At 35.4% G+C, this 119,395-nt stretch overlaps 10 protein-coding genes across 10 annotated transcripts; 4 read left to right on the top strand and 6 right to left on the bottom strand.

Annotated features, from left to right (window-relative positions):
* Window positions 1–30,595: 30,595 nt before the first annotated feature.
* LOC132280757 (GTPase ERA-like, chloroplastic) lies at window positions 30,596–39,209 on the bottom strand (the record flags this gene model as incomplete). The annotated part of the gene is made up of 8 exons (XM_059782487.1): window positions 30,596–31,650; window positions 31,884–31,964; window positions 33,364–33,465; window positions 33,596–33,694; window positions 35,470–35,595; window positions 35,855–35,968; window positions 36,041–36,181; window positions 39,045–39,209. Coding segments are annotated over 8 exons (915 nt in total), but the record flags the coding sequence as incomplete, so codon positions are not given.
* A 5,100-nt stretch (window positions 39,210–44,309) lies between these two features.
* LOC132280756 (uncharacterized) lies at window positions 44,310–49,862 on the bottom strand. Its single transcript, XM_059782486.1, has 3 exons — window positions 48,523–49,862; window positions 46,047–46,114; window positions 44,310–44,618 (listed from the first exon to the last, which is right to left on the bottom strand). The coding sequence occupies exons 1-3, from the start codon at window positions 48,687–48,689 to the stop codon at window positions 44,509–44,511; spliced, it is 345 nt and encodes a 114-aa protein (XP_059638469.1). The 5' UTR covers window positions 48,690–49,862; the 3' UTR covers window positions 44,310–44,508.
* Window positions 47,239–47,490, top strand: LOC132285708 (protein RADIALIS-like 3). Its single transcript, XM_059787900.1, has one exon. It carries the CDS (start codon window positions 47,239–47,241, stop codon window positions 47,488–47,490), a length of 252 nt encoding a protein of 83 aa, XP_059643883.1.
* Window positions 49,863–53,298: 3,436 nt separating the features above from the next.
* LOC132282093 (GTPase ERA-like, chloroplastic) lies at window positions 53,299–64,476 on the bottom strand. The gene is made up of 10 exons (XM_059783721.1): window positions 64,454–64,476; window positions 64,253–64,346; window positions 61,749–61,913; window positions 58,745–58,885; window positions 58,559–58,672; window positions 58,174–58,299; window positions 56,300–56,398; window positions 56,068–56,169; window positions 54,588–54,668; window positions 53,299–54,357 (listed from the first exon to the last, which is right to left on the bottom strand). Exons 1-10 carry the CDS (start codon window positions 64,474–64,476, stop codon window positions 54,271–54,273), a joined length of 1,032 nt encoding a protein of 343 aa, XP_059639704.1. The 3' UTR covers window positions 53,299–54,270.
* A 5,462-nt stretch (window positions 64,477–69,938) lies between these two features.
* LOC132282092 (protein RADIALIS-like 3) lies at window positions 69,939–70,190 on the top strand. Its single transcript, XM_059783720.1, has one exon. The coding sequence runs from the start codon at window positions 69,939–69,941 to the stop codon at window positions 70,188–70,190; it is 252 nt and encodes an 83-aa protein (XP_059639703.1).
* A 5,822-nt stretch (window positions 70,191–76,012) lies between these two features.
* LOC132287200 (GTPase ERA-like, chloroplastic) lies at window positions 76,013–84,625 on the bottom strand (the record flags this gene model as incomplete). Its single annotated transcript, XM_059789734.1, has 8 exons — window positions 76,013–77,070; window positions 77,300–77,380; window positions 78,780–78,881; window positions 79,012–79,110; window positions 80,886–81,011; window positions 81,271–81,384; window positions 81,457–81,597; window positions 84,461–84,625. Coding segments are annotated over 8 exons (915 nt in total), but the record flags the coding sequence as incomplete, so codon positions are not given.
* A 5,100-nt stretch (window positions 84,626–89,725) lies between these two features.
* LOC132287199 (uncharacterized) lies at window positions 89,726–95,276 on the bottom strand. Its single transcript, XM_059789733.1, has 3 exons — window positions 93,937–95,276; window positions 91,461–91,528; window positions 89,726–90,034 (listed from the first exon to the last, which is right to left on the bottom strand). The coding sequence occupies exons 1-3, from the start codon at window positions 94,101–94,103 to the stop codon at window positions 89,925–89,927; spliced, it is 345 nt and encodes a 114-aa protein (XP_059645716.1). The 5' UTR covers window positions 94,104–95,276; the 3' UTR covers window positions 89,726–89,924.
* Window positions 92,653–92,904, top strand: LOC132285701 (protein RADIALIS-like 3). Its single transcript, XM_059787889.1, has one exon. The coding sequence runs from the start codon at window positions 92,653–92,655 to the stop codon at window positions 92,902–92,904; it is 252 nt and encodes an 83-aa protein (XP_059643872.1).
* A 3,433-nt stretch (window positions 95,277–98,709) lies between the features above and the next one.
* Window positions 98,710–110,414, bottom strand: LOC132282091 (GTPase ERA-like, chloroplastic). Its single transcript, XM_059783718.1, has 10 exons — window positions 110,304–110,414; window positions 109,864–109,900; window positions 107,159–107,304; window positions 104,157–104,297; window positions 103,971–104,084; window positions 103,586–103,711; window positions 101,712–101,810; window positions 101,480–101,581; window positions 99,999–100,079; window positions 98,710–99,768 (listed from the first exon to the last, which is right to left on the bottom strand). Exons 1-10 carry the CDS (start codon window positions 110,412–110,414, stop codon window positions 99,682–99,684), a joined length of 1,044 nt encoding a protein of 347 aa, XP_059639701.1. The 3' UTR covers window positions 98,710–99,681.
* A 4,934-nt stretch (window positions 110,415–115,348) lies between these two features.
* Window positions 115,349–115,600, top strand: LOC132282090 (protein RADIALIS-like 3). The gene has a single exon (XM_059783717.1). It carries the CDS (start codon window positions 115,349–115,351, stop codon window positions 115,598–115,600), a length of 252 nt encoding a protein of 83 aa, XP_059639700.1.
* The last annotated feature ends 3,795 nt before the right edge of the window (window positions 115,601–119,395 follow it).

The following is a 119,395-nucleotide window of genomic DNA, read 5'->3' as shown; positions in this document are numbered from 1 at the left end:
CTATTTAATTCACAAGAATCTAATTATAATGGACATTTAAGTCATTTAGTTTGAGAGAAATGCATTTATCATCTCATCAAATATTGTTTTGATTCCACCACCTATTATTCGGAAATTGTTTTGATTCCACCACCACAAGAAAATTACATACCATGTAGAGGAAGTATATGGTAAGAAACCAAAGAAAACATAACAGTTTTTACATGCAAATGATTTGTTCAATTACATGGATGAAATCATGACATAAAAAAGTAAAATAAAACCAATAATAAAAGTAAATAAATAAAAGGTAAATCATTTTATAGAATTACTCAAACACAATTAAATATTCCATTCTTGGATTGACCAAGTGTTGGTGTTACGAAAGAATAGGCTTTCAATTTCAAAAAATTTTAACAGATTTCAAACAATATTTCCAACATATAAATTAGCTATTACATGCATAACATAACATAAATGTAGCCGCTAGGCCCGCTACACGATGGTAGATAATGACAAAATAATTGTAGCGGCTACAAAATAATATAATGAGTTGTTCTGACTTTTGAGTTTTTTCTTTTTTTCTTTTTTTTCTTTCAATTTTTACTTAAAATTTTGAATAAAAGAAAGATAAAAAAAAAAAATTCATAATTTGAAATCTCTCTAAATTACTAACATTATATTCTACTATATTTGAGGGCTTAGTTACAGCATCATCCAATTGAATAAAACTTTTAAAAAAATAATGTCTACTAACTCTTCTCTAAACTTTTTCTTTCATTCTGGTCTTGGAAATATATATATGTATATAGTTTGTGGATAAAGTCTTGTGTCTACTAAGTCTTGTGTTTTATGATTTTGGGGATTTAAGTGTATAGAGTTATATTGATAAGGAAACCATTTATTTCAGGCGTGAGAGAACATGAATACATCCAGAGGGAGAAAATGAATGAGAGATTTGAGGCATCAGAATTAGAATGAGTTGGTAACACGGTTAGCAAACGTATGTGTTTCTTGTGCCCCTAGGCTCAAATGATTATTGACACCTTTAAATTTTGATTGAACACACCACACCACTTCTAAAAAAATTGGCATCAACTCATATTAGGATTGGATTAACTGCCCAAATTGCATTTTAATAATATAAATTATTTTTACTCTGGTTTGAAAATTCTCATTATAAGTTGGGGATCAATTGAGCAGCAAATTCTCAGCCGCAAAATAGAGATTTATGGAAGTAAATTTGAACTCCAAGGAACAATTAAAAGCCAATAGGTGCTTATTACCAATCAATAATTTTTTCATTATTTTCAAACGTTTTTTAACTTATTTTAGACTATGCTCTTCTCCGCCTTTATTCTTCCTAGCTATATAAACCCACAAGAGGACATGTATCAGCAACAAGACCAAACAGTACTCCATAAATGCCTGATTGATCGGAGAGGTGAAGAATCAGAAGCATCAGAAACTACTTAGTTCAGTAACTACTTGAAGAAACATCCAGCAGATTTGAATGTTTCCAAGTAATTTACCTATTCCCCAATCATCTGATTGCATAGAGGCTCTACGGCACAGAAACCATGCAACAAGAAGAAAAAGAATAGCTCGACATTGGTGGTATTCACAAGATGGCATGTCTGACCTCTTGTTGACTTGCTTATGCAGTATTACATTCAGCTAGCAATTCGATTGGAAGGTCATCACTCGGTTGCATGGTCGTGGTAAGAAGATGATCCATTTACAGTTGATTGGTAAGAAGACCATGCTAAGGTAGCCGTGCCAAGTGTAATAGCAGCAGAAACAGAACCCCACACCCACCTCTGCCTTTTCTTCCTTTGTTGCCTCAGATGCCGTGTCATCTCTATACAAAGTAAATAGCAGGAAAACATCAGAACTATTTATAGTAAACACAGAAAAGATGCACGCCACAGCCACACACACATCACTTCAACTCGACTCAAACTCAACCCAACTTTACATTAATTTGGTCAGCTTAGGTCCGATCTATTTATGTATAACTATATATATATATATATATATGATACTATAAATTTATGCAATTCACTCAACTCTAGGATCATCTATGGTAAGATAATCTCTCTCTCGGATTTCTCACAACAAAAAAAAAAGCAAAAATAAGAAAGATGATGACTTCTCCACAAACCCTACTATTCCTCAATGGCTCAACCTATCTCTCAACCTTATCCATCGTCTCACCTATAATTGTTCCAATCACAGAGACTCATTTTCTTCCAATTCCATTGCCACAATCCATTCTCCAGAATCCTCGAAGCAAAACCTAGTGCTGATTCTGCAGACACATGCACACAAATCAATTTTAAACTCTTATCGTCAATTTTCACCAATCCTTGAATTTCAATTATGTTCCATTGTGACCAAAGGTTATAGCGGAAATAGTTTTCGGACATACGAAAATATCTAAACTCCGATCCTTATGCATTGAGATTGCCCTTTAAGAGGAAAGAATGGAAGAGAAAAGAAACAAAACTAGCATTGGGGGTCCATGAAAACTGGCACCTCAAAAGTGGGGTAATTTAGATACAAGTACAACAATAAAAACCAAATATAAGTGGGGCTATGAATGAGGATCATATCTTCTGACCAAATCAATAAAGTTCTTAAGCTTTCTTGTCTCTTCTCTCTTCCGGAACAAGTTTAGTACATTGCATCCCCCAATAAACAAACTTGGACAAGATTGCGATCACCTCTTTTTCCCCTATTTTATTATCTTCTCTTCACTTAACAAACTTGGACTAGTTTGTTTTACTGTAATCTATCTTCCTGCAATTTTTTTTTTTTTTTTTTTTTTTTTTTTTTTTTTTTTTTTTTTTTTTATGTTCAGCAAAAGTCTAGGTGAATTCCATCAGGTAAGTTGTATAAAATAATTTATCAAAAATTAATGGCTAAGTTATTTTTGTTAGGTTTTAATATTTTTTTTTCTTTGTACATATTTTACGACAACCAAACATCAAAATATATATATACATATATATATATATTTTTAAAAATATTTTACTTCAAAACAGAAGAGCCTAAAGAACATGCTATTGAAGTCAACAAACCATCTTAATTTTTTCTTCAAGAAATCTACATGCTCCAAATAAATAAAAAATAGAAGTAACATAAATGATGCTCGTATTGCAAGCAGGGTTGGTTCCATAAACTTGACTACGTTTTAACAAAAGAATAAATTAGTCCATGAAGTACAAGCCGGGGAAGCAGTTGTAGGATAACAAAGACTGATGCGAGTCCATGGCTCCATCTCCATGCAAGCATAACTATCAGAGATTAGCCACCTAAGCCAGTAATTTTTTTTTCCCCGACAAATTAGGGGAGGGACTCGAACACGGGCACACCCAATCAGAGAACTAAGTGCCCTACCAACTAAGGGGGTAATGACCTCACTTTGGATAATCGAAGACCAAAAAATTTTGCCAAATAAAAAAGTGACGTGATCCACGTTGACGTAATGCCAAGGGAAAGGGAAAGAAGATACCTAAAACTAACACCAAAATAGTAAAGAAAATACAATACTGTGCGGTACCCAACACCGTGGCCTAAGAGCGATTCACAATGAATATTACAGTACCTGACTCCAGCTATTGAGAAGATCGATGACAAGCTTCTGCAATTTCCAACTTGATCACACTACCAAATAAGAAACATCATCACATAATCACTTAATGCACACTAAATCATGAGTTTCCAATTACACGATCATCTTCACTGCAATTTGTATCGAGTGCAATGGAAACACAGCATTATAATGCTCGAATTGGCCCTCCATATCCATAATGCTTCAGAAGTACTTCATCTTGCCGCCAATTTTCTTTTACCTTCACTTCAACCTGTTCGATAAATGAGTTGCCTTGAACATGTCATTTCCAACTCAAAACTATTAAAATCGACCACTTGGAACAATTTGCAGCAAGAAATCAGCAGGCTTAAATCACTGTCACTGACAGTATGGTCTGCACTATTTAGTTGGGAACTTGGGATACCAGTAATTCTTAATTAAATATATTCGTGACAACCGCTCAGTGATAAAAAAAAAAAAAAAACTTAAAATTTGTTGGTACCTCCAAAAAAACCTTCTTCTGCAAGAAATCTTCAATGTCAAGCCGAGCAGCTGTAGCCAGTAGTTTCAGAGCTTTCCCATCCTGTAGAAATTCAGAACACACGTGATCACAGACACACACATATAATTTCAAACATGCCATTCCAGTTTCAAATAATATAGGAGGATTCTCAACATTTCAATATTTTGAACACTGTCACATCATTCAACAAATAGGTTAAGCATCTTGAAAGTGTTTTGGGATGTCACTATAATTTCAAACAAGACTGTCATCGTTGTCTGATCAAATGTAAAACCTTTTCAAGGATTAGGATGAATTACACTGTAATTTCCAATACAAACTAAAGCTAAATATAAAACAAACGATGACAAAGGTAGACACTAATGAAAGAGATTTACAACATAAAGCATAGAAATTTGGAAGTTCAAGCAGTCACAAAGTTCCAAGTCTGGACTTTTTCTTTTTTAAAACCCAAGGCATAGTAGTCTTATAGATTCCATACAGGCCTAGTAATAATACTACATGCTACCATGCAGATAAAATAAGCATAGGCCAACAGATTATCTAGAATTATTGTAGACAGCCCATTCCTTGCACTACCATGTGACCAATCACAGCCTACCACGTGGTTTGTCACAAAAAAAGATACGGTCTCCCTGCCTAGAGACACAGGCCAAAGTATTGTGTCCCAAATGCCCAATTCAAACGTATTCTACTTCAAGAGGCTGTACCTTGCTCCTAGACAACTGCCAAGTATGTGTGTGTATTAGATTTGATGACCTTAATTTGGTAACTGATTAGATGGATTTCAGGGAAAGCAGTGCAACTCTCACCTGACACAAGAATCTAGCCACTCCAGCTTCCCTAAGAGGATGGAGAATTCTCCATTATCCCCAGGATGATTTCCACATCATTGTTGATGCACAAACTACTTTGCAGTTTCAGAGTAACTCCACTATTGCTGACCCTACAAGTCCTGCATCGGCTCCCTTACAGGCCTTGCCATGGACAGCTCTGTAAGCCTAGTGATTGGCTCCAGACAGCAGTATATCTGAGCAGCCAACCACTTCCAATACCACACATCTGTGGAAGTCCTAATAAAGCACAATTGGCCTTGGTCCAAGAGGACTAAATCCTAGATACTTGGTAAGGAACCTTTTGACTCTTGGTAACTTCCTCTTTCATGAAATACACCTCCTCCTCAGTCCTCCCCTCTCCTTAAGCTGCTCAACTTCTTGTTAAAGCCAAGACAATCTCAACAATCTAATCCCACCAACAGGCCTGTGGCCTAGCGGTACAAGGCCCCTACTTCCCAAAGGAAGGTTAAGGGTTCGAACCTCAGTGGAGGTCGTGTGTGTGAGTACCAACTAGTAAAAAAAAAAAAAAAATCTAATCCCACCATTTCATGAGAACACACAAAGAAGCCAATTATTAATTCATATTAAAAAGTATCCCATTGAAGAAAGCTTTAACTTACCTTTCCGATGAGGATGATCTTCTGTGAGTTTTTCTCAACAATAATCTCAACTTGAATAAAATCTTTTGCAGTTGGTCTAGTTTTGTAGTTGACAACGTTGACCTGTACAATTCAAAGATTGATCAACCACACTTCTTGGTTAGATATAAACTTCTGAAAAATTATAAACAGCACCAAGTGAAATTTTAAATAATAATAAGAAGCTTTAGGTTTTCAAAAAATTTAGGTATACCTGACAGGCATAAGGAACTTAGTCTCGGTATTGCATAAAGATTTTTTCTCTGATAATTTCAGCTACAAAAAATCTTTCTGGGTGCTCACTAGCAATATCCTGAGAACACAAGGAAAGCAATGGTAAGTTGTAATATGCAACAAACGATTTTTATATATCAAATTGTCAAGTCAAAAAAAGTAAAAAGAAAAGAAAATGTACAGTATATTCATCTTAAGATGAGAGACATGGATAGTCAGAAACAAGTAGGGAAATTAATTTATTCTAAATGATATTGGCTAGGTGATCAAAATTAAAGCCAAAACCCCATAAGTAAAAGCTTCAGTCATTGCCAAACCTACAACCGTTGAGATCTTTCACAACATATTCCTTGATGCATTTTTATGTTCTCAAAATTTATCCCAAAAAAATTGTAATGGACTAGAAGAAAATGTGGAAGGCATTTTGATCAACCCATTCCCTGCAAGGCTTGTCATGCATGTCCTATTTAATCTAGAAACTCCATATATAATGATTTCAAACAATTATCAAAAAAAAATTATAGGGGAAAGAAATGTCAGGTCACAGTTTTTTTTAACATTTCTCTATGTGCTCTGTGAAACTTCTTAATATAACCATCAGGTGTCTTTGGTACCTTAATACAAGAGAGGAAGAAAAAGGAAAAACTGAGAGAGCATAATCCCTGTCAAGGGTTGCTCTAATCTCTCAATATCATTTCTAAACCAAACTGAAATTACAATTTTATCCCTCTACCTTATATCATTTCTCAACACTTTCACTCAGGCTGGAGTACAGTATCTATCATTCCCAGATTGTTACAAAACTCAGACCTTTTACGTTATGACGACAAAAAAAGGGTCAAGAAGAAAGGAAAAATAGAGGAGGGGACAAAATGTGTTTGCCTAATTGGATATCTGCTCTTCTGTCATATCAAGTATCTATCCTGCCTGGAATAAGAGAAAGGAAACGGAAGGAGCAAAACCTGAGAGACACTCCATTTACATTATTACTATACCAATCTGAAAGTACAGTTTTACTCCTTTGTCATATATTATTTCTCAACACTGACTCAAACTGAGGGTGACTCGATTACAAATCGAAGTAGCCAATAGAAATTCCAGGGATAATCTAGGTCATCTATGAGCTTTACAAAGCAACATGTAGCCACTTCAATTTCACTTTTTATCCTGATTTAGCTTCCAAAGTAACATCTAATCAAACTAATTCGAGGACTTGTAAACGCCAGCATTTGAACAGCTAATCTTAGATATATGCAAGTAATTTCACCAAAAATCCTGCCAGCTATCAACCTCATTCAACCCCTCTCAAGGCACACGGTCTTAAGAGTAAAATGAAAGATGCTTAACCATATCTGTTTTTAGGGCTCACAGGCACTAATTTGAAGCTAAACTTAAGACTACATCTATAAATTTTTGTATATTCATCAGATGGAAGAAGTTTAAGACTAACATAGTGTGCTTCTTTCAGTCATGAACAACCAATATAGAAATTGACATAGTTCTTATGCTACAAGTTCAAATTGCTTCCTTCCTTTTCTATCCCTCTTCTGAGTTTTCAATTTTTATTTTACTTTTCGTTTTCATCATGTACTTTTGAGGAGGCAATGTGCCTTGCATCATGGAATACAAACAACCAAAGGATTCAAGTAGTTAATTTCCAACAGTTGGTAAATGGTTACACTGGAATTATGATAATTAGAAAAACATGCTTTTAAAAGATTACCAGTCTTCATCTTTCAAGGAGAAGGAAGACAACAAGAACAAAAGTGGACTCGTTACATACCTTCGGATAATAAGCTGGCCCAACTGGAAGTTTTGATAGTATCCAGTCCTTGACATCATCCACTCCATGACCACATTTAGCACTCACTGGTATGACCTCATCAACAACGGTGAATTTCTCGTACCACTGCAAGATATACAATGTCGAATTAGGATACAACTTAAGTACCCACCTTATGCCACCAGTGATGAGTGACCATGGATTTCTGTTATGACGAGAACAGTATTTGGGACCAATAAATTAGAGATTATAAACATAACATTCCATATACCAGTTTTTTTTGTTTTTTTGTTTTGTTTTTGTTACATTAACAATGATACGTCAAGCTACAAAAAAAAGTGTAGCTATTCAGGCTACACAATAATAGATACTGACAAGTTCTAACCTCAAGTTTCTTTGCCATTTCACCAGGTTTGATCAGGTCCCTCTTATTCAAAACCAGTAATTTCGGTACCTTATCTTTGAGGTTTCCCGCACCCTCTTCCAACACTTCATCAATCTAAAAGCAGACAAATATATTTAGGAAAGGGAGACAGTGTTTTAAGAACAATTTTTCCAGATGAAGAAGCACCTTTTGGGGATCCTTACACGCATCAACAACCACCAAAACACAATCTGCATTAATGGCAGCGCTACGGACATTGTTCATCATCATAGAATCCAATTTGTGCAATTTCTTCTCAATAACTCCAGGTGTGTCATAAAGAATCATCTACAAGTAAATCACAGCTAAGACAAATTATTTTAAATAGCATGATGAGATATTTCTTGCATGGAAATCCACACAAAAACAAATTGTGGAAGTAAACAATGTTTGGGACATAAAATTCAAATCATAAATGGCAATGACACGTATGCAGTGGGATACAGCACGAGGAAAAATTATAAATTAAAGTCATATGGAAAAATACAGTCAGAACCTCTTAGAGGCAGCAGGGGGCCTTTCTGTGATACTTCTAATTTCTAAAAGAGTGACGTACTCGTATCATACTTACGGATATGTGTTCGATACTTTCTAAATGTATCTATAATTATAAATTTATTTTTTCTTTCTAAAACATATTGATGGGGAACATGATATGATTCAAATACATGAGTTGCACATGCTTCAACATTACTTTTGGAGAAGAGGGAAAGAGAAATAACATTAGGGATTTTAGTAATTTAGGGTTTTTATGCTTATTGTTACTTTTAATAATGTTTGAATTATGGTATTTTTACGTTTTAGGATTTGCTTAATAATTTGCCTATTTAAAGGCTTCTTTGTAATTTGAGAACTCAGTTTTGGAACATTATTGGATTATTGCTTTCTCTGAGTTCTCTCTGTGTTCTTTTACTTCTCCCATTTATGTTCCTGCTTTTCTCATCCATTCCGTCTATCCTGCCTATCTATTCACTCTGCTCTCAGCCCCCTTTGTCTGTTTTTTCATCCCCTTCTTCTAGTTTATCTCTTCTTCTATTTTCTCATCCCTTTATTTCTATCTGGTTCCTACTTGTCCTTCATCACTTATCCAATACTTCTCAGATATTTTGATAACTTCTTACTTATAAAGAAAAAACATATTCAATATTTCTCAGATATTTGATAACGTATCAGATAATTTTCAGATACTTTACAATACATATTTAACAAGTTTTGCACATTAAACTGTAACTTTTCAAGAATAATATCATAGTATAAATTATAATTGTGAAGCAAAGTTCAAAACATCTTCAAAAAAGAAGTATGGTTGAGAATTTGAGATGTATATCATGACTAATTTAGTCCAAATTTTTATCCACGCAACATAACTCTCAACTCCTATCTTGTTGGTCATAGTATTTTATAAAGAATTGTTAATAACAATATATATTACATAATAAATTACTATTTAAATTTATCCATCGACACTTATATATATATATGTATTGATTTTTATACATATTTGCATCTATAATATATATGTCATGTCCTTGTCATATCTATATCCAATTTTTTAAGAAATTGTCATATTGTTGTGTTTGTATTGTGTCGTATCCGTATCCCATGTCCGTGCTTATAGGGGCCTTTCATAAACAGCAAAACTCAATACACGGGTCAAGCTGTAAATAGTGAGACAGTCAGGGAAAAAGTGAACCTGCCTAAAGGTTTACGAAGCACAAATGTTTCACTCCTTGCAAACCAAAATAAGACAGCCACAAGAAAACAAAAATATACTCTTGGTCTATGTTGTGGAACATGTGTTCAAAAGCATGAAACATGTACCAAATCTATCAGATACCAAAATTTCTTTTTATTTCTTTCCTTGGTTTTCTTTTATGAGACTAACATAATAAAAAGAGTACAACCATATAAGATTTAGGATTACTTAGTAAATTATAAGTTTTTCTGGACATTAGCCATAGTAGAGGTCTGCAAGTCAAAGTTTAAGTCAGGTTATGCTGTTGAGTCTTTATAAGCAGACTTTATACGAGGTTTTTCTGGTCAAACTGTTCAGTATCTGAATATGCAGTTCATGTCATGTTAAGAGTTAGATTACTTGAGAGTTTGTATATAGCTTTAAAATGCTTTAAATTCAATTAGGCTCAGCTCAGAGAAACTCAGGGACTGTGTGATGCAATTCTAACCCAAAGTATGATGCCTAGAAAATCTAGGTGTGATTTGCCTATCCTTCTACTCTACTTATTCTCTTAAATTTTCTGCACTTTAAAGCCATTAAGACCCTAATTTGTTAAATTTATTATTTGATGAGCATTTACCGTTTCCCCATTTCACCATTCAAACTTAAAACCCTAAAAACAGCCCCTAGTTACCGAATACAGTACAAAACCCCACTATAAAAAACAGAACTTTGCCTTTCCTTCTTAGAACACCAAGACAATAACCATTTCTCACATTATATACAGATGCTAAAAAACAAAAACCCAATAGCCTGAAGCGCAAGAGAATCAATTATAATCTGCCCTAAAGAAGCTTCTACAATGCTGTCCTTAGTGTCCTATATCAATTTTGGTAGAAGAGCTAGTACGAGTTTTATCCATGCTTGTCCCAAATTGGGTGCTCTACCAATCTGTTTCTACAATAACATTATTCGAGGCCCACCCTTCCATCATCTTCAACCCTTCAAAGGCCAATGGCTGTCTAAGCACATTTTCACGCACATCCCAGTATTAAAGGAAGAGTCCATACCACATTCCCCGTATTCAATTGTGATATGCTCCAAGCAATAAACCTTTCTTTCCAGAACCTTTCACGTCCCTCTGATCAACTGGCTTCAACGTATTCCATTGCCAACCTAATGACAATCTCTCTTGGCTTAAAAAACATCATCAAATTTTGCTCAAATATGGCTTCATTGATCCAATTGCTCATTTTCCAAGATTCCAAGGCAAAATAGTTGATCATTTGATGTCCCTCATTCCCCCTGTAGGTCCACAAGGGTGATCTGAGTGGTTCCTGACCAATTGAGTCCACCTTAATGGTTGCTTCAGATGTTACTGCTTAGTTTTTCTACCAAAGAGAATTAAGTATGTGCAATATAAGTAAAATCAGGCATGATCACATCAAACATAGAAATTTTCAAACCTGATACTCTGGGCCAGAACATTTCCACGCACAAATGATTCAAGTTCAAAGTTCAAAGTTGCATTGAAATGTGGATTTAATTTGGATTAATGTGCCAAATTCATATCCACGCACAATTGATTCAAATTAAATAAAAACAAAGGTGTGATTTTTTTTGTTGTTGATAAGTTAGTTTGTGAGATATATAACTTCCAACATAGTTAACGTATTAAACACTTTAAACCATGGCAATACAGTGAACCACTTTCTATTCCATACATATGCAACCCAGAAAAAAGAAACGATCCAAAAGCCCATTTGAAGAGAGCAAATTAAACAATGAATCCAATCCATAATCTCGTAACCATATTGACCAAAACTATACTAATTCTTTTACATTGAAGTCAGTAATTCACAATTATGAATGTACAGAGCACCCTGTTCTTGTGTTTAATTACAAATACTGAAATCCATATATGCTACCACTAACTACTAAGATACCTCAGACTTGTTGATTGACGACTTGAAGCGACACAATGGCAGCCACTCTGCGATGCACTGGACATGGTAGATACGAGAGCATGCCATCCGAATGACTCGAGACCCAACGAGGATTTCATCCTTACATATAACACAGTGTACTTCCTCCTCCTCCTCACCATGATCATCAGTATCACCTTCAAATCTCACAGGCTCTACTGTCTCCTGAAAGTATTCCCTCATAGCTAGTTCCAACAATGACAATTCCAAATCTTGATCATGAGCTGTTTCCCTCACTATTCTTCCTATTTCCCCGTGGATCAAACCAAAGTCCGAAAATGATTTGGACAGTATCATCTGATTAACCTTCTGATGAAGTTGAAACCAACGTTCTACCTGCTCCTTTGCAAGGTTTATTGCTTCAAATTCAGCATGGGGTAAAATCAGTCTATTAACAATGTATATGTCCAATCTGAATAGCTTCTGACCGGAGTTGCAAAATCTATTGACCGTGCAACTAGCCACGTCCAAAACATGCAGGATTAGGTCGTTGGTGTTCTCCAACTCAGTTGGCTCACAGAGCATCTTCTCTAAAGGGAAGGGGATTTTCATGCCATGGATCATTGTGTAGAGCAAATCATAGGTGAAGTACTTGTATGGACGTCGTGATGAGATCTCTCCGATACCGTGTCGGGTGATGAGGCCTCTGGTTCTGCTTTGATAAGTCTGCTCCACACGGAAGTTGAATTCGACGTTGATGCAAGGCAGATACTTACCATCATCACCTCCGTTATTACCATAGCCGTTAACCCATACATAGAGCTTTTTTGTGGTGGCGGCCATAGCAGAGAAGAGGGCCGGAGATGGAGGAGAGAGATCAGGCGCAGATGGGGGAGAAAGATGATGCTCTATGGGCAGGAGTGCCCCTTGGATGCGAAGTATGGACCACAGTCAGATTTGAATTCTATTGGCGATTCGCCGTACAAAGAAGGCCTTTCCTGCTTGGGGTTGATGAGTGATCACTAAGAGGTAAGAATGAGTACAGCCAACTATACCTTCTCTTTTAGGGTTGGTTTTTTGGAACTGGATCAGGCCAGTGCTCAATGAATGAATAAGTAAATGATTCGTCCCTTCCATTTGATGCGATGGATTCGACTTTCTATTTGTGACAAAGAAGTCATGCTCAGCAAGCGAATAAAAAGGAGTCAGGCGCAGATGGAGGAGAGAGGGTTAGGGAATTGAAGGCGGTTACTACTAATTTCGCAGAGAGGAGACAGATTAGGCGCAGATGGAGAAGCGAGAGAGAGGGAATTGAAGGCGGTTACTACTAATTTGGCAGAGAGGAGACAGATTAAGCGCAGATGGATAAGAGAGAGGGAATCGAAGGCGGTTAGTCTATAATTTTAGGAAAGTAAAGTAAAAAGTTACTTTAATGGTATCTTGGTTTGGAAGTAAAAAAGCATAGGATAAAATAGGAAATCTCTTAATCCACTAATAATTTATTTATTTATTAATTCCTCTAATATAGTTATTCTTTATTAATTTTTAATATTATACATATAAGTGGAGCTGATTACTATGATACCATTAATATTATGACATTACTCTCTACTTAAATAAAATTAATTCAATTTTTACAGTTCCATATCCTTAATCTTTCATAATACTATCATTATAATCATTACTTGACATTAGAATTTGGAAAAATAAATCTAAATAAAAAAATTAATAAATTAATTGGAGTATCTCATATGCATGCTTATGAAATGTCAAATTAGTAACGTGTGCGTACTAATTCTTGTGGGAGTAAGATTCTAACTTAGGACATATCACTTGATGTAAAATTTTTGGGCAAATTGTAAAATAAAAATCCTCCATTATTAGATAGTTGCGAAAAATTCTCTTATCAATATTTTTAGTAAAAAAACTCACCTCTATTATTTTAAGAGGTGGTTTTAACTGATGTCCATTTAAGTAATTATTTGAGAGAATTTTTTTTAAAAAATTATCCCTTAATAGATTTTTTTTCTCTTTTCTCTCTCTCTCTCTCTCCATTAAGCAAGGTATGTCAAGCAACAAAGAAAAAAAAAAAAAAAAAAAAAAAAAAAAGTCAATAAAATTATATTTTAGCTATATAATTAATAAAATAAAATTGAGTACAACCACACAGGACAGAAAAAATCCACCATGGTGTTGGAATAGAAAATGGAAAAATTAAACAACTCAAAAACACTTGATTTTACCAGCCATTATAATAATTTACCATGTTTTCTTAGTGTCCTATTTTTTATCTTTTCCTCAGTGGACTAAAATTGGCAATTAAAAAGTAACATAATTTCTTTTTCAAATCTGAATTTTTTTTTTCTTACTTTGAGAACACGAAAATACCCCAAAGTTAAACATTTCAAAATAGAAATAAAAATGGATTTTTTATTTTTTTTTACTTACTTCATGAACACAAAAATTCCCCAAAGTATCTTTTTTAGACGAAATTGTTGTAGTTGACTTATTCAAGTTAAAAATCTAAAAATATAACGGCTTTTAATGTGAAAGGACATCGCTGCCCTCTATTTAATTCACAAGAATCTAATTATAATGGACATTTAAGTCATTTAGTTTGAGAGAAATGCATTTATCATCTCATCAAATATTGTTTTGATTCCACCACCTATTATTCGGAAATTGTTTTGATTCCACCACCACAAGAAAATTACATACCATGTAGAGGAAGTATATGGTAAGAAACCAAAGAAAACATAACAGTTTTTACATGCAAATGATTTGTTCAATTACATGGATGAAATCATGACATAAAAAAGTAAAATAAAACCAATAATAAAAGTAAATAAATAAAAGGTAAATCATTTTATAGAATTACTCAAACACAATTAAATATTCCATTCTTGGATTGACCAAGTGTTGGTGTTACGAAAGAATAGGCTTTCAATTTCAAAAAATTTTAACAGATTTCAAACAATATTTCCAACATATAAATTAGCTATTACATGCATAACATAACATAAATGTAGCCGCTAGGCCCGCTACACGATGGTAGATAATGACAAAATAATTGTAGCGGCTACAAAATAATATAATGAGTTGTTCTGACTTTTGAGTTTTTTCTTTTTTTCTTTTTTTTCTTTCAATTTTTACTTAAAATTTTGAATAAAAGAAAGATAAAAAAAAAAAATTCATAATTTGAAATCTCTCTAAATTACTAACATTATATTCTACTATATTTGAGGGCTTAGTTACAGCATCATCCAATTGAATAAAACTTTTAAAAAAATAATGTCTACTAACTCTTCTCTAAACTTTTTCTTTCATTCTGGTCTTGGAAATATATATATGTATATAGTTTGTGGATAAAGTCTTGTGTCTACTAAGTCTTGTGTTTTATGATTTTGGGGATTTAAGTGTATAGAGTTATATTGATAAGGAAACCATTTATTTCAGGCGTGAGAGAACATGAATACATCCAGAGGGAGAAAATGAATGAGAGATTTGAGGCATCAGAATTAGAATGAGTTGGTAACACGGTTAGCAAACGTATGTGTTTCTTGTGCCCCTAGGCTCAAATGATTATTGACACCTTTAAATTTTGATTGAACACACCACACCACTTCTAAAAAAATTGGCATCAACTCATATTAGGATTGGATTAACTGCCCAAATTGCATTTTAATAATATAAATTATTTTTACTCTGGTTTGAAAATTCTCATTATAAGTTGGGGATCAATTGAGCAGCAAATTCTCAGCCGCAAAATAGAGATTTATGGAAGTAAATTTGAACTCCAAGGAACAATTAAAAGCCAATAGGTGCTTATTACCAATCAATAATTTTTTCATTATTTTCAAACGTTTTTTAACTTATTTTAGACTATGCTCTTCTCCGCCTTTATTCTTCCTAGCTATATAAACCCACAAGAGGACATGTATCAGCAACAAGACCAAACAGTACTCCATAAATGCCTGATTGATCGGAGAGGTGAAGAATCAGAAGCATCAGAAACTACTTAGTTCAGTAACTACTTGAAGAAACATCCAGCAGATTTGAATGTTTCCAAGTAATTTACCTATTCCCCAATCATCTGATTGCATAGAGGCTCTACGGCACAGAAACCATGCAACAAGAAGAAAAAGAATAGCTCGACATTGGTGGTATTCACAAGATGGCATGTCTGACCTCTTGTTGACTTGCTTATGCAGTATTACATTCAGCTAGCAATTCGATTGGAAGGTCATCACTCGGTTGCATGGTCGTGGTAAGAAGATGATCCATTTACAGTTGATTGGTAAGAAGACCATGCTAAGGTAGCCGTGCCAAGTGTAATAGCAGCAGAAACAGAACCCCACACCCACCTCTGCCTTTTCTTCCTTTGTTGCCTCAGATGCCGTGTCATCTCTATACAAAGTAAATAGCAGGAAAACATCAGAACTATTTATAGTAAACACAGAAAAGATGCACGCCACAGCCACACACACATCACTTCAACTCGACTCAAACTCAACCCAACTTTACATTAATTTGGTCAGCTTAGGTCCGATCTATTTATGTATAACTATATATATATATATATATATGATACTATAAATTTATGCAATTCACTCAACTCTAGGATCATCTATGGTAAGATAATCTCTCTCTCGGATTTCTCACAACAAAAAAAAAAGCAAAAATAAGAAAGATGATGACTTCTCCACAAACCCTACTATTCCTCAATGGCTCAACCTATCTCTCAACCTTATCCATCGTCTCACCTATAATTGTTCCAATCACAGAGACTCATTTTCTTCCAATTCCATTGCCACAATCCATTCTCCAGAATCCTCGAAGCAAAACCTAGTGCTGATTCTGCAGACACATGCACACAAATCAATTTTAAACTCTTATCGTCAATTTTCACCAATCCTTGAATTTCAATTATGTTCCATTGTGACCAAAGGTTATAGCGGAAATAGTTTTCGGACATACGAAAATATCTAAACTCCGATCCTTATGCATTGAGATTGCCCTTTAAGAGGAAAGAATGGAAGAGAAAAGAAACAAAACTAGCATTGGGGGTCCATGAAAACTGGCACCTCAAAAGTGGGGTAATTTAGATACAAGTACAACAATAAAAACCAAATATAAGTGGGGCTATGAATGAGGATCATATCTTCTGACCAAATCAATAAAGTTCTTAAGCTTTCTTGTCTCTTCTCTCTTCCGGAACAAGTTTAGTACATTGCATCCCCCAATAAACAAACTTGGACAAGATTGCGATCACCTCTTTTTCCCCTATTTTATTATCTTCTCTTCACTTAACAAACTTGGACTAGTTTGTTTTACTGTAATCTATCTTCCTGCAATTTTTTTTTTTTTTTTTTTTTTTTTTTTTTTTTTTTTTTTTTATGTTCAGCAAAAGTCTAGGTGAATTCCATCAGGTAAGTTGTATAAAATAATTTATCAAAAATTAATGGCTAAGTTATTTTTGTTAGGTTTTAATATTTTTTTTTCTTTGTACATATTTTACGACAACCAAACATCAAAATATATATATACATATATATATATATTTTTAAAAATATTTTACTTCAAAACAGAAGAGCCTAAAGAACATGCTATTGAAGTCAACAAACCATCTTAATTTTTTCTTCAAGAAATCTACATGCTCCAAATAAATAAAAAATAGAAGTAACATAAATGATGCTCGTATTGCAAGCAGGGTTGGTTCCATAAACTTGACTACGTTTTAACAAAAGAATAAATTAGTCCATGAAGTACAAGCCGGGGAAGCAGTTGTAGGATAACAAAGACTGATGCGAGTCCATGGCTCCATCTCCATGCAAGCATAACTATCAGAGATTAGCCACCTAAGCCAGTAATTTTTTTTTCCCCGACAAATTAGGGGAGGGACTCGAACACGGGCACACCCAATCAGAGAACTAAGTGCCCTACCAACTAAGGGGGTAATGACCTCACTTTGGATAATCGAAGACCAAAAAATTTTGCCAAATAAAAAAGTGACGTGATCCACGTTGACGTAATGCCAAGGGAAAGGGAAAGAAGATACCTAAAACTAACACCAAAATAGTAAAGAAAATACAATACTGTGCGGTACCCAACACCGTGGCCTAAGAGCGATTCACAATGAATATTACAGTACCTGACTCCAGCTATTGAGAAGATCGATGACAAGCTTCTGCAATTTCCAACTTGATCACACTACCAAATAAGAAACATCATCACATAATCACTTAATGCACACTAAATCATGAGTTTCCAATTACACGATCATCTTCACTGCAATTTGTATCGAGTGCAATGGAAACACAGCATTATAATGCTCGAATTGGCCCTCCATATCCATAATGCTTCAGAAGTACTTCATCTTGCCGCCAATTTTCTTTTACCTTCACTTCAACCTGTTCGATAAATGAGTTGCCTTGAACATGTCATTTCCAACTCAAAACTATTAAAATCGACCACTTGGAACAATTTGCAGCAAGAAATCAGCAGGCTTAAATCACTGTCACTGACAGTATGGTCTGCACTATTTAGTTGGGAACTTGGGATACCAGTAATTCTTAATTAAATATATTCGTGACAACCGCTCAGTGATAAAAAAAAAAAAAAAAACTTAAAATTTGTTGGTACCTCCAAAAAAACCTTCTTCTGCAAGAAATCTTCAATGTCAAGCCGAGCAGCTGTAGCCAGTAGTTTCAGAGCTTTCCCATCCTGTAGAAATTCAGAACACACGTGATCACAGACACACACATATAATTTCAAACATGCCATTCCAGTTTCAAATAATATAGGAGGATTCTCAACATTTCAATATTTTGAACACTGTCACATCATTCAACAAATAGGTTAAGCATCTTGAAAGTGTTTTGGGATGTCACTATAATTTCAAACAAGACTGTCATCGTTGTCTGATCAAATGTAAAACCTTTTCAAGGATTAGGATGAATTACACTGTAATTTCCAATACAAACTAAAGCTAAATATAAAACAAACGATGACAAAGGTAGACACTAATGAAAGAGATTTACAACATAAAGCATAGAAATTTGGAAGTTCAAGCAGTCACAAAGTTCCAAGTCTGGACTTTTTCTTTTTTAAAACCCAAGGCATAGTAGTCTTATAGATTCCATACAGGCCTAGTAATAATACTACATGCTACCATGCAGATAAAATAAGCATAGGCCAACAGATTATCTAGAATTATTGTAGACAGCCCATTCCTTGCACTACCATGTGACCAATCACAGCCTACCACGTGGTTTGTCACAAAAAAAGATACGGTCTCCCTGCCTAGAGACACAGGCCAAAGTATTGTGTCCCAAATGCCCAATTCAAACGTATTCTACTTCAAGAGGCTGTACCTTGCTCCTAGACAACTGCCAAGTATGTGTGTGTATTAGATTTGATGACCTTAATTTGGTAACTGATTAGATGGATTTCAGGGAAAGCAGTGCAACTCTCACCTGACACAAGAATCTAGCCACTCCAGCTTCCCTAAGAGGATGGAGAATTCTCCATTATCCCCAGGATGATTTCCACATCATTGTTGATGCACAAACTACTTTGCAGTTTCAGAGTAACTCCACTATTGCTGACCCTACAAGTCCTGCATCGGCTCCCTTACAGGCCTTGCCATGGACAGCTCTGTAAGCCTAGTGATTGGCTCCAGACAGCAGTATATCTGAGCAGCCAACCACTTCCAATACCACACATCTGTGGAAGTCCTAATAAAGCACAATTGGCCTTGGTCCAAGAGGACTAAATCCTAGATACTTGGTAAGGAACCTTTTGACTCTTGGTAACTTCCTCTTTCATGAAATACACCTCCTCCTCAGTCCTCCCCTCTCCTTAAGCTGCTCAACTTCTTGTTAAAGCCAAGACAATCTCAACAATCTAATCCCACCAACAGGCCTGTGGCCTAGCGGTACAAGGCCCCTACTTCCCAAAGGAAGGTTAAGGGTTCGAACCTCAGTGGAGGTCGTGTGTGTGAGTACCAACTAGTAAAAAAAAAAAAAAAATCTAATCCCACCATTTCATGAGAACACACAAAGAAGCCAATTATTAATTCATATTAAAAAGTATCCCATTGAAGAAAGCTTTAACTTACCTTTCCGATGAGGATGATCTTCTGTGAGTTTTTCTCAACAATAATCTCAACTTGAATAAAATCTTTTGCAGTTGGTCTAGTTTTGTAGTTGACAACGTTGACCTGTACAATTCAAAGATTGATCAACCACACTTCTTTGTTAGATATAAACTTCTGAAAAAATATAAACAGCACCAAGTGAAATTTTAAATAATAATAAGAAGCTTTAGGTTTTCAAAAAATTTAGGTATACCTGACAGGCATAAGGAACTTAGTCTCGGTATTGCATAAAGATTTTTTCTCTGATAATTTCAGCTACAAAAAATCTTTCTGGGTGCTCACTAGCAATATCCTGAGAACACAAGGAAAGCAATGGTAAGTTGTAATATGCAACAAACGATTTTTATATATCAAATTGTCAAGTCAAAAAAAGTAAAAAGAAAAGAAAATGTACAGTATATTCATCTTAAGATGAGAGACATGGATAGTCAGAAACAAGTAGGGAAATTAATTTATTCTAAATGATATTGGCTAGGTGATCAAAATTAAAGCCAAAACCCCATAAGTAAAAGCTTCAGTCATTGCCAAACCTACAACCGTTGAGATCTTTCACAACATATTCCTTGATGCATTTTTATGTTCTCAAAATTTATCCCAAAAAAATTGTAATGGACTAGAAGAAAATGTGGAAGGCATTTTGATCAACCCATTCCCTGCAAGGCTTGTCATGCATGTCCTATTTAATCTAGAAACTCCATATATAATGATTTCAAACAATTATCAAAAAAAAATTATAGGGGAAAGAAATGTCAGGTCACAGTTTTTTTTAACATTTCTCTATGTGCTCTGTGAAACTTCTTAATATAACCATCAGGTGTCTTTGGTACCTTAATACAAGAGAGGAAGAAAAAGGAAAAACTGAGAGAGCATAATCCCTGTCAAGGGTTGCTCTAATCTCTCAATATCATTTCTAAACCAAACTGAAATTACAATTTTATCCCTCTACCTTATATCATTTCTCAACACTTTCACTCAGGCTGGAGTACAGTATCTATCATTCCCAGATTGTTACAAAACTCAGACCTTTTACGTTATGACGACAAAAAAAGGGTCAAGAAGAAAGGAAAAATAGAGGAGGGGACAAAATGTGTTTGCCTAATTGGATATCTGCTCTTCTGTCATATCAAGTATCTATCCTGCCTGGAATAAGAGAAAGGAAACGGAAGGAGCAAAACCTGAGAGACACTCCATTTACATTATTACTATACCAATCTGAAAGTACAGTTTTACTCCTTTGTCATATATTATTTCTCAACACTGACTCAAACTGAGGGTGACTCGATTACAAATCGAAGTAGCCAATAGAAATTCCAGGGATAATCTAGGTCATCTATGAGCTTTACAAAGCAACATGTAGCCACTTCAATTTCACTTTTTATCCTGATTTAGCTTCCAAAGTAACATCTAATCAAACTAATTCGAGGACTTGTAAACGCCAGCATTTGAACAGCTAATCTTAGATATATGCAAGTAATTTCACCAAAAATCCTGCCAGCTATCAACCTCATTCAACCCCTCTCAAGGCACACGGTCTTAAGAGTAAAATGAAAGATGCTTAACCATATCTGTTTTTAGGGCTCACAGGCACTAATTTGAAGCTAAACTTAAGACTACATCTATAAATTTTTGTATATTCATCAGATGGAAGAAGTTTAAGACTAACATAGTGTGCTTCTTTCAGTCATGAACAACCAATATAGAAATTGACATAGTTCTTATGCTACAAGTTCAAATTGCTTCCTTCCTTTTCTATCCCTCTTCTGAGTTTTCAATTTTTATTTTACTTTTCGTTTTCATCATGTACTTTTGAGGAGGCAATGTGCCTTGCATCATGGAATACAAACAACCAAAGGATTCAAGTAGTTAATTTCCAACAGTTGGTAAATGGTTACACTGGAATTATGATAATTAGAAAAACATGCTTTTAAAAGATTACCAGTCTTCATCTTTCAAGGAGAAGGAAGACAACAAGAACAAAAGTGGACTCGTTACATACCTTCGGATAATAAGCTGGCCCAACTGGAAGTTTTGATAGTATCCAGTCCTTGACATCATCCACTCCATGACCACATTTAGCACTCACTGGTATGACCTCATCAACAACGGTGAATTTCTCGTACCACTGCAAGATATACAATGTCGAATTAGGATACAACTTAAGTACCCACCTTATGCCACCAGTGATGAGTGACCATGGATTTCTGTTATGACGAGAACAGTATTTGGGACCAATAAATTAGAGATTATAAACATAACATTCCATATACCAGTTTTTTTTGTTTTTTTTGTTTTGTTTTTGTTACATTAACAATGATACGTCAAGCTACAAAAAAAAGTGTAGCTATTCAGGCTACACAATAATAGATACTGACAAGTTCTAACCTCAAGTTTCTTTGCCATTTCACCAGGTTTGATCAGGTCCCTCTTATTCAAAACCAGTAATTTCGGTACCTTATCTTTGAGGTTTCCCGCACCCTCTTCCAACACTTCATCAATCTAAAAGCAGACAAATATATTTAGGAAAGGGAGACAGTGTTTTAAGAACAATTTTTCCAGATGAAGAAGCACCTTTTGGGGATCCTTACACGCATCAACAACCACCAAAACACAATCTGCATTAATGGCAGCGCTACGGACATTGTTCATCATCATAGAATCCAATTTGTGCAATTTCTTCTCAATAACTCCAGGTGTGTCATAAAGAATCATCTACAAGTAAATCACAGCTAAGACAAATTATTTTAAATAGCATGATGAGATATTTCTTGCATGGAAATCCACACAAAAACAAATTGTGGAAGTAAACAATGTTTGGGACATAAAATTCAAATCATAAATGGCAATGACACGTATGCAGTGGGATACAGCACGAGGAAAAATTATAAATTAAAGTCATATGGAAAAATACAGTCAGAACCTCTTAGAGGCAGCAGGGGGCCTTTCTGTGATACTTCTAATTTCTAAAAGAGTGACGTACTCGTATCATACTTACGGATATGTGTTCGATACTTTCTAAATGTATCTATAATTATAAATTTATTTTTTCTTTCTAAAACATATTGATGGGGAACATGATATGATTCAAATACATGAGTTGCACATGCTTCAACATTACTTTTGGAGAAGAGGGAAAGAGAAATAACATTAGGGATTTTAGTAATTTAGGGTTTTTATGCTTATTGTTACTTTTAATAATGTTTGAATTATGGTATTTTTACGTTTTAGGATTTGCTTAATAATTTGCCTATTTAAAGGCTTCTTTGTAATTTGAGAACTCAGTTTTGGAACATTATTGGATTATTGCTTTCTCTGAGTTCTCTCTGTGTTCTTTTACTTCTCCCATTTATGTTCCTGCTTTTCTCATCCATTCCGTCTATCCTGCCTATCTATTCACTCTGCTCTCAGCCCCCTTTGTCTGTTTTTTCATCCCCTTCTTCTAGTTTATCTCTTCTTCTATTTTCTCATCCCTTTATTTCTATCTGGTTCCTACTTGTCCTTCATCACTTATCCAATACTTCTCAGATATTTTGATAACTTCTTACTTATAAAGAAAAAACATATTCAATATTTCTCAGATATTTGATAACGTATCAGATAATTTTCAGATACTTTACAATACATATTTAACAAGTTTTGCACATTAAACTGTAACTTTTCAAGAATAATATCATAGTATAAATTATAATTGTGAAGCAAAGTTCAAAACATCTTCAAAAAAGAAGTATGGTTGAGAATTTGAGATGTATATCATGACTAATTTAGTCCAAATTTTTATCCACGCAACATAACTCTCAACTCCTATCTTGTTGGTCATAGTATTTTATAAAGAATTGTTAATAACAATATATATTACATAATAAATTACTATTTAAATTTATCCATCGACACTTATATATATATATGTATTGATTTTTATACATATTTGCATCTATAATATATATGTCATGTCCTTGTCATATCTATATCCAATTTTTTAAGAAATTGTCATATTGTTGTGTTTGTATTGTGTCGTATCCGTATCCCATGTCCGTGCTTATAGGGGCCTTTCATAAACAGCAAAACTCAATACACGGGTCAAGCTGTAAATAGTGAGACAGTCAGGGAAAAAGTGAACCTGCCTAAAGGTTTACGAAGCACAAATGTTTCACTCCTTGCAAACCAAAATAAGACAGCCACAAGAAAACAAAAATATACTCTTGGTCTATGTTGTGGAACATGTGTTCAAAAGCATGAAACATGTACCAAATCTATCAGATACCAAAATTTCTTTTTATTTCTTTCCTTGGTTTTCTTTTATGAGACTAACATAATAAAAAGAGTACAACCATATAAGATTTAGGATTACTTAGTAAATTATAAGTTTTTCTGGACATTAGCCATAGTAGAGGTCTGCAAGTCAAAGTTTAAGTCAGGTTATGCTGTTGAGTCTTTATAAGCAGACTTTATACGAGGTTTTTCTGGTCAAACTGTTCAGTATCTGAATATGCAGTTCATGTCATGTTAAGAGTTAGATTACTTGAGAGTTTGTATATAGCTTTAAAATGCTTTAAATTCAATTGGGCTCAGCTCAGAGAAACTCAGGGACTGTGTGATGCAATTCTAACCCAAAGTATGATGCCTAGAAAATCTAGGTGTGATTTGCCTATCCTTCTACTCTACTTATTCTCTTAAATTTTCTGCACTTTAAAGCCATTAAGACCCTAATTTGTTAAATTTATTATTTGATGAGCATTTACCGTTTCCCCATTTCACCATTCAAACTTAAAACCCTAAAAACAGCCCCTAGTTACCGAATACAGTACAAAACCCCACTATAAAAAACAGAACTTTGCCTTTCCTTCTTAGAACACCAAGACAATAACCATTTCTCACATTATATACAGATGCTAAAAAACAAAAACCCAATAGCCTGAAGCGCAAGAGAATCAATTATAATCTGCCCTAAAGAAGCTTCTACAATGCTGTCCTTAGTGTCCTATATCAATTTTGGTAGAAGAGCTAGTACGAGTTTTATCCATGCTTGTCCCAAATTGGGTGCTCTACCAATCTGTTTCTACAATAACATTATTCGAGGCCCACCCTTCCATCATCTTCAACCCTTCAAAGGCCAATGGCTGTCTAAGCACATTTTCACGCACATCCCAGTATTAAAGGAAGAGTCCATACCACATTCCCCGTATTCAATTGTGATATGCTCCAAGCAATAAACCTTTCTTTCCAGAACCTTTCACGTCCCTCTGATCAACTGGCTTCAACGTATTCCATTGCCAACCTAATGACAATCTCTCTTGGCTTAAAAAACATCATCAAATTTTGCTCAAATATGGCTTCATTGATCCAATTGCTCATTTTCCAAGATTCCAAGGCAAAATAGTTGATCATTTGATGTCCCTCATTCCCCCTGTAGGTCCACAAGGGTGATCTGAGTGGTTCCTGACCAATTGAGTCCACCTTAATGGTTGCTTCAGATGTTACTGCTTAGTTTTTCTACCAAAGAGAATTAAGTATGTGCAATATAAGTAAAATCAGGCATGATCACATCAAACATAGAAATTTTCAAACCTGATACTCTGGGCCAGAACATTTCCACGCACAAATGATTCAAGTTCAAAGTTCAAAGTTGCATTGAAATGTGGATTTAATTTGGATTAATGTGCCAAATTCATATCCACGCACAATTGATTCAAATTAAATAAAAACAAAGGTGTGATTTTTTTTGTTGTTGATAAGTTAGTTTGTGAGATATATAACTTCCAACATAGTTAACGTATTAAACACTTTAAACCATGGCAATACAGTGAACCACTTTCTATTCCATACATATGCAACCCAGAAAAAAGAAACGATCCAAAAGCCCATTTGAAGAGAGCAAATTAAACAATGAATCCAATCCATAATCTCGTAACCATATTGACCAAAACTATACTAATTCTTTTACATTGAAGTCAGTAATTCACAATTATGAATGTACAGAGCACCCTGTTCTTGTGTTTAATTACAAATACTGAAATCCATATATGCTACCACTAACTACTAAGATACCTCAGACTTGTTGATTGACGACTTGAAGCGACACAATGGCAGCCACTCTGCGATGCACTGGACATGGTAGATACGAGAGCATGCCATCCGAATGACTCGAGACCCAACGAGGATTTCATCCTTACATATAACACAGTGTACTTCCTCCTCCTCCTCACCATGATCATCAGTATCACCTTCAAATCTCACAGGCTCTACTGTCTCCTGAAAGTATTCCCTCATAGCTAGTTCCAACAATGACAATTCCAAATCTTGATCATGAGCTGTTTCCCTCACTATTCTTCCTATTTCCCCGTGGATCAAACCAAAGTCCGAAAATGATTTGGACAGTATCATCTGATTAACCTTCTGATGAAGTTGAAACCAACGTTCTACCTGCTCCTTTGCAAGGTTTATTGCTTCAAATTCAGCATGGGGTAAAATCAGTCTATTAACAATGTATATGTCCAATCTGAATAGCTTCTGACCGGAGTTGCAAAATCTATTGACCGTGCAACTAGCCACGTCCAAAACATGCAGGATTAGGTCGTTGGTGTTCTCCAACTCAGTTGGCTCACAGAGCATCTTCTCTAAAGGGAAGGGGATTTTCATGCCATGGATCATTGTGTAGAGCAAATCATAGGTGAAGTACTTGTATGGACGTCGTGATGAGATCTCTCCGATACCGTGTCGGGTGATGAGGCCTCTGGTTCTGCTTTGATAAGTCTGCTCCACACGGAAGTTGAATTCGACGTTGATGCAAGGCAGATACTTACCATCATCACCTCCGTTATTACCATAGCCGTTAACCCATACATAGAGCTTTTTTGTGGTGGCGGCCATAGCAGAGAAGAGGGCCGGAGATGGAGGAGAGAGATCAGGCGCAGATGGGGGAGAAAGATGATGCTCTATGGGCAGGAGTGCCCCTTGGATGCGAAGTATGGACCACAGTCAGATTTGAATTCTATTGGCGATTCGCCGTACAAAGAAGGCCTTTCCTGCTTGGGGTTGATGAGTGATCACTAAGAGGTAAGAATGAGTACAGCCAACTATACCTTCTCTTTTAGGGTTGGTTTTTTGGAACTGGATCAGGCCAGTGCTCAATGAATGAATAAGTAAATGATTCGTCCCTTCCATTTGATGCGATGGATTCGACTTTCTATTTGTGACAAAGAAGTCATGCTCAGCAAGCGAATAAAAAGGAGTCAGGCGCAGATGGAGGAGAGAGGGTTAGGGAATTGAAGGCGGTTACTACTAATTTCGCAGAGAGGAGACAGATTAGGCGCAGATGGAGAAGCGAGAGAGAGGGAATTGAAGGCGGTTACTACTAATTTGGCAGAGAGGAGACAGATTAAGCGCAGATGGATAAGAGAGAGGGAATCGAAGGCGGTTAGTCTATAATTTTAGGAAAGTAAAGTAAAAAGTTACTTTAATGGTATCTTGGTTTGGAAGTAAAAAAGCATAGGATAAAATAGGAAATCTCTTAATCCACTAATAATTTATTTATTTATTAATTCCTCTAATATAGTTATTCTTTATTAATTTTTAATATTATACATATAAGTGGAGCTGATTACTATAATACCATTAATATTATGACATTACTCTCTACTTAAATAAAATTAATTCAATTTTTACAGTTCCATATCCTTAATCTTCATAATACTATCATTATAATCATTACTTGACATTAGAATTTGGAAAAATAAATCTAAATAAAAAAATTAATAAATTAATTGGAGTATCTCATATGCATGCTTATGAAATGTCAAATTAGTAACGTGTGCGTACTAATTCTTGTGGGAGTAAGATTCTAACTTAGGACATATCACTTGATGTAAAATTTTTGGGCAAATTGTAAAATAAAAATCCTCCATTATTAGATAGTTGCGAAAAATTCTCTTATCAATATTTTTAGTAAAAAAACTCACCTCTATTATTTTCAGAGGTGTTTTTAACTAATGTCCATTTAAATGATTTCAAAAATTATCCTTTAATAGATTTTATTTTTAGAGGAAATATATATATATATATATAGTTTGTGTCTACTAAGTCTTGTGTTTTATGATTTTGGGGATTTAAGTGTATAGAGTTATATTGATAAGGAAACCATTTATTTCAGGCGTGAGAGAACATGAATACATCCAGAGGGAGAAAATGAATGAGAGATTTGAGGCATCAGAATTAGAATGAGTTGGTAACACGGTTAGCAAACGTATGTGTTTCTTGTGCCCCTAGGCTCAAATGTTTATTGACACCTTTAAATTTTGATTGAACACACCACACCACTTCTCAAAAAATTGGCATCAACTCATATTAGGATTGGATTAACTGCCCAAATTGCATTTTAATAATATAAATTATTTTTACTCTGGTTTGAAAATTCTCATTATAAGTTGGGGAACAATTGAGCAGCAAATTCTCAGCCGCAAAATAGAGATTTATGGAAGTAAATTTGAACTCCAAGGAACAATTAAAAGCCAATAGGTGCTTATTACCAATCAATAATTTTTCATTATTTTCAAACGTTTTTTAACTTATTTTAGACTATGCTCTTCTCCGCCTTTATTCTTCCTAGCTATATAAACCCACAAGAGGACATGTATCAGCAACAAGACCAAACAGTACTCCATAAATGCCTGATTGATCGGAGAGGTGAAGAATCAGAAGCATCAGAAACTACTTCCCGCAAGCAAGCAGTGGGATGAGTACTCCATAAACCTCTACGTTGCAAACATCTTTTCTTCACCAAGTCTCTTCCAGGACGTGACACCTGAAACCAAGCAGTATTATGAAGAGAAACAATGGCAGCCAGCCAGGTCCATTGCCATTTGCCACCATTACCGTATCTGATATCTCCCATATAAGTAATCTACACAATCAAACTGGGTCAGGCAGACATCTGCATTTCATCGGAAATAGATGTATATATATATATATATATCTTGGAGTATTTAATTTGACCTTTAGCACCTGTCCCGAGTGCTATATTGGTTCACCAACCGGATGGATATCATCATACAATCCAACATTTTCTCAAATAAGAGGATTTAGGCCAATTAAAAAAAAAATTCCTTCAGATTTAAGGTTGATCTTATTCCAGCAGTGACCCAGTAAGTGGGTGGGAAATCAACACATTAACACCTCAATTAAATTTTGTTAGACTGGTGGAATTGAGCTACAATAAAATTAAAGTAAATTGTACTCAAAAGGTTAAAAAATACAGAATCATAAATATTTCAAATTAGCACCCATGCTAAAGCTGTGCAAAGGTAATTATAGACGTACCCTACCAGCTGTTGATTCTTTTGAGTCATCATCTTTGGTTGCATAACCCCATGCTGAGTTGAAGATGCTCTGGACCAGATAGCACTACTCAGAGAGGCATGACACATCAGTTGGACCGTAAAGTAGAGATGCAAACGAGTGACGTATCAGTTGAATCCAAAAGCCCTCTCCACGAGCAGGACATTTTATCTATTCCTTAGTTCAGTAACTACTTGAAGAAACATCCAGCAGATTTGAATGTTTCCAAGTACTTTACCTACTCCCCAATCATCTGATTGCATAGAGGCTCTACGGCACAGAAACCATGCAACAACAAGAAAAAGAATAGCTCGACATTGGTGGTATTCACAAGATGGCATGTCTGACCTCTTGTTGACTTGCTTATGCAGTATTACATTCAGCTAGCAATTCGATTGGAAGGTCATCACTCGGTTGCATGGTCGTGGTAAGAAGATGATCAATTTACAGTTGATTGGTAAGAAGACCATGCTAAGGTAGCAGTGCCAAGTGTAATAGCAGCAGAAACAGAACCCCACACCCACCTCTGCCTTTTCGTCCTTTGTTGCCTCAGATGCCGTGTCATCTCTATACGAAGTAAATAGCAGGAAAACATCAGAACTATTTATAGTAAACACAGAAAAGATGCACGCCACAGCCACACACACATCACTTCAACTCGACTCAAACTCAACCCAACTTTACATTAATTTGGTCAGCTTAGGTCCGATCTATTTATGTATATCTATATATATATATATATATGATACTATAAATTTAGGCAATTCACTCAACTCTAGGATCATCTATGGTAAGATAATCTCTCTCTCGGATTTCTCACAACAAAAAAAAAGCAAAAATAAGAAAGATGATGACTTCTCCACAAACCCTACTATTCCTCAATGGCTCAACCTATCTCTCAACCTTATCCATCGTCTCACCTATAATTGTTCCAATCACAGAGACTCATTTTCTTCCAATTCCATTGCCACAATCCATTCTCCAGAATCCTCGAAGCAAAACCTAGTGCTGATTCTGCAGACACATGCACACAAATCAATTTTAAACTCTCCAATCCTTGAATTTCAATTATGTTCCATTGTGACCAAAGGTTATAGCGGAAATAGTTTTCGGACATACGAAAATATCTAAACTCCGATCCTTATGCATTGAGATTGCCCTTTAAGAGGAAAGAATGGAAGAGAAAAGAAACAAAACTAGCATTGGGGGTCCATGAAAACTGGCACCTCAAAAGTGGGGTAATTTAGATACAAGTACAACAATAAAAACCAAATATAAGTGGGGCTATGAATGAGGATCATATCTTCTGACCAAATCAATAAAGTTCTTAAGCTTTCTTGTCTCTTCTCTCTTCCGGAACAAGTTGAGTACATTGCATCCCCCAATAAACAAACTTGGACTAGATTGCGATCACCTCTTTTTCCCCTATTTTATTATCTTCTCTTCACTTAACAAACTTGGACTAGTTTGTTTTACTGTAATCTATCTTCCAGCAATTTTTTTTATTTTTATTTTTTATTTTTTATTTTTTTTTATATGTTCAGCAAAAGTCTAGGTGAATTCCATCAGGTAAGTTGTATAAAATAATTTATCAAAAATTAATGGATAAGTTATTTTTGTTAGGTTTTAATATTTTTTTTTCTTTGTACATATTTTACGACAACCAAACATCAAAATATATATATACATATATATATATATTTTTAAAAATATTTTACTTCAAAACAGAAGAGCCTAAAGAACATGCTATTGAAGTCAACAAACCATCTTAATTTTTTCTTCAAGAAATCTACATGCTCCAAATAAATAAAAAATAGAAGTAACATAAATGATGCTCGTATTGCAAGCAGGGTTGGTTCCATAAACTTGACTACGTTTTAACAAAAGAATAAATTAGTCCATGAAGTACAAGCCGGGGAAGCAGTTGTAGGATAACAAAGACTGATGCGAGTCCATGGCTCCATCTCCATGCAAGCATAACTATCAGAGATTAGCCACCTAAGCCAGTAATTTTTTTTTTCCCGACAAATTAGGGGAGGGACTCGAACACGGGCACACCCAATCAGAGAACTAAGTGCCCTACCAACTAAGGGGGTAATGACCTCACTTTGGATAATCGAAGACCAAAAAATTTTGCCAAATAAAAAAGTGACGTGATCCACGTTGACGTAATGCCAAGGGAAAGGGAAAGAAGATACCTAAAACTAACACCAAAATAGTAAAGAAAATACAATACTGTGCGGTACCCAACACCGTGGCCTAAGAGCGATTCACAATGAATATTACAGTACCTGACTCCAGCTATTGAGAAGATCGATGACAAGCTTCTGCAATTTCCAACTTGATCACACTACCAAATAAGAAACATCATCACATAATCACTTAATGCACACTAAATCATGAGTTTCCAATTACACGATCATCTTCACTGCAATTTGTATCGAGTGCAATGGAAACACAGCATTATAATGCTCGAATTGGCCCTCCATATCCATAATGCTTCAGAAGTCCTTCATCTTGCCGCCAATTTTCTTTTACCTTCACTTCAACCTGTTCGATAAATGAGTTGCCTTGAACATGTCATTTCCAACTCAAAACTATTAAAACCGACCACTTGGAACAATTGGCAGCAAGAAATCAGCAGGCTTAAATCACTGTCACTGACAGTATGGTCTGCACTATTTAGTTGGGAACTTGGGATACCAGTAATTCTTAATTAAATATATTCGTGACAACCGCTCAGTGATAAAAAAAAAAAAAAAAAACTTAAAATTTGTTGGTACCTCCAAAAAAACCTTCTTCTGCAAGAAATCTTCAATGTCAAGCCGAGCAGCTGTAGCCAGTAGTTTCAGACCTTTCCCATCCTGTAGAAATTCAGAACACACGTGATCACAGACACACAAATATAATTTCAAACATGTCATTCCAGTTTCAAATAATATAGGAGGATTCTCAACATTTCAATATTTTGAACACTGTCACATCATTCAACAAATAGGTTAAGCATCTTGAAAGTGTTTTGGGATGTCACTATAATTTCAAACAAGACTGTCATCGATGTCTGATCAAATGTAAAACCTTTTCAAGGATTAGGATGAATTACACTGTAATTTCCAATACAAACTAAAGCTAAATGTAAAACAAACGATGACAAAGGTAGACACTAATGAAAGAGATTTACAACATAAAGCATAGAAATTTGGAAGTTCAAGCAGTCACAAAGTTCCAAGTCTGGACTTTTTCTTTTTTAAAACCCAAGGAATAGTAGTCTTATAGATTCCATACAGGCCTAGTAATAATACTACATGCTACCATGCAGATAAAATAAGCATAGGCCAACAGAATATCTAGAATTATTGTAGACAGCCCATTCCTTGCACTACCATGTGACCAATCACAGCCTACCATGTGGTTTGTCACAAAAAAAGATACGGTCTCCCTGCCTAGAGACACAGGCCAAAGTATTGTGTCCCAAATGCCCAATTCAAACGTATTCTACTTCAAGAGGCTGTACCTTGCTCCTAGACAACTGCCAAGTGTGTGTGTGTATTAGATTTGATGACCTTAATTTGGTAACTGATTAGATGGATTTCAGGGAAAGCAGTGCAACTCTCACCTGACACAAGAATCTAGCCACTCCAGCTTCCCTAAGAGGATGGAGAATTCTCCATTATCCCCAGGATGATTTCCACATCATTGTTGATGCACAAACTACTTTGCAGTTTCAGAGTAACTCCACTATTGCTGACCCTACAAGTCCTGCATCGGCTCCCTTACAGGCCTTGCCATGGACAGCTCTGTAAGCCTAGTGATTGGCTCCAGACAGCAGTATATCTGAGCAGCCAACCACTTCCAATACCACACATCTGTGGAAGTCCTAATAAAGCACAATTGGCCTTGGTCCAAGAGGACTAAATCCTAGATACTTGGTAAGGAACCTTTTGACTCTTGGTAACTTCCTCTTTCATGAAATACACCTCCTCCTCAGTCCTCCCCTCTCCTTAAGCTGCTCAACTTCTTGTTAAAGCCAAGACAATCTCAACAATCTAATCCCACCAACAGGCCTGTGGCCTAGCGGTACAAGGCCCCTACTTCCCAAAGGAAGGTTAAGGGTTCGAACCTCAGTGGAGGTAGTGTGTGTGAGTACCAACTAGTAAAAAAAAAAAAAAAAAAATCTAATCCCACCATTTCATGAGAACACACAAAGAAGCCAATTATTAATTCATATTAAAAAGTATCCCATTGAAGAAAGCTTTAACTTACCTTTCCGATGAGGATGATCTTCTGTGAGTTTTTCTCAACAATAATCTCAACTTGAATAAAATCTATTGCAGTTGGTCTAGTTTTGTAGTTGACAACGTTGACCTGTACAATTCAAAGATTGATCAACCACACTTCTTTGTTAGATATAAACTTCTGAAAAAATATAAACAGCACCAAGTGAAATTTTAAATAATAATAAGAAGCTTTAGGTTTTCAAAAAATTTAGGTATACCTGACAGGCATAAGGAACTTCGTCTCGGTATTGCATAAAGATTTTTTCTCTGATAATTTCAGCTACAAAAAATCTTTCTGGGTGCTCACTAGCAATATCCTGAGAACACAAGGAAAGCAATGGTAAGTTGTAATATGCAACAAACGATTTTTATATATCAAATTGTCAAGTCAAAAAAAGTAAAAAGAAAAGAAAATGTACAGTATATTCATCTTAAGATGAGAGACATGGATAGTCAGAAACAAGTAGGGAAATTAATTTATTCTAAATGATATTGGCTAGGTGATCAAAATTAAAGCCAAAACCCCATAAGTAAAAGCTTCAGTCATTGCCAAACCTACAACCGTTGAGATCTTTCACAACATATTCCTTGATGCATTTTTATGTTCTCAAAATTTATCCCAAAAAAATTGTAATGGACTAGAAGAAAATGTGGAAGGCATTTTGATCAACCCATTCCCTGCAAGGCTTGTCATGCATGTCCTATTTAATCTAGAAACTCCATATATAATGATTTCAAACAATTCTCAAAAAAAAATTTTAATAATACTGTCAATGAAGTATATACTGCACAACTTGTTTATTATAGGGGAAAGAAATGTCAGGTCACAGTTTTTTTTTAACATTTCTCTATGTGCTCTGTGAAACTTCTTAATATAACCATCAGGTGTCTTGGGTACCTTAATACAAGAGAGGAAGAAAAAGGAAAAACTGAGAGAGCATAATCCCTGTCAAGGGTTGCTCTAATCTCTCAATATCATTTCTAAACCAAACTGAAATTACAATTTTATCCCTCTACCTTATATCATTTCTCAACACTTTCACTCAGGCTGGAGTACAGTATCTATCATTCCCAGATTGTTACAAAACTCAGAACCCTTCTTTTCCCAAAAACTCAGACCTTTTACGTTATGACGACAAAAAAAGGGTCAAGAAGAAAGGAAAAATAGAGGAGGGGACAAAATGTGTTTGCCTAATTGGATATCTGCTCTTCTGTCATATCAAGTATCTATCCTGCCTGGAATAAGAGAAAGGAAACGGAAGGAGCAAAACCTGAGAGACACTCCATTTACATTATTACTATACCAATCTGAAAGTACAGTTTTACTCCTTTGTCATATATTATTTCTCAACACTGACTCAAACTGAGGGTGACTCGATTACAAATCGAAGTAGCCAATAGAAATTCCAGGGATAATCTAGGTCATCTATGAGCTTTACAAAGCAACATGTAGCCACTTCAATTTCACTTTTTATCTTGATTTAGCTTCCAAAGTAACATCTAATCAAACTAATTCGAGGACTTGTAAACGCCAGCATTTGAACAACTAATCTTAGATATATGCAAGTAATTTCACCAAAAATCCTGCCAGCTATCAACCTCATTCAACCCCTCTCAAGGCACACGGTCTTAAGAGTAAAATGAAAGATGCTTAACCATATCTGTTTTTAGGGCTCACAGGCACTAATTTGAAGCTAAACTTAAGACTACATCTATAAATTTTTGTATATTCATCAGATGGAAGAAGTTTAAGACTAACATAGTGTGCTTCTTTCAGTCATGAACAACCAATATAGAAATTGACATAGTTCTTATGCTACAAGTTCAAATTGCTTCCTTCCTTTTCTATCCCTCTTCTGAGTTTTCAATTTTTATTTTACTTTTCGTTTTCATCATGTACTTTTGAGGAGGCAATGTGCCTTGCATCATGGAATACAAACAACCAAAGGGTTCAAGTTGTTAATTTCCAACAGTTGGTAAATGGTTACACTGGAATTATGATAATTAGAAAAACATGCTTTTAAAAGATTACCAGTCTTCATCTTTCAAGGAGAAGGAAGACAACAAGAACAAAAGTGGACTCGTTACATACCTTCGGATAATAAGCTGGCCCAACTGGAAGTTTTGATAGTATCCAGTCCTTGACATCATCCACTCCATGACCATATTTAGCACTCACTGGTATGACCTCATCAACAACGGTGAATTTCTCGTACCACTGCAAGATATACAATGTCGAATTAGGATACAACTTAAGTACCCACCTTATGCCACCAGTGAAGAGTGACCATGGATTTCTGTTATGACGAGAACAGTATTTGGGACCTATAAATTAGAGATTATAAACATAACATTCCATATACCAGTTTTTTTTGTTTTTTTGTTTTGTTTTTGTTACATTAACAATGATACGTCAAGCTACAAAAAAAAGTGTAGCTATTCAGGCTACACAATAATAGATACTGACAAGTTCTAACCTCAAGTTTCTTTGCCATTTCACCAGGTTTGATCAGGTCCCTCTTATTCAAAACCAGTAATTTCGGTACCTTATCTTTGAGGTTTCCCGCACCCTCTTCCAACACTTCATCAATCTAAAAGCAGACAAATATATTTAGGAAAGGGAGACAATGTTTTAAGAACAATTTTTCCAGATGAAGAAGCACCTTTTGGGGATCCTTACACGCATCAACAACCACCAAAACACAATCTGCATTAATGGCAGCGCTACGGACATTGTTCATCATCATAGAATCCAATTTGTGCAATTTCTTCTCAATAACTCCAGGTGTGTCATAAAGAATCATCTACAAGTAAATCACAGCTAAGACAAATTATTTTAAATAGCATGATGAGATATTTCTTGCATGGAAATCCACACAAAAACAAATTGTGGAAGTAAACAATGTTTGGGACATAAAATTCAAATCATAAATGGCAATGACACGTATGCAGTGGGATACAGCACGAGGAAAAATTATAAATTAAAGTCATATGGAAAAATACAGTCAGAACCTCTGAGAGGCAGCAGGGGGCTTTTCTGTGATACTTCTAATTTCTAAAAGAGTGACGTACTCGTATCATACTTACGGATATGTGTTCGATACTTTCTAAATGTATCTATAATTATAAATTTATTTTTTCTTTCTAAAACATATTGATGGGGAACATGATATGATTCAAATACATGAGTTGCACATGCTTCAACATTACTTTTGGAGAAGAGGGAAAGAGAAATAACATTAGGGATTTTAGTAATTTAGGGTTTTTATGCTTATTGTTACTTTTAATAATGTTTGAATTATGGTATTTTTATGTTTTAGGATTTGCTTAATAATTTGCCTATTTAAAGGCTTCTTTGTAATTTGAGAACTCAGTTTTGGAACATTATTGGATTATTGCTTTCTCTGAGTTCTCTCTGTGTTCTTTTACTTCTCCCATTTATGTTCCTGCTTTTCTCATCTATTCCGTCTATCCTGCCTATCTATTCACTCTGCTCTCAGCCCCCTTCGTCTGTTTTTTCATCCCCTTCTTCTAGTTTATCTCTTCTTCTATTTTCTCATCCCTTTATTTCTATCTGGTTCCTACTTGTCCTTCATCACATATCCAATACTTCTCAGATATTTTGATAACTTCTTACTTATAAAGAAAAAACATATTCAATATTTCTCAGATATTTGATAACGTATCAGATAATTTTCAGATACTTTACAATACATATTTAACAAGTTTTGCACATTAAACTGTAACTTTTCAAGAATAATATCATAGTATAAATTATAATTGTGAAGAAAAGTTCAAAACATCTTCAAAAAAGAAGTATGGTTGAGAATTTGAGATGTATATCATGACTAATTTAGTCCAAATTTTTATCCACGCAACATAACTCTCAACTCCTATCTTGTTGGTCATAGTATTTTATAAAGAATTGTTAATAACAATATATATTACATAATAAATTACTATTTAAATTTATCCATCGACACTTATATATATATATATATATATATTGATTTTTATACATATTTGCATCTATAATATATATATATGTCATGCCCTTGTCATATCTATATCCAATTTTTTAAGAAATTGTCATATTGTTGTGTTTGTATTTTGTCGTATCCGTATCCCATGTCCGTGCTTATAGGGGCCTTTCATAAACAGCAAAACTCAATACACGGGTCAAGCTGTAAATAGTGAGACAGTCAGGGAAAAAGTGAACCTGCCTAAAGGTTTCCAAAGCACAAATGTTTCACTCCTTGCAAACCAAAATAAGACAGCCACGAGAAAACAAAAATATACTCTTGGTCTATGTTGTGGAACATGTGTTCAAAAGCATGAAACATGTACCAAATCTATCAGATACGAAAATTTCTTTTTATTTCTTTCCTTGGTTTTCTTTTATGAGACTAACATAATAAAAAGAGTACAACCATATAAGATTTAGGATTACTTAGTAAATTATAAGTTTTTCTGGACATTAGCCATAGTAGAGGTCTGCAAGTCAAAGTTTAAGTCAGGTTATGCTGTTGAGTCTTTATAAGCAGACTTTATACGAGGTTTTTCTGGTCAAACTGTTCAGTATCTGAATATGCAGTTCATGTCATGTTAAGAGTTAGATTACTTGAGAGTTTGTATATAGCTTTAAAATGCTTTAAATTCAATTGGGCTCAGCTCAGAGAAACTCAGGGACTGTGTGATGCAATTCTAACCCAAAGTATGATGCCTAGAAAATCTAGTTGTGATTTGCCTATCCTTCTACTCTACTTATTCTCTTAAATTTTCTGCACTTTAAAGCCATTAAGACCCTAATTTGTTAAATTTATTATTTGATGAGCACTAACCCTTTCCCCATTTCACCATTCAAACTTAAAACCCTAAAAACAGCCCCTAGTTACTGAATACAGTACAAAACCCCACTATAAAAAACAGAACTTTGCCTTTCCTTCTTAGAACACCAAGACAATAAACATTTCTCACATTATATACAGATGCTAAAAAACAAAAACCCAATAGCCTGAAGCGCAAGAGAATCAATTATAATCTGCCCTAAAGAAGCTTCTACAATGCTGTCCTTAGTGTCCTATATCAATTTTGGTAGAAGAGCTAGTACGAGTTTTATCCATGCTTGTCCCAAATTGGGTGCTCTACCAATCTGTTTCTACAATAACATTATTCGAGGCCCACCCTTCCATCATCTTCAACCCTTCAAAGGCCAATGGCTGTCTAAGCACATTTTCACGCACATCCCAGTATTAAAGGAAGAGTCCATACCACATTCCCCGTATTCAATTGTGATATGCTCCAAGCAATAAACCTTTCTTTCCAGAACCTTTCACGTCCCTCTGATCAACTGGCTTCAACGTATTCCATTGCCAACCTAATGACAGTCTCTCTTGACTTAAAAAACATCATCAAATTTTGCTCAAATATGGCTTCATTGATCCAATTGCTCATTTTCCAAGATTCCAAGGCAAAATAGTTGATCATTTGATGTCCCTCATTCCCCCTGTAGGTCCACAAGGGTGATCTGAGTGGTTCCTGACCAATTGAGTCCACCTTAATGGTTGCTTCAGATGTTACTGCTTAGTTTTTCTACCAAAGAGAATTAAGTATGTGCAATATAAGTAAAATCAGGCATGATCACATCAAACATAGAAATTTTCAAACCTGATACTCTGGGCCAGAACATATACCAAGGATTCGATGCCTCATAGTTTGAGGTTTATCTGTAACAATTGAGAGCTTTTGTCCTATCATTTGGTTTGATAGTGTACTCTTTCCAACATTTGGCTTCCCAAGTACAGCCACATATCCTACATTTGCCACAAGAAATTAAAGGTTACTTAAGATATATAGAGAAGTTATAGCAAAAGTCATCAACAACAAGATGGGAAAGAATGCTGCCCCATCTTAATTTTACTGCCTTGTTAAGTAGGGATCTCATTTCACTTCTTTTTTTCCCTCCTCTTTCTATTTTCCTGCACTTATTTTTAGCCCTTGAATATAGCTTATGGTTTCAAAAATGAGCACACAACAGCTAAGCAATATTATGCAGAACGTAAGAAATACAAGCATCATATCAAAACTTTTCTGCACTGAGGCACTTTAAAATACAAGTTTATAAAAACCAGTACCAGCAAAAATATAAGATATACAGATACCCCTTCCCACAAGAATATATTCCATTTTTCCAAGGCTATAAATGTCAAAAAAATTAACTTCTATTCTGATTTTTTGTGTATTCCTCTGCTAGATTCTTACAAAGATTAGTTTGAGAGAATCCACTGACTAATGCCCTTCTTAAGTATGGCAACAATTTCCTTTTGACAAGGTAAGAATGCCAGCTTTAGTAATCCCAATGCAAAAAAATTATACAGATATGGAACATAAGAATCTCCTCCTTGTTCTTATTCTATGGGTAAATGAATTTAAGAATATTAATACTAACACTATATTAAACTAGACAAGATCAAATCCTTTGATGGAAATTCAAATGGTGATTTATCGGAAATCTTTTTAATATTAGGTTGTTCATGGTAAGCAATTGCAAACAGATCTCTAGGGAAGTTTTCAAGGCTGCTAGATCAATTCATAAAGATGGCTGATCATGTTGGCTCTGGTATTGGTTTCAAGAGCCAATGAGCTGATGGTGTACCCCCTCTCTCTCTGTGGAAAAAAACCTTGGTGATTTCCACAGTAAAGTTGTAAATGGCATCATGATCATTGTAGCTAAAAGGGAGGGAAGTGGGGGCTTTCTAAAGTCTTATAGGATAGTCGGGCAGAACAGCTAGGGCAGTTCTTGAAGAAAATAGCCTCTATGTAGTCACTAATGAATATTGAGGAGTATAAAGAAAATCTAGTCCTTATTAGGTGTGGGGAATTTGACAGCAAGAGTTCTGTCTCTTTCTTTTTGGTAGGAAAAACACACACCCACTCTCAACCTTCAGTCAAGGAAGAGGTGAAACTACGTCGATTACACCATTACACCATTACTCGGATCAGTTTTTCTGCCATATGAAACAAATCCGAAAGCTGTAATAATTAGTTAGGAGAAAATTTAGTTGAGGGAACTTAATTCACATGAATTACTGTTTGAATTAAAATGTCTTAATTAATTAGAGAATTGGACAGTAACTTGCTAGTTGGTCACATGCCAGAACTATACTGCGTTTTCTTGCAAGAAATCTTAGGCCTATTTGGTTTGTAATTCAAAAAACAGTTTTAAAAAATTCAGAAAATAATTTTCAAAAAACTGAATCAAGTATGAGTTTTCTGTTTTTAATTTTCTAAAACCCAAAAAACTGTTGTCAAAGTCAATCGTCTGTCTCATTCAGCTATTTATATTTGTTACGTTAGCATTTGAATCTGTATGTATGGAATCACAGAACTCTCTTTTTTGTCAACTGCACCGCTTACTTGCAACCGCATAAATATAGGTTGTTTCATTTATAAATATTTTTTGGAAGTTAAAAGTGTATAGTTACAAAACAAGCGATATACTCGGCCCAATGAACAGAGCCTGGTACGATTAAAGAGGGACCAAAACTAGATTAATGAGAAGTGCAAGGCACATTTAGGTAAATTCAGGTGCAAATTTAGCACAGCATGCGCAAGGAATAATCTATTTTTTTTTTAGCAAATCAAACGAACTCTCTTAGTAGAATAAAATACATTCATGTGCGCGCGCGCGAAGGTGTAAGAGCCTAAAGGGCATGTAATTTATGTAATGGACTCAGGAACTCATACTCATTATAACCATTCACAGCGGTAAAACTGTAAATAGAGAAAAAAGAAAAAATTCTATGTGACCATTTTCTTAAAAATTACAAAGACCTTTGACATATGGGGACAAGACACCTTCCAACTACAATCTGTCAGAGACATTTCAAGTTTAATGTAACCCACCCCAAAACCCCAAGCCAAATATACCAAGTTATTGACATGTTTTCATGCAATAATTTAACACCAATGAAGCTCAAAAGGGTTGTCAATCTCATATATGATGGACCCTGATGTTTACACCTCAAAACGGGAAAATTTCTCACAAAAATATAGTTTCCATAAGAATTAGGGGCAATATCCATTGAAGGATGTGCTGCACTTTGGAGAGTCGGAATTTTGATCATTTGTATACTAATTCATTGATCATTTCAATTTCTTACACTATATACTATCCTCAATAAATCAAGAGCATCCTGGCCAACTTCTATGCATAACATCCGTGTTTGCAATATTTCCATGAACAAATACTTTGGGCTCTCTGAGCTGCAGTAAATGAATAGACAAATGTTTTGCAGTAAATGAATAGACAAATGTTTTGCAGTAACTGTATTATGCAAATAACATTTTTGAGATAAAGCAAGACCACTTACCAGCAAAATGGGTGGAAAGCCATTGTGAAAACGAGCTCTAGAGAACTCGTTTATAGTAAATAAACACTTGAATCCATTCATTTTGGGGTACTCACTATCATACAAAGAAAAATATATATATTGGGAATCAATTCAAAAGAAGAAAGAAAAAAAAAAAATGAGATTAGAGATTCAAGATTTGCTGATACATTTCAGACTAGTATGTAAAAAAATAAAAGGAAAAGGTAATCGATCTCAAGTCTGCAAATTTTTATTAGTCTAGAATTGCAAATATGCGTTTGCAACAATAATCCATCTCTGTTATACTTTGGCACCTCCAATCCACTGAACAACCAATCGAGAGAGAGAGAGAGAGAACAAATGAAGGTCCATTACAAGTGTTGGTTCCGCCTATGTACGGAGCTGGAAGGGTTGCACCGGAAATAAACCTAACCTTAGACATTATTTGGCAGAAATTGTCCAGTTTTGAACTTGAACTCGTCTTTCAATACAACAATTAAAACTTTTTCCAATACACCAAGTATTGAACGACCCCTTACAAGATCACCCATATGTGACCCTTTTCTTACATGCACCTTATTCACTAACATAGCCCTGCTCTCCTTGTCATGTGCATTCAGCCTACTCTCCTCTCATTGTTTCCATTTGCACACTCTAGTGTGCTGACAGGGAGGGGGAATACCCATGTAGAAAAATGGAATCTTTGTAGTACAATTGAACATTTTTGCCCACACATACCTTCCTTTTTCATGTACAGGGATATTATTTGCTACACTCTAATTGCATCAGTGTACTACAGAGTTGGGACGACATCTTAAAAAATAAATACCTGAGATGGCCGTAGCTAAATTTTTTTCCATAAATCACATCTGTTTACGCATCATGTTCTGGCACACATTTTTAAGACAAAAAGATAAAATAGAATGATGACAAACTCACTTCAGAAGATAGGTGAAATTCCTTTGGCAAAATTCATCCAGATGCATGTCTTCTTCTTTAGAATACCTGCATTACAAAACAGTATAACCATGAACTGAAAAACAAGCACTGCAGATCATAAAAGAATTTGAAACTGTTGAATTCCTTCCTTATTAATGTGCTACATTCTGGAAGCTGTTGAATTGATGGTTGATGAAAAGACAGATCACAATAAGCTGTCACAGGGATGTAACCTGGCCCTCACAATGATTCCTTAAAGATGCGGCTGGTGAAGAAACTACACTTTTTTCTTTTTTGTTTTTAATTTTTAGAAAAGTAAAACATGAGGAGAAAGAGAGGAGAAAAAAGACATAAGAAAAACATATGTAGGTTTTGGTCAGCCTCATTTCTTATCTGACATTGAAAAAAAATTACAATCCAAGCCTTTTAGTTCCCATCCAAAATTAGAGAATTTCTATTTTCCGTTAGTTAAGAGTGACAGTGATGAATATTCCTTATCTGACCATGAAAAAAAATGCATTTCAGTTGATTAGTAACAACGCACATTGACAGTCACCTGTTTTCCTACATCCTTACTGCCATAGGCAAAATAGTTGATTGCTATTAAAAAGCGTCAAATACTTGAAATGAGTAAAATAATGATGTACAGTGTTTGAGATTGATACAACAAATTCTATATTGACATTCCACAGCAGTGATTACGTTCCTGCATAGAATATTGACTGGGTACTAACATAAACTTTCCAGGTAAATAATACTAAACTGTTGCAATCGTAGGTTGGTGCTCAAACCTTATATCAGCATCTAAAATGTTTAGTATAGGTGAGTTCTACAAAGTTCTATAACATGTAGTGTCCTTAAAAGTCTCACTTTATAGGTTACTAAATCATCGTGTCAAATACCAACGCTCATACCAACAGCAATGCAAGGTAGCTTTTGACCAGTTCTTAAGGAATGATTACTTTGAGTGAGTGATGACAGTTAAGTGTTCCGAAAGGAACATTATGACAACTGCTGCAACCTAAAGCATGCAAAGCAAACTCAATTTGAAGAATAAAGTGAAAGGAAGGAAGGAGAGAAGAAAAGAAGAAGGAAAATGAGACAAGGGACAAAAATTCTCTTCAATTGAAAGAATTCTTACTTAATATGCCAAGAGAATGGTGTTTTTTAAATATATCAACCATACACAGCTTGTCATAATTATATTGAGCCCCATTCCAATACTTTTACAGAATATATAAGTAGTTGGTTTCAAATTTTGTGCTCGTGACATGCTCAAATCTCATGGGATAAAGTACTAAGAGCAGTGCACATAACAACCAAGGGCATCTATTTTTTCACATGACTAGGAACTCCATTTTGTGAAGGAGATACCAAAACCATTTACCCTATAAAAGTAAAACCAACTTAATCAGCCATCAAATCTAAATAATATACGACTCTAAAAGTTACAAGAAACAGTCTTTCCTCAGAGCACACTTCAAAGATCAAAACACAACATACAACTCCCAAGTAAATCTAGGGACAAAGGGAATGCAAAAACAAGCCAACAACACCACCTGCAGAGGAAATGTTACAACATAAACTGTAAAATCTCTCAGTTTTTCTACTTATCAAAAAAAAAAATCTTTCAGTTTTTCCAACAAATCGTGTATAACGTCCAAGATAAATAAATATATCACCATGACTATTTACGACTTGGTACTTACACCCAAGGGACGATCCACTATTTTGATATAGATAAAACTGTCCTAAGAAACCAGTCACTGAAATAGATAAAGACCGTCATGGAATTTAAGAGACGATACAAATAAGTCGAATCAAGTATACCTCCATGGGAAATCATTTTCACAAAAGAGAGAAATTCCATTCATCGCTGAGAAGGAGTCTATGTGGACCCACTGTTCATTTGAATTGTTTGTGGCATAGCCTGCCAGAACAATCATATCAATTTTCACTGAATAATGCAATTCAAATACACTCACACAACCAGAATTGAATGCAAATGCAAACTAACAACTTAAACACAAAAATGATTTCTGTATCTGAATAGTTGGCTAATATTGAAAATGTAGATGATTCAAAAAACTATTCAAGATTGACAAATAGTTAGATGAATGTACACTGTCTCGGCTTCTTTTACGTACATACTGAATGGTAAAGCACGTCAATTGCTTTACAATATATTTGTTGTATAATAGTCTGTAAAATATTACTCCAAGACTCGCACCAACTTTCACAATACTTTCTATTTTTAGGTGACAAATATTATGGTTTGTTAGACGGCTCCGATTATCTTCTTTACATATCAGAAAGAATAAACAATATAAATATATATATATATATATATATATATAGAGAGAGAGAGAGAGAGAGAGAGAGAGAAGTTAGCAGGACCCTTTCTTTTGAGTAGTTCACCTCTGGATATATTAAACCTTTCAACTTGTCTCACTAAGTATGTTTTAAGGTTCATTTAGTTATCTTATTAAAGCTTTACTTGGAGACAATGTTATACAGATTTTACATATAAAGCTCCTTATAACCACATGATTTTGAAATACCAATAACCTTTCAATTGTTTTTGCTCGCTCAAACCTAGCAACACACATATAAAGTTGTATTTGGTTTCAATCAGAGTAGTCAGCTTTGCAAACCTTAGAAGTAGCACTAGTGGGAGAATACCATTACCTTTTTATCTTAACCTTTTTTTTTTCCCCCTAGTTGGTACTCACACACCCCCCCTCCAAGGAATTGTTTGCAGCTAACACGAATCGATCCTGAGACCTGATGTTTCATGAGGCACCAGGGCCCAAGTCTTTTCCAACTAGGCCAACCCCTTGGTTTATTTATTTTTATCTTAATCTTTCCTCTCTCCATCTATTGCAATTCATTATTTGTAAATTATTTTTCATCTACTACTAATTCCTTAATTGCACATTTGTACCTCATTCAAGCTATGATAACAAAGGAGATCGTGCAATAGAAGGATCTTCTTCTAAGTATGTATCATGCCTTCAAATGTAATTCCATGGTCGAATGCATAGTTATTAAAGGTGCACTTAAGCAAGCAGGTCTTCGGAAAGGACAAAAAACACACATCAGCATTTAATACACAGAGAATGTCTACTTCGTGGCAATGAACACAATGGCTTATAAGATGCTTGTGTGTGTGTGTGAGAGAGAGAGAGAGAGAGCTCACCCATCCGATGCAAATCTTTTAGTGCATAACCACTAGGATAGTTCTCATATGATGCCATAAACATTATAACGGTGCACACTAGACTACAAAATGAACAATAAGCATCGACAGATGAAGTAATTCAAATTTCTAATGACGGAATGTGCATACTCATCCAACCTGACAATGAGCATTCCCAGCAGAGCAATATAAAGCGAGTTCCAGAATCTCTTTTTCCTATTTTGTAACTGTGAAAAGTTGAAATCAGAAATTAATAAAAGTTTTCTACAAGTCAAAATAGAGAAACTGCAAAATCCAATACCAGATTTCTTGAAAAATGAAAGGACATAATATTTGGGATAATTGAACATCAAGAAGCTACAATTACATTGAAAATTACAATACATATTTAACTTTCTAAATTTTCATCCAAGCAAGCCAGCAAAAGCGTTACATAAACACTTCTAGATGAAAGCCATATCCATTCAAAAAGTATCAAATCCAGATACAAAAAAATTTGGTGAAATCTCCTGGATTCTTCATTACAAGATTTGTTATAGATTCTAATAATACGAGATGGTTTTAAGACCATACTCAATGATAAAGAAAGCTGGAAGTCAACTAAATATCCATAACTCAGCAAAACCAATAGACAAATACTGAAACTGTGTACCAAGACAAGGATAGAACTAAAAAGGGAAAAAGGAAAAAATTTGTGAAAAGTTAAATGTGGCACCAATCTGGAACAAGAAGAGAGAAACTTGACTGAGATGGATGGTCCTTCAAGCTATCAGGACCTGAGGCCAACCCCAACCCCACCTCACCCATCAGCATCTGATTACTGTTTAAGGGCAGCTCGGATGATAGTCATGTGGAAGATAGATGACAAGACTAATTAGGAGTGATTAATTCAAGGCTTCAAGCCAAAGGTGCTAAGACCGACAATGAGGTCTTTGTGAAGTTGAGTAATAAATGTTTTACATGAGCACTTCACCACTAGGTGACATATCCATGTTAGAAATGACATGCAATGAATACGGATTTGTGTGTTAAACTGTTGAATCAATACATCAGCATCATGTGTGTCTAATAGAAGATTAAATATTCCTAAATAACTTAAGGTTCCCTCCTACCATAAGTATGAACGAATCTTGGAATTGAAATTGTTAAAACGGACATATCTTCACTCATTATCCCTTCACCAGAGTCTTCTACATTTGCTCAAACTCAGTAAAGCTAGCCTTCCACACCTCTTTCTGTTGGCTTTTCCATTCACTTCCTTTCATTTGTCGGCAAATAATCGACATTTTAATTCTTAATTTGCTCCCACCATTTTCCTCATCTAAACTCGCTCTAATAAATCTGCTATAAAATGGCATCCAGTCATCCTTCCGGCTTTCCCAACTCAAATTGGACAGCCAAGCAGAATAAATTGTTTGAGAACGCTCTTGCAATATATGATAAGGATACCCCTGACCGGTGGCACAACATAGCCAAGGCCGTTGGTGGAAAAAGTGTGGAGGAAGTAACGATGCAATATGAGATGCTTCTAAGCGACATCAAATGCATTGAGTCAGGCAAAGTCCCCCTTCCTAATTACAAGAGCAATGTGCGTAACAAGTAAGAGACAGTATCAGTAATGAAGAGCAGAGGTAACCTGCTAATGCCTCCTTTAAGTTTGAACTGGTAGGAAAGTTTTGGCAATTAACCAAAATGGATAATAGTCTATATCTTGTGTGAGGCTCATACTCATGTACCCCCATCCCCTGCATGTGTGATTAATCTATGGTATTCTTTTGCGAGTGGAACATTTTTTATGATAGTTCTGATGAGGGCTGATCGATATATAGCAGTAGAATGAACCACTTTTCAGAAGATTAAAAATTTCATGTTTGCAGAATTTAATTGTTCCATTAATATTGTAACAGTTCAAGCTGAAATGTGTGTGAAGCTCCTCTAAAGATCATAAATGATCCCTAGCAGAAAAGATCCGTACATTTTTCCTCTTAAGAAAAGATTTGGCATATTAAAAATTGAAAGCACCTTTTGTCTGAGATAATGTATGTTGAGTGAGATTCTTAAGATGACTCTCATACTAGGAAATTCTGAGCTCTATAGGTGGAGCATTCCATAAGTCAATTTAATCAGAAATCGGATTAGCTAGCTACGTTATATAAAATCCAATCAAGGATGTCACTAACATTCTCTAACAATCCAATTATGGGATCCTAAAGTTGCATTGAAATGTGGATTTAATTTGGATTAATGTGCCAAATTCATATCCACGCACAATTGATTCAAATTAAATAAAAACAAAGGTGTGATTTTTTTTGTTGTTGATAAGTTAGTTTGTGAGATATATAACTTCCAACATAGTTAACGTATTAAACACTTTAAACCATGGCAATACAGTGAACCACTTTCTATTCCATACATATGCAACCCAGAAAAAAGAAACGATCCAAAAGCCCATTTGAAGAGAGCAAATTAAACAATGAATCCAATCCATAATCTCGTAACCATATTGACCAAAACTATACTAATTCTTTTACACTGAAGTCAGTAATTCACAATTATGAATGTACAGAGCACCCTGTTCTTGTGTTTAATTACAAATACTGAAATCCATATATGCTACCACTAACTACTAAGATACCTCAGACTTGTTGATTGACGACTTGAAGCGACACAATGGCAGCCACTCTGCGATGCACTGGACATGGTAGATACGAGAGCATGCCATCCGAATGACTCGAGACCCAACGAGGATTTCATCCTTACATATAACACAGAGTACTTCCTCCTCCTCCTCACCATGATCATCAATGTCACCTTCAAATCTCACGGGCTCTACTGTCTCCTGAAAGTACTCCCTCATAGCTAGTTCCAACAATGACAATTCCAAATCTTGATCATGAGCTGTTTCCCTCACTATTCTTCCTATTTCCCCGTGGATCAAACCAAAGTCCGAAAATGATTTGGACAGTATCATCTGATTAACCTTCTGATGAAGTTGAAACCAACGTTCTACCTGCTCCTTTGCAAGGTTTATTGCTTCAAATTCAGCATGGGGTAAAATCAGTCTATTAACAATGTATATGTCCAATCTGAATAGCTTCTGACCGGAGTTGCAAAATCTATTGACCGTGCAACTAGCCACGTCCAAAACATGCAGGATTAGGTCGTTGGTGTTCTCCAACTCAGTTGGCTCACAGAGCATCTTCTCTAAAGGGAAGGGGATTTTCATGCCATGGATCATTGTGTAGAGCAAATCATAGGTGAAGTACTTGTATGGACGTCGTGATGAGATCTCTCCGATACCGTGTCGGGTGATGAGGCCTCTGGTTCTGCTTTGATAAGTCTGCTCCACACGGAAGTTGAATTCGACGTTGATGCAAGGCAGATACTTACCATCATCACCTCCGTTATTACCATAGCCGTTAACCCATACATAGAGCTTTTTTGTGGTGGCGGCCATAGCAGAGAAGAGGGCCGGAGATGGAGGAGAGAGATCAGGCGCAGATGGGGGAGAAAGATGATGCTCTATGGGCAGGAGTGCCCCTTGGATGCGAAGTATGGACCACAGTCAGATTTGAATTCTATTGGCGATTCGCCGTACAAAGAAGGCCTTTCCTGCTTGGGGTTGATGAGTGATCACTAAGAGGTAAGAATGAGTACAGCCAACTATACCTTCTCTTATAGGGTTGGTTTCTTGGAACTGGATCAGGCCAGTGCTCAATGAATGAATAAGTAAATGATTCGTCCCTTCTATTTGATGCGATGGATTCGACTTTCTATTTGTGACAAAGAAGTCATGCTCAGCAAGCGAATAAAAAGGAGTCAGGCGCAGATGGAGGAGAGAGGGTTAGGGAATTGAAGGCGGTTACTACTAATTTCGCAGAGAGGAGACAGATTAGGCGCAGATGAAGAAGAGAGAGAGAGGGAATTGAAGGCGGTTACTACTAATTTGGCAGAGAGGAGACAGATTAGGCGCAGATGGATAAGAGAGAGGGAATCGAAGGCGGTTAGTCTATAATTTTAGGAAATTAAAGTAAAAAGTTACCTTAATGGTATCTTGGTTTGGAAGTAAAAAAGCATAGGATAAAATAGGAAATCTCTTAATCCACTAATAATTTGTTTATTTATAAATTCCTCTTATATAGTTATTCTTTATTAATTTTTAATATTATACATATAAGTGGAGCTGATTACTATGATACCATTAATATTATGACATTACTCTCTACTTAAATAAAATTAATTCAATTTTTACTGTTTCATATCCTTAATCTTTTAGAATACTATCATTATAATCATTACTTGACATTAGAATTTGGAAAAATAAATCTAAATAAAAAAATTAATAAATTAATTGGAGTATCTCATATGCATGCTTATGAAATGTCAAATTAGTAACGTGTGCGTACTAATTCTCGTGGGAGTAAGATTCTAACTTAGGACATATCACTTGATCTAAAATTTTTGGACAAATTGTAAAATAAAAATCCTCCATTATTAGATAGTTGCGAAAAATTCTCTTATCAATATTTTTAGTAAAAAAACTCACCTCTATTATTTTCAGAGGTGTTTTTAACTAATGTCCATTTAAATGATTTCAAAAATTATCCTTTAATAGATTTTATTTTCAGAGGAAATATATATATATATATAGTTTGTGTCTACTAAGTGTGTTTTATGATTTTGGGGATTTAAGTGTATAGAGTTATATTGATAAGGAAACCATTTATTTCAGGCGTGAGAGAACATGAATACATCCAGAGGGAGAAAATGAATGAGAGATTTGAGGCATCAGAATTAGAATGAGTTGGTAACACGGTTAGCAAACGTATGTGTTTCTTGTGCCCCTAGGCTCAAATGATTATTGACACCTTTAAATTTTGATTGAACACACCACACCACTTCTCAAAAAATTGGCATCAACTCATATTAGGATTGGATTAACTGCCCAAATTGCATTTTAATAATATAAATTATTTTTACTCTGGTTTGAAAATTCTCATTATAAGTTGGGGATCAATTGAGCAGCATATTCTCAGCCGCAAAATAGAGATTTATGGAAGTAAATTTGAACTCCAAGGAACAATTAAAAGCCAATAGGTGCTTATTACCAATCAACAATTTTTTCATTATTTTCAAACTTTTTTTAACTTATTTTAGACTATGCTCTTCTCCGCCTTTATTCTTCCTAGCTATATAAACCCACAAGAGGACATGTATCAGCAACAAGACCAAACAGTACTCCATAAATGCCTGATTGATCGGAGAGGTGAAGAATCAGAAGCATCAGAAACTACTTCCCGCAAGCAAGCAGTGGGATGAGTACTCCATAAACCTCTACGTTGCAAACATCTTTTCTTCACCAAGTCTCTTCCAGGACGTGACACCTGAAACCAAGCAGTATTATGAAGAGAAACAATGGCAGCCAGCCAGGTCCATTGCCATTTGCCACCATTACCGTATCTGATATCTCCCATATAAGTAATCTACACAATCAAACTGGGTCAGGCAGACATCTGCATTTCATCGGAAATAGATGTATATATATATATATATATCTTGGAGTATTTAATTTGACCTTTAGCACCTGTCCCGAGTGCTATATTGGTTCACCAACCGGATGGATATCATCATACAATCCAACATTTTCTCAAATAAGATGATTTAGGCCAATTAAAAAAAAAATTCCTTCAGATTTAAGGTTGATCTTATTCCAGCAGTGACCCAGTAAGTGGGTGGGAAATCAACACATTAACACCTCAATTAAATTTTGTTAGACTGGTGGAATTGAGCTACAATAAAATTAAAGTAAATTGTACTCAAAAGGTTAAAAAATACAGAATCATAAATATTTCAAATTAGCACCCATGCTAAAGCTGTGCAAAGGTAATTATAGACGTACCCTACCAGCTGTTGATTCTTTTGAGTCATCATCTTTGGTTGCATAACCCCATGCTGAGTTGAAGATGCTCTGGACCAGATAGCACTACTCAGAGAGGCATGACACATCAGTTGGACCGTAAAGTAGAGATGCAAACGAGTGACGTATCAGTTGAATCCAAAAGCCCTCTCCACGAGCAGGACATTTTATCTATTCCTTAGTTCAGTAACTACTTGAAGAAACATCCAGCAGATTTGAATGTTTCCAAGTACTTTACCTATTCCCCAATCATCTGATTGCATAGAGGCTCTACGGCACAGAAACCATGCAACAACAAGAAAAAGAATAGCTCGACATTGGTGGTATTCACAAGATGGCATGTCTGACCTCTTGTTGACTTGCTTATGCAGTATTACATTCAGCTAGCAATTCGATTGGAAGGTCATCACTCGGTTGCATGGTCGTGGTAAGAAGATGATCAATTTACAGTTGATTGGTAAGAAGACCATGCTAAGGTAGCCGTGCCAAGTGTAATAGCAGCAGAAACAGAACCCCACACCCACCTCTGCCTTTTCGTCCTTTGTTGCCTCAGATGCCGTGTCATCTCTATACAAAGTAAATAGCAGGAAAACATCAGAACTATTTATAGTAAACACAGAAAAGATGCACGCCACAGCCACACACACATCACTTCAACTCGACTCAAACTCAACCCAACTTTACATTAATTTGGTCAGCTTAGGTCCGATCTATTTATGTATATCTATATATATATATATATATGATACTATAAATTTAGGCAATTCACTCAACTCTAGGATCATCTATGGTAAGATAATCTCTCTCTCGGATTTCTCACAGCAAAAAAAAAGCAAAAATAAGAAAGATGATGACTTCTCCACAAACCCTACTATTCCTCAATGGCTCAACCTATCTCTCAACCTTATCCATCGTCTCACCTATAATTGTTCCAATCACAGAGACTCATTTTCTTCCAATTCCATTGCCACAATCCATTCTCCAGAATCCTCGAAGCAAAACCTAGTGCTGATTCTGCAGACACATGCACACAAATCAATTTTAAACTCTCCAATCCTTGAATTTCAATTATGTTCCATTGTGACCAAAGGTTATAGCGGAAATAGTTTTCGGACATACGAAAATATCTAAACTCCGATCCTTATGCATTGAGATTGCCCTTTAAGAGGAAAGAATGGAAGAGAAAAGAAACAAAACTAGCATTGGGGTCCATGAAAACTGGCACCTCAAAAGTGGGGTAATTTAGATACAAGTACAACAATAAAAACCAAATATAAGTGGGGCTATGAATGAGGATCATATCTTCTGACCAAATCAATAAAGTTCTTAAGCTTTCTTGTCTCTTCTCTCTTCCGGAACAAGTTGAGTACATTGCATCCCCCAATAAACAAACTTGGACTAGATTGCGATCACCTCTTTTTCCCCTATTTTATTATCTTCTCTTCACTTAACAAACTTGGACTAGTTTGTTTTACTGTAATCTATCTTCCAGCAATTTTTTTTATTTTTATTTTTTATTTTTTATTTTTTTTTATATGTTCAGCAAAAGTCTAGGTGAATTCCATCAGGTAAGTTGTATAAAATAATTTATCAAAAATTAATGGATAAGTTATTTTTGTTAGGTTTTAATATTTTTTTTTCTTTGTACATATTTTACGACAACCAAACATCAAAATATATATATACATATATATATATATATATTTTTAAAAATATTTTACTTCAAAACAGAAGAGCCTAAAGAACATGCTATTGAAGTCAACAAACCATCTTAATTTTTTCTTCAAGAAATCTACATGCTCCAAATAAATAAAAAATAGAAGTAACATAAATGATATTCGTATTGCAAGCAGGGTTGGTTCCATAAACTTGACTACGTTTTAACAAAAGAATAAATTAGTCCATGAAGTACAAGCCGGGGAAGCAGTTGTAGGATAACAAAGACTGATGCGAGTCCATGGCTCCATCTCCATGCAAGCATAACTATCAGAGATTAGCCACCTAAGCCAGTAATTTTTTTTTTCCCGACAAATTAGGGGAGGGACTCGAACACGGGCACACCCAATCAGAGAACTAAGTGCCTTACCAACTAAGGGGGTAATGACCTCACTTTGGATAATCGAAGACCAAAAAATTTTGCCAAATAAAAAAGTGACGTGATCCACGTTGACGTAATGCCAAGGGAAAGGGAAAGAAGATACCTAAAACTAACACCAAAATAGTAAAGAAAATACAATACTGTGCGGTACCCAACACCGTGGCCTAAGAGCGATTCACAATGAATATTACAGTACCTGACTCCAGCTATTGAGAAGATCGATGACAAGCTTCTGCAATTTCCAACTTGATCACACTACCAAATAAGAAACATCATCACATAATCACTTAATGCACACTAAATCATGAGTTTCCAATTACACGATCATCTTCACTGCAATTTGTATCGAGTGCAATGGAAACACAGCATTATAATGCTCGAATTGGCCCTCCATATCCATAATGCTTCAGAAGTCCTTCATCTTGCCGCCAATTTTCTTTTACCTTCACTTCAACCTGTTCGATAAATGAGTTGCCTTGAACATGTCATTTCCAACTCAAAACTATTAAAACCGACCACTTGGAACAATTGGCAGCAAGAAATCAGCAGGCTTAAATCACTGTCACTGACAGTATGGTCTGCACTATTTAGTTGGGAACTTGGGATACCAGTAATTCTTAATTAAATATATTCGTGACAACCGCTCAGTGATAAAAAAAAAAAAAAACTTAAAATTTGTTGGTACCTCCAAAAAAACCTTCTTCTGCAAGAAATCTTCAATGTCAAGCTGAGCAGCTGTAGCCAGTAGTTTCAGACCTTTCCCATCCTGTAGAAATTCAGAACACACGTGATCACAGACACACACATATAATTTCAAACATGCCATTCCAGTTTCAAATAATATAGGAGGATTCTCAACATTTCAATATTTTGAACACTGTCACATCATTCAACAAATAGGTTAAGCATCTTGAAAGTGTTTTGGGATGTCACTATAATTTCAAACAAGACTGTCATCGATGTCTGATCAAATGTAAAACCTTTTCAAGGATTAGGATGAATTACACTGTAATTTCCAATACAAACTAAAGCTAAATATAAAACAAACGATGACAAAGGTAGACACTAATGAAAGAGATTTACAACATAAAGCATAGAAATTTGGAAGTTCAAGCAGTCACAAAGTTCCAAGTCTGGACTTTTTCTTTTTTAAAACCCAAGGAATAGTAGTCTTATAGATTCCATACAGGCCTAGTAATAATACTACATGCTACCATGCAGATAAAATAAGCATAGGCCAACAGAATATCTAGAATTATTGTAGACAGCCCATTCCTTGCACTACCATGTGACCAATCACAGCCTACCATGTGGTTTGTCACAAAAAAAGATACGGTCTCCCTGCCTAGAGACACAGGCCAAAGTATTGTGTCCCAAATGCCCAATTCAAACGTATTCTACTTCAAGAGGCTGTACCTTGCTCCTAGACAACTGCCAAGTGTGTGTGTGTATTAGATTTGATGACCTTAATTTGGTAACTGATTAGATGGATTTCAGGGAAAGCAGTGCAACTCTCACCTGACACAAGAATCTAGCCACTCCAGCTTCCCTAAGAGGATGGAGAATTCTCCATTATCCCCAGGATGATTTCCACATCATTGTTGATGCACAAACTACTTTGCAGTTTCAGAGTAACTCCACTATTGCTGACCCTACAAGTCCTGCATCGGCTCCCTTACAGGCCTTGCCATGGACAGCTCTGTAAGCCTAGTGATTGGCTCCAGACAGCAGTATATCTGAGCAGCCAACCACTTCCAATACCACACATCTGTGGAAGTCCTAATAAAGCACAATTGGCCTTGGTCCAAGAGGACTAAATCCTAGATACTTGGTAAGGAACCTTTTGACTCTTGGTAACTTCCTCTTTCATGAAATACACCTCCTCCTCAGTCCTCCCCTCTCCTTAAGCTGCTCAACTTCTTGTTAAAGCCAAGACAATCTCAACAATCTAATCCCACCAACAGGCCTGTGGCCTAGCGGTACAAGGCCCCTACTTCCCAAAGGAAGGTTAAGGGTTCGAACCTCAGTGGAGGTAGTGTGTGTGAGTACCAACTAGTAAAAAAAAAAAAAAAAAAATCTAATCCCACCATTTCATGAGAACACACAAAGAAGCCAATTATTAATTCATATTAAAAAGTATCCCATTGAAGAAAGCTTTAACTTACCTTTCCGATGAGGATGATCTTCTGTGAGTTTTTCTCAACAATAATCTCAACTTGAATAAAATCTATTGCAGTTGGTCTAGTTTTGTAGTTGACAACGTTGACCTGTACAATTCAAAGATTGATCAACCACACTTCTTTGTTAGATATAAACTTCTGAAAAAATATAAACAGCACCAAGTGAAATTTTAAATAATAATAAGAAGCTTTAGGTTTTCAAAAAATTTAGGTATACCTGACAGGCATAAGGAACTTCGTCTCGGTATTGCATAAAGATTTTTTCTCTGATAATTTCAGCTACAAAAAATCTTTCTGGGTGCTCACTAGCAATATCCTGAGAACACAAGGAAAGCAATGGTAAGTTGTAATATGCAACAAACGATTTTTATATATCAAATTGTCAAGTCAAAAAAAGTAAAAAGAAAAGAAAATGTACAGTATATTCATCTTAAGATGAGAGACATGGATAGTCAGAAACAAGTAGGGAAATTAATTTATTCTAAATGATATTGGCTAGGTGATCAAAATTAAAGCCAAAACCCCATAAGTAAAAGCTTCAGTCATTGCCAAACCTACAACCGTTGAGATCTTTCACAACATATTCCTTGATGCATTTTTATGTTCTCAAAATTTATCCCAAAAAAATTGTAATGGACTAGAAGAAAATGTGGAAGGCATTTTGATCAACCCATTCCCTGCAAGGCTTGTCATGCATGTCCTATTTAATCTAGAAACTCCATATATAATGATTTCAAACAATTCTCAAAAAAAAATTTTAATACTACTGTCAATGAAGTATATACTGCACAACTTGTTTATTATAGGGGAAAGAAATGTCAGGTCACAGTTTTTTTTTAACATTTCTCTATGTGCTCTGTGAAACTTCTTAATATAACCATCAGGTGTCTTGGGTACCTTAATACAAGAGAGGAAGAAAAAGGAAAAACTGAGAGAGCATAATCCCTGTCAAGGGTTGCTCTAATCTCTCAATATCATTTCTAAACCAAACTGAAATTACAATTTTATCCCTCTACCTTATATCATTTCTCAACACTTTCACTCAGGCTGGAGTACAGTATCTATCATTCCCAGATTGTTACAAAACTCAGAACCCTTCTTTTCCCAAAAACTCAGACCTTTTACGTTATGACGACAAAAAAAGGGTCAAGAAGAAAGGAAAAATAGAGGAGGGGACAAAATGTGTTTGCCTAATTGGATATCTGCTCTTCTGTCATATCAAGTATCTATCCTGCCTGGAATAAGAGAAAGGAAACGGAAGGAGCAAAACCTGAGAGACACTCCATTTACATTATTACTATACCAATCTGAAAGTACAGTTTTACTCCTTTGTCATATATTATTTCTCAACACTGACTCAAACTGAGGGTGACTCGATTACAAATCGAAGTAGCCAATAGAAATTCCAGGGATAATCTAGGTCATCTATGAGCTTTACAAAGCAACATGTAGCCACTTCAATTTCACTTTTTATCTTGATTTAGCTTCCAAAGTAACATCTAATCAAACTAATTCGAGGACTTGTAAACGCCAGCATTTGAACAACTAATCTTAGATATATGCAAGTAATTTCACCAAAAATCCTGCCAGCTATCAACCTCATTCAACCCCTCTCAAGGCACACGGTCTTAAGAGTAAAATGAAAGATGCTTAACCATATCTGTTTTTAGGGCTCACAGGCACTAATTTGAAGCTAAACTTAAGACTACATCTATAAATTTTTGTATATTCATCAGATGGAAGAAGTTTAAGACTAACATAGTGTGCTTCTTTCAGTCATGAACAACCAATATAGAAATTGACATAGTTCTTATGCTACAAGTTCAAATTGCTTCCTTCCTTTTCTATCCCTCTTCTGAGTTTTCAATTTTTATTTTACTTTTCGTTTTCATCATGTACTTTTGAGGAGGCAATGTGCCTTGCATCATGGAATACAAACAACCAAAGGGTTCAAGTTGTTAATTTCCAACAGTTGGTAAATGGTTACACTGGAATTATGATAATTAGAAAAACATGCTTTTAAAAGATTACCAGTCTTCATCTTTCAAGGAGAAGGAAGACAACAAGAACAAAAGTGGACTCGTTATATACCTTCGGATAATAAGCTGGCCCAACTGGAAGTTTTGATAGTATCCAGTCCTTGACATCATCCACTCCATGACCATATTTAGCACTCACTGGTATGACCTCATCAACAACGGTGAATTTCTCGTACCACTGCAAGATATACAATGTCGAATTAGGATACAACTTAAGTACCCACCTTATGCCACCAGTGAAGAGTGACCATGGATTTCTGTTATGACGAGAACAGTATTTGGGACCTATAAATTAGAGATTATAAACATAACATTCCATATACCAGTTTTTTTTGTTTTTTTGTTTTGTTTTTGTTACATTAACAATGATACGTCAAGCTACAAAAAAAAGTGTAGCTATTCAGGCTACACAATAATAGATACTGACAAGTTCTAACCTCAAGTTTCTTTGCCATTTCACCAGGTTTGATCAGGTCCCTCTTATTCAAAACCAGTAATTTCGGTACCTTATCTTTGAGGTTTCCCGCACCCTCTTCCAACACTTCATCAATCTAAAAGCAGACAAATATATTTAGGAAAGGGAGACAATGTTTTAAGAACAATTTTTCCAGATGAAGAAGCACCTTTTGGGGATCCTTACACGCATCAACAACCACCAAAACACAATCTGCATTAATGGCAGCGCTACGGACATTGTTCATCATCATAGAATCCAATTTGTGCAATTTCTTCTCAATAACTCCAGGTGTGTCATAAAGAATCATCTACAAGTAAATCACAGCTAAGACAAATTATTTTAAATAGCATGATGAGATATTTCTTGCATGGAAATCCACACAAAAACAAATTGTGGAAGTAAACAATGTTTGGGACATAAAATTCAAATCATAAATGGCAATGACACGTATGCAGTGGGATACAGCACGAGGAAAAATTATAAATTAAAGTCATATGGAAAAATACAGTCAGAACCTCTGAGAGGCAGCAGGGGGCTTTTCTGTGATACTTCTAATTTCTAAAAGAGTGACGTACTCGTATCATACTTACGGATATGTGTTCGATACTTTCTAAATGTATCTATAATTATAAATTTATTTTTTCTTTCTAAAACATATTGATGGGGAACATGATATGATTCAAATACATGAGTTGCACATGCTTCAACATTACTTTTGGAGAAGAGGGAAAGAGAAATAACATTAGGGATTTTAGTAATTTAGGGTTTTTATGCTTATTGTTACTTTTAATAATGTTTGAATTATGGTATTTTTATGTTTTAGGATTTGCTTAATAATTTGCCTATTTAAAGGCTTCTTTGTAATTTGAGAACTCAGTTTTGGAACATTATTGGATTATTGCTTTCTCTGAGTTCTCTCTGTGTTCTTTTACTTCTCCCATTTATGTTCCTGCTTTTCTCATCTATTCCGTCTATCCTGCCTATCTATTCACTCTGCTCTCAGCCCCCTTCGTCTGTTTTTTCATCCCCTTCTTCTAGTTTATCTCTTCTTCTATTTTCTCATCCCTTTATTTCTATCTGGTTCCTACTTGTCCTTCATCACATATCCAATACTTCTCAGATATTTTGATAACTTCTTACTTATAAAGAAAAAACATATTCAATATTTCTCAGATATTTGATAACGTATCAGATAATTTTCAGATACTTTACAATACATATTTAACAAGTTTTGCACATTAAACTGTAACTTTTCAAGAATAATATCATAGTATAAATTATAATTGTGAAGAAAAGTTCAAAACATCTTCAAAAAAGAAGTATGGTTGAGAATTTGAGATGTATATCATGACTAATTTAGTCCAAATTTTTATCCACGCAACATAACTCTCAACTCCTATCTTGTTGGTCATAGTATTTTATAAAGAATTGTTAATAACAATATATATTACATAATAAATTACTATTTAAATTTATCCATCGACACTTATATATATATATATATATATATTGATTTTTATACATATTTGCATCTATAATATATATATATGTCATGCCCTTGTCATATCTATATCCAATTTTTTAAGAAATTGTCATATTGTTGTGTTTGTATTTTGTCGTATCCGTATCCCATGTCCGTGCTTATAGGGGCCTTTCATAAACAGCAAAACTCAATACACGGGTCAAGCTGTAAATAGTGAGACAGTCAGGGAAAAAGTGAACCTGCCTAAAGGTTTCCAAAGCACAAATGTTTCACTCCTTGCAAACCAAAATAAGACAGCCACGAGAAAACAAAAATATACTCTTGGTCTATGTTGTGGAACATGTGTTCAAAAGCATGAAACATGTACCAAATCTATCAGATACGAAAATTTCTTTTTATTTCTTTCCTTGGTTTTCTTTTATGAGACTAACATAATAAAAAGAGTACAACCATATAAGATTTAGGATTACTTAGTAAATTATAAGTTTTTCTGGACATTAGCCATAGTAGAGGTCTGCAAGTCAAAGTTTAAGTCAGGTTATGCTGTTGAGTCTTTATAAGCAGACTTTATACGAGGTTTTTCTGGTCAAACTGTTCAGTATCTGAATATGCAGTTCATGTCATGTTAAGAGTTAGATTACTTGAGAGTTTGTATATAGCTTTAAAATGCTTTAAATTCAATTGGGCTCAGCTCAGAGAAACTCAGGGACTGTGTGATGCAATTCTAACCCAAAGTATGATGCCTAGAAAATCTAGTTGTGATTTGCCTATCCTTCTACTCTACTTATTCTCTTAAATTTTCTGCACTTTAAAGCCATTAAGACCCTAATTTGTTAAATTTATTATTTGATGAGCACTAACCCTTTCCCCATTTCACCATTCAAACTTAAAACCCTAAAAACAGCCCCTAGTTACTGAATACAGTACAAAACCCCACTATAAAAAACAGAACTTTGCCTTTCCTTCTTAGAACACCAAGACAATAAACATTTCTCACATTATATACAGATGCTAAAAAACAAAAACCCAATAGCCTGAAGCGCAAGAGAATCAATTATAATCTGCCCTAAAGAAGCTTCTACAATGCTGTCCTTAGTGTCCTATATCAATTTTGGTAGAAGAGCTAGTACGAGTTTTATCCATGCTTGTCCCAAATTGGGTGCTCTACCAATCTGTTTCTACAATAACATTATTCGAGGCCCACCCTTCCATCATCTTCAACCCTTCAAAGGCCAATGGCTGTCTAAGCACATTTTCACGCACATCCCAGTATTAAAGGAAGAGTCCATACCACATTCCCCATATTCAATTGTGATATGCTCCAAGCAATAAACCTTTCTTTCCAGAACCTTTCACGTCCCTCTGATCAACTGGCTTCAACGTATTCCATTGCCAACCTAATGACAGTCTCTCTTGACTTAAAAAACATCATCAAATTTTGCTCAAATATGGCTTCATTGATCCAATTGCTCATTTTCCAAGATTCCAAGGCAAAATAGTTGATCATTTGATGTCCCTCATTCCCCCTGTAGGTCCACAAGGGTGATCTGAGTGGTTCCTGACCAATTGAGTCCACCTTAATGGTTGCTTCAGATGTTACTGCTTAGTTTTTCTACCAAAGAGAATTAAGTATGTGCAATATAAGTAAAATCAGGCATGATCACATCAAACATAGAAATTTTCAAACCTGATACTCTGGGCCAGAACATATACCAAGGATTCGATGCCTCATAGTTTGAGGTTTATCTGTAACAATTGAGAGCTTTTGTCCTATCATTTGGTTTGATAGTGTACTCTTTCCAACATTTGGCTTCCCAAGTACAGCCACATATCCTACATTTGCCACAAGAAATTAAAGGTTACTTAAGATATATAGAGAAGTTATAGCAAAAGTCATCAACAACAAGATGGGAAAGAATGCTGCCCCATCTTAATTTTACTGCCTTGTTAAGTAGGGATCTCATTTCACTTCTTTTTTTCCCTCCTCTTTCTATTTTCCTGCACTTATTTTTAGCCCTTGAATATAGCTTATGGTTTCAAAAATGAGCACACAACAGCTAAGCAATATTATGCAGAACGTAAGAAATACAAGCATCATATCAAAACTTTTCTGCACTGAGGCACTTTAAAATACAAGTTTATAAAAACCAGTACCAGCAAAAATATAAGATATACAGATACCCCTTCCCACAAGAATATATTCCATTTTTCCAAGGCTATAAATGTCAAAAAAATTAACTTCTATTCTGATTTTTTGTGTATTCCTCTGCTAGATTCTTACAAAGATTAGTTTGAGAGAATCCACTGACTAATGCCCTTCTTAAGTATGGCAACAATTTCCTTTTGACAAGGTAAGAATGCCAGCTTTAGTAATCCCAATGCAAAAAAATTATACAGATATGGAACATAAGAATCTCCTCCTTGTTCTTATTCTATGGGTAAATGAATTTAAGAATATTAATACTAACACTATATTAAACTAGACAAGATCAAATCCTTTGATGGAAATTCAAATGGTGATTTATCGGAAATCTTTTTAATATTAGGTTGTTCATGGTAAGCAATTGCAAACAGATCTCTAGGGAAGTTTTCAAGGCTGCTAGATCAATTCATAAAGATGGCTGATCATGTTGGCTCTGGTATTGGTTTCAAGAGCCAATGAGCTGATGGTGTACCCCCTCTCTCTCTGTGGAAAAAAACCTTGGTGATTTCCACAGTAAAGTTGTAAATGGCATCATGATCATTGTAGCTAAAAGGGAGGGAAGTGGGGGCTTTCTAAAGTCTTATAGGATAGTCGGGCAGAACAGCTAGGGCAGTTCTTGAAGAAAATAGCCTCTATGTAGTCACTAATGAATATTGAGGAGTATAAAGAAAATCTAGTCCTTATTAGGTGTGGGGAATTTGACAGCAAGAGTTCTGTCTCTTTCTTTTTGGTAGGAAAAACACACACCCACTCTCAACCTTCAGTCAAGGAAGAGGTGAAACTACGTCGATTACACCATTACACCATTACTCGGATCAGTTTTTCTGCCATATGAAACAAATCCGAAAGCTGTAATAATTAGTTAGGAGAAAATTTAGTTGAGGGAACTTAATTCACATGAATTACTGTTTGAATTAAAATGTCTTAATTAATTAGAGAATTGGACAGTAACTTGCTAGTTGGTCACATGCCAGAACTATACTGCGTTTTCTTGCAAGAAATCTTAGGCCTATTTGGTTTGTAATTCAAAAAACAGTTTTAAAAAATTCAGAAAATAATTTTCAAAAAACTGAATCAAGTATGAGTTTTCTGTTTTTAATTTTCTAAAACCCAAAAAACTGTTGTCAAAGTCAATCGTCTGTCTCATTCAGCTATTTATATTTGTTACGTTAGCATTTGAATCTGTATGTATGGAATCACAGAACTCTCTTTTTTGTCAACTGCACCGCTTACTTGCAACCGCATAAATATAGGTTGTTTCATTTATAAATATTTTTTGGAAGTTAAAAGTGTATAGTTACAAAACAAGCGATATACTCGGCCCAATGAACAGAGCCTGGTACGATTAAAGAGGGACCAAAACTAGATTAATGAGAAGTGCAAGGCACATTTAGGTAAATTCAGGTGCAAATTTAGCACAGCATGCGCAAGGAATAATCTATTTTTTTTTTAGCAAATCAAACGAACTCTCTTAGTAGAATAAAATACATTCATGTGCGCGCGCGCGAAGGTGTAAGAGCCTAAAGGGCATGTAATTTATGTAATGGACTCAGGAACTCATACTCATTATAACCATTCACAGCGGTAAAACTGTAAATAGAGAAAAAAGAAAAAATTCTATGTGACCATTTTCTTAAAAATTACAAAGACCTTTGACATATGGGGACAAGACACCTTCCAACTACAATCTGTCAGAGACATTTCAAGTTTAATGTAACCCACCCCAAAACCCCAAGCCAAATATACCAAGTTATTGACATGTTTTCATGCAATAATTTAACACCAATGAAGCTCAAAAGGGTTGTCAATCTCATATATGATGGACCCTGATGTTTACACCTCAAAACGGGAAAATTTCTCACAAAAATATAGTTTCCATAAGAATTAGGGGCAATATCCATTGAAGGATGTGCTGCACTTTGGAGAGTCGGAATTTTGATCATTTGTATACTAATTCATTGATCATTTCAATTTCTTACACTATATACTATCCTCAATAAATCAAGAGCATCCTGGCCAACTTCTATGCATAACATCCGTGTTTGCAATATTTCCATGAACAAATACTTTGGGCTCTCTGAGCTGCAGTAAATGAATAGACAAATGTTTTGCAGTAAATGAATAGACAAATGTTTTGCAGTAACTGTATTATGCAAATAACATTTTTGAGATAAAGCAAGACCACTTACCAGCAAAATGGGTGGAAAGCCATTGTGAAAACGAGCTCTAGAGAACTCGTTTATAGTAAATAAACACTTGAATCCATTCATTTTGGGGTACTCACTATCATACAAAGAAAAATATATATATTGGGAATCAATTCAAAAGAAGAAAGAAAAAAAAAAAATGAGATTAGAGATTCAAGATTTGCTGATACATTTCAGACTAGTATGTAAAAAAATAAAAGGAAAAGGTAATCGATCTCAAGTCTGCAAATTTTTATTAGTCTAGAATTGCAAATATGCGTTTGCAACAATAATCCATCTCTGTTATACTTTGGCACCTCCAATCCACTGAACAACCAATCGAGAGAGAGAGAGAGAGAACAAATGAAGGTCCATTACAAGTGTTGGTTCCGCCTATGTACGGAGCTGGAAGGGTTGCACCGGAAATAAACCTAACCTTAGACATTATTTGGCAGAAATTGTCCAGTTTTGAACTTGAACTCGTCTTTCAATACAACAATTAAAACTTTTTCCAATACACCAAGTATTGAACGACCCCTTACAAGATCACCCATATGTGACCCTTTTCTTACATGCACCTTATTCACTAACATAGCCCTGCTCTCCTTGTCATGTGCATTCAGCCTACTCTCCTCTCACTGTTTCCATTTGCACACTCTAGTGTGCTGACAGGGAGGGGGAATACCCATGTAGAAAAATGGAATCTTTGTAGTACAATTGAACATTTTTGCCCACACATACCTTCCTTTTTCATGTACAGGGATATTATTTGCTACACTCTAATTGCATCAGTGTACTACAGAGTTGGGACGACATCTTAAAAAATAAATACCTGAGATGGCCGTAGCTAAATTTTTTTCCATAAATCACATCTGTTTACGCATCATGTTCTGGCACACATTTTTAAGACAAAAAGATAAAATAGAATGATGACAAACTCACTTCAGAAGATAGGTGAAATTCCTTTGGCAAAATTCATCCAGATGCATGTCTTCTTCTTCAGAATACCTGCATTACAAAACAGTATAACCATGAACTGAAAAACAAGCACTGCAGATCATAAAAGAATTTGAAACTGTTGAATTCCTTCCTTATTAATGTGCTACATTCTGGAAGCTGTTGAATTGATGGTTGATGAAAAGACAGATCACAATAAGCTGTCACAGGGATGTAACCTGGCCCTCACAATGATTCCTTAAAGATGCGGCTGGTGAAGAAACTACACTTTTTTCTTTTTTGTTTTTAATTTTTAGAAAAGTAAAACATGAGGAGAAAGAGAGGAGAAAAAAGACATAAGAAAAACATATGTAGGTTTTGGTCAGCCTCATTTCTTATCTGACATTGAAAAAAAATTACAATCCAAGCCTTTTAGTTCCCATCCAAAATTAGAGAATTTCTATTTTCCGTTAGTTAAGAGTGACAGTGATGAATATTCCTTATCTGACCATGAAAAAAAATGCATTTCAGTTGATTAGTAACAACGCACATTGACAGTCACCTGTTTTCCTACATCCTTACTGCCATAGGCAAAATAGTTGATTGCTATTAAAAAGCGTCAAATACTTGAAATGAGTAAAATAATGATGTACAGTGTTTGAGATTGATACAACAAATTCTATATTGACATTCCACAGCAGTGATTACGTTCCTGCATAGAATATTGACTGGGTACTAACATAAACTTTCCAGGTAAATAATACTAAACTGTTGCAATCGTAGGTTGGTGCTCAAACCTTATATCAGCATCTAAAATGTTTAGTATAGGTGAGTTCTACAAAGTTCTATAACATGTAGTGTCCTTAAAAGTCTCACTTTATAGGTTACTAAATCATCGTGTCAAATACCAACGCTCATACCAACAGCAATGCAAGGTAGCTTTTGACCAGTTCTTAAGGAATGATTACTTTGAGTGAGTGATGACAGTTAAGTGTTCCGAAAGGAACATTATGACAACTGCTGCAACCTAAAGCATGCAAAGCAAACTCAATTTGAAGAATAAAGTGAAAGGAAGGAAGGAGAGAAGAAAAGAAGAAGGAAAATGAGACAAGGGACAAAAATTCTCTTCAATTGAAAGAATTCTTACTTAATATGCCAAGAGAATGGTGTTTTTTAAATATATCAACCATACACAGCTTGTCATAATTATATTGAGCCCCATTCCAATACTTTTACAGAATATATAAGTAGTTGGTTTCAAATTTTGTGCTCGTGACATGCTCAAATCTCATGGGATAAAGTACTAAGAGCAGTGCACATAACAACCAAGGGCATCTATTTTTTCACATGACTAGGAACTCCATTTTGTGAAGGAGATACCAAAACCATTTACCCTATAAAAGTAAAACCAACTTAATCAGCCATCAAATCTAAATAATATACGACTCTAAAAGTTACAAGAAACAGTCTTTCCTCAGAGCACACTTCAAAGATCAAAACACAACATACAACTCCCAAGTAAATCTAGGGACAAAGGGAATGCAAAAACAAGCCAACAACACCACCTGCAGAGGAAATGTTACAACATAAACTGTAAAATCTCTCAGTTTTTCTACTTATCAAAAAAAAAAATCTTTCAGTTTTTCCAACAAATCGTGTATAACGTCCAAGATAAATAAATATATCACCATGACTATTTACGACTTGGTACTTACACCCAAGGGACGATCCACTATTTTGATATAGATAAAACTGTCCTAAGAAACCAGTCACTGAAATAGATAAAGACCGTCATGGAATTTAAGAGACGATACAAATAAGTCGAATCAAGTATACCTCCATGGGAAATCATTTTCACAAAAGAGAGAAATTCCATTCATCGCTGAGAAGGAGTCTATGTGGACCCACTGTTCATTTGAATTGTTTGTGGCATAGCCTGCCAGAACAATCATATCAATTTTCACTGAATAATGCAATTCAAATACACTCACACAACCAGAATTGAATGCAAATGCAAACTAACAACTTAAACACAAAAATGATTTCTGTATCTGAATAGTTGGCTAATATTGAAAATGTAGATGATTCAAAAAACTATTCAAGATTGACAAATAGTTAGATGAATGTACACTGTCTCGGCTTCTTTTACGTACATACTGAATGGTAAAGCACGTCAATTGCTTTACAATATATTTGTTGTATAATAGTCTGTAAAATATTACTCCAAGACTCGCACCAACTTTCACAATACTTTCTATTTTTAGGTGACAAATATTATGGTTTGTTAGACGGCTCCGATTATCTTCTTTACATATCAGAAAGAATAAACAATATAAATATATATATATATATATATATAGAGAGAGAGAGAGAGAGAGAGAGAGAGAAGTTAGCAGGACCCTTTCTTTTGAGTAGTTCACCTCTGGATATATTAAACCTTTCAACTTGTCTCACTAAGTATGTTTTAAGGTTCATTTAGTTATCTTATTAAAGCTTTACTTGGAGACAATGTTATACAGATTTTACATATAAAGCTCCTTATAACCACATGATTTTGAAATACCAATAACCTTTCAATTGTTTTTGCTCGCTCAAACCTAGCAACACACATATAAAGTTGTATTTGGTTTCAATCAGAGTAGTCAGCTTTGCAAACCTTAGAAGTAGCACTAGTGGGAGAATACCATTACCTTTTTATCTTAACCTTTTTTTTTTCCCCCTAGTTGGTACTCACACACCCCCCCTCCAAGGAATTGTTTGCAGCTAACACGAATCGATCCTGAGACCTGATGTTTCATGAGGCACCAGGGCCCAAGTCTTTTCCAACTAGGCCAACCCCTTGGTTTATTTATTTTTATCTTAATCTTTCCTCTCTCCATCTATTGCAATTCATTATTTGTAAATTATTTTTCATCTACTACTAATTCCTTAATTGCACATTTGTACCTCATTCAAGCTATGATAACAAAGGAGATCGTGCAATAGAAGGATCTTCTTCTAAGTATGTATCATGCCTTCAAATGTAATTCCATGGTCGAATGCATAGTTATTAAAGGTGCACTTAAGCAAGCAGGTCTTCGGAAAGGACAAAAAACACACATCAGCATTTAATACACAGAGAATGTCTACTTCGTGGCAATGAACACAATGGCTTATAAGATGCTTGTGTGTGTGTGTGAGAGAGAGAGAGAGAGAGCTCACCCATCCGATGCAAATCTTTTAGTGCATAACCACTAGGATAGTTCTCATATGATGCCATAAACATTATAACGGTGCACACTAGACTACAAAATGAACAATAAGCATCGACAGATGAAGTAATTCAAATTTCTAATGACGGAATGTGCATACTCATCCAACCTGACAATGAGCATTCCCAGCAGAGCAATATAAAGCGAGTTCCAGAATCTCTTTTTCCTATTTTGTAACTGTGAAAAGTTGAAATCAGAAATTAATAAAAGTTTTCTACAAGTCAAAATAGAGAAACTGCAAAATCCAATACCAGATTTCTTGAAAAATGAAAGGACATAATATTTGGGATAATTGAACATCAAGAAGCTACAATTACATTGAAAATTACAATACATATTTAACTTTCTAAATTTTCATCCAAGCAAGCCAGCAAAAGCGTTACATAAACACTTCTAGATGAAAGCCATATCCATTCAAAAAGTATCAAATCCAGATACAAAAAAATTTGGTGAAATCTCCTGGATTCTTCATTACAAGATTTGTTATAGATTCTAATAATACGAGATGGTTTTAAGACCATACTCAATGATAAAGAAAGCTGGAAGTCAACTAAATATCCATAACTCAGCAAAACCAATAGACAAATACTGAAACTGTGTACCAAGACAAGGATAGAACTAAAAAGGGAAAAAGGAAAAAATTTGTGAAAAGTTAAATGTGGCACCAATCTGGAACAAGAAGAGAGAAACTTGACTGAGATGGATGGTCCTTCAAGCTATCAGGACCTGAGGCCAACCCCAACCCCACCTCACCCATCAGCATCTGATTACTGTTTAAGGGCAGCTCGGATGATAGTCATGTGGAAGATAGATGACAAGACTAATTAGGAGTGATTAATTCAAGGCTTCAAGCCAAAGGTGCTAAGACCGACAATGAGGTCTTTGTGAAGTTGAGTAATAAATGTTTTACATGAGCACTTCACCACTAGGTGACATATCCATGTTAGAAATGACATGCAATGAATACGGATTTGTGTGTTAAACTGTTGAATCAATACATCAGCATCATGTGTGTCTAATAGAAGATTAAATATTCCTAAATAACTTAAGGTTCCCTCCTACCATAAGTATGAACGAATCTTGGAATTGAAATTGTTAAAACGGACATATCTTCACTCATTATCCCTTCACCAGAGTCTTCTACATTTGCTCAAACTCAGTAAAGCTAGCCTTCCACACCTCTTTCTGTTGGCTTTTCCATTCACTTCCTTTCATTTGTCGGCAAATAATCGACATTTTAATTCTTAATTTGCTCCCACCATTTTCCTCATCTAAACTCGCTCTAATAAATCTGCTATAAAATGGCATCCAGTCATCCTTCCGGCTTTCCCAACTCAAATTGGACAGCCAAGCAGAATAAATTGTTTGAGAACGCTCTTGCAATATATGATAAGGATACCCCTGACCGGTGGCACAACATAGCCAAGGCCGTTGGTGGAAAAAGTGTGGAGGAAGTAACGATGCAATATGAGATGCTTCTAAGCGACATCAAATGCATTGAGTCAGGCAAAGTCCCCCTTCCTAATTACAAGAGCAATGTGCGTAACAAGTAAGAGACAGTATCAGTAATGAAGAGCAGAGGTAACCTGCTAATGCCTCCTTTAAGTTTGAACTGGTAGGAAAGTTTTGGCAATTAACCAAAATGGATAATAGTCTATATCTTGTGTGAGGCTCATACTCATGTACCCCCATCCCCTGCATGTGTGATTAATCTATGGTATTCTTTTGCGAGTGGAACATTTTTTATGATAGTTCTGATGAGGGCTGATCGATATATAGCAGTAGAATGAACCACTTTTCAGAAGATTAAAAATTTCATGTTTGCAGAATTTAATTGTTCCATTAATATTGTAACAGTTCAAGCTGAAATGTGTGTGAAGCTCCTCTAAAGATCATAAATGATCCCTAGCAGAAAAGATCCGTACATTTTTCCTCTTAAGAAAAGATTTGGCATATTAAAAATTGAAAGCACCTTTTGTCTGAGATAATGTATGTTGAGTGAGATTCTTAAGATGACTCTCATACTAGGAAATTCTGAGCTCTATAGGTGGAGCATTCCATAAGTCAATTTAATCAGAAATCGGATTAGCTAGCTACGTTATATAAAATCCAATCAAGGATGTCACTAACATTCTCTAACAATCCAATTATGGGATCCTAAAGTTGCATTGAAATGTGGATTTAATTTGGATTAATGTGCCAAATTCATATCCACGCACAATTGATTCAAATTAAATAAAAACAAAGGTGTGATTTTTTTTGTTGTTGATAAGTTAGTTTGTGAGATATATAACTTCCAACATAGTTAACGTATTAAACACTTTAAACCATGGCAATACAGTGAACCACTTTCTATTCCATACATATGCAACCCAGAAAAAAGAAACGATCCAAAAGCCCATTTGAAGAGAGCAAATTAAACAATGAATCCAATCCATAATCTCGTAACCATATTGACCAAAACTATACTAATTCTTTTACACTGAAGTCAGTAATTCACAATTATGAATGTACAGAGCACCCTGTTCTTGTGTTTAATTACAAATACTGAAATCCATATATGCTACCACTAACTACTAAGATACCTCAGACTTGTTGATTGACGACTTGAAGCGACACAATGGCAGCCACTCTGCGATGCACTGGACATGGTAGATACGAGAGCATGCCATCCGAATGACTCGAGACCCAACGAGGATTTCATCCTTACATATAACACAGAGTACTTCCTCCTCCTCCTCACCATGATCATCAATGTCACCTTCAAATCTCACGGGCTCTACTGTCTCCTGAAAGTACTCCCTCATAGCTAGTTCCAACAATGACAATTCCAAATCTTGATCATGAGCTGTTTCCCTCACTATTCTTCCTATTTCCCCGTGGATCAAACCAAAGTCCGAAAATGATTTGGACAGTATCATCTGATTAACCTTCTGATGAAGTTGAAACCAACGTTCTACCTGCTCCTTTGCAAGGTTTATTGCTTCAAATTCAGCATGGGGTAAAATCAGTCTATTAACAATGTATATGTCCAATCTGAATAGCTTCTGACCGGAGTTGCAAAATCTATTGACCGTGCAACTAGCCACGTCCAAAACATGCAGGATTAGGTCGTTGGTGTTCTCCAACTCAGTTGGCTCACAGAGCATCTTCTCTAAAGGGAAGGGGATTTTCATGCCATGGATCATTGTGTAGAGCAAATCATAGGTGAAGTACTTGTATGGACGTCGTGATGAGATCTCTCCGATACCGTGTCGGGTGATGAGGCCTCTGGTTCTGCTTTGATAAGTCTGCTCCACACGGAAGTTGAATTCGACGTTGATGCAAGGCAGATACTTACCATCATCACCTCCGTTATTACCATAGCCGTTAACCCATACATAGAGCTTTTTTGTGGTGGCGGCCATAGCAGAGAAGAGGGCCGGAGATGGAGGAGAGAGATCAGGCGCAGATGGGGGAGAAAGATGATGCTCTATGGGCAGGAGTGCCCCTTGGATGCGAAGTATGGACCACAGTCAGATTTGAATTCTATTGGCGATTCGCCGTACAAAGAAGGCCTTTCCTGCTTGGGGTTGATGAGTGATCACTAAGAGGTAAGAATGAGTACAGCCAACTATACCTTCTCTTATAGGGTTGGTTTCTTGGAACTGGATCAGGCCAGTGCTCAATGAATGAATAAGTAAATGATTCGTCCCTTCTATTTGATGCGATGGATTCGACTTTCTATTTGTGACAAAGAAGTCATGCTCAGCAAGCGAATAAAAAGGAGTCAGGCGCAGATGGAGGAGAGAGGGTTAGGGAATTGAAGGCGGTTACTACTAATTTCGCAGAGAGGAGACAGATTAGGCGCAGATGAAGAAGAGAGAGAGAGGGAATTGAAGGCGGTTACTACTAATTTGGCAGAGAGGAGACAGATTAGGCGCAGATGGATAAGAGAGAGGGAATCGAAGGCGGTTAGTCTATAATTTTAGGAAATTAAAGTAAAAAGTTACCTTAATGGTATCTTGGTTTGGAAGTAAAAAAGCATAGGATAAAATAGGAAATCTCTTAATCCACTAATAATTTGTTTATTTATAAATTCCTCTTATATAGTTATTCTTTATTAATTTTTAATATTATACATATAAGTGGAGCTGATTACTATGATACCATTAATATTATGACATTACTCTCTACTTAAATAAAATTAATTCAATTTTTACTGTTTCATATCCTTAATCTTTTAGAATACTATCATTATAATCATTACTTGACATTAGAATTTGGAAAAATAAATCTAAATAAAAAAATTAATAAATTAATTGGAGTATCTCATATGCATGCTTATGAAATGTCAAATTAGTAACGTGTGCGTACTAATTCTCGTGGGAGTAAGATTCTAACTTAGGACATATCACTTGATCTAAAATTTTTGGACAAATTGTAAAATAAAAATCCTCCATTATTAGATAGTTGCGAAAAATTCTCTTATCAATATTTTTAGTAAAAAAACTCACCTCTATTATTTTCAGAGGTGTTTTTAACTAATGTCCATTTAAATGATTTCAAAAATTATCCTTTAATAGATTTTATTTTCAGAGGAAATATATATATATATATAGTTTGTGTCTACTAAGTGTGTTTTATGATTTTGGGGATTTAAGTGTATAGAGTTATATTGATAAGGAAACCATTTATTTCAGGCGTGAGAGAACATGAATACATCCAGAGGGAGAAAATGAATGAGAGATTTGAGGCATCAGAATTAGAATGAGTTGGTAACACGGTTAGCAAACGTATGTGTTTCTTGTGCCCCTAGGCTCAAATGATTATTGACACCTTTAAATTTTGATTGAACACACCACACCACTTCTCAAAAAATTGGCATCAACTCATATTAGGATTGGATTAACTGCCCAAATTGCATTTTAATAATATAAATTATTTTTACTCTGGTTTGAAAATTCTCATTATAAGTTGGGGATCAATTGAGCAGCATATTCTCAGCCGCAAAATAGAGATTTATGGAAGTAAATTTGAACTACAAGGAACAATTAAAAGCCAATAGGTGCTTATTACCAATCAACAATTTTTTCATTATTTTCAAACTTTTTTTAACTTATTTTAGACTATGCTCTTCTCCGCCTTTATTCTTCCTAGCTATATAAACCCACAAGAGGACATGTATCAGCAACAAGACCAAACAGTACTCCATAAATGCCTGATTGATCGGAGAGGTGAAGAATCAGAAGCATCAGAAACTACTTCCCGCAAGCAAGCAGTGGGATGAGTACTCCATAAACCTCTACGTTGCAAACATCTTTTCTTCACCAAGTCTCTTCCAGGACGTGACACCTGAAACCAAGCAGTATTATGAAGAGAAACAATGGCAGCCAGCCAGGTCCATTGCCATTTGCCACCATTACCGTATCTGATATCTCCCATATAAGTAATCTACACAATCAAACTGGGTCAGGCAGACATCTGCATTTCATCGGAAATAGATGTATATATATATATATATCTTGGAGTATTTAATTTGACCTTTAGCACCTGTCCCGAGTGCTATATTGGTTCACCAACCGGATGGATATCATCATACAATCCAACATTTTCTCAAATAAGATGATTTAGGCCAATTAAAAAAAAAATTCCTTCAGATTTAAGGTTGATCTTATTCCAGCAGTGACCCAGTAAGTGGGTGGGAAATCAACACATTAACACCTCAATTAAATTTTGTTAGACTGGTGGAATTGAGCTACAATAAAATTAAAGTAAATTGTACTCAAAAGGTTAAAAAATACAGAATCATAAATATTTCAAATTAGCACCCATGCTAAAGCTGTGCAAAGGTAATTATAGACGTACCCTACCAGCTGTTGATTCTTTTGAGTCATCATCTTTGGTTGCATAACCCCATGCTGAGTTGAAGATGCTCTGGACCAGATAGCACTACTCAGAGAGGCATGACACATCAGTTGGACCGTAAAGTAGAGATGCAAACGAGTGACGTATCAGTTGAATCCAAAAGCCCTCTCCACGAGCAGGACATTTTATCTATTCCTTAGTTCAGTAACTACTTGAAGAAACATCCAGCAGATTTGAATGTTTCCAAGTACTTTACCTATTCCCCAATCATCTGATTGCATAGAGGCTCTACGGCACAGAAACCATGCAACAACAAGAAAAAGAATAGCTCGACATTGGTGGTATTCACAAGATGGCATGTCTGACCTCTTGTTGACTTGCTTATGCAGTATTACATTCAGCTAGCAATTCGATTGGAAGGTCATCACTCGGTTGCATGGTCGTGGTAAGAAGATGATCAATTTACAGTTGATTGGTAAGAAGACCATGCTAAGGTAGCCGTGCCAAGTGTAATAGCAGCAGAAACAGAACCCCACACCCACCTCTGCCTTTTCGTCCTTTGTTGCCTCAGATGCCGTGTCATCTCTATACAAAGTAAATAGCAGGAAAACATCAGAACTATTTATCGTAAACACAGAAAAGATGCACGCCACAGCCACACACACATCACTTCAACTCGACTCAAACTCAACCCAACTTTACATTAATTTGGTCAGCTTAGGTCCGATCTATTTATGTATATCTATATATATATATATATATGATACTATAAATTTAGGCAATTCACTCAACTCTAGGATCATCTATGGTAAGATAATCTCTCTCTCGGATTTCTCACAACAAAAAAAAAGCAAAAATAAGAAAGATGATGACTTCTCCACAAACCCTACTATTCCTCAATGGCTCAACCTATCTCTCAACCTTATCCATCGTCTCACCTATAATTGTTCCAATCACAGAGACTCATTTTCTTCCAATTCCATTGCCACAATCCATTCTCCAGAATCCTCGAAGCAAAACCTAGTGCTGATTCTGCAGACACATGCACACAAATCAATTTTAAACTCTTATCGTCAATTTTCACCAATCCTTGAATTTCAATTATGTTCCATTGTGACCAAAGGTTATAGCGGAAATAGTTTTCGGACATACGAAAATATCTAAACTCCGATCCTTATGCATTGAGATTGCCCTTTAAGAGGAAAGAATGGAAGAGAAAAGAAACAAAACTAGCATTGGGGGTCCATGAAAACTGGCACCTCAAAAGTGGGGTAATTTAGATACAAGTACAACAATAAAAACCAAATATAAGTGGGGCTATGAATGAGGATCATATCTTCTGACCAAATCAATAAAGTTCTTAAGCTTTCTTGTCTCTTCTCTCTTCCGGAACAAGTTGAGTACATTGCATCCCCCAATAAACAAACTTGGACTAGATTGCGATCACCTCTTTTTCCCCTATTTTATTATCTTCTCTTCACTTAACAAACTTGGACTAGTTTGTTTTACTGTAATCTATCTTCCAGCAATTTTTTTTATTTTTATTTTTTATTTTTTATTTTTTTTTATATGTTCAGCAAAAGTCTAGGTGAATTCCATCAGGTAAGTTGTATAAAATAATTTATCAAAAATTAATGGATAAGTTATTTTTGTTAGGTTTTAATATTTTTTTTTCTTTGTACATATTTTACGACAACCAAACATCAAAATATATATATACATATATATATATATATATTTTTAAAAATATTTTACTTCAAAACAGAAGAGCCTAAAGAACATGCTATTGAAGTCAACAAACCATCTTAATTTTTTCTTCAAGAAATCTACATGCTCCAAATAAATAAAAAATAGAAGTAACATAAATGATATTCGTATTGCAAGCAGGGTTGGTTCCATAAACTTGACTACGTTTTAACAAAAGAATAAATTAGTCCATGAAGTACAAGCCGGAGAAGCAGTTGTAGGATAACAAAGACTGATGCGAGTCCATGGCTCCATCTCCATGCAAGCATAACTATCAGAGATTAGCCACCTAAGCCAGTAATTTTTTTTTCCCGACAAATTAGGGGAGGGACTCGAACACGGGCACACCCAATCAGAGAACTAAGTGCCTTACCAACTAAGGGGGTAATGACCTCACTTTGGATAATCGAAGACCAAAAAATTTTGCCAAATAAAAAAGTGACGTGATCCACGTTGACGTAATGCCAAGGGAAAGGGAAAGAAGATACCTAAAACTAACACCAAAATAGTAAAGAAAATACAATACTGTGCGGTACCCAACACCGTGGCCTAAGAGCGATTCACAATGAATATTACAGTACCTGACTCCAGCTATTGAGAAGATCGATGACAAGCTTCTGCAATTTCCAACTTGATCACACTACCAAATAAGAAACATCATCACATAATCACTTAATGCACACTAAATCATGAGTTTCCAATTACACGATCATCTTCACTGCAATTTGTATCGAGTGCAATGGAAACACAGCATTATAATGCTCGAATTGGCCCTCCATATCCATAATGCTTCAGAAGTCCTTCATCTTGCCGCCAATTTTCTTTTACCTTCACTTCAACCTGTTCGATAAATGAGTTGCCTTGAACATGTCATTTCCAACTCAAAACTATTAAAACCGACCACTTGGAACAATTGGCAGCAAGAAATCAGCAGGCTTAAATCACTGTCACTGACAGTATGGTCTGCACTATTTAGTTGGGAACTTGGGATACCAGTAATTCTTAATTAAATATATTCGTGACAACCGCTCAGTGATAAAAAAAAAAAAAACTTAAAATTTGTTGGTACCTCCAAAAAAACCTTCTTCTGCAAGAAATCTTCAATGTCAAGCCGAGCAGCTGTAGCCAGTAGTTTCAGACCTTTCCCATCCTGTAGAAATTCAGAACACACGTGATCACAGACACACACATATAATTTCAAACATGCCATTCCAGTTTCAAATAATATAGGAGGATTCTCAACATTTCAATATTTTGAACACTGTCACATCATTCAACAAATAGGTTAAGCATCTTGAAAGTGTTTTGGGATGTCACTATAATTTCAAACAAGACTGTCATCGATGTCTGATCAAATGTAAAACCTTTTCAAGGATTAGGATGAATTACACTGTAATTTCCAATACAAACTAAAGCTAAATATAAAACAAACGATGACAAAGGTAGACACTAATGAAAGAGATTTACAACATAAAGCATAGAAATTTGGAAGTTCAAGCAGTCACAAAGTTCCAAGTCTGGACTTTTTCTTTTTTAAAACCCAAGGAATAGTAGTCTTATAGATTCCATACAGGCCTAGTAATAATACTACATGCTACCATGCAGATAAAATAAGCATAGGCCAACAGAATATCTAGAATTATTGTAGACAGCCCATTCCTTGCACTACCATGTGACCAATCACAGCCTACCATGTGGTTTGTCACAAAAAAAGATACGGTCTCCCTGCCTAGAGACACAGGCCAAAGTATTGTGTCCCAAATGCCCAATTCAAACGTATTCTACTTCAAGAGGCTGTACCTTGCTCCTAGACAACTGCCAAGTGTGTGTGTGTATTAGATTTGATGACCTTAATTTGGTAACTGATTAGATGGATTTCAGGGAAAGCAGTGCAACTCTCACCTGACACAAGAATCTAGCCACTCCAGCTTCCCTAAGAGGATGGAGAATTCTCCATTATCCCCAGGATGATTTCCACATCATTGTTGATGCACAAACTACTTTGCAGTTTCAGAGTAACTCCACTATTGCTGACCCTACAAGTCCTGCATCGGCTCCCTTACAGGCCTTGCCATGGACAGCTCTGTAAGCCTAGTGATTGGCTCCAGACAGCAGTATATCTGAGCAGCCAACCACTTCCAATACCACACATCTGTGGAAGTCCTAATAAAGCACAATTGGCCTTGGTCCAAGAGGACTAAATCCTAGATACTTGGTAAGGAACCTTTTGACTCTTGGTAACTTCCTCTTTCATGAAATACACCTCCTCCTCAGTCCTCCCCTCTCCTTAAGCTGCTCAACTTCTTGTTAAAGCCAAGACAATCTCAACAATCTAATCCCACCAACAGGCCTGTGGCCTAGCGGTACAAGGCCCCTACTTCCCAAAGGAAGGTTAAGGGTTCGAACCTCAGTGGAGGTAGTGTGTGTGAGTACCAACTAGTAAAAAAAAAAAAAAAAAAATCTAATCCCACCATTTCATGAGAACACACAAAGAAGCCAATTATTAATTCATATTAAAAAGTATCCCATTGAAGAAAGCTTTAACTTACCTTTCCGATGAGGATGATCTTCTGTGAGTTTTTCTCAACAATAATCTCAACTTGAATAAAATCTATTGCAGTTGGTCTAGTTTTGTAGTTGACAACGTTGACCTGTACAATTCAAAGATTGATCAACCACACTTCTTTGTTAGATATAAACTTCTGAAAAAATATAAACAGCACCAAGTGAAATTTTAAATAATAATAAGAAGCTTTAGGTTTTCAAAAAATTTAGGTATACCTGACAGGCATAAGGAACTTCGTCTCGGTATTGCATAAAGATTTTTTCTCTGATAATTTCAGCTACAAAAAATCTTTCTGGGTGCTCACTAGCAATATCCTGAGAACACAAGGAAAGCAATGGTAAGTTGTAATATGCAACAAACGATTTTTATATATCAAATTGTCAAGTCAAAAAAAGTAAAAAGAAAAGAAAATGTACAGTATATTCATCTTAAGATGAGAGACATGGATAGTCAGAAACAAGTAGGGAAATTAATTTATTCTAAATGATATTGGCTAGGTGATCAAAATTAAAGCCAAAACCCCATAAGTAAAAGCTTCAGTCATTGCCAAACCTACAACCGTTGAGATCTTTCACAACATATTCCTTGATGCATTTTTATGTTCTCAAAATTTATCCCAAAAAAATTGTAATGGACTAGAAGAAAATGTGGAAGGCATTTTGATCAACCCATTCCCTGCAAGGCTTGTCATGCATGTCCTATTTAATCTAGAAACTCCATATATAATGATTTCAAACAATTCTCAAAAAAAAATTTTAATACTACTGTCAATGAAGTATATACTGCACAACTTGTTTATTATAGGGGAAAGAAATGTCAGGTCACAGTTTTTTTTTAACATTTCTCTATGTGCTCTGTGAAACTTCTTAATATAACCATCAGGTGTCTTGGGTACCTTAATACAAGAGAGGAAGAAAAAGGAAAAACTGAGAGAGCATAATCCCTGTCAAGGGTTGCTCTAATCTCTCAATATCATTTCTAAACCAAACTGAAATTACAATTTTATCCCTCTACCTTATATCATTTCTCAACACTTTCACTCAGGCTGGAGTACAGTATCTATCATTCCCAGATTGTTACAAAACTCAGAACCCTTCTTTTCCCAAAAACTCAGACCTTTTACGTTATGACGACAAAAAAAGGGTCAAGAAGAAAGGAAAAATAGAGGAGGGGACAAAATGTGTTTGCCTAATTGGATATCTGCTCTTCTGTCATATCAAGTATCTATCCTGCCTGGAATAAGAGAAAGGAAACGGAAGGAGCAAAACCTGAGAGACACTCCATTTACATTATTACTATACCAATCTGAAAGTACAGTTTTACTCCTTTGTCATATATTATTTCTCAACACTGACTCAAACTGAGGGTGACTCGATTACAAATCGAAGTAGCCAATAGAAATTCCAGGGATAATCTAGGTCATCTATGAGCTTTACAAAGCAACATGTAGCCACTTCAATTTCACTTTTTATCTTGATTTAGCTTCCAAAGTAACATCTAATCAAACTAATTCGAGGACTTGTAAACGCCAGCATTTGAACAACTAATCTTAGATATATGCAAGTAATTTCACCAAAAATCCTGCCAGCTATCAACCTCATTCAACCCCTCTCAAGGCACACGGTCTTAAGAGTAAAATGAAAGATGCTTAACCATATCTGTTTTTAGGGCTCACAGGCACTAATTTGAAGCTAAACTTAAGACTACATCTATAAATTTTTGTATATTCATCAGATGGAAGAAGTTTAAGACTAACATAGTGTGCTTCTTTCAGTCATGAACAACCAATATAGAAATTGACATAGTTCTTATGCTACAAGTTCAAATTGCTTCCTTCCTTTTCTATCCCTCTTCTGAGTTTTCAATTTTTATTTTACTTTTCGTTTTCATCATGTACTTTTGAGGAGGCAATGTGCCTTGCATCATGGAATACAAACAACCAAAGGGTTCAAGTTGTTAATTTCCAACAGTTGGTAAATGGTTACACTGGAATTATGATAATTAGAAAAACATGCTTTTAAAAGATTACCAGTCTTCATCTTTCAAGGAGAAGGAAGACAACAAGAACAAAAGTGGACTCGTTACATACCTTCGGATAATAAGCTGGCCCAACTGGAAGTTTTGATAGTATCCAGTCCTTGACATCATCCACTCCATGACCATATTTAGCACTCACTGGTATGACCTCATCAACAACGGTGAATTTCTCGTACCACTGCAAGATATACAATGTCGAATTAGGATACAACTTAAGTACCCACCTTATGCCACCAGTGAAGAGTGACCATGGATTTCTGTTATGACGAGAACAGTATTTGGGACCTATAAATTAGAGATTATAAACATAACATTCCATATACCAGTTTTTTTTGTTTTTTTGTTTTGTTTTTGTTACATTAACAATGATACGTCAAGCTACAAAAAAAAGTGTAGCTATTCAGGCTACACAATAATAGATACTGACAAGTTCTAACCTCAAGTTTCTTTGCCATTTCACCAGGTTTGATCAGGTCCCTCTTATTCAAAACCAGTAATTTCGGTACCTTATCTTTGAGGTTTCCCGCACCCTCTTCCAACACTTCATCAATCTAAAAGCAGACAAATATATTTAGGAAAGGGAGACAATGTTTTAAGAACAATTTTTCCAGATGAAGAAGCACCTTTTGGGGATCCTTACACGCATCAACAACCACCAAAACACAATCTGCATTAATGGCAGCGCTACGGACATTGTTCATCATCATAGAATCCAATTTGTGCAATTTCTTCTCAATAACTCCAGGTGTGTCATAAAGAATCATCTACAAGTAAATCACAGCTAAGACAAATTATTTTAAATAGCATGATGAGATATTTCTTGCATGGAAATCCACACAAAAACAAATTGTGGAAGTAAACAATGTTTGGGACATAAAATTCAAATCATAAATGGCAATGACACGTATGCAGTGGGATACAGCACGAGGAAAAATTATAAATTAAAGTCATATGGAAAAATACAGTCAGAACCTCTGAGAGGCAGCAGGGGGCTTTTCTGTGATACTTCTAATTTCTAAAAGAGTGACGTACTCGTATCATACTTACGGATATGTGTTCGATACTTTCTAAATGTATCTATAATTATAAATTTATTTTTTCTTTCTAAAACATATTGATGGGGAACATGATATGATTCAAATACATGAGTTGCACATGCTTCAACATTACTTTTGGAGAAGAGGGAAAGAGAAATAACATTAGGGATTTTAGTAATTTAGGGTTTTTATGCTTATTGTTACTTTTAATAATGTTTGAATTATGGTATTTTTATGTTTTAGGATTTGCTTAATAATTTGCCTATTTAAAGGCTTCTTTGTAATTTGAGAACTCAGTTTTGGAACATTATTGGATTATTGCTTTCTCTGAGTTCTCTCTGTGTTCTTTTACTTCTCCCATTTATGTTCCTGCTTTTCTCATCTATTCCGTCTATCCTGCCTATCTATTCACTCTGCTCTCAGCCCCCTTCGTCTGTTTTTTCATCCCCTTCTTCTAGTTTATCTCTTCTTCTATTTTCTCATCCCTTTATTTCTATCTGGTTCCTACTTGTCCTTCATCACATATCCAATACTTCTCAGATATTTTGATAACTTCTTACTTATAAAGAAAAAACATATTCAATATTTCTCAGATATTTGATAACGTATCAGATAATTTTCAGATACTTTACAATACATATTTAACAAGTTTTGCACATTAAACTGTAACTTTTCAAGAATAATATCATAGTATAAATTATAATTGTGAAGAAAAGTTCAAAACATCTTCAAAAAAGAAGTATGGTTGAGAATTTGAGATGTATATCATGACTAATTTAGTCCAAATTTTTATCCACGCAACATAACTCTCAACTCCTATCTTGTTGGTCATAGTATTTTATAAAGAATTGTTAATAACAATATATATTACATAATAAATTACTATTTAAATTTATCCATCGACACTTATATATATATATATATATATATTGATTTTTATACATATTTGCATCTATAATATATATATATGTCATGCCCTTGTCATATCTATATCCAATTTTTTAAGAAATTGTCATATTGTTGTGTTTGTATTTTGTCGTATCCGTATCCCATGTCCGTGCTTATAGGGGCCTTTCATAAACAGCAAAACTCAATACACGGGTCAAGCTGTAAATAGTGAGACAGTCAGGGAAAAAGTGAACCTGCCTAAAGGTTTCCAAAGCACAAATGTTTCACTCCTTGCAAACCAAAATAAGACAGCCACGAGAAAACAAAAATATACTCTTGGTCTATGTTGTGGAACATGTGTTCAAAAGCATGAAACATGTACCAAATCTATCAGATACGAAAATTTCTTTTTATTTCTTTCCTTGGTTTTCTTTTATGAGACTAACATAATAAAAAGAGTACAACCATATAAGATTTAGGATTACTTAGTAAATTATAAGTTTTTCTGGACATTAGCCATAGTAGAGGTCTGCAAGTCAAAGTTTAAGTCAGGTTATGCTGTTGAGTCTTTATAAGCAGACTTTATACGAGGTTTTTCTGGTCAAACTGTTCAGTATCTGAATATGCAGTTCATGTCATGTTAAGAGTTAGATTACTTGAGAGTTTGTATATAGCTTTAAAATGCTTTAAATTCAATTGGGCTCAGCTCAGAGAAACTCAGGGACTGTGTGATGCAATTCTAACCCAAAGTATGATGCCTAGAAAATCTAGTTGTGATTTGCCTATCCTTCTACTCTACTTATTCTCTTAAATTTTCTGCACTTTAAAGCCATTAAGACCCTAATTTGTTAAATTTATTATTTGATGAGCACTAACCCTTTCCCCATTTCACCATTCAAACTTAAAACCCTAAAAACAGCCCCTAGTTACTGAATACAGTACAAAACCCCACTATAAAAAACAGAACTTTGCCTTTCCTTCTTAGAACACCAAGACAATAAACATTTCTCACATTATATACAGATGCTAAAAAACAAAAACCCAATAGCCTGAAGCGCAAGAGAATCAATTATAATCTGCCCTAAAGAAGCTTCTACAATGCTGTCCTTAGTGTCCTATATCAATTTTGGTAGAAGAGCTAGTACGAGTTTTATCCATGCTTGTCCCAAATTGGGTGCTCTACCAATCTGTTTCTACAATAACATTATTCGAGGCCCACCCTTCCATCATCTTCAACCCTTCAAAGGCCAATGGCTGTCTAAGCACATTTTCACGCACATCCCAGTATTAAAGGAAGAGTCCATACCACATTCCCCGTATTCAATTGTGATATGCTCCAAGCAATAAACCTTTCTTTCCAGAACCTTTCACGTCCCTCTGATCAACTGGCTTCAACGTATTCCATTGCCAACCTAATGACAGTCTCTCTTGACTTAAAAAACATCATCAAATTTTGCTCAAATATGGCTTCATTGATCCAATTGCTCATTTTCCAAGATTCCAAGGCAAAATAGTTGATCATTTGATGTCCCTCATTCCCCCTGTAGGTCCACAAGGGTGATCTGAGTGGTTCCTGACCAATTGAGTCCACCTTAATGGTTGCTTCAGATGTTACTGCTTAGTTTTTCTACCAAAGAGAATTAAGTATGTGCAATATAAGTAAAATCAGGCATGATCACATCAAACATAGAAATTTTCAAACCTGATACTCTGGGCCAGAACATATACCAAGGATTCGATGCCTCATAGTTTGAGGTTTATCTGTAACAATTGAGAGCTTTTGTCCTATCATTTGGTTTGATAGTGTACTCTTTCCAACATTTGGCTTCCCAAGTACAGCCACATATCCTACATTTGCCACAAGAAATTAAAGGTTACTTAAGATATATAGAGAAGTTATAGCAAAAGTCATCAACAACAAGATGGGAAAGAATGCTGCCCCATCTTAATTTTACTGCCTTGTTAAGTAGGGATCTCATTTCACTTCTTTTTTTCCCTCCTCTTTCTATTTTCCTGCACTTATTTTTAGCCCTTGAATATAGCTTATGGTTTCAAAAATGAGCACACAACAGCTAAGCAATATTATGCAGAACGTAAGAAATACAAGCATCATATCAAAACTTTTCTGCACTGAGGCACTTTAAAATACAAGTTTATAAAAACCAGTACCAGCAAAAATATAAGATATACAGATACCCCTTCCCACAAGAATATATTCCATTTTTCCAAGGCTATAAATGTCAAAAAAATTAACTTCTATTCTGATTTTTTGTGTATTCCTCTGCTAGATTCTTACAAAGATTAGTTTGAGAGAATCCACTGACTAATGCCCTTCTTAAGTATGGCAACAATTTCCTTTTGACAAGGTAAGAATGCCAGCTTTAGTAATCCCAATGCAAAAAAATTATACAGATATGGAACATAAGAATCTCCTCCTTGTTCTTATTCTATGGGTAAATGAATTTAAGAATATTAATACTAACACTATATTAAACTAGACAAGATCAAATCCTTTGATGGAAATTCAAATGGTGATTTATCGGAAATCTTTTTAATATTAGGTTGTTCATGGTAAGCAATTGCAAACAGATCTCTAGGGAAGTTTTCAAGGCTGCTAGATCAATTCATAAAGATGGCTGATCATGTTGGCTCTGGTATTGGTTTCAAGAGCCAATGAGCTGATGGTGTACCCCCTCTCTCTCTGTGGAAAAAAACCTTGGTGATTTCCACAGTAAAGTTGTAAATGGCATCATGATCATTGTAGCTAAAAGGGAGGGAAGTGGGGGCTTTCTAAAGTCTTATAGGATAGTCGGGCAGAACAGCTAGGGCAGTTCTTGAAGAAAATAGCCTCTATGTAGTCACTAATGAATATTGAGGAGTATAAAGAAAATCTAGTCCTTATTAGGTGTGGGGAATTTGACAGCAAGAGTTCTGTCTCTTTCTTTTTGGTAGGAAAAACACACACCCACTCTCAACCTTCAGTCAAGGAAGAGGTGAAACTACGTCGATTACACCATTACACCATTACTCGGATCAGTTTTTCTGCCATATGAAACAAATCCGAAAGCTGTAATAATTAGTTAGGAGAAAATTTAGTTGAGGGAACTTAATTCACATGAATTACTGTTTGAATTAAAATGTCTTAATTAATTAGAGAATTGGACAGTAACTTGCTAGTTGGTCACATGCCAGAACTATACTGCGTTTTCTTGCAAGAAATCTTAGGCCTATTTGGTTTGTAATTCAAAAAACAGTTTTAAAAAATTCAGAAAATAATTTTCAAAAAACTGAATCAAGTATGAGTTTTCTGTTTTTAATTTTCTAAAACCCAAAAAACTGTTGTCAAAGTCAATCGTCTGTCTCATTCAGCTATTTATATTTGTTACGTTAGCATTTGAATCTGTATGTATGGAATCACAGAACTCTCTTTTTTGTCAACTGCACCGCTTACTTGCAACCGCATAAATATAGGTTGTTTCATTTATAAATATTTTTTGGAAGTTAAAAGTGTATAGTTACAAAACAAGCGATATACTCGGCCCAATGAACAGAGCCTGGTACGATTAAAGAGGGACCAAAACTAGATTAATGAGAAGTGCAAGGCACATTTAGGTAAATTCAGGTGCAAATTTAGCACAGCATGCGCAAGGAATAATCTATTTTTTTTTTAGCAAATCAAACGAACTCTCTTAGTAGAATAAAATACATTCATGTGCGCGCGCGCGAAGGTGTAAGAGCCTAAAGGGCATGTAATTTATGTAATGGACTCAGGAACTCATACTCATTATAACCATTCACAGCGGTAAAACTGTAAATAGAGAAAAAAGAAAAAATTCTATGTGACCATTTTCTTAAAAATTACAAAGACCTTTGACATATGGGGACAAGACACCTTCCAACTACAATCTGTCAGAGACATTTCAAGTTTAATGTAACCCACCCCAAAACCCCAAGCCAAATATACCAAGTTATTGACATGTTTTCATGCAATAATTTAACACCAATGAAGCTCAAAAGGGTTGTCAATCTCATATATGATGGACCCTGATGTTTACACCTCAAAACGGGAAAATTTCTCACAAAAATATAGTTTCCATAAGAATTAGGGGCAATATCCATTGAAGGATGTGCTGCACTTTGGAGAGTCGGAATTTTGATCATTTGTATACTAATTCATTGATCATTTCAATTTCTTACACTATATACTATCCTCAATAAATCAAGAGCATCCTGGCCAACTTCTATGCATAACATCCGTGTTTGCAATATTTCCATGAACAAATACTTTGGGCTCTCTGAGCTGCAGTAAATGAATAGACAAATGTTTTGCAGTAAATGAATAGACAAATGTTTTGCAGTAACTGTATTATGCAAATAACATTTTTGAGATAAAGCAAGACCACTTACCAGCAAAATGGGTGGAAAGCCATTGTGAAAACGAGCTCTAGAGAACTCGTTTATAGTAAATAAACACTTGAATCCATTCATTTTGGGGTACTCACTATCATACAAAGAAAAATATATATATTGGGAATCAATTCAAAAGAAGAAAGAAAAAAAAAAAATGAGATTAGAGATTCAAGATTTGCTGATACATTTCAGACTAGTATGTAAAAAAATAAAAGGAAAAGGTAATCGATCTCAAGTCTGCAAATTTTTATTAGTCTAGAATTGCAAATATGCGTTTGCAACAATAATCCATCTCTGTTATACTTTGGCACCTCCAATCCACTGAACAACCAATCGAGAGAGAGAGAGAGAGAACAAATGAAGGTCCATTACAAGTGTTGGTTCCGCCTATGTACGGAGCTGGAAGGGTTGCACCGGAAATAAACCTAACCTTAGACATTATTTGGCAGAAATTGTCCAGTTTTGAACTTGAACTCGTCTTTCAATACAACAATTAAAACTTTTTCCAATACACCAAGTATTGAACGACCCCTTACAAGATCACCCATATGTGACCCTTTTCTTACATGCACCTTATTCACTAACATAGCCCTGCTCTCCTTGTCATGTGCATTCAGCCTACTCTCCTCTCACTGTTTCCATTTGCACACTCTAGTGTGCTGACAGGGAGGGGGAATACCCATGTAGAAAAATGGAATCTTTGTAGTACAATTGAACATTTTTGCCCACACATACCTTCCTTTTTCATGTACAGGGATATTATTTGCTACACTCTAATTGCATCAGTGTACTACAGAGTTGGGACGACATCTTAAAAAATAAATACCTGAGATGGCCGTAGCTAAATTTTTTTCCATAAATCACATCTGTTTACGCATCATGTTCTGGCACACATTTTTAAGACAAAAAGATAAAATAGAATGATGACAAACTCACTTCAGAAGATAGGTGAAATTCCTTTGGCAAAATTCATCCAGATGCATGTCTTCTTCTTTAGAATACCTGCATTACAAAACAGTATAACCATGAACTGAAAAACAAGCACTGCAGATCATAAAAGAATTTGAAACTGTTGAATTCCTTCCTTATTAATGTGCTACATTCTGGAAGCTGTTGAATTGATGGTTGATGAAAAGACAGATCACAATAAGCTGTCACAGGGATGTAACCTGGCCCTCACAATGATTCCTTAAAGATGCGGCTGGTGAAGAAACTACACTTTTTTCTTTTTTGTTTTTAATTTTTAGAAAAGTAAAACATGAGGAGAAAGAGAGGAGAAAAAAGACATAAGAAAAACATATGTAGGTTTTGGTCAGCCTCATTTCTTATCTGACATTGAAAAAAAATTACAATCCAAGCCTTTTAGTTCCCATCCAAAATTAGAGAATTTCTATTTTCCGTTAGTTAAGAGTGACAGTGATGAATATTCCTTATCTGACCATGAAAAAAAATGCATTTCAGTTGATTAGTAACAACGCACATTGACAGTCACCTGTTTTCCTACATCCTTACTGCCATAGGCAAAATAGTTGATTGCTATTAAAAAGCGTCAAATACTTGAAATGAGTAAAATAATGATGTACAGTGTTTGAGATTGATACAACAAATTCTATATTGACATTCCACAGCAGTGATTACGTTCCTGCATAGAATATTGACTGGGTACTAACATAAACTTTCCAGGTAAATAATACTAAACTGTTGCAATCGTAGGTTGGTGCTCAAACCTTATATCAGCATCTAAAATGTTTAGTATAGGTGAGTTCTACAAAGTTCTATAACATGTAGTGTCCTTAAAAGTCTCACTTTATAGGTTACTAAATCATCGTGTCAAATACCAACGCTCATACCAACAGCAATGCAAGGTAGCTTTTGACCAGTTCTTAAGGAATGATTACTTTGAGTGAGTGATGACAGTTAAGTGTTCCGAAAGGAACATTATGACAACTGCTGCAACCTAAAGCATGCAAAGCAAACTCAATTTGAAGAATAAAGTGAAAGGAAGGAAGGAGAGAAGAAAAGAAGAAGGAAAATGAGACAAGGGACAAAAATTCTCTTCAATTGAAAGAATTCTTACTTAATATGCCAAGAGAATGGTGTTTTTTAAATATATCAACCATACACAGCTTGTCATAATTATATTGAGCCCCATTCCAATACTTTTACAGAATATATAAGTAGTTGGTTTCAAATTTTGTGCTCGTGACATGCTCAAATCTCATGGGATAAAGTACTAAGAGCAGTGCACATAACAACCAAGGGCATCTATTTTTTCACATGACTAGGAACTCCATTTTGTGAAGGAGATACCAAAACCATTTACCCTATAAAAGTAAAACCAACTTAATCAGCCATCAAATCTAAATAATATACGACTCTAAAAGTTACAAGAAACAGTCTTTCCTCAGAGCACACTTCAAAGATCAAAACACAACATACAACTCCCAAGTAAATCTAGGGACAAAGGGAATGCAAAAACAAGCCAACAACACCACCTGCAGAGGAAATGTTACAACATAAACTGTAAAATCTCTCAGTTTTTCTACTTATCAAAAAAAAAAATCTTTCAGTTTTTCCAACAAATCGTGTATAACGTCCAAGATAAATAAATATATCACCATGACTATTTACGACTTGGTACTTACACCCAAGGGACGATCCACTATTTTGATATAGATAAAACTGTCCTAAGAAACCAGTCACTGAAATAGATAAAGACCGTCATGGAATTTAAGAGACGATACAAATAAGTCGAATCAAGTATACCTCCATGGGAAATCATTTTCACAAAAGAGAGAAATTCCATTCATCGCTGAGAAGGAGTCTATGTGGACCCACTGTTCATTTGAATTGTTTGTGGCATAGCCTGCCAGAACAATCATATCAATTTTCACTGAATAATGCAATTCAAATACACTCACACAACCAGAATTGAATGCAAATGCAAACTAACAACTTAAACACAAAAATGATTTCTGTATCTGAATAGTTGGCTAATATTGAAAATGTAGATGATTCAAAAAACTATTCAAGATTGACAAATAGTTAGATGAATGTACACTGTCTCGGCTTCTTTTACGTACATACTGAATGGTAAAGCACGTCAATTGCTTTACAATATATTTGTTGTATAATAGTCTGTAAAATATTACTCCAAGACTCGCACCAACTTTCACAATACTTTCTATTTTTAGGTGACAAATATTATGGTTTGTTAGACGGCTCCGATTATCTTCTTTACATATCAGAAAGAATAAACAATATAAATATATATATATATATATATATATAGAGAGAGAGAGAGAGAGAGAGAGAGAGAAGTTAGCAGGACCCTTTCTTTTGAGTAGTTCACCTCTGGATATATTAAACCTTTCAACTTGTCTCACTAAGTATGTTTTAAGGTTCATTTAGTTATCTTATTAAAGCTTTACTTGGAGACAATGTTATACAGATTTTACATATAAAGCTCCTTATAACCACATGATTTTGAAATACCAATAACCTTTCAATTGTTTTTGCTCGCTCAAACCTAGCAACACACATATAAAGTTGTATTTGGTTTCAATCAGAGTAGTCAGCTTTGCAAACCTTAGAAGTAGCACTAGTGGGAGAATACCATTACCTTTTTATCTTAACCTTTTTTTTTTCCCCCTAGTTGGTACTCACACACCCCCCCTCCAAGGAATTGTTTGCAGCTAACACGAATCGATCCTGAGACCTGATGTTTCATGAGGCACCAGGGCCCAAGTCTTTTCCAACTAGGCCAACCCCTTGGTTTATTTATTTTTATCTTAATCTTTCCTCTCTCCATCTATTGCAATTCATTATTTGTAAATTATTTTTCATCTACTACTAATTCCTTAATTGCACATTTGTACCTCATTCAAGCTATGATAACAAAGGAGATCGTGCAATAGAAGGATCTTCTTCTAAGTATGTATCATGCCTTCAAATGTAATTCCATGGTCGAATGCATAGTTATTAAAGGTGCACTTAAGCAAGCAGGTCTTCGGAAAGGACAAAAAACACACATCAGCATTTAATACACAGAGAATGTCTACTTCGTGGCAATGAACACAATGGCTTATAAGATGCTTGTGTGTGTGTGTGAGAGAGAGAGAGAGAGAGCTCACCCATCCGATGCAAATCTTTTAGTGCATAACCACTAGGATAGTTCTCATATGATGCCATAAACATTATAACGGTGCACACTAGACTACAAAATGAACAATAAGCATCGACAGATGAAGTAATTCAAATTTCTAATGACGGAATGTGCATACTCATCCAACCTGACAATGAGCATTCCCAGCAGAGCAATATAAAGCGAGTTCCAGAATCTCTTTTTCCTATTTTGTAACTGTGAAAAGTTGAAATCAGAAATTAATAAAAGTTTTCTACAAGTCAAAATAGAGAAACTGCAAAATCCAATACCAGATTTCTTGAAAAATGAAAGGACATAATATTTGGGATAATTGAACATCAAGAAGCTACAATTACATTGAAAATTACAATACATATTTAACTTTCTAAATTTTCATCCAAGCAAGCCAGCAAAAGCGTTACATAAACACTTCTAGATGAAAGCCATATCCATTCAAAAAGTATCAAATCCAGATACAAAAAAATTTGGTGAAATCTCCTGGATTCTTCATTACAAGATTTGTTATAGATTCTAATAATACGAGATGGTTTTAAGACCATACTCAATGATAAAGAAAGCTGGAAGTCAACTAAATATCCATAACTCAGCAAAACCAATAGACAAATACTGAAACTGTGTACCAAGACAAGGATAGAACTAAAAAGGGAAAAAGGAAAAAATTTGTGAAAAGTTAAATGTGGCACCAATCTGGAACAAGAAGAGAGAAACTTGACTGAGATGGATGGTCCTTCAAGCTATCAGGACCTGAGGCCAACCCCAACCCCACCTCACCCATCAGCATCTGATTACTGTTTAAGGGCAGCTCGGATGATAGTCATGTGGAAGATAGATGACAAGACTAATTAGGAGTGATTAATTCAAGGCTTCAAGCCAAAGGTGCTAAGACCGACAATGAGGTCTTTGTGAAGTTGAGTAATAAATGTTTTACATGAGCACTTCACCACTAGGTGACATATCCATGTTAGAAATGACATGCAATGAATACGGATTTGTGTGTTAAACTGTTGAATCAATACATCAGCATCATGTGTGTCTAATAGAAGATTAAATATTCCTAAATAACTTAAGGTTCCCTCCTACCATAAGTATGAACGAATCTTGGAATTGAAATTGTTAAAACGGACATATCTTCACTCATTATCCCTTCACCAGAGTCTTCTACATTTGCTCAAACTCAGTAAAGCTAGCCTTCCACACCTCTTTCTGTTGGCTTTTCCATTCACTTCCTTTCATTTGTCGGCAAATAATCGACATTTTAATTCTTAATTTGCTCCCACCATTTTCCTCATCTAAACTCGCTCTAATAAATCTGCTATAAAATGGCATCCAGTCATCCTTCCGGCTTTCCCAACTCAAATTGGACAGCCAAGCAGAATAAATTGTTTGAGAACGCTCTTGCAATATATGATAAGGATACCCCTGACCGGTGGCACAACATAGCCAAGGCCGTTGGTGGAAAAAGTGTGGAGGAAGTAACGATGCAATATGAGATGCTTCTAAGCGACATCAAATGCATTGAGTCAGGCAAAGTCCCCCTTCCTAATTACAAGAGCAATGTGCGTAACAAGTAAGAGACAGTATCAGTAATGAAGAGCAGAGGTAACCTGCTAATGCCTCCTTTAAGTTTGAACTGGTAGGAAAGTTTTGGCAATTAACCAAAATGGATAATAGTCTATATCTTGTGTGAGGCTCATACTCATGTACCCCCATCCCCTGCATGTGTGATTAATCTATGGTATTCTTTTGCGAGTGGAACATTTTTTATGATAGTTCTGATGAGGGCTGATCGATATATAGCAGTAGAATGAACCACTTTTCAGAAGATTAAAAATTTCATGTTTGCAGAATTTAATTGTTCCATTAATATTGTAACAGTTCAAGCTGAAATGTGTGTGAAGCTCCTCTAAAGATCATAAATGATCCCTAGCAGAAAAGATCCGTACATTTTTCCTCTTAAGAAAAGATTTGGCATATTAAAAATTGAAAGCACCTTTTGTCTGAGATAATGTATGTTGAGTGAGATTCTTAAGATGACTCTCATACTAGGAAATTCTGAGCTCTATAGGTGGAGCATTCCATAAGTCAATTTAATCAGAAATCGGATTAGCTAGCTACGTTATATAAAATCCAATCAAGGATGTCACTAACATTCTCTAACAATCCAATTATGGGATCCTAAAGTTGCATTGAAATGTGGATTTAATTTGGATTAATGTGCCAAATTCATATCCACGCACAATTGATTCAAATTAAATAAAAACAAAGGTGTGATTTTTTTTGTTGTTGATAAGTTAGTTTGTGAGATATATAACTTCCAACATAGTTAACGTATTAAACACTTTAAACCATGGCAATACAGTGAACCACTTTCTATTCCATACATATGCAACCCAGAAAAAAGAAACGATCCAAAAGCCCATTTGAAGAGAGCAAATTAAACAATGAATCCAATCCATAATCTCGTAACCATATTGACCAAAACTATACTAATTCTTTTACACTGAAGTCAGTAATTCACAATTATGAATGTACAGAGCACCCTGTTCTTGTGTTTAATTACAAATACTGAAATCCATATATGCTACCACTAACTACTAAGATACCTCAGACTTGTTGATTGACGACTTGAAGCGACACAATGGCAGCCACTCTGCGATGCACTGGACATGGTAGATACGAGAGCATGCCATCCGAATGACTCGAGACCCAACGAGGATTTCATCCTTACATATAACACAGAGTACTTCCTCCTCCTCCTCACCATGATCATCAATGTCACCTTCAAATCTCACGGGCTCTACTGTCTCCTGAAAGTACTCCCTCATAGCTAGTTCCAACAATGACAATTCCAAATCTTGATCATGAGCTGTTTCCCTCACTATTCTTCCTATTTCCCCGTGGATCAAACCAAAGTCCGAAAATGATTTGGACAGTATCATCTGATTAACCTTCTGATGAAGTTGAAACCAACGTTCTACCTGCTCCTTTGCAAGGTTTATTGCTTCAAATTCAGCATGGGGTAAAATCAGTCTATTAACAATGTATATGTCCAATCTGAATAGCTTCTGACCGGAGTTGCAAAATCTATTGACCGTGCAACTAGCCACGTCCAAAACATGCAGGATTAGGTCGTTGGTGTTCTCCAACTCAGTTGGCTCACAGAGCATCTTCTCTAAAGGGAAGGGGATTTTCATGCCATGGATCATTGTGTAGAGCAAATCATAGGTGAAGTACTTGTATGGACGTCGTGATGAGATCTCTCCGATACCGTGTCGGGTGATGAGGCCTCTGGTTCTGCTTTGATAAGTCTGCTCCACACGGAAGTTGAATTCGACGTTGATGCAAGGCAGATACTTACCATCATCACCTCCGTTATTACCATAGCCGTTAACCCATACATAGAGCTTTTTTGTGGTGGCGGCCATAGCAGAGAAGAGGGCCGGAGATGGAGGAGAGAGATCAGGCGCAGATGGGGGAGAAAGATGATGCTCTATGGGCAGGAGTGCCCCTTGGATGCGAAGTATGGACCACAGTCAGATTTGAATTCTATTGGCGATTCGCCGTACAAAGAAGGCCTTTCCTGCTTGGGGTTGATGAGTGATCACTAAGAGGTAAGAATGAGTACAGCCAACTATACCTTCTCTTATAGGGTTGGTTTCTTGGAACTGGATCAGGCCAGTGCTCAATGAATGAATAAGTAAATGATTCGTCCCTTCTATTTGATGCGATGGATTCGACTTTCTATTTGTGACAAAGAAGTCATGCTCAGCAAGCGAATAAAAAGGAGTCAGGCGCAGATGGAGGAGAGAGGGTTAGGGAATTGAAGGCGGTTACTACTAATTTCGCAGAGAGGAGACAGATTAGGCGCAGATGAAGAAGAGAGAGAGAGGGAATTGAAGGCGGTTACTACTAATTTGGCAGAGAGGAGACAGATTAGGCGCAGATGGATAAGAGAGAGGGAATCGAAGGCGGTTAGTCTATAATTTTAGGAAATTAAAGTAAAAAGTTACCTTAATGGTATCTTGGTTTGGAAGTAAAAAAGCATAGGATAAAATAGGAAATCTCTTAATCCACTAATAATTTGTTTATTTATAAATTCCTCTTATATAGTTATTCTTTATTAATTTTTAATATTATACATATAAGTGGAGCTGATTACTATGATACCATTAATATTATGACATTACTCTCTACTTAAATAAAATTAATTCAATTTTTACTGTTTCATATCCTTAATCTTTTAGAATACTATCATTATAATCATTACTTGACATTAGAATTTGGAAAAATAAATCTAAATAAAAAAATTAATAAATTAATTGGAGTATCTCATATGCATGCTTATGAAATGTCAAATTAGTAACGTGTGCGTACTAATTCTCGTGGGAGTAAGATTCTAACTTAGGACATATCACTTGATCTAAAATTTTTGGACAAATTGTAAAATAAAAATCCTCCATTATTAGATAGTTGCGAAAAATTCTCTTATCAATATTTTTAGTAAAAAAACTCACCTCTATTATTTTCAGAGGTGTTTTTAACTAATGTCCATTTAAATGATTTCAAAAATTATCCTTTAATAGATTTTATTTTCAGAGGAAATATATATATATATATAGTTTGTGTCTACTAAGTGTGTTTTATGATTTTGGGGATTTAAGTGTATAGAGTTATATTGATAAGGAAACCATTTATTTCAGGCGTGAGAGAACATGAATACATCCAGAGGGAGAAAATGAATGAGAGATTTGAGGCATCAGAATTAGAATGAGTTGGTAACACGGTTAGCAAACGTATGTGTTTCTTGTGCCCCTAGGCTCAAATGATTATTGACACCTTTAAATTTTGATTGAACACACCACACCACTTCTCAAAAAATTGGCATCAACTCATATTAGGATTGGATTAACTGCCCAAATTGCATTTTAATAATATAAATTATTTTTACTCTGGTTTGAAAATTCTCATTATAAGTTGGGGATCAATTGAGCAGCATATTCTCAGCCGCAAAATAGAGATTTATGGAAGTAAATTTGAACTCCAAGGAACAATTAAAAGCCAATAGGTGCTTATTACCAATCAACAATTTTTTCATTATTTTCAAACTATTTTAACTTATTTTAGACTATGCTCTTCTCCGCCTTTATTCTTCCTAGCTATATAAACCCACAAGAGGACATGTATCAGCAACAAGACCAAACAGTACTCCATAAATGCCTGATTGATCGGAGAGGTGAAGAATCAGAAGCATCAGAAACTACTTCCCGCAAGCAAGCAGTGGGATGAGTACTCCATAAACCTCTACGTTGCAAACATCTTTTCTTCACCAAGTCTCTTCCAGGACGTGACACCTGAAACCAAGCAGTATTATGAAGAGAAACAATGGCAGCCAGCCAGGTCCATTGCCATTTGCCACCATTACCGTATCTGATATCTCCCATATAAGTAATCTACACAATCAAACTGGGTCAGGCAGACATCTGCATTTCATCGGAAATAGATGTATATATATATATATATCTTGGAGTATTTAATTTGACCTTTAGCACCTGTCCCGAGTGCTATATTGGTTCACCAACCGGATGGATATCATCATACAATCCAACATTTTCTCAAATAAGATGATTTAGGCCAATTAAAAAAAAAATTCCTTCAGATTTAAGGTTGATCTTATTCCAGCAGTGACCCAGTAAGTGGGTGGGAAATCAACACATTAACACCTCAATTAAATTTTGTTAGACTGGTGGAATTGAGCTACAATAAAATTAAAGTAAATTGTACTCAAAAGGTTAAAAAATACAGAATCATAAATATTTCAAATTAGCACCCATGCTAAAGCTGTGCAAAGGTAATTATAGACGTACCCTACCAGCTGTTGATTCTTTTGAGTCATCATCTTTGGTTGCATAACCCCATGCTGAGTTGAAGATGCTCTGGACCAGATAGCACTACTCAGAGAGGCATGACACATCAGTTGGACCGTAAAGTAGAGATGCAAACGAGTGACGTATCAGTTGAATCCAAAAGCCCTCTCCACGAGCAGGACATTTTATCTATTCCTTAGTTCAGTAACTACTTGAAGAAACATCCAGCAGATTTGAATGTTTCCAAGTACTTTACCTATTCCCCAATCATCTGATTGCATAGAGGCTCTACGGCACAGAAACCATGCAACAACAAGAAAAAGAATAGCTCGACATTGGTGGTATTCACAAGATGGCATGTCTGACCTCTTGTTGACTTGCTTATGCAGTATTACATTCAGCTAGCAATTCGATTGGAAGGTCATCACTCGGTTGCATGGTCGTGGTAAGAAGATGATCAATTTACAGTTGATTGGTAAGAAGACCATGCTAAGGTAGCCGTGCCAAGTGTAATAGCAGCAGAAACAGAACCCCACACCCACCTCTGCCTTTTCGTCCTTTGTTGCCTCAGATGCCGTGTCATCTCTATACAAAGTAAATAGCAGGAAAACATCAGAACTATTTATAGTAAACACAGAAAAGATGCACGCCACAGCCACACACACATCACTTCAACTCGACTCAAACTCAACCCAACTTTACATTAATTTGGTCAGCTTAGGTCCGATCTATTTATGTATATCTATATATATATATATATATGATACTATAAATTTAGGCAATTCACTCAACTCTAGGATCATCTATGGTAAGATAATCTCTCTCTCGGATTTCTCACAGCAATAAAAAAGCAAAAATAAGAAAGATGATGACTTCTCCACAAACCCTACTATTCCTCAATGGCTCAACCTATCTCTCAACCTTATCCATCGTCTCACCTATAATTGTTCCAATCACAGAGACTCATTTTCTTCCAATTCCATTGCCACAATCCATTCTCCAGAATCCTCGAAGCAAAACCTAGTGCTGATTCTGCAGACACATGCACACAAATCAATTTTAAACTCTCCAATCCTTGAATTTCAATTATGTTCCATTGTGACCAAAGGTTATAGCGGAAATAGTTTTCGGACATACGAAAATATCTAAACTCCGATCCTTATGCATTGAGATTGCCCTTTAAGAGGAAAGAATGGAAGAGAAAAGAAACAAAACTAGCATTGGGGTCCATGAAAACTGGCACCTCAAAAGTGGGGTAATTTAGATACAAGTACAACAATAAAAACCAAATATAAGTGGGGCTATGAATGAGGATCATATCTTCTGACCAAATCAATAAAGTTCTTAAGCTTTCTTGTCTCTTCTCTCTTCCGGAACAAGTTGAGTACATTGCATCCCCCAATAAACAAACTTGGACTAGATTGCGATCACCTCTTTTTCCCCTATTTTATTATCTTCTCTTCACTTAACAAACTTGGACTAGTTTGTTTTACTGTAATCTATCTTCCAGCAATTTTTTTTATTTTTATTTTTTATTTTTTATTTTTTTTTATATGTTCAGCAAAAGTCTAGGTGAATTCCATCAGGTAAGTTGTATAAAATAATTTATCAAAAATTAATGGATAAGTTATTTTTGTTAGGTTTTAATATTTTTTTTTCTTTGTACATATTTTACGACAACCAAACATCAAAATATATATATACATATATATATATATATATTTTTAAAAATATTTTACTTCAAAACAGAAGAGCCTAAAGAACATGCTATTGAAGTCAACAAACCATCTTAATTTTTTCTTCAAGAAATCTACATGCTCCAAATAAATAAAAAATAGAAGTAACATAAATGATATTCGTATTGCAAGCAGGGTTGGTTCCATAAACTTGACTACGTTTTAACAAAAGAATAAATTAGTCCATGAAGTACAAGCCGGGGAAGCAGTTGTAGGATAACAAAGACTGATGCGAGTCCATGGCTCCATCTCCATGCAAGCATAACTATCAGAGATTAGCCACCTAAGCCAGTAATTTTTTTTTTCCCGACAAATTAGGGGAGGGACTCGAACACGGGCACACCCAATCAGAGAACTAAGTGCCTTACCAACTAAGGGGGTAATGACCTCACTTTGGATAATCGAAGACCAAAAAATTTTGCCAAATAAAAAAGTGACGTGATCCACGTTGACGTAATGCCAAGGGAAAGGGAAAGAAGATACCTAAAACTAACACCAAAATAGTAAAGAAAATACAATACTGTGCGGTACCCAACACCGTGGCCTAAGAGCGATTCACAATGAATATTACAGTACCTGACTCCAGCTATTGAGAAGATCGATGACAAGCTTCTGCAATTTCCAACTTGATCACACTACCAAATAAGAAACATCATCACATAATCACTTAATGCACACTAAATCATGAGTTTCCAATTACACGATCATCTTCACTGCAATTTGTATCGAGTGCAATGGAAACACAGCATTATAATGCTCGAATTGGCCCTCCATATCCATAATGCTTCAGAAGTCCTTCATCTTGCCGCCAATTTTCTTTTACCTTCACTTCAACCTGTTCGATAAATGAGTTGCCTTGAACATGTCATTTCCAACTCAAAACTATTAAAACCGACCACTTGGAACAATTGGCAGCAAGAAATCAGCAGGCTTAAATCACTGTCACTGACAGTATGGTCTGCACTATTTAGTTGGGAACTTGGGATACCAGTAATTCTTAATTAAATATATTCGTGACAACCGCTCAGTGATAAAAAAAAAAAAAAACTTAAAATTTGTTGGTACCTCCAAAAAAACCTTCTTCTGCAAGAAATCTTCAATGTCAAGCTGAGCAGCTGTAGCCAGTAGTTTCAGACCTTTCCCATCCTGTAGAAATTCAGAACACACGTGATCACAGACACACACATATAATTTCAAACATGCCATTCCAGTTTCAAATAATATAGGAGGATTCTCAACATTTCAATATTTTGAACACTGTCACATCATTCAACAAATAGGTTAAGCATCTTGAAAGTGTTTTGGGATGTCACTATAATTTCAAACAAGACTGTCATCGATGTCTGATCAAATGTAAAACCTTTTCAAGGATTAGGATGAATTACACTGTAATTTCCAATACAAACTAAAGCTAAATATAAAACAAACGATGACAAAGGTAGACACTAATGAAAGAGATTTACAACATAAAGCATAGAAATTTGGAAGTTCAAGCAGTCACAAAGTTCCAAGTCTGGACTTTTTCTTTTTTAAAACCCAAGGAATAGTAGTCTTATAGATTCCATACAGGCCTAGTAATAATACTACATGCTACCATGCAGATAAAATAAGCATAGGCCAACAGAATATCTAGAATTATTGTAGACAGCCCATTCCTTGCACTACCATGTGACCAATCACAGCCTACCATGTGGTTTGTCACAAAAAAAGATACGGTCTCCCTGCCTAGAGACACAGGCCAAAGTATTGTGTCCCAAATGCCCAATTCAAACGTATTCTACTTCAAGAGGCTGTACCTTGCTCCTAGACAACTGCCAAGTGTGTGTGTGTATTAGATTTGATGACCTTAATTTGGTAACTGATTAGATGGATTTCAGGGAAAGCAGTGCAACTCTCACCTGACACAAGAATCTAGCCACTCCAGCTTCCCTAAGAGGATGGAGAATTCTCCATTATCCCCAGGATGATTTCCACATCATTGTTGATGCACAAACTACTTTGCAGTTTCAGAGTAACTCCACTATTGCTGACCCTACAAGTCCTGCATCGGCTCCCTTACAGGCCTTGCCATGGACAGCTCTGTAAGCCTAGTGATTGGCTCCAGACAGCAGTATATCTGAGCAGCCAACCACTTCCAATACCACACATCTGTGGAAGTCCTAATAAAGCACAATTGGCCTTGGTCCAAGAGGACTAAATCCTAGATACTTGGTAAGGAACCTTTTGACTCTTGGTAACTTCCTCTTTCATGAAATACACCTCCTCCTCAGTCCTCCCCTCTCCTTAAGCTGCTCAACTTCTTGTTAAAGCCAAGACAATCTCAACAATCTAATCCCACCAACAGGCCTGTGGCCTAGCGGTACAAGGCCCCTACTTCCCAAAGGAAGGTTAAGGGTTCGAACCTCAGTGGAGGTAGTGTGTGTGAGTACCAACTAGTAAAAAAAAAAAAAAAAAAAATCTAATCCCACCATTTCATGAGAACACACAAAGAAGCCAATTATTAATTCATATTAAAAAGTATCCCATTGAAGAAAGCTTTAACTTACCTTTCCGATGAGGATGATCTTCTGTGAGTTTTTCTCAACAATAATCTCAACTTGAATAAAATCTATTGCAGTTGGTCTAGTTTTGTAGTTGACAACGTTGACCTGTACAATTCAAAGATTGATCAACCACACTTCTTTGTTAGATATAAACTTCTGAAAAAATATAAACAGCACCAAGTGAAATTTTAAATAATAATAAGAAGCTTTAGGTTTTCAAAAAATTTAGGTATACCTGACAGGCATAAGGAACTTCGTCTCGGTATTGCATAAAGATTTTTTCTCTGATAATTTCAGCTACAAAAAATCTTTCTGGGTGCTCACTAGCAATATCCTGAGAACACAAGGAAAGCAATGGTAAGTTGTAATATGCAACAAACGATTTTTATATATCAAATTGTCAAGTCAAAAAAAGTAAAAAGAAAAGAAAATGTACAGTATATTCATCTTAAGATGAGAGACATGGATAGTCAGAAACAAGTAGGGAAATTAATTTATTCTAAATGATATTGGCTAGGTGATCAAAATTAAAGCCAAAACCCCATAAGTAAAAGCTTCAGTCATTGCCAAACCTACAACCGTTGAGATCTTTCACAACATATTCCTTGATGCATTTTTATGTTCTCAAAATTTATCCCAAAAAAATTGTAATGGACTAGAAGAAAATGTGGAAGGCATTTTGATCAACCCATTCCCTGCAAGGCTTGTCATGCATGTCCTATTTAATCTAGAAACTCCATATATAATGATTTCAAACAATTCTCAAAAAAAAATTTTAATACTACTGTCAATGAAGTATATACTGCACAACTTGTTTATTATAGGGGAAAGAAATGTCAGGTCACAGTTTTTTTTTAACATTTCTCTATGTGCTCTGTGAAACTTCTTAATATAACCATCAGGTGTCTTGGGTACCTTAATACAAGAGAGGAAGAAAAAGGAAAAACTGAGAGAGCATAATCCCTGTCAAGGGTTGCTCTAATCTCTCAATATCATTTCTAAACCAAACTGAAATTACAATTTTATCCCTCTACCTTATATCATTTCTCAACACTTTCACTCAGGCTGGAGTACAGTATCTATCATTCCCAGATTGTTACAAAACTCAGAACCCTTCTTTTCCCAAAAACTCAGACCTTTTACGTTATGACGACAAAAAAAGGGTCAAGAAGAAAGGAAAAATAGAGGAGGGGACAAAATGTGTTTGCCTAATTGGATATCTGCTCTTCTGTCATATCAAGTATCTATCCTGCCTGGAATAAGAGAAAGGAAACGGAAGGAGCAAAACCTGAGAGACACTCCATTTACATTATTACTATACCAATCTGAAAGTACAGTTTTACTCCTTTGTCATATATTATTTCTCAACACTGACTCAAACTGAGGGTGACTCGATTACAAATCGAAGTAGCCAATAGAAATTCCAGGGATAATCTAGGTCATCTATGAGCTTTACAAAGCAACATGTAGCCACTTCAATTTCACTTTTTATCTTGATTTAGCTTCCAAAGTAACATCTAATCAAACTAATTCGAGGACTTGTAAACGCCAGCATTTGAACAACTAATCTTAGATATATGCAAGTAATTTCACCAAAAATCCTGCCAGCTATCAACCTCATTCAACCCCTCTCAAGGCACACGGTCTTAAGAGTAAAATGAAAGATGCTTAACCATATCTGTTTTTAGGGCTCACAGGCACTAATTTGAAGCTAAACTTAAGACTACATCTATAAATTTTTGTATATTCATCAGATGGAAGAAGTTTAAGACTAACATAGTGTGCTTCTTTCAGTCATGAACAACCAATATAGAAATTGACATAGTTCTTATGCTACAAGTTCAAATTGCTTCCTTCCTTTTCTATCCCTCTTCTGAGTTTTCAATTTTTATTTTACTTTTCGTTTTCATCATGTACTTTTGAGGAGGCAATGTGCCTTGCATCATGGAATACAAACAACCAAAGGGTTCAAGTTGTTAATTTCCAACAGTTGGTAAATGGTTACACTGGAATTATGATAATTAGAAAAACATGCTTTTAAAAGATTACCAGTCTTCATCTTTCAAGGAGAAGGAAGACAACAAGAACAAAAGTGGACTCGTTATATACCTTCGGATAATAAGCTGGCCCAACTGGAAGTTTTGATAGTATCCAGTCCTTGACATCATCCACTCCATGACCATATTTAGCACTCACTGGTATGACCTCATCAACAACGGTGAATTTCTCGTACCACTGCAAGATATACAATGTCGAATTAGGATACAACTTAAGTACCCACCTTATGCCACCAGTGAAGAGTGACCATGGATTTCTGTTATGACGAGAACAGTATTTGGGACCTATAAATTAGAGATTATAAACATAACATTCCATATACCAGTTTTTTTTGTTTTTTTGTTTTGTTTTTGTTACATTAACAATGATACATCAAGCTACAAAAAAAAGTGTAGCTATTCAGGCTACACAATAATAGATACTGACAAGTTCTAACCTCAAGTTTCTTTGCCATTTCACCAGGTTTGATCAGGTCCCTCTTATTCAAAACCAGTAATTTCGGTACCTTATCTTTGAGGTTTCCCGCACCCTCTTCCAACACTTCATCAATCTAAAAGCAGACAAATATATTTAGGAAAGGGAGACAATGTTTTAAGAACAATTTTTCCAGATGAAGAAGCACCTTTTGGGGATCCTTACACGCATCAACAACCACCAAAACACAATCTGCATTAATGGCAGCGCTACGGACATTGTTCATCATCATAGAATCCAATTTGTGCAATTTCTTCTCAATAACTCCAGGTGTGTCATAAAGAATCATCTACAAGTAAATCACAGCTAAGACAAATTATTTTAAATAGCATGATGAGATATTTCTTGCATGGAAATCCACACAAAAACAAATTGTGGAAGTAAACAATGTTTGGGACATAAAATTCAAATCATAAATGGCAATGACACGTATGCAGTGGGATACAGCACGAGGAAAAATTATAAATTAAAGTCATATGGAAAAATACAGTCAGAACCTCTGAGAGGCAGCAGGGGGCTTTTCTGTGATACTTCTAATTTCTAAAAGAGTGACGTACTCGTATCATACTTACGGATATGTGTTCGATACTTTCTAAATGTATCTATAATTATAAATTTATTTTTTCTTTCTAAAACATATTGATGGGGAACATGATATGATTCAAATACATGAGTTGCACATGCTTCAACATTACTTTTGGAGAAGAGGGAAAGAGAAATAACATTAGGGATTTTAGTAATTTAGGGTTTTTATGCTTATTGTTACTTTTAATAATGTTTGAATTATGGTATTTTTATGTTTTAGGATTTGCTTAATAATTTGCCTATTTAAAGGCTTCTTTGTAATTTGAGAACTCAGTTTTGGAACATTATTGGATTATTGCTTTCTCTGAGTTCTCTCTGTGTTCTTTTACTTCTCCCATTTATGTTCCTGCTTTTCTCATCTATTCCGTCTATCCTGCCTATCTATTCACTCTGCTCTCAGCCCCCTTCGTCTGTTTTTTCATCCCCTTCTTCTAGTTTATCTCTTCTTCTATTTTCTCATCCCTTTATTTCTATCTGGTTCCTACTTGTCCTTCATCACATATCCAATACTTCTCAGATATTTTGATAACTTCTTACTTATAAAGAAAAAACATATTCAATATTTCTCAGATATTTGATAACGTATCAGATAATTTTCAGATACTTTACAATACATATTTAACAAGTTTTGCACATTAAACTGTAACTTTTCAAGAATAATATCATAGTATAAATTATAATTGTGAAGAAAAGTTCAAAACATCTTCAAAAAAGAAGTATGGTTGAGAATTTGAGATGTATATCATGACTAATTTAGTCCAAATTTTTATCCACGCAACATAACTCTCAACTCCTATCTTGTTGGTCATAGTATTTTATAAAGAATTGTTAATAACAATATATATTACATAATAAATTACTATTTAAATTTATCCATCGACACTTATATATATATATATATATATTGATTTTTATACATATTTGCATCTATAATATATATATATGTCATGCCCTTGTCATATCTATATCCAATTTTTTAAGAAATTGTCATATTGTTGTGTTTGTATTTTGTCGTATCCGTATCCCATGTCCGTGCTTATAGGGGCCTTTCATAAACAGCAAAACTCAATACACGGGTCAAGCTGTAAATAGTGAGACAGTCAGGGAAAAAGTGAACCTGCCTAAAGGTTTCCAAAGCACAAATGTTTCACTCCTTGCAAACCAAAATAAGACAGCCACGAGAAAACAAAAATATACTCTTGGTCTATGTTGTGGAACATGTGTTCAAAAGCATGAAACATGTACCAAATCTATCAGATACGAAAATTTCTTTTTATTTCTTTCCTTGGTTTTCTTTTATGAGACTAACATAATAAAAAGAGTACAACCATATAAGATTTAGGATTACTTAGTAAATTATAAGTTTTTCTGGACATTAGCCATAGTAGAGGTCTGCAAGTCAAAGTTTAAGTCAGGTTATGCTGTTGAGTCTTTATAAGCAGACTTTATACGAGGTTTTTCTGGTCAAACTGTTCAGTATCTGAATATGCAGTTCATGTCATGTTAAGAGTTAGATTACTTGAGAGTTTGTATATAGCTTTAAAATGCTTTAAATTCAATTGGGCTCAGCTCAGAGAAACTCAGGGACTGTGTGATGCAATTCTAACCCAAAGTATGATGCCTAGAAAATCTAGTTGTGATTTGCCTATCCTTCTACTCTACTTATTCTCTTAAATTTTCTGCACTTTAAAGCCATTAAGACCCTAATTTGTTAAATTTATTATTTGATGAGCACTAACCCTTTCCCCATTTCACCATTCAAACTTAAAACCCTAAAAACAGCCCCTAGTTACTGAATACAGTACAAAACCCCACTATAAAAAACAGAACTTTGCCTTTCCTTCTTAGAACACCAAGACAATAAACATTTCTCACATTATATACAGATGCTAAAAAACAAAAACCCAATAGCCTGAAGCGCAAGAGAATCAATTATAATCTGCCCTAAAGAAGCTTCTACAATGCTGTCCTTAGTGTCCTATATCAATTTTGGTAGAAGAGCTAGTACGAGTTTTATCCATGCTTGTCCCAAATTGGGTGCTCTACCAATCTGTTTCTACAATAACATTATTCGAGGCCCACCCTTCCATCATCTTCAACCCTTCAAAGGCCAATGGCTGTCTAAGCACATTTTCACGCACATCCCAGTATTAAAGGAAGAGTCCATACCACATTCCCCGTATTCAATTGTGATATGCTCCAAGCAATAAACCTTTCTTTCCAGAACCTTTCACGTCCCTCTGATCAACTGGCTTCAACGTATTCCATTGCCAACCTAATGACAGTCTCTCTTGACTTAAAAAACATCATCAAATTTTGCTCAAATATGGCTTCATTGATCCAATTGCTCATTTTCCAAGATTCCAAGGCAAAATAGTTGATCATTTGATGTCCCTCATTCCCCCTGTAGGTCCACAAGGGTGATCTGAGTGGTTCCTGACCAATTGAGTCCACCTTAATGGTTGCTTCAGATGTTACTGCTTAGTTTTTCTACCAAAGAGAATTAAGTATGTGCAATATAAGTAAAATCAGGCATGATCACATCAAACATAGAAATTTTCAAACCTGATACTCTGGGCCAGAACATATACCAAGGATTCGATGCCTCATAGTTTGAGGTTTATCTGTAACAATTGAGAGCTTTTGTCCTATCATTTGGTTTGATAGTGTACTCTTTCCAACATTTGGCTTCCCAAGTACAGCCACATATCCTACATTTGCCACAAGAAATTAAAGGTTACTTCAGATATATAGAGAAGTTATAGCAAAAGTCATCAACAACAAGATGGGAAAGAATGCTGCCCCATCTTAATTTTACTGCCTTGTTAAGTAGGGATCTCATTTCACTTCTTTTTTTCCCTCCTCTTTCTATTTTCCTGCACTTATTTTTAGCCCTTGAATATAGCTTATGGTTTCAAAAATGAGCACACAACAGCTAAGCAATATTATGCAGAACGTAAGAAATACAAGCATCATATCAAAACTTTTCTGCACTGAGGCACTTTAAAATACAAGTTTATAAAAACCAGTACCAGCAAAAATATAAGATATACAGATACCCCTTCCCACAAGAATATATTCCATTTTTCCAAGGCTATAAATGTCAAAAAAATTAACTTCTATTCTGATTTTTTGTGTATTCCTCTGCTAGATTCTTACAAAGATTAGTTTGAGAGAATCCACTGACTAATGCCCTTCTTAAGTATGGCAACAATTTCCTTTTGACAAGGTAAGAATGCCAGCTTTAGTAATCCCAATGCAAAAAAATTATACAGATATGGAACATAAGAATCTCCTCCTTGTTCTTATTCTATGGGTAAATGAATTTAAGAATATTAATACTAACACTATATTAAACTAGACAAGATCAAATCCTTTGATGGAAATTCAAATGGTGATTTATCGGAAATCTTTTTAATATTAGGTTGTTCATGGTAAGCAATTGCAAACAGATCTCTAGGGAAGTTTTCAAGGCTGCTAGATCAATTCATAAAGATGGCTGATCATGTTGGCTCTGGTATTGGTTTCAAGAGCCAATGAGCTGATGGTGTACCCCCTCTCTCTCTGTGGAAAAAAACCTTGGTGATTTCCACAGTAAAGTTGTAAATGGCATCATGATCATTGTAGCTAAAAGGGAGGGAAGTGGGGGCTTTCTAAAGTCTTATAGGATAGTCGGGCAGAACAGCTAGGGCAGTTCTTGAAGAAAATAGCCTCTATGTAGTCACTAATGAATATTGAGGAGTATAAAGAAAATCTAGTCCTTATTAGGTGTGGGGAATTTGACAGCAAGAGTTCTGTCTCTTTCTTTTTGGTAGGAAAAACACACACCCACTCTCAACCTTCAGTCAAGGAAGAGGTGAAACTACGTCGATTACACCATTACACCATTACTCGGATCAGTTTTTCTGCCATATGAAACAAATCCGAAAGCTGTAATAATTAGTTAGGAGAAAATTTAGTTGAGGGAACTTAATTCACATGAATTACTGTTTGAATTAAAATGTCTTAATTAATTAGAGAATTGGACAGTAACTTGCTAGTTGGTCACATGCCAGAACTATACTGCGTTTTCTTGCAAGAAATCTTAGGCCTATTTGGTTTGTAATTCAAAAAACAGTTTTAAAAAATTCAGAAAATAATTTTCAAAAAACTGAATCAAGTATGAGTTTTCTGTTTTTAATTTTCTAAAACCCAAAAAACTGTTGTCAAAGTCAATCGTCTGTCTCATTCAGCTATTTATATTTGTTACGTTAGCATTTGAATCTGTATGTATGGAATCACAGAACTCTCTTTTTTGTCAACTGCACCGCTTACTTGCAACCGCATAAATATAGGTTGTTTCATTTATAAATATTTTTTGGAAGTTAAAAGTGTATAGTTACAAAACAAGCGATATACTCGGCCCAATGAACAGAGCCTGGTACGATTAAAGAGGGACCAAAACTAGATTAATGAGAAGTGCAAGGCACATTTAGGTAAATTCAGGTGCAAATTTAGCACAGCATGCGCAAGGAATAATCTATTTTTTTTTTAGCAAATCAAACGAACTCTCTTAGTAGAATAAAATACATTCATGTGCGCGCGCGCGAAGGTGTAAGAGCCTAAAGGGCATGTAATTTATGTAATGGACTCAGGAACTCATACTCATTATAACCATTCACAGCGGTAAAACTGTAAATAGAGAAAAAAGAAAAAATTCTATGTGACCATTTTCTTAAAAATTACAAAGACCTTTGACATATGGGGACAAGACACCTTCCAACTACAATCTGTCAGAGACATTTCAAGTTTAATGTAACCCACCCCAAAACCCCAAGCCAAATATACCAAGTTATTGACATGTTTTCATGCAATAATTTAACACCAATGAAGCTCAAAAGGGTTGTCAATCTCATATATGATGGACCCTGATGTTTACACCTCAAAACGGGAAAATTTCTCACAAAAATATAGTTTCCATAAGAATTAGGGGCAATATCCATTGAAGGATGTGCTGCACTTTGGAGAGTCGGAATTTTGATCATTTGTATACTAATTCATTGATCATTTCAATTTCTTACACTATATACTATCCTCAATAAATCAAGAGCATCCTGGCCAACTTCTATGCATAACATCCGTGTTTGCAATATTTCCATGAACAAATACTTTGGGCTCTCTGAGCTGCAGTAAATGAATAGACAAATGTTTTGCAGTAAATGAATAGACAAATGTTTTGCAGTAACTGTATTATGCAAATAACATTTTTGAGATAAAGCAAGACCACTTACCAGCAAAATGGGTGGAAAGCCATTGTGAAAACGAGCTCTAGAGAACTCGTTTATAGTAAATAAACACTTGAATCCATTCATTTTGGGGTACTCACTATCATACAAAGAAAAATATATATATTGGGAATCAATTCAAAAGAAGAAAGAAAAAAAAAAAATGAGATTAGAGATTCAAGATTTGCTGATACATTTCAGACTAGTATGTAAAAAAATAAAAGGAAAAGGTAATCGATCTCAAGTCTGCAAATTTTTATTAGTCTAGAATTGCAAATATGCGTTTGCAACAATAATCCATCTCTGTTATACTTTGGCACCTCCAATCCACTGAACAACCAATCGAGAGAGAGAGAGAGAGAACAAATGAAGGTCCATTACAAGTGTTGGTTCCGCCTATGTACGGAGCTGGAAGGGTTGCACCGGAAATAAACCTAACCTTAGACATTATTTGGCAGAAATTGTCCAGTTTTGAACTTGAACTCGTCTTTCAATACAACAATTAAAACTTTTTCCAATACACCAAGTATTGAACGACCCCTTACAAGATCACCCATATGTGACCCTTTTCTTACATGCACCTTATTCACTAACATAGCCCTGCTCTCCTTGTCATGTGCATTCAGCCTACTCTCCTCTCACTGTTTCCATTTGCACACTCTAGTGTGCTGACAGGGAGGGGGAATACCCATGTAGAAAAATGGAATCTTTGTAGTACAATTGAACATTTTTGCCCACACATACCTTCCTTTTTCATGTACAGGGATATTATTTGCTACACTCTAATTGCATCAGTGTACTACAGAGTTGGGACGACATCTTAAAAAATAAATACCTGAGATGGCCGTAGCTAAATTTTTTTCCATAAATCACATCTGTTTACGCATCATGTTCTGGCACACATTTTTAAGACAAAAAGATAAAATAGAATGATGACAAACTCACTTCAGAAGATAGGTGAAATTCCTTTGGCAAAATTCATCCAGATGCATGTCTTCTTCTTCAGAATACCTGCATTACAAAACAGTATAACCATGAACTGAAAAACAAGCACTGCAGATCATAAAAGAATTTGAAACTGTTGAATTCCTTCCTTATTAATGTGCTACATTCTGGAAGCTGTTGAATTGATGGTTGATGAAAAGACAGATCACAATAAGCTGTCACAGGGATGTAACCTGGCCCTCACAATGATTCCTTAAAGATGCGGCTGGTGAAGAAACTACACTTTTTTCTTTTTTGTTTTTAATTTTTAGAAAAGTAAAACATGAGGAGAAAGAGAGGAGAAAAAAGACATAAGAAAAACATATGTAGGTTTTGGTCAGCCTCATTTCTTATCTGACATTGAAAAAAAATTACAATCCAAGCCTTTTAGTTCCCATCCAAAATTAGAGAATTTCTATTTTCCGTTAGTTAAGAGTGACAGTGATGAATATTCCTTATCTGACCATGAAAAAAAATGCATTTCAGTTGATTAGTAACAACGCACATTGACAGTCACCTGTTTTCCTACATCCTTACTGCCATAGGCAAAATAGTTGATTGCTATTAAAAAGCGTCAAATACTTGAAATGAGTAAAATAATGATGTACAGTGTTTGAGATTGATACAACAAATTCTATATTGACATTCCACAGCAGTGATTACGTTCCTGCATAGAATATTGACTGGGTACTAACATAAACTTTCCAGGTAAATAATACTAAACTGTTGCAATCGTAGGTTGGTGCTCAAACCTTATATCAGCATCTAAAATGTTTAGTATAGGTGAGTTCTACAAAGTTCTATAACATGTAGTGTCCTTAAAAGTCTCACTTTATAGGTTACTAAATCATCGTGTCAAATACCAACGCTCATACCAACAGCAATGCAAGGTAGCTTTTGACCAGTTCTTAAGGAATGATTACTTTGAGTGAGTGATGACAGTTAAGTGTTCCGAAAGGAACATTATGACAACTGCTGCAACCTAAAGCATGCAAAGCAAACTCAATTTGAAGAATAAAGTGAAAGGAAGGAAGGAGAGAAGAAAAGAAGAAGGAAAATGAGACAAGGGACAAAAATTCTCTTCAATTGAAAGAATTCTTACTTAATATGCCAAGAGAATGGTGTTTTTTAAATATATCAACCATACACAGCTTGTCATAATTATATTGAGCCCCATTCCAATACTTTTACAGAATATATAAGTAGTTGGTTTCAAATTTTGTGCTCGTGACATGCTCAAATCTCATGGGATAAAGTACTAAGAGCAGTGCACATAACAACCAAGGGCATCTATTTTTTCACATGACTAGGAACTCCATTTTGTGAAGGAGATACCAAAACCATTTACCCTATAAAAGTAAAACCAACTTAATCAGCCATCAAATCTAAATAATATACGACTCTAAAAGTTACAAGAAACAGTCTTTCCTCAGAGCACACTTCAAAGATCAAAACACAACATACAACTCCCAAGTAAATCTAGGGACAAAGGGAATGCAAAAACAAGCCAACAACACCACCTGCAGAGGAAATGTTACAACATAAACTGTAAAATCTCTCAGTTTTTCTACTTATCAAAAAAAAAAATCTTTCAGTTTTTCCAACAAATCGTGTATAACGTCCAAGATAAATAAATATATCACCATGACTATTTACGACTTGGTACTTACACCCAAGGGACGATCCACTATTTTGATATAGATAAAACTGTCCTAAGAAACCAGTCACTGAAATAGATAAAGACCGTCATGGAATTTAAGAGACGATACAAATAAGTCGAATCAAGTATACCTCCATGGGAAATCATTTTCACAAAAGAGAGAAATTCCATTCATCGCTGAGAAGGAGTCTATGTGGACCCACTGTTCATTTGAATTGTTTGTGGCATAGCCTGCCAGAACAATCATATCAATTTTCACTGAATAATGCAATTCAAATACACTCACACAACCAGAATTGAATGCAAATGCAAACTAACAACTTAAACACAAAAATGATTTCTGTATCTGAATAGTTGGCTAATATTGAAAATGTAGATGATTCAAAAAACTATTCAAGATTGACAAATAGTTAGATGAATGTACACTGTCTCGGCTTCTTTTACGTACATACTGAATGGTAAAGCACGTCAATTGCTTTACAATATATTTGTTGTATAATAGTCTGTAAAATATTACTCCAAGACTCGCACCAACTTTCACAATACTTTCTATTTTTAGGTGACAAATATTATGGTTTGTTAGACGGCTCCGATTATCTTCTTTACATATCAGAAAGAATAAACAATATAAATATATATATATATATATATATATATATATAGAGAGAGAGAGAGAGAGAGAAGTTAGCAGGACCCTTTCTTTTGAGTGGTTCACCTCTGGATATATTAAACCTTTCAACTTGTCTCACTAAGTATGTTTTAAGGTTCATTTAGTTATCTTATTAAAGCTTTACTTGGAGACAATGTTATACAGATTTTACATATAAAGCTCCTTATAACCACATGATTTTGAAATACCAATAACCTTTCAATTGTTTTTGCTCGCTCAAACCTAGCAACACACATATAAAGTTGTATTTGGTTTCAATCAGAGTAGTCAGCTTTGCAAACCTTAGAAGTAGCACTAGTGGGAGAATACCATTACCTTTTTATCTTAACCTTTTTTTTTTCCCCCTAGTTGGTACTCACACACCCCCCCTCCAAGGAATTGTTTGCAGCTAACACGAATCGATCCTGAGACCTGATGTTTCATGAGGCACCAGGGCCCAAGTCTTTTCCAACTAGGCCAACCCCTTGGTTTATTTATTTTTATCTTAATCTTTCCTCTCTCCATCTATTGCAATTCATTATTTGTAAATTATTTTTCATCTACTACTAATTCCTTAATTGCACATTTGTACCTCATTCAAGCTATGATAACAAAGGAGATCGTGCAATAGAAGGATCTTCTTCTAAGTATGTATCATGCCTTCAAATGTAATTCCATGGTCGAATGCATAGTTATTAAAGGTGCACTTAAGCAAGCAGGTCTTCGGAAAGGACAAAAAACACACATCAGCATTTAATACACAGAGAATGTCTACTTCGTGGCAATGAACACAATGGCTTATAAGATGCTTGTGTGTGTGTGTGAGAGAGAGAGAGAGAGAGCTCACCCATCCGATGCAAATCTTTTAGTGCATAACCACTAGGATAGTTCTCATATGATGCCATAAACATTATAACGGTGCACACTAGACTACAAAATGAACAATAAGCATCGACAGATGAAGTAATTCAAATTTCTAATGACGGAATGTGCATACTCATCCAACCTGACAATGAGCATTCCCAGCAGAGCAATATAAAGCGAGTTCCAGAATCTCTTTTTCCTATTTTGTAACTGTGAAAAGTTGAAATCAGAAATTAATAAAAGTTTTCTACAAGTCAAAATAGAGAAACTGCAAAATCCAATACCAGATTTCTTGAAAAATGAAAGGACATAATATTTGGGATAATTGAACATCAAGAAGCTACAATTACATTGAAAATTACAATACATATTTAACTTTCTAAATTTTCATCCAAGCAAGCCAGCAAAAGCGTTACATAAACACTTCTAGATGAAAGCCATATCCATTCAAAAAGTATCAAATCCAGATACAAAAAAATTTGGTGAAATCTCCTGGATTCTTCATTACGAGATTTGTTATAGATTCTAATAATACGAGATGGTTTTAAGACCATACTCAATGATAAAGAAAGCTGGAAGTCAACTAAATATCCATAACTCAGCAAAACCAATAGACAAATACTGAAACTGTGTACCAAGACAAGGATAGAACTAAAAAGGGAAAAAGGAAAAAATTTGTGAAAAGTTAAATGTGGCACCAATCTGGAACAAGAAGAGAGAAACTTGACTGAGATGGATGGTCCTTCAAGCTATCAGGACCTGAGGCCAACCCCAACCCCACCTCACCCATCAGCATCTGATTACTGTTTAAGGGCAGCTCGGATGATAGTCATGTGGAAGATAGATGACAAGACTAATTAGGAGTGATTAATTCAAGGCTTCAAGCCAAAGGTGCTAAGACCGACAATGAGGTCTTTGTGAAGTTGAGTAATAAATGTTTTACATGAGCACTTCACCACTAGGTGACATATCCATGTTAGAAATGACATGCAATGAATACGGATTTGTGTGTTAAACTGTTGAATCAATACATCAGCATCATGTGTGTCTAATAGAAGATTAAATATTCCTAAATAACTTAAGGTTCCCTCCTACCATAAGTATGAACGAATCTTGGAATTGAAATTGTTAAAACGGACATATCTTCACTCATTATCCCTTCACCAGAGTCTTCTACATTTGCTCAAACTCAGTAAAGCTAGCCTTCCACACCTCTTTCTGTTGGCTTTTCCATTCACTTCCTTTCATTTGTCGGCAAATAATCGACATTTTAATTCTTAATTTGCTCCCACCATTTTCCTCATCTAAACTCGCTCTAATAAATCTGCTATAAAATGGCATCCAGTCATCCTTCCGGCTTTCCCAACTCAAATTGGACAGCCAAGCAGAATAAATTGTTTGAGAACGCTCTTGCAATATATGATAAGGATACCCCTGACCGGTGGCACAACATAGCCAAGGCCGTTGGTGGAAAAAGTGTGGAGGAAGTAACGATGCAATATGAGATGCTTCTAAGCGACATCAAATGCATTGAGTCAGGCAAAGTCCCCCTTCCTAATTACAAGAGCAATGTGCGTAACAAGTAAGAGACAGTATCAGTAATGAAGAGCAGAGGTAACCTGCTAATGCCTCCTTTAAGTTTGAACTGGTAGGAAAGTTTTGGCAATTAACCAAAATGGATAATAGTCTATATCTTGTGTGAGGCTCATACTCATGTACCCCCATCCCCTGCATGTGTGATTAATCTATGGTATTCTTTTGCGAGTGGAACATTTTTTATGATAGTTCTGATGAGGGCTGATCGATATATAGCAGTAGAATGAACCACTTTTCAGAAGATTAAAAATTTCATGTTTGCAGAATTTAATTGTTCCATTAATATTGTAACAGTTCAAGCTGAAATGTGTGTGAAGCTCCTCTAAAGATCATAAATGATCCCTAGCAGAAAAGATCCGTACATTTTTCCTCTTAAGAAAAGATTTGGCATATTAAAAATTGAAAGCACCTTTTGTCTGAGATAATGTATGTTGAGTGAGATTCTTAAGATGACTCTCATACTAGGAAATTCTGAGCTCTATAGGTGGAGCATTCCATAAGTCAATTTAATCAGAAATCGGATTAGCTAGCTACGTTATATAAAATCCAATCAAGGATGTCACTAACATTCTCTAACAATCCAATTATGGGATCCTAAAGTTGCATTGAAATGTGGATTTAATTTGGATTAATGTGCCAAATTCATATCCACGCACAATTGATTCAAATTAAATAAAAACAAAGGTGTGATTTTTTTTGTTGTTGATAAGTTAGTTTGTGAGATATATAACTTCCAACATAGTTAACGTATTAAACACTTTAAACCATGGCAATACAGTGAACCACTTTCTATTCCATACATATGCAACCCAGAAAAAAGAAACGATCCAAAAGCCCATTTGAAGAGAGCAAATTAAACAATGAATCCAATCCATAATCTCGTAACCATATTGACCAAAACTATACTAATTCTTTTACACTGAAGTCAGTAATTCACAATTATGAATGTACAGAGCACCCTGTTCTTGTGTTTAATTACAAATACTGAAATCCATATATGCTACCACTAACTACTAAGATACCTCAGACTTGTTGATTGACGACTTGAAGCGACACAATGGCAGCCACTCTGCGATGCACTGGACATGGTAGATACGAGAGCATGCCATCCGAATGACTCGAGACCCAACGAGGATTTCATCCTTACATATAACACAGAGTACTTCCTCCTCCTCCTCACCATGATCATCAATGTCACCTTCAAATCTCACGGGCTCTACTGTCTCCTGAAAGTACTCCCTCATAGCTAGTTCCAACAATGACAATTCCAAATCTTGATCATGAGCTGTTTCCCTCACTATTCTTCCTATTTCCCCGTGGATCAAACCAAAGTCCGAAAATGATTTGGACAGTATCATCTGATTAACCTTCTGATGAAGTTGAAACCAACGTTCTACCTGCTCCTTTGCAAGGTTTATTGCTTCAAATTCAGCATGGGGTAAAATCAGTCTATTAACAATGTATATGTCCAATCTGAATAGCTTCTGACCGGAGTTGCAAAATCTATTGACCGTGCAACTAGCCACGTCCAAAACATGCAGGATTAGGTCGTTGGTGTTCTCCAACTCAGTTGGCTCACAGAGCATCTTCTCTAAAGGGAAGGGGATTTTCATGCCATGGATCATTGTGTAGAGCAAATCATAGGTGAAGTACTTGTATGGACGTCGTGATGAGATCTCTCCGATACCGTGTCGGGTGATGAGGCCTCTGGTTCTGCTTTGATAAGTCTGCTCCACACGGAAGTTGAATTCGACGTTGATGCAAGGCAGATACTTACCATCATCACCTCCGTTATTACCATAGCCGTTAACCCATACATAGAGCTTTTTTGTGGTGGCGGCCATAGCAGAGAAGAGGGCCGGAGATGGAGGAGAGAGATCAGGCGCAGATGGGGGAGAAAGATGATGCTCTATGGGCAGGAGTGCCCCTTGGATGCGAAGTATGGACCACAGTCAGATTTGAATTCTATTGGCGATTCGCCGTACAAAGAAGGCCTTTCCTGCTTGGGGTTGATGAGTGATCACTAAGAGGTAAGAATGAGTACAGCCAACTATACCTTCTCTTATAGGGTTGGTTTCTTGGAACTGGATCAGGCCAGTGCTCAATGAATGAATAAGTAAATGATTCGTCCCTTCTATTTGATGCGATGGATTCGACTTTCTATTTGTGACAAAGAAGTCATGCTCAGCAAGCGAATAAAAAGGAGTCAGGCGCAGATGGAGGAGAGAGGGTTAGGGAATTGAAGGCGGTTACTACTAATTTCGCAGAGAGGAGACAGATTAGGCGCAGATGAAGAAGAGAGAGAGAGGGAATTGAAGGCGGTTACTACTAATTTGGCAGAGAGGAGACAGATTAGGCGCAGATGGATAAGAGAGAGGGAATCGAAGGCGGTTAGTCTATAATTTTAGGAAATTAAAGTAAAAAGTTACCTTAATGGTATCTTGGTTTGGAAGTAAAAAAGCATAGGATAAAATAGGAAATCTCTTAATCCACTAATAATTTGTTTATTTATAAATTCCTCTTATATAGTTATTCTTTATTAATTTTTAATATTATACATATAAGTGGAGCTGATTACTATGATACCATTAATATTATGACATTACTCTCTACTTAAATAAAATTAATTCAATTTTTACTGTTTCATATCCTTAATCTTTTAGAATACTATCGTTATAATCATTACTTGACATTAGAATTTGGAAAAATAAATCTAAATAAAAAAATTAATAAATTAATTGGAGTATCTCATATGCATGCTTATGAAATGTCAAATTAGTAACGTGTGCGTACTAATTCTCGTGGGAGTAAGATTCTAACTTAGGACATATCACTTGATCTAAAATTTTTGGACAAATTGTAAAATAAAAATCCTCCATTATTAGATAGTTGCGAAAAATTCTCTTATCAATATTTTTAGTAAAAAAACTCACCTCTATTATTTTCAGAGGTGTTTTTAACTAATGTCCATTTAAATGATTTCAAAAATTATCCTTTAATAGATTTTATTTTCAGAGGAAATATATATATATATATAGTTTGTGTCTACTAAGTGTGTTTTATGATTTTGGGGATTTAAGTGTATAGAGTTATATTGATAAGGAAACCATTTATTTCAGGCGTGAGAGAACATGAATACATCCAGAGGGAGAAAATGAATGAGAGATTTGAGGCATCAGAATTAGAATGAGTTGGTAACACGGTTAGCAAACGTATGTGTTTCTTGTGCCCCTAGGCTCAAATGATTATTGACACCTTTAAATTTTGATTGAACACACCACACCACTTCTCAAAAAATTGGCATCAACTCATATTAGGATTGGATTAACTGCCCAAATTGCATTTTAATAATATAAATTATTTTTACTCTGGTTTGAAAATTCTCATTATAAGTTGGGGATCAATTGAGCAGCATATTCTCAGCCGCAAAATAGAGATTTATGGAAGTAAATTTGAACTACAAGGAACAATTAAAAGCCAATAGGTGCTTATTACCAATCAACAATTTTTTCATTATTTTCAAACTTTTTTTAACTTATTTTAGACTATGCTCTTCTCCGCCTTTATTCTTCCTAGCTATATAAACCCACAAGAGGACATGTATCAGCAACAAGACCAAACAGTACTCCATAAATGCCTGATTGATCGGAGAGGTGAAGAATCAGAAGCATCAGAAACTACTTCCCGCAAGCAAGCAGTGGGATGAGTACTCCATAAACCTCTACGTTGCAAACATCTTTTCTTCACCAAGTCTCTTCCAGGACGTGACACCTGAAACCAAGCAG

This window comes from Cornus florida, unplaced genomic scaffold (genome assembly GCF_030987335.1).
Source record: "Cornus florida cultivar Cherokee Brave unplaced genomic scaffold, ASM3098733v1 CherokeeBrave_3.0.0_Hap2_Chr11, whole genome shotgun sequence".
In the NCBI taxonomy this organism is placed as follows: Eukaryota; Viridiplantae; Streptophyta; class Magnoliopsida; order Cornales; family Cornaceae; genus Cornus; species Cornus florida.
Note: the sequence above shows the minus strand (reverse complement) of the source record. Positions and strands in the feature narration are given on the sequence as shown.

What these genes read in the sequence shown, in the direction of transcription:
- LOC132280756 (XM_059782486.1), bottom strand. Translation starts at nt 48,689, where the DNA reads ATGATCATGGTGAGGAGGAGGAGGAAGTACTCTGTGTTATATGTAAGG. An exon ending in CGTCAATCAACAAGTCTGAG is followed by an intron (nt 46,115 to 48,522) that starts GTATCTTAGTAG and finishes AACTTTTCACAG; the next exon opens with TTACAAAATAGGAAAAAGAG. An exon ending in CTGGGAATGCTCATTGTCAG is followed by an intron (nt 44,619 to 46,046) that starts GTTGGATGAGTA and finishes TTGTTCTGGCAG; the next exon opens with GCTATGCCACAAACAATTCA.
- LOC132285708 (XM_059787900.1), top strand. Translation starts at nt 47,239, where the DNA reads ATGGCATCCAGTCATCCTTCCGGCTTTCCCAACTCAAATTGGACAGCC.
- LOC132285701 (XM_059787889.1), top strand. Translation starts at nt 92,653, where the DNA reads ATGGCATCCAGTCATCCTTCCGGCTTTCCCAACTCAAATTGGACAGCC.
- LOC132282090 (XM_059783717.1), top strand. Translation starts at nt 115,349, where the DNA reads ATGGCATCCAGTCATCCTTCCGGCTTTCCCAACTCAAATTGGACAGCC.
- LOC132287199 (XM_059789733.1), bottom strand. Translation starts at nt 94,103, where the DNA reads ATGATCATGGTGAGGAGGAGGAGGAAGTACTCTGTGTTATATGTAAGG. An exon ending in CGTCAATCAACAAGTCTGAG is followed by an intron (nt 91,529 to 93,936) that starts GTATCTTAGTAG and finishes AACTTTTCACAG; the next exon opens with TTACAAAATAGGAAAAAGAG. An exon ending in CTGGGAATGCTCATTGTCAG is followed by an intron (nt 90,035 to 91,460) that starts GTTGGATGAGTA and finishes TTGTTCTGGCAG; the next exon opens with GCTATGCCACAAACAATTCA.
- LOC132282091 (XM_059783718.1), bottom strand. Translation starts at nt 110,414, where the DNA reads ATGGGTGATCTTGTAAGGGGTCGTTCAATACTTGGTGTATTGGAAAAA. An exon ending in CGTGTAAGGATCCCCAAAAG is followed by an intron (nt 104,085 to 104,156) that starts GTGCTTCTTCAT and finishes GTCTGCTTTTAG; the next exon opens with ATTGATGAAGTGTTGGAAGA. An exon ending in AAATGGCAAAGAAACTTGAG is followed by an intron (nt 103,712 to 103,970) that starts GTTAGAACTTGT and finishes TATATCTTGCAG; the next exon opens with TGGTACGAGAAATTCACCGT.
- LOC132282092 (XM_059783720.1), top strand. Translation starts at nt 69,939, where the DNA reads ATGGCATCCAGTCATCCTTCCGGCTTTCCCAACTCAAATTGGACAGCC.
- LOC132282093 (XM_059783721.1), bottom strand. Translation starts at nt 64,476, where the DNA reads ATGGCTTTCCACCCATTTTGCTG. An exon ending in GTTCTGGCCCAGAGTATCAG is followed by an intron (nt 58,886 to 61,748) that starts GTTTGAAAATTT and finishes ATTTACTTGTAG; the next exon opens with ATGATTCTTTATGACACACC. An exon ending in AAGTTCCTTATGCCTGTCAG is followed by an intron (nt 56,170 to 56,299) that starts GTATACCTAAAT and finishes TGAATTGTACAG; the next exon opens with GTCAACGTTGTCAACTACAA.